Below are 119936 nucleotides of genomic sequence, written 5' to 3'. Positions count from 1 at the left end.
GCGCTCTCCAAGTGCTTTTCTAGTATTTACTTAATGTGTTTGACTGAATCAACGTTTTTGATTTAATGTGTGTCAGCTGATAAAATATGACTAAATCCTGCTTTGCATGACAGGGTGCTTGTACACGTCTTGAAAGTCTTAAAAAGGACAGAATTTTGAAACGCTGTTTTCCAGACTTTGAAAAGTCTGGAATTTGGGGTGAAAGTCTTAAAGTATGGAAAAAAGTTTCTCTCATAATTGAATTTTAGAGTATGTTCAAAGGTACATAATCTTATAAGATAAGAAATACATTAATAAACATATTCAAAACCAGAAAAGCACTCGGAGAGCGCAGACCTCCGCCAAGGTAGATCAGTGTGCCCCCCCCCCCCCCCCCCCCCCCCATTACCATCCAAAATGTAATCATTTGTTCCCTGTGCCAGAATCAATATTTCCTGAAATATTCATCCAAATCTGTCCATAACTTTTTGAGTTATCTTGCACATGGACAGACAGACAGACAGACCAACGCATAACTTCTTTGGCGGAGGTAAAAAATAAAAAATTAAAAAAAAAAGATATTTCACTAACCGTTGGTAGTGGAATGATTCCAGTGAAACTTGTTTGTGTGATATCCATGCACTTTTGTGATTTTCATGTTTTGAAAATATTTCTATCATAAAAGCATAATTTACAGTGAATTTTGCATTCATTCATTCATTCATTTATTAAAATGAACTCTTCAACGACACACAAGAGGTACAATCTCAGCCAAAAAAGTAGACATGCAAGTATAAAAGTACATAAAATCAAGGTTTTGGGAAAAAAAATTGCAGTTTTGAAAAACTCTGGAATTTTAATTTGTATAAAGACCAAACACCCTGCATGAGAATAAAGTTACCAACTTTTAGTTAAAGCTGTGATTCAGGATATTTTACCACTAGGAGGCAGACTGACACCATAATTTGCACAAACATGCTTCATCACTACCTCATTTTTGTATTAAATTTTAAGTATGAACTACGAACTACATAACAAAGCCTGGCCAAAAAAAGCCACCACCTGGATTTTACTAGGATGAATAGTTCTGATCCTTCCATTGGATATCTTTTTGCAATGATTAAGATGTTTGAGTTACAGCAAGTCCTTTAACTGTAACTGATGCAGTAGCTTCTAATGTCTTAAACAACCATCAGTTCAACAGAAGCATAAAGGTTGGAGTGTGTTTCACTGGAAAAAGGTCATGTGGTCTGATGAGTCCAGACTGACCCGGTTCCATAGTGACGGGCCCATCAGGGTGAGAAGAGAGGTGGATGAAGTGATTACCCATCATGCCTAGCACCTACAGTACAAGCCTGCGGGGGCAGTGTTATGATCTGAGGTTGGTTCAGTTAATCAGGTCTAGGTTCAGAGACATTGTGTGTCCATACAATGAGGTCAGCTGAACCTAAATATACTAAATGACCTGAACATCAGTGGTTTTTTTTCTTCTCTAATGACAGACATATTCCAGGATGACAAGGCCAGGATTCATCAAGATCAAATTCTGAAAGAGTGGTTCAGGAGTATGAGCCACCATTTTCACACATGAATTGGAAACCACAGGGTCCAGACATGAACCCCACTGAGAATCTATGGTATGTGATGGAGATGACTCTATACACAGCGGAGTCACTCTCCCATTATCAGAACAAGATCTTGGCCAAAAATAAATGAAACTCAAGACTGAAATAAATGTTGTGACATTGCATAAGCATTGTGTGGCATAAATGATACCACGGTGAATGTGTCCTGCTGTCAAATCTAAAGATGGTCCAATGAAATATGGTGTGCGACTTTTTCTATGCTATACTAATGGACAGTTGAGGTGAGGATGATCATATGTCATATGGGTAACACATGACACATATCTCAGAAGCACACTAATCCTAACGTTTTTAGAACATACATTTTTATACATAATAAAATGGCCATGATTTTTATTACCGCCACCAAGTGTAGCGGCGGAGGTTATGCTTTCATCGGGGTCTGTCTGTCTGTCTGTCTGTTAGCAAGATAACTCAAAAAGTTACAGACAGATTTGGATGAAATTTGGCATAAGAAACAAATGATTATATTTTGGTGGTGACTGGTGGGGGTGCAGACGGGGGGGTGTATTTTGATGAAGTTTTCAGGAAATGTTGACACTGGCACGAGGAACAAATGATTCAGTTTTGGTGGTGATGGAGTGGGGGTGTGGGGGGGTGATCTGCTTTGGTGGAGGTCTGCACTCTCCAAGTCGCAATAACCTCAAAAACACATTAAATTATGAAAAATCTTCAGAAAATAGTATTAGTATAGACAATGAATTCTACAGTAGATACTTATCAGGTATTATTTATTAAAATGTTTGTCATTATTTGTGTATTTGCAATAATTGAGAGAATTGCATGAACACACTATGATGCAAAGGTAAAAGATGCATCTGTCTCAAAGGGCTAACATGGTGAATCAGCTGACTATTTTCCATCCTTACAGACTGGAATAACATCTGCAAATGGATGTCCGTCAGTCCTGGTCTCATCTACAGCCTGTCCATCCATGGGCGTGGATCTCTCCTTCACTATGGTTCTCCCCAAGGTTTCTCTTTTTCCCACTGGGTTTTCTGGAGTTTTTCCTTGCCAAGACTAAGGACGGGGGATGCCTGGGACATTGATCCATTTACTTCACCAACTGTTTACTGACTGACTACTTGACTGTTTGCAAATTTTCATTGTTTTGTTTTGTTTTGTTTTTTTTAAATCAATTCAACAATTTCTGTAAAGCCCTGTGAGGCAACTTTGTTGTGATATTCAGCTCTATAAATAGAACTGAATTGAATTTCAATTATCAGACATATTGTCCAGTTTGGTTGCCAATACTAAAACACTGAAAACGGTGCCTGCATTAATGCAGTTGTTGGTTTGCAAATACTCTCAAAAATATCCATGTACTGGATGGATGAGATGAGTTACTGCATTGTAAGGAATACCTTTCTCAGTTTGGCTTAAATGTTGTCTGATACCAAACTGTATCATACACTGGAAACATCTACATCATCACAAATGCTAAGAGTCTTCTGACTTCCCTTTCATTTCCTGGTAATACTCAGGTCTTTCAAGCAGCCAGTACTTCATTATACTTACACTGTGCAGGTTTTTTGTGTTTTCTGAGAACATGTACTAAATGGATGTCATTTGCAGAGGGCAGAATTATTATCAGTGCCTTTTTGGATGAGACAAAAAGCTTGAACTACAGTTTATCATATATTTGTGACAACTTAATAATCTTTTTTCAGCTGTATATACACTCACATGTGCACTATTTTCTTTTGAGTCAAATGTGCTTTTGACTTTTGTTGCATTTACAGTGACACTTCAATATTTATATATTTTAACGAGGAAAGATTCCTGCAGCTCTTTGTTTTGCTCCAAAAAAAAAAAAAAAAACAAAACTTAAGTGGTGGGTTGACCTATCACCTTTCCAGCAGGTACTATCTATCTATCTATCTATCTATCTATCTATCTATCTATCTATCTATCTATCTATCTATGAGATAGAAGAGGCAGGTCAGCAGGTTTATGTGAATTACAGACCTGGTAAAGATACTGAGTAGACCTTTCCTTTCTATGTGTCTTGAGTGACATAAACCACCAGGAGGAGTTGAACAGATGGACAAACTATGTTTATACTTTACAAGACATGTATGTTGCATAAATAACATTTTTATTACTTCAGAAATAGCTTTGAGATTTACACCGATACAGATTTACACAAAATCAGATGGTGAGCATACTGGATAGACTGCCTAGGCAAAAATTTCCAGGCTTGAACAAGACTATAGACTCACCGACTGCAACTCAAACTGAAACACTAGTGTTGAAGCACTGGTTTGACAAAGAAGATGAGATTTAACTGTAAGTATTAACATAAAATGGAGCATCTTATTGGCTCAGAAAGATCACCGACACCATGCCTACATTAGCTAATGTGAAGCACCTATATTACAGTCAGCGGCTAATTCATGAAGATAACTTCTGAAATGCAAATATTTCAGTGGTCTTATGAGTTCCTTGGCAGGGACATGGTGTCACATGCAGTGGATCTGATAACCCTGGATGTGACATTTATATACTGTGCAGTGTTGACATCTACTGAAAAGGCTACAACACACCTTTAAGTATATAACATCATCGGCATACAGTGACTGTCAGCACCGCAGTGGAGGTAAGCAATGAAGTTAAACAACCAATCAATCAAATTTAATTTATATAGTATCAAATTATAACAAAAGTTATCTCATGACACTTTTCATATAGAGCTGGTCGAGCCAGACTCTGTAACAAGAAAGAATCTCGGAATTGGTATTTATGTGTGCAGAAACACATGAAAAGTCACTGAAGAGGAGAATGCATACTACTGTAGTAGTGAAAAGATACTGATATCACAGGTCAGTTTAGCAAAGAAAGTTTGAGGTTAGTTTCTGGCTACATAAATTTACATAATACTGATCAATGATCCATTCAGTGTTGAATGCGTTGTTAGGCAGACATAAATATTTCCCTGTGAGGTGGTCATTGTAAGTTTCTGATACTGTTCCACATAGGACCACTGCCTTTTAGCTACAACTAAAGTTATCTCTCTATTTTTTCATCTTTCATCTGTGGGATCCCAAAATCCCACATTGTATACATGGCTTGAGATAAAACATGTATCATTTGTAATGTTAATGTTAATGTATACTAATCAGATTATTTTCCGTTTTGTTGATTTTTTTCATCTCTGCAAATGTGTACTCAACTGGGAAAACATGTAAGTGGCAAAACTAAAGATACAGCTGGTTGGTTGTTTATGGTAATATGACTTAATGGCTAAAAGGGTTTGAGCAGTAGATTCCACTCAGCCTGGGTCATAAAAAGCCAAAATCAATTCAGTGTTTTGTGACATTAAGATGCCACAAATAACACAAGATCTACATGACTAAACAATTGGGATATTAATATCCAGAATACAACTGTCAGCACTACCTGATCAAAATACAGTTTTTCCACTTTCCATTTGTTTTGGTGAAAAACCAACAAAAATTAAATGAAGCATACTATTATTCCTGGATTAGCCTCTTCAGTTAACAATGAGGAAGACTTCATATGTATGTGTTTTCTTTTGCAGTTTGGTATACAGGGGTTGGACAAAATAATGGAAACACCTTAAAAAAAATCAACAAAATATAATTTAATATGGTGTAGGTCCGCCTTTTGCGGCAATTACAGCCTCAATTCTCCGAGGTATTGATTCATACAACTTGTGAATTGTTTCCAAAGGAATTTTAAGCCATTCTTCAGTTAGAATACCCTCCAACTCTTTTAGAGACGATGGCGGTGGAAATCGACGTCTTACTTGAATCTCTAAAACTGACCATAAAGGCTCAATAATGTTGAGGTCTGGGGACTGTGCCGGCCATACGAGATGCTCAACTTCATTAGAATGTTCCTCATGCCATTCTTTAACAATTCTAGCTGTATGGATTGGGGCATTATCATCTTGAGGTGAAGGTGTTTCCATTATTTTGTCCAACCCCTGTATATTGAATATTATACAGTTGCTTAGATGATTAGTTCCACATTCTTTGGAAAGTTTAGATGAGAATATTTATAAAATTCACGTCTCCGTACTTGCAACCAGCTGCTCCACTTCATTTTGATTGTTAAAATCAATCTTACATGAAAAAAACAAAGCCTTGCTATGTTTAATGGTGACAAAATCTGTCTACTGGCAACTCTAAATACTGTAAACCACTACATTATAGTTGTACAGGGTGTGACTGTATTAGTTGGAGTGGTTCTTGGGTGTGGTGACTCGTGTCTCATCAACACTGTCATCGTCAGACAGGCTTGGACCAGAATCTCAGGAGTCACTGTTTGGCCAGTCGAGAAATAGTCCTACATATTCCATCAAGCAGTAACTTGTTTCTTGTTTCGTGTCGACTGTGGAACGACCAATCTGAGGAAATAAAGTAATGTCTCTTAAATCGCCTCTAAAAACACATTTCTATATGTGATTTTAGTATTCATATTACTTTGTAATTTTTGTTTTAGTGTTTAATATTCCTTTTTTTAACTTCTATCTTTATTCTTTTATCATTTATTGTTTTATTAGTTTTAAGTCCTTACCTCCTTTTATTGATCTCACCATTATAATCTGTAAACACTTTCATGATTTTTATGATCCGATGTTATTTCTTTTCTGCATTTTTTGCCACTTCAATTAGGATTGTATATATCTTACAGATTTTTTATTTTCTTTTGATTTCATTTATAATGGAGGCTAAGTATTTCTAGTGTAATTTTTTTATTTGTTTTTTGTTTTGCACACAACAACAAATCAAACATAAGGACAAGCAAAGAAACAGATTGTGCAGGTGAGATCAGAAAACCAAATGGGGCTTTATAAAATTAATCTCACTTCATGACAACATTAGCATAAACAAAGGCAATAAAAATATAACACTAATAAACTAAGTACAACAAATTCTGCATTTACCAGTATTATTTATCTATTTGACAGTTGCTTCCCAGTTTTTATTTAAGGTATGTTAATTAGTGACAGTGTTGCAGTTTGACTGTCGGAGCACTTTGTAAACTGATGTTCTTAAAAGTGTTATACATATAGAAATCAAGATTATTATTTTTAGTAGTAAATGCATTTTTAAAACTTTCAGAATAATAGTGGTGGTGATTAAGACTAAAATGATTGGGAAATTAATTAATGTAGACTCTATGGAGCATTTAAAGTTGGGATTACATGTAGAACCAGATAACCACCACAACTCTACAGTACAGTCTATATGTGTCAGCATATACGACACACATTTTTACCCATTCAACCAATATTAGATCAATTAATTGGAACAGCAACGACTTTTAATACTGGACTGCAGTACCGCTGTGCTTTGGAGGTCACAATCTATATTCCTTGCCGTCCTGGTGTGTGTGTGTGTGTGTGTTGACGCACACATACCAACATGCATTCACATGAGAGCACACACGTATGTTGGTGTATACACTTAACTCTTTCCAGACACAGGTCTAGAAGGCCTGTAGTGAGGGTGAGGAGGCATGGAGAAGGAATGGAGCGGGGGATGGGGTCACGGGGTGAAAGAGCTTCCAGATGTTGAGACTGTTTCTTTTTCAAATGAATGTTCCTCCTCACTTCCTTTTTTGACTGAGAACCTGTGTGTGTATGCGTGTGTGTATGCGTGTGTGTATGCGTGTGTGTGCGTCTCAAGTACAAAATCTTCACACCGCCTTTGACAGTTTCCACTTCGAGATCAGTTTCAACTCTTGTGACGTGTGTTTTGATGCCACACAGAGACACTTATTCAGTTTGTGTTTTTTTCACAACCATCAAATTCAGTTTCCAGAAATCTGATGAGTCATGTCACAACACTGAGCACAGAAAAGTGTGTGTAACGTACACCTGCATGCATACAAAATGTTGCACATGCTACAGTACATACCTTTTTAACTACACTAATATACACCTGTAAAAGAAGTATTCACTTCTGGTGGGGCGAACTCAGGCCCTGTTCAGACCTGGTCTTAGCATGTGTCCTGAGTGATACATGTCTGGGCAGTTTGAAGTGCATCTGTTCACACCTGACATTAAAATGTATTTCCACATGTATCTTGAGTGCTAAGTTGTGACTGAATGTCTGCCAATAAACAAGTTTATCTGTAGCCTAATACTGTACAGTGGTTCTCAACTGGTCCAGCTTTGGGACCCACTATCACCCCTCAATGACAAGCTGCGACCCAAATTGATAAAAGTTAAACTTCTTACCAAGGTTATTATCGTTAACGAAAACTAACGAAATGGCAAAAACTAGAATTGTAAAAATATTTTCGTTAACTGAAATAAATAAAAACTATAATTAAAAGAAAAAAAAAAGATAACTAACTGAAACTGTATTGTGTATTTACAAAACTAAAACGTATAAAAATTCTGGATAAAATTCCTTTCGTTTTCGTCTTTGTCAACGTCGAATTGATATAAAATCGATTTATTTCACTCAAGCAATTTTAGCTGCTGGGACCATATGACATTTAACGGTCCATCACTTCTTGTCACTTGTCGTTTAGGCGTTTTCTGGTCCCCACTCTACCTGGAAACATGGAGACAGACTATAGTTGGGTGAAAACAGCAGAGTCCTGTCTGGGATTCATTTGAGTGCGACGATGAAAAAGATAAAAGATATAAAGAAACTAAAACTAAGCATTTAGAAAATAATGAAAACTATTAAAAACTAGCAAACCTGCTCTAAAAATGAATTAAAACTAACTGAATTAGAGGAAAAAAAAAAAGTCAAAACTAAATAAAACTAAACTATTATGAAAAATCCAAAACTATTATAACCTTGCTTCTTACATTTATTTAACCTTTTGAACCTGAGATAATACAGAATATCACAGTACGAAAACATAGAAGACAAGTTTAATGATAAACCAAACTGATCAGCAGGTGGTGATGCTCAAGAGGGAAATATTCCCTTTAACAGTAACTTAGGTACATTTGAACCAAAATTTAAAAAATACACTCAGTTAAGTGCATTCAGTCCCTTGTTCAAGCATTAAACACACTGAAGTGTTTGTCCTCGATGTGGGTAAAATCATATCTGTTGTAGTTGTTGTCGTACCTGAGTTTCACCATGATTTGAATTTTATGTGAAATGTCTGACGTTAATTAGCATTACAGTGCATTACCGCCACCTACTGTTAGGGAGTATAAAAGACCCACGACCCACTGAAAACAGGTTTGTGACCAACTTTTGGGTTGTGACCCACCAGTTCAGAATCACTGGCCTAATACATAGCATAACCTTGCACTTGAAGTTTAACCGCCTGGATTTGTAATAATTCTTTACAAAGGTAATCAACAGTGCAACCTACGTCATACTGACAACTCTAAATGTTAGCGTGACATCTTGGACCATTCCGTTTGTTTTATTGCTTCTCACAATACACACTCTAGTGGTGACTGAATCCTCAAGTACTTCAAATGTGTTCATGATTATGCAATCTGTATATATTCTATTCCCTCATACAGATATGGAGCATCATTCTAGTGTGTTCAACACCACATGCAAAGTGCATGTAATATAATTTTCATGCATCTTTAAAACACTTTAACATGAATTTCACTCGGGTAGAACATCTGCTGAGTTGGCAACCCATCAGTCTGCACCTGGATGTATTCATATGTCCCACAACACCTCTGAATGAACTGTGAGTGATCAAATTGTGACCCATCCTCAAAATATTCACACCTGGAATCAGAGCTGTCCACTTCTGATCATATCCTCGTGCACACATATTGACTGAACAGGGCCTCATTGTGCAATTATTGAAGAATGATAAAATCCTGAAAATTTGATCACACAATAGTTCCTGTAAAGAACTGCTACATGTACTTAAACATGTTCATGTCTTTTGAAAAGATGTTTATTTTTGTGTAATTTTATTATGTTGTTGCAAACCCAAAAAAAAGTTGCTCATACCAATAGGATTAAGAAGGAAACTAGAAGGTAGTTGTTGTGAGATACTGACTTCACTATCTTAAAGGTGCGCTCACTGAAAATAGGGGAATAAAGACAGACTGAAAATACACTTCTTCCTTCTGCAGCTCTCTCCTCTCAGTCCAAATCAAAAGGCAAAATATGAAGATGTAAGACCTCACATTGATTCACATTGTTATGGAAAAGGGAAGCAACATTTCTAATCAGCCGAGTCATGTCCAGGTTGCATCTAACACAATCTGATCAGTAGTTACAGCTGTCAATCACATATTTAGCCAGTGTTAACATGTGAGATTAGACAAAACCTATATAACAGGGTAGATCTTCTACAGCCTGAAAACACAGACAAGTAATAGATGCAGTCTCAGTTTTCAAAGCCTCGTTTCCTTTCATACCACTTGAATTACAATATGATGAAAGGTACTTAGAGATTGTTTTTGCCTAGTCGTGCTGAAAACCATCATTTTTAAACAGTGCAACTTTAAGTGCACTGTGCACTATTTTTTGTTTTCCTAAAATACAATAGAATTGATAAAGTTGTATCGTTGCATGTGTTTTTAGTGCAGTGAGTTGACTGTCAGCCATTAGCTCTTCGATTAATGTAATTCCAGGGACCAGAATGAGCAGCAGTTAGAGGAGAGTGCACAGCAGTAGAGGTATGAGCATGATGACAGTGTAAATATTTGCCCCTGTTTGCCACAGTGATGTGTTGTGTTGGTGTGAGTGTTGCACACTTTGAGTGTACAGTATGCATGTATGTTCAGAGGACCTCATCACTGAGTCAATCCCTGTGGCCTCTGGGTAATTGTTCCCATATTTGCCAGGTTTGTGGTCTGGGTTAACTGCTGTACCTGGTGGGTGTGTGTGTGTGTGTGTGTGTGTGTGTGTGTGTGTGTGTGTGTGTGTGTGTGTGTGTGTGTGTCCATGTATTTCATATTTCATACATTATAGGGACAAATCTGTACGGTAAGTTGTGGGGACTCAATTCCATTATTGGACAAAATATGGCTTGTTTTAAGATCAGGGTTAAGAAATTAATGGAAGTCAACCTAACACATAGAAACTCTGTGTGTGTGCTTGTGTGTGTGTTTGCATCTGTGGAACCCATCAGTCTTCTTTAATGAGTGGTGAAAATGGAGAGAGGAAGGAGAGAGAACAAAGAAAACCCCTTCATATTGTTCTTTCCCTAAGTTTAGTCTATCAAAAGTTCTTCAGTAAGGTCAGATCCAGTGACAATGTGAATTTAAAGTATTACTGTGAGTATATATTGTATGCCTATGTTGATATGTGGTGGAGGTCTTGAAAATATTAATAGGAAATCTAAAAAATAGCATATTGAATTGTACTGAAATTAAATAAAATAAGGTGAACACGTCAACAGACATCAGTTTTTGCAGCAAGTAAGTAATAAAAGTGTGTCTATAACAGTGCGTCTGTGATTTAGTGACTGTCGGTGCCTTTGCCCTCATGAAAACAGTGAGGATACTGTGTTTTCTGCTCAAATCTATTAGTTTACTCTGCCATCTGCTGGCACCTTATGAAAAAAACACTTTTCCCATAATGGAATAGAATAGATCTTTATTGTCACTATCATTGGAACAGTGAAAATCAGTTTAGCAGTTCAGCTCAATTTAGCAGCAAAACACTTAGTGCAAAAGGGACTGTATAAGAAAATAAAATATAAAAAAATAAAATACAAATATCACAGTGTAAAGAAAGGTGAACTGTGCAAGGGCTTCAGAATAAAATATCAGTACACACGTGCTACTAAAGTAATGCTAGAACTCCTGAAATAAACAAAATATACAAAAAAAAATAAATACAAAAGCTAACTCTATACTACAGATGAGAGATATGTACAACAAATAGGATATATACAGGTAGAAGTAAGGTGCATGTGTTGTGGCTTTTGCAGTGAAGAAGGGTGAGTATTGCACTGTCCATTACTCTGGGGGTGGAGATTGTTCATTCTGGTGGGGGGGGCACATTAATATAACCACACATAATCTTGTTCACTATAGAAAAAGTAACACTTTCATTTATGTCATCTGCTAAAAAAAATAATGAAATCTACAACACTTAGTAAAGCAATGATTGAGGCAACAAGACTAAAAAGAAATAAAAGCCCATTTAAATGCTCCCTAAAATCCCCCTTCTGTAGAGTATAAATTATATATTAATAGGATGTAAACAGTTTAGTTATTCCACTAATTGAAGACTGAATACAAAGGTACATACAAGGTAGATACATTAATAATGACCTGATGTTGGGTAATTAAATAGTAATATTGGTACTCTCTGGCCCCAAATGTTTAAATTAATTAAAAAGATAAAGTGGTGTAAAATTAATTGTAAATGAAAAAAAGATAGTAATTATATCTCTGCCTTTTTCAGCTAATTAAATTGATTAATATTTGATGAATTGGAACTATCCTGCAAATGAGGTAAGTAAGCTTGTGACTGTGACATCAGTAACATTAGTTTGTGTAATGAGCAATAATAGGAAATCATCCACCTGTTTGTTTTTTTTCATGGTAACTGTGATAACTGTCATGCATGAAATCATAGATTATATTATAATCAAGAAAGACAGACAGGAAGAGTAGAGCAGGTGTATAAGCTAACAGATCCAGCAGTAGTGTTGTCTTATGCTGTGCCCTGATTTAACATAAAGCCTGTTGTCACTTCATCTTGGTTGCACATTGAGGATATCCAAATGAACATGCTAGTTAGTAGGCCTAAACAACATGCACAATGTTTTTAGAATGTCCAAAACAGCAATATGAAATCAATATGTTAATTTTTCTGTTATTAGCAGGTAGGGTGCAAGTTCTGAACACTTTTCCAGCATAAAAGCCCATAATGCATTGCAGTCCTGTTAAGTAGTCAGGTTGCTGGGATCGCTAGGATTACACAGATGCTAGCAGAGGTGAGATTGGCCATTTTCCAGACCACATGCTCTCAGCTGGCAAGGATGCCTTCAGGAAGTAATATACTCACACACTGAAGGTTAACTCTTTCATGCATGAATTATGAGAACCTTTGTCAAGATTTTTTTCTTGAGTGTTTTTATTCCTCCTTAGGCATGAAAAAAAAAATGCACTTGAGTTTTTTTTAGTTACAAAAATGTCCATGCATTTAATTTTTTAAGTAAAGAAACGTGTTTAAAACCCAGTATCAGAAAGTGAGATAAAAAACGATGAAATAAAAACATTTTAATCCTGCTAATCTGATGTTTTCTCACAGTTTAACATATTCTAATGCTAGTTATTACTCACTTCATGGAGATAATATGCAAAAAAAAACAAAAAAAACTTTATGTCTTACAAATAATTGATTTACACTCAAACATGTTAGCACAGATCAGGTTTATCATTACTGTAACCAAAGTTACAGTAATGGTATGAATGTCAGTGTATGGGATGATGCGCAAGTGTCCACTGTGTTGGCTGATATGGAACTAAAACAACAAAAACCCATGAATATACAAGAGAAAAGCTGGAGAATACCTGTCCAGTGTAGTGACCACTATGCATGAAAGGGTTAAAGTAACATGTATTTTAGAACATCAGAACAGCTGTATTTTACAGCTTGAAAGTAAAGATCTTGAACCACATTATTTTACTATAATAAGTTGTGCAAATTTTTGATGATTCACTGATATGTTCATCAGAAGACGAAGAAATCAAATGTATTTAAAACTAGCAATGATAAAAACAAATACCTGCTGTTAAGGCCTACAAAAGTAAAATGTGCACATGTACTAAAAAACATAAAAGCATGTAAATTTGAACAGCATAACCAGTTGAGATGGTGCGTATTACTACAGCTGTAAAGTCTGTATGTTGTAGTTCATTTCATTCATTCATTTATGTGTGTATTTCTAGCATTTACAGAATACATGCAAGTTCAAAATTCCAAAATCATTCATTTACACCCGAAAAGGAGTGGGGAGAAGAAAAACTTATTTAACCCCATCCCCATCATTAGATTACTTAACATAATAATTTTCTAAAAACTCACTCCTGTCCTTAGACTTCAAGCCAGAACAAAGAACAAAATATAGTCTTATAGTTAAGTTTATAAGAATATTTTGTATGCAACCACAATATGTCCTTTAAAACACTGTTATGTGGAGTTCAATCTGAGCTAATCAGACCATGCTTGTACACGTAACAACAGACTCTTCACTACAAAGATCAGTTACAATTACTGTTTATTTTTTAAGGTTAAAACAGACCTAAAAATACACTTTTTAATTTCATTTCTCACCTCCTAAGTCTCTAAGATAAATCAAAATTACAGGAATTTTTAACATAAAGAATAAGCCTGTCTAAATTAAAGGCTCTCAGTTCGAAAATAGAGATACTAATAAAAAGAAATGATGAAATTAAAAATACTCCCACTTTGTTGGTGAGAAGAGGGTTATTTGTTGCTTTTTTCAGATCTACATAAGTATATGATGACGTGTAATATGTTCAGTATGTAAATGTGTGACAGTGGGGTACTCTGTCACACTACTGATATGAGTTTGTTGCCATCTAGTGGTCAGTCACGGTCATTACATATTCAGGATCAAGAGCTGTTTGATGTTCTATCCCTTTTTCAAAAACCAAATCTTCCTCATTTTCATCCCTCACATTGACATCCTCTTCTTCTCTTCCTTCCTGGTCTGTTCCTCTCACTGGTCCTCTTCAGCTCTGACCTTCCTGGTTTCTCTACCATTCTTTCTTCTCCTTCATTTCTCTCCTCTTCCTACTCCTCATTCCTCTTTTTTTTTTTAACCAAAATAACTCGAAATTATGTTACTTTTACTTTTTCTTTTCATTGTGGCTGCAAGTGTCACGATATGAAAATTTCAGGGTTAAAATCCTTGTATTTTTTTCACTATATTTGTTATTTTGTTGTACGCACAAGCAAATGTACTGTCAGGGAAATTCTCCTCCTGTTCTGTACAGCTGAAAGTGATTGTTTAGAGCATACTGCACCCCTCTGTACACAGCACATTTGTGGGTGAATTATAAAAAGGCCAGCTTCCACAGATTGACAGTGGCATACAATGATGCTTTAAGACTCTTATTAAAAAAGCCCAGATGGACTAGTGCCAGTAAATTGTTCATGTCTACTCATGTAAATTCATTGCGTGCTGTCTTGAGAAATCTGTTGTTTAAGTTTGTGTTGCCTGAATCATTCAGAAAATACTGTAATTTTATTGCTGACTAATCTTGCGTACAGCGTTGTATGTTACACATCTCTGTTCTGGAAACACTGGTATGACTGCCTCTTGAAAGTATAGAGGGGTTTTTTTGTGTTTGTATTTATCTGTTTGCTTTTTGGTGTGGACCATGGGTCTGTAATAAAGTCTATCCATCCATCCATCCATCCATCCATCTAAACATTAAGGATGTAACCGGCTTTATCTGTTCAGGCTTACTGCTACAATACTGATCACACTATGACTGAAACTTAAGCCCCTGAAACAGTGACCCTCTGAATTCAAACACGCCAGTTTGTGATATCCAAATGCTTCATAGATTGTTCACTGTAGTTAGCTGAATAACCAAAGGGGACAATGCTACAACAAATCACACACGACTGAATCACTTTTGTCTTCTGATGAATGAACATACTGAACCTTTAGCATATATTCCATTCATGACATATTTAACGTTGAGCGTTAAGGAAAGTGACTTCACCTGGTGAAAGGCTGGGCGTCTCAGTCGCTCCACTCTATCGGGTCACAGCCTCTGTTTCCAGACACACACCTACATCAGATATGATTTTACCTAAAAGACAAAAAAACAATTTCACAGGCAGCTGCTGGTATTAGACAAACCAGAGGTGCCCATGAGACTGATCTGCCTTGGCAGAGGTCTGCTTTTCCAGTTTTTATTTTGTTTAATTTTATTTTTTATAAAAATTTTTATTAAAAAAAAAAAAAATTCTCATTTCTACTTATTCTGTCCTCTAATTACAAGAGAGTGGCTACTTACTTCCCCTGAGTGCCTGAAAACCTTTTTGCTGTTGTCTCACTGGCTGCCACACCTGCAGTAAATTAGTGTCTTCCTCTTTCTTTCTAACACCCTGAAGAAGGCTCATGCTGACACATGTTGGTGTGTTTTTAACTCCAGTCCCAAAGAATGATTTTACATGCCCTCATGAAATACAGGCTTTTTAAAATTTTTCCAAACAAGGAAGAGCCTGGATTTTTGTCTTTTTTCCATGGTTTTACCGACATTGAATACAAAAACCTCAGTGGGTTTAAATCTTGAATAAGTGGCTGAATGGACTTCTAATTTTTAACAGAGTACTTTTTAGTTTTGGTTCAAATGTACCTAATTTAGTGTTAAAGGGAATATTTCCCTCTTTAGCGTCACCACCTGTTGGCCAGTTTGGTTTATCATTAAACTTGCCATCCATTCACACTCCCCAACCTCAGCTGTAATGCTCATTAACACCAGGGTTAGGGTACTCCATGGTCACGATATAGTAATTTCATACATGGAACAAGCCGCAATATATCGCCCACCCCTACCTTCAATACAGGGTCTCCTAATGCAGAGGCCAGCAACCCTGGTCCTAGAGAGCCACTACCCTGCCTGTTTTAGATGTGTCCCTCTTCCAACACACCTGATTCAAATGACAACCCTATCATCAAGCTCTGCAGAAGCCTGATAATGACCATCAGGTGTGCTGGAAGAGGGAAACATCTAAAACAGGCAGGGTAGTGGCTCTCTTGGACCAGGGTTGCGGACCCCTGCCCTAATGAAACAGGAAAGCAAGTAAACAGATCTTCATCTTTGATATACATTTTTTAAAAAATAAAGTATTTTCCTTGCCTGGAAAGGTTTGTAGTTCATTGTCTGTAGTTCTCTACAAATCTACAGTTTGTTTCTAAACTTATGCGAGCAGGCTGTTTAATGTAAATTTTTTAGGCCTAACCAGGTTCACCTGTGACTTGAGGGGCTTGTATGACGGTGGTAATGTTAGGGGGCTTAAGTCCAACTATTGGTGAAAAAACCATTGGAGGCGCTGTGTGCACACCTTCACTGTGTCTGAGAATAAACCCAGCCAGCAGCATCAAAACATCCCAGTGAGCCAACGTATAAAATGTCAGAGGGGGGTTCCCGACCCCACACAGTCACCTGTCCCGGTCCAGGACTCTTCAGGTCTCACCTGATGGATCGGGCTGTGGCCTCTGTGCTCTGCTTTGCAGTCTGTGTAGGACTGGAGGGGACGGGGGTCCTGTGGTCTGGTTCAGACCCCTCTGTGGTCCATACCCACCCAGAACACATCAACATGGACCAGACAGGGAACAGGACTGTGGTTCTGCATGAATACATGCTGTTTTTATACCAGACACTGTCTGAGGTTCAACAAAGAGACAGGGAATCCTTACGTGATCCTGGATTTGCAAATACAGTGAGAAGTTTTGTGGACAAAGGAAAAGGTAAAGATGCATTTATCTATCTATGGATGCATTTATGTGTTTGATTACATAGAAGGAGAATGTCATTTAGTCTAGTAGTGCCCTTTATTTATGGTTTAAGTCAGTGTTTTTCAACCTTGGGGTGGGGACCCCATGGGGGGTCACATGGAATTCAAATGGAGTCACCTGAAATTTCTAGTAATTGATTTAAAAAAAAAAAAACCTTTATTAATAAAAAACATATGGTGAGTTGAGAGACAATCCCAATACATCACAGACATGACAAACTGTAAAGCTGAAACTGAAGCACTGTGGTACTGTTTATATTTCAAATGTTCACTGTGGTTGGTTTCAGATGCTGCAGCTCTTTCATAATTTATAGTTTCAGTTCTTGTTTGTTCAGTATTAATTGTCAGCCTTGTAAATACAAGCTGGACTGACTGTACATATCCTGACCAAGGAAAATAAAATCCTCACTTTGTGCAGAAATCTACACCTGGATTTTCTGCCTCTGTTCATAATAATATAAATTATATAGACTAAATGTCGTCTAAAATTAATGTTTGTTTGCAACATAGTATAGCAAACTATTACATGATCAAAAACAAATTTTTGCTAAAAAAAAAAAAAACAGTCTCAGTTTTGAATGTCTGGGCTCGCCAGAGATTTCTGATGTTAAAATGGGGTCACAAGCCAAAAAAGGTCGGGAACCACTGGTTGAAGTGAAATTAAAAATATTAACAAGTCAGGTAGATGATACAGAACAATAAAGACAAGGACAAACAGCTTTAAGAACAGTTTTTACCCAGCAGCAGTCACCAGTCAATACAGAAAAACACATTTGATATGCAATATGTTTTAATGGGATCAGTGCAAAAATAGAATATATGCTCATGTGTTAGTGATGAGTCTCTGCCTGTTTTGTTTTTACCTATTTATTTTACCTGAAACCTGTTTATTTTAGTTGCTTTTATTGGTATTTTTGTAGGAGGTTTTATACACGATGTACAGTTTGGATGGCACTTTTCATTGTACTTTTAACAGTGACAGTAAAGATATTCTCTTCTAAGAAAGTAAAATGCACACATGTATTTTGGAACAATAAATGTCTTTTGGATTTTCAGGTTTGCTCATTTCATCATTGTGGATTTTTCAGCCTATTATATGGAATGACTAGTCTAAAAATTCAGATTTGACACCAAACCTGTTTTTAAGTAATGAAAATTTACTGCATTTACTTTGTCGTTTAGCTTTTTTACAGCATCATGACAACAAACTAACAGATGTAATGATCGTAGTTGATGTTTGACCTCTTCCGTTTAAGTGTCCAAGGAAGTCAGTGAACCAGCCAAAAACAAACCTGTTGAACTGATGCTTTGATATGGCATATGTATTACTGGGTTTAATAATGATATTAGATCAATAATACTGTTAATACTCAGTTTTCCTTGCTGCAGCATTTTAACATATTAAAAGTAAGGTATAGTTTTAAAGAGAAGCATGAACCCAACATTTGTAAAACTGTTTATGTCTTCATCCCCAGATGAGGCTTCCTGGGAGAGCGGTCAGCATTACATGTTTGACTTATCCACTCTAACTAGGACGGATCAGCTGGTAGAAGCCAAACTGAGAATCCTCAGAAAACCTCTGCCAGACCCCCTGGCTGTCCTAAGAACAGGAGGAAACCTTTACGTCATCCGTCTGTACTCCTGCTCTACTGAAGACACCTCAGAGACAAAGCCTCTGGGTTCACACACTGTGGAGGCTTTGGACGGAGGTCTTCCCAGGTGGGAGGTGTTTGACGTTTTGTCCAGCATGAGGGCTTATCAGAAAAACCCCACACAACCAACACAGGCTTGTTTCTACCTTCTGGCCCTGTCTGAACTGACCAATGAAATGGTTGACCCCCTGCTCCTGGGCCTGGGTCGCCATGCCCGCCCACCACAGGATAAAGCTTTACTGGTGTCTTTCACACACGCAGACACACATGGAAACCTGTTAACAGAGATCATGGACAAAAGGAGGACTGAGACAGGTGGGTTTAGGCTCACTAAACGTGTCCGAAATACAGTTAAGCATAATAAGAAGCAGAGGGGACAGAATAAAAGGGCCTTATCCAAACGCTCCAGTAAGAAAACTGGGCGCAAGAAGCCTCGCTGCAGCCGTAAAGCCCTGAATGTGAGCTTTAAAGACCTGGGTTGGGACGACTGGATCATCGCACCCCAGAATTATGAGGCAAACCACTGCGATGGGGTGTGCGACTTCCCCTTGCGTTCACACTTGGAGCCCACCAACCACGCCGTCATTCAGACTCTGATGAACTCGCTGGACCCGGGCATTAGTCCACCGAGCTGCTGCATCCCCTCCAGGCTCAGTCCCATCAGCATCCTCTACGTCGACTCAGGCAACAACGTGGTCTATAAGCAGTATGAGGACATGGTGGTGGAGAGCTGTGCATGTCGGTAGCACCATGGAAACCAGCCAAAATAACTACCTGGACAGACTGAGAAATATCTGAATCAAGTCCAGAATAATAACAGTATCAATACAAAACATACCACATCATAGGTCATATACTATATGGACAAAAGTATTGGGACACTTTGAATTCAGGTGACACAAAATATGTCCACAAACATGTTTTGGTTTTGAGTGACATTTTGATTCAGATAATTTTGCTCCAACATTGCTTTATTTTATAATTTTTGTTGTCAATTTATTTTATTGTCATTGTAACTCACTCACTTGCCTATAAACTTAGCTTTTCATCATTTAATCTAATGTTTGCTTTACCACAGAAACCACCAGCAACATCAGTTAACATTTAAAATATTGAAAGGTAATTTAAAGGCTTGTTTTTCTGAACCACACACTTTGAGATCCACTTGGAATCAGTCAGCGATTCACTTTTGGGTCACGTCCCACAAGTTGAGAAAGATGGTTTTCATTTGAAACATATTACACACACACAAAAAAAAAGCTTGTTCAGACGTTGAGGTGTCTGTTGCCGTCACAGAATGTCCTTTATTTTTTTATCCTTGTTATTATTTATCCAGCAGTAATTAGTTAATTACAAAGGAATAACAAAGTCCATACTTTAATTGCCATTTCATACAAAAAATCATCATAAGTATATGAGAGTTAGATTATTGCATTCATCCATCACCTGATTATTTCTGGATATTAAAATGTATTATGTGACTTTTGTTTTCACTTTTCCTTATGTGGACCCTGAAAAACCAGTTGGTCAATAGTCATCTTTGTAGAACCGTTCCACCCCTGCTTTTGGTCAATTCTGCAATCATATCTAAATAAATAAATGACTGTTAATGTTTTTCTGTTCTGAGCTTTCATTCATGTCTCAAATGCCATTTTAAATTCAGCAACTCAAACTTCGCCATTGGACTTTGTGGCCCCGTGTGGTCCGAGAGCCGCCATGGCGGTCAGTGTTCACCTCCAACAGGAAGAGAATTCAGACAAAAAAAATAAAATCAAGTCATGTCCTCAAATCTCCACTGATCCATTCAACCACCATGTTGGCAACTTCTCTTCCAGCATCCAGGACAAAGGCATGGCGGAACCCATTCTCACAGAGTCTGAAGTCACCGTTTGGAAAGTCCTGTTTGATGTCATGGTAGTACTGAACTGGACACCAGTGGTCTGTAGCTCCGTAATAAAATATAAGCTGGACAGAGACAGATTAGTTTGTATTGTGTTATTGTCCAAGGATCAGCAGGTTTTAAACACACATACGTCAGAGGAGGCGACTGTCTCACCTTTTTCAGATGTTTCTTGATGGTTACGTTGTCTCTTTCTAAAACTTTCTTCATTTCCTGACCCCCCATGTACATAGCATTAGCTACAAAAAACAAAGATACACATTTCACTGTATTTTTCAGCACTGAGACTGATGGTCAGTCACAAAATCAAATGTTTGCACATTGTGGATTACTGTGTTTTTCTGTAGATATCTCTTTGTTTCACTACAGCAGAGGCAAGACAAACACAATATGTGCATTAATGTCAGTACTGAATAGATAAACATATTCATCCTCAGTTAAAAATAATGTTTTATGTCAATAACTATACACAGGAAATAATGTGAAATGAAACTTTTATAGTGGATATAATAGTGGAACTACTATTATAATATTTATTATTGTCCATTCACTTTCTGCCGCAGATTATTTTTCAGATTTATCATAGAGTAATCGACAGACTCATGACGACTGAAACACATTCTACCTGCCATAGTTCAATCATCATATTCATAATGGTTAAGAAAATAAAAAAAAAAACAACCCAGCTGTCCAACGACAACTGGGTTGAAGCAAAAACTCTAGCTGCATTTGGAAAACGAATTTCCAGTCAAAAGTGTGTCTTTCTTAAGCAGAAATGGATTATTACAATTTATGTGCTGTAAAACCGATTTGTAAATACATTTAAAATATTTGTAATTTTCAGACTTATGACAAATGAACACTAAACCTATTTAATTCTTTTCCACAGAATTATAGGAAATAGAGGCGAGCATACACAGACCTGCAGAGTCTCCACTGAGGAGGCCCACAGTGGGCTGGAGCACAGTGTGGTCCAGAGAGCGAATGCCACCCAACACCAGTTTGATCAGGCTGCTTTTGAGGCGTTCAGGCAACAGAGAGAGCAGGAACAGGGGCAGATACGCCACATAACGCATGTGGCACAGGACAGGGGTCATGACCCTGCCCTGAGGAGACAGGGCCATGCGCTCAATGGTGGGAAACAGCATGACGGCCTTCAAAACCTGTAATAAAAGATTAAAATAAGAACACATTTGACCATGTCTGGTACTAACAGAGAAGAACAAAAGCACAACAGGAAGTTGACAATTTGTAGGAGATAAATGGTGGAAATCCCCAAATAAAGCAAGGGAGTTTTTCAGGACATTTCATCTGTTTTCTTTACACACAGACGAGACAAAAGGAGAGTGGTTTCCAAACATTTCTGAAGTAGCTACAAGTGTCACTATTCAGAAATGAAAATTATATACACAGACACAAAACCTCACTATTGTAAGACTGAGATCAGATCATCCTTAAGAATTTTTTGATTGATAAATGGCTTATTGTTGTCTCCACGGAAACAGTGATGTGTTTTCCCATAAAGAAATCGGAAGTATACTTATGTCTCACCTTGAGCTCAGGATCTCTCTTCATCATGTCCAAAATAATGTAGCAGCCTATGGAGTGTCCAACCAGGACCAGACTTGTTTCTCTGGGAACATGTTTCCTGAGAAAGGCCAACTTGTGTTCAATCTGTCCATTAATACCAAACACATCTTTCTCTGCTGCTGAAGAGGTATCTGTGCAAAGAACAAAAGGCGAAAGAAAAAGTATTCAACATGATTTATGATCAGAACCTCTCCCGTGTGTTTGTAATTGAATTCTTTACTTATATAGAAGGAGTGAATCATTTGTTCATGAGTTTAACTGTAATAAGGAATCTGACCACTCCTCTACATTCTGCATGCAACGTTTACATGCACCGTAAATGCAATAATGATGAAGAGAAAAAGGTAAATACAGGTTATATCAAAATCCTCTAATGGGGAGATATGATTCATCATGTAAAATCTGCTTTATATCCTCATCAGTAACACTTTTATTCAAATGACCAGCATGGAAAAGTGTAAAAGAAAGGAGTACCATCCACAATGTCCATTGTGTCAGGGGGTACACAGTGGCCAGCATGGGATACAGCCCACACAGGGTGACGGTAGCCAAACATGCTGTGAAGAGTTTGCATGAAAGTTTTGTAGAAGCCCACTACCCCTGGGTTTCCTACATGAAGGAAGGAAAAAATAAAGTTATCCTGTTATCACACATAACTAAAAGCTATAATATACTTGTATTTTATACAAGTTTAATATATTTCCTTTTCAAAACACATTTATATAAATTTCTACCCTTCTTTAACTGGTAGATATGTGTAAATAGTTTAATAAAGCAGTTTCCCAAACTTTTTTTTTTTTTTATCTGGGGTCCTATCAATGTGACCCAATTTACGTGATTTGTTTATTTCTGAGTCAGTACGAGAGCAAAATTTTGTGTGAATTAAGTTTTTCTTAACTGCCATTTCCACATCACTGCAATTTTGTCTTTAACTGATACACCAGTCATGTGTTCAGTGCAAAAAATATACACATTTAGGTGGAGCTATCCATTTCCTCTCATCAGTTAAATAAACAGAATGTATGCTGGCCTCTAACATCATCAAAATTATGATTCTTGTTGAAAGGTTTTTGAAAAGCTTGAAATACAGGCTTTGCAGATTTTTAGAGCTGAAACACATATGGGAATGGATGTTATAGATGGGCACAAAATCATTACTCACCTGGAATGATAAGAAAAAGCACCTTGTGTCCAGAGTGTAACTGACAGGAGCCAAATTTCAGAGTCTCTGTGATGGCTCCACAACAGTACATGAAGTCTGTATGTGGTTCATCCCTCCTGTCCTCCACCATGCTGTCCATGTCAGTAACACTGAGGAGGACAAAGGCATTCAGTGAGCCGATAATGATGTGATCACTCAGCCTAAAATACTTTATATTTACCTTGAATGCACTTTTAGAGTAACTGCATGCTCTGAGCAGCCTGATAGAGTTTTTATTAAAACCCTAGTGCTGTACCATAGCTGACCTGAGTATGTCAGAAGGGTCCAAAGGTAAAGATTTCATCCACGTCTAAGGTTCAAAGGCGTTTAAGATTATCACAAATGAATATTGAGCAACTTTGATGAGTGTAGCATGTAGTGTACAAGTTGGTGTTAATCTTCATTTATTACGATGCTCCCAATTCTTTGTTTGCCGAATTGAATAACAACATCTATATATTATATAACCTAGCTATGTTGTGTGAAAAGTATGTTTATGTCTTTTACCAATGTAAGTTTACGTTGAAACTGTAATATTTCAAGTGATATTTGGAGGGTGAACAATATTAGCACTAATTAAAATACGTAGAAACAACTGACATCTAAATGACGTTAGCTTGAACTTCGGTAGCTACTTTCCGAACATTTGCATGTATTAAATAAATGTTTTACCTTATAGGAACAGTGTTAATGTTATTTTCTTCCCATTGGTGTCACCAATATGTACGCTATATGCCGACAGTGTGCGTACTTCCGGGTTTACATAATACTTCATTCTCATTGGTTAGTAGACCAGTCGCTTGTTGTTAAACGGTTAATACATGGATTATAACCCCTCTAGCGCCCTCTATAGATTGGAGTAGCACTACACAGTGGCGGAAAAGATGATTAAACCACTCGATTTCTTCAGTTTCTTGTTCATTTTAATGCCTGGTACAACTAAAGGTGCATTGGTTTGGACAAATATAATAAAAACAACAAAAATATCTCATAAGAGTTTAATTTAAGAGCTGATATCTAGCCATTTTCCATGTTTTAATTGATAATAACCAAAATCAATTAAGTTCTTACATCAATAGCTATGGCATTGCACTGCCAAAAACAGTGTTTTTAGGCATTCCATGTTTTCTTTTCTGTCAGATTCAGATTCAAGTTTATTTGTCATTCCGGCTTTTAAAAAATACGCAGAAACGAAATATTGTACTCAGGTCCCCGACTGTCAGCAGCATTAGTAAAATAGTATAAATTACTGATAAAAATAATAAAATACTGATATAAAAATAGCAATAACAATAACAATAACACCCCCCCTAAAAAGTTACTTGTAAATAACTAAAAAAAAAGTTTTAATTATAAAGTGCACAGCAATAAAGTGCCAGTTTGAAGTGCATTCTGGGCTCAAGTTCAACAAGAGTTCATCATTCTAAGTGCCTCTGGATAAAAGCTGTTTTGGAGTCTGGTGGTCCAAGCTTGGATGTCTCCTGCCTGATGGGAGACGGGTAAAAAGTCTGTTTTAGTCACATGATACACACAGGAGTTAGTACTTGATCGCATAATCATTGTTCTTGATGACTTTTGATGGTCTAATAATTTTTTCCGTGGCTGTACATAGGAGATGTGAATGCAGCTGTAACAGAGTTTGCACAGCCTAAATGGCTGCAAAGGATGCAGTGAAGGCTATTTGTATCTGGTTAGAAGGTCATATTCAGGTCTGTGGGGTGTAGACACAAGTGTTTTGTTTTTTCTGTGTGAAGTTTAGATATTTATACAATAAGTCCATTGTTCTGACCACGCTTAGTCACGGCAGCATCTCAGTCATGACCTGTCCACACCTGACAAGGACAAAGATCTCCTTCAAAATCTGGCATAGGAAAACATAGATTTGAGCATGATGTGTGGTATAAATGGAAAAGGGAGAACTTAATAATACCTTTTTGCACCCAAGTATAATTTCCCCTAACACTCCTAACCAAGTATAATAAAGTAATACTAATAATCCTGAAAAATAATACAGCTTTTAAAGAGAAGATGACTATATGTGCTTGGAAGAAGGTATGAATGAGAAACATATCATTTTACCTTGACTTTCAAAACACATTTATGAAGTTGACCACCCGCTGTGTCACAGTAAAAGTTCAAAGAGAGGGCATTTATACTTATCATGCTTTTGTTGTCTACCCTTTTTTGCCAACAGACTCTGTATCTTTATCCAACAAATGCCAATACATTCCCATAATTCTGCTAGATATTACTTATATGCATTTTACAGCATAATCCAGATGTAAAACAAAAAGTTTATGTAAGTTTAGAACATCACAAGACATGAAGTTCAGCAAAAGTACATGGTATGAGTAACAACAAATAAATGACTGTCGCTCCAGTACGAAAATGTGATAATCCCACTCTCTCTACATTATTTATTATATTACCTGTGGTGTAATTTATGGTATCAACATCAGCAACATACAGTCCACCACCACTAACTTGCACTTAATATATTCATTACCTTTAGCAGAAATCAAAAGAGAATAAGTAATTTGAAAGGATATTTATACTCCACATATCATTAAATGTGTAATAAATGTCTGCCTTTGGTAATAATTATATTTTCATAAATAAAATAATATAATGGCTATGTTGATGAAATGTAAACAAATGTAGAAACAATACGACAAACACAAAAATATGTTCAGCAATGTTTAATTCAATACCAAAATGAAATAAACAACAATATAAAACACTGATTTGCTGTAATTGTAAACATCTTCAAATCCCACACAACAATAAGCCATTTAAATTAGGTGTGTTTTAAACATTTTAAACATAGTAAATTGACTTCAATGAAAATTCATCTTTTCAAACACTTTACAAGGAGATGAATCACTGTCTGGTTGATGTTGGCCATTCACTGAATGACTTCCACATAAAGGGTAAAGGAATTTCTATCTCCAGCTTTTTACTGCCCACTTTAACATATGGTGCTGTCTTCTCAGATGCTTTTGTCATTAAATCTATGCTTCCACTAAGTGCATTGTTTAGGTGTGACTGCACAATACTTATAAACTCTTTGGTATCTTCATTTATTCTCTCCATGTTCACAGCATTATAAGCTTCTTGAATCTTTACTTTAGTTAAGTCTTTGTATTCAGCCACATGTCTCTGAGCCTCCTCTAATTGCTGTCTTGAAGACTGCTCCATGTCTGTATAAATGGCATTAAACCGAGATGCAACTTCCCTGTTTTCATCTTTTAGGTAATTAATAAAATCCTCAATTTTTTCAGTCATCACTGTGAGAAATTCATTAATGTTTTTGTGAAACAGTTCAGCCCATCTTTGCACTGATTCCTGTATCTGATCAAACACTGATATGATTTCATCCACAATTTCATTTCCATTTACAGTAACTTCAGTTCCAGGTATTCTGAACTGAATCTCCCTGATGGATCTAACGATCTGCCTCATAAGACTCTCAAATCTTTGGACAGCCCTGTCCTTGGCTTTTAACAAAGACCGACGAGCTCTGTTGAACATTTCCAGGCCTGAGAGCTGCTCTTCAGATCCAGGTAGTCTAAACCTGGTGTCAGACAGGAACCTTCTAATTCCACTAAACAGGACATTCATCCTTTCCTCGCTGTCTGTCAAGGCCTCTTTGGCCCCATGAGACAACCTGTCGGCAACATCGTGTACATTAATGGACATCAGGCCATCAGAAGCCCTCCTGTACATATCCATTCCCTGATCACTTAAGTTTTCGACTGAGTTCTGCAGTGTGTTGAACGACAGTGGAAACTCATGATAGGCTCTTTCTATAACATTAGAAACTGTGTTTTTTAGCTTCATGCCTCCACGGTTGAGATCAAAACCAAAGTGTGCGGTGTGATACTTATTAATAAACTTAAGCAGAGCCTCATTTATGGCAGGAATCTTGTCCTTGGCTCCCTCAGTCATACTATGAAGAGCTTCCAAATTCCAGGAGGTCTGCAGGGTCAGCTTCTGGGAGTTTCTCAGCGTGGCTTTGACGGTAAAAATATCAGTATCCTTCTCAGGAGTAGACTGAGTAAAGAGAGAGAATTGCATGGGAAAAACTGTTAAAATCTCACACATTTGGATGGACTGATATATGAAATCAACATTAATTGCTGCGGGCAAATAAAATAGAGTTAGTTTCCTACCTGGTAACGGATGAACAGTTTTCCATACAGCTGTGATGGAGACCTCCGCTGCAAATGCAATCCAAGAAAACCAGATGATGGAGAGGACATGGATGCAGTGATGCCATCTTTACGGGAAGTAAAGCGGAAGCCTACGTCAACAAAGGTCGGACTGGTCACATCGACAATGAGTGTGTGACGGAACACACTAAGAAACAGAAAAGAAGGCATTAGTTGGGGTACAGCTCTATTAGTGGGTGTTTGGTAATGTCATGAGTAATGTACATGATTTGAGCTGCTGAATTTATTATATAGCATCAACACTGCACTGGAGGGAATACTTACACTGTATCAGGTGAGCTGGCTTGGCGTTTCATTCTGTGAGAAAAAAGGCATTTTATTTATTTGTGACCACCTAGTCTTCAATATAGAAATAAATATACCATTATATACATCAGAGTCTGTATATAATTAGTCAACAGAGGAACCATAACGTCACCCTTTGGTTTCTGAGCTGCTGTTTGAAGCCAGTGGTTTGCAATTTGGTTTTCACCATGTAATCTTTTTGCAGCCTGAAGTGACCAAATACGGACGAAAGAAGTGTGTGTGGGGGGGTGTAACATGGTAAAATTCATTAAGTATTGCTGAAGAACTTATTTTAGAGTCTTGGAACATATTAATCACAACTACATAAGAGTTGACATGACATGTAAAATCATTTAAAAACTGCATACACTCACCTCAGGTTTTGTTGGAAAGAATGTTGCCAGTTGACATTTACATCCTTATGAATCAGCTCAGATTTGCCATTTAAAGTGAGGATTCCATTATCAAATCCAAGGATTGCACTGGCTGGGAGGAGAGATAAAACAGATTGTTCATTTTAGTATCTAAAATCTTGGAATTGATTCCAAATGATCATCACATAACATAATATGCATAAGTCAAAGTTGTGAACTATAAAACTCTGTCTTCCATACCAGTGAGATCATACTCCAAGAAGATCATGGTGGAGGTGCAGATGGAATTCAGAGAAGTTACAAGACTGGAGTCCTTCTTTTCCATGTTGGCTATACTTGATACATTATAAATTGGAGAAGAAACTTTCAGAGATGCACTGAGCGCACCAAAAGATGGAATGAATACACTTGATGGCAGGTGAAGAGAAAATTCAGGGATTTCGATTTTCTGCTCTGGGATGACAATGGTTGGGAGTTCCAAATTTGCAATGTGATTTCCGATTTCATCTAGGTCGATGGTGTTCTCTCCAATAGTAAAGGATTTGGGTAAAGTGAAAGATGAGACTGTGAGTTCATATTGTGGCATCTTAAATGAAAGGAAGGACATTTTTCCCTGCAGATACTCTGTGTTAATTTCATAACTGGGGACAGACATTACAGGCAAACCAGGCAGCATGATATCAAAGGCTGAGGTTGTGATGACCTTGGGGATGTTCACATTCTGAGGATCAATTGTGAAGGGTTCCACATGCAAGTTAGTAAATGGTACATCGAAGGCTGGAATTGACATTTTAGGGGGAAGAGTGAGACTCTCTGGGACATCAGGTTGTTCCAGTCGCATGTCAATGTTACTTATAGAACGAGGGATTTCTTTCACCCAATCTGGTACTGCAACGTTAATCTCGGGGATGCTAAAAGTGACACCATTTTCAAATAGTTTAGATGGTATAGCATACTCTTCTCCATCCATGCTCTTGGTGTAAACAACACTGGATGAGATGTTGAGGAATTGTAAGTTATCCATATTTGTGACCTGGTCAAATTTGAGCACATCCCAGATGGTTTTCTGATACACAGGAAGCTTTACTGACTTCAAGAAAGCCAAGTATCCTTCCACTGATTCAGTCAGATCCATCCGTATCTCAGATTCATCATTGGACATCAGAAAATCACAAGCATGGATGAGAGAAGCCAGCTGTTCCTTACCACTCCAAGAGAGAGACTGTTTTTCTGAGTTGATACCAAGGTTAATGTTCTGAACAAGTCCAACATGTCCCAAACTACTTGGCTGACTTGCATCAATGTCCAGTATGGTCTTGAGGGATGTTAAAGGAACAAAATCTAATTCTCCTTTAACAACGTGCTTTCCATTTGTGCTGAAAGATATTAAATCAATGTTGTTATTGCTAGTGTAATCAACAGTTGCAAACATACGCCGCAGGGACAACTCAAGGGCAAAGCTCTCAGTTACGTCAAAGTGGAAGATGTTATCACTGGTGCTCCGTTTTTGATTTTCCTGCTTGTCAATGTTTGAATTCATTATTGTGTTAAAAGTTGAGCGCAGGCCATTAGCATTAAGATAGAAGGTGACCTTGTTTTCTAGATCTTCTACAACACTCCAGTTGTCCATTATTGTTATGTCTGACTTCCCCTGGGTAGAGGACTCCAGTGAGACATAAGTAGAAAGTGCTTCAAGTTCCCAGTTCATATCAAGGTTTCCCTTACCTGCTGACTCAATCAGGGGAATGTTGAACATGTATTTTACTTTCTTCTTGGAGGCGACATTTGGTTTGGTCTTAGTGTTTCCAGTGATCTCTTGATCAAATTCTAGATAGAGGAAGGGGAAGTTGATTTTTGCAGTATTGGCAACAGAGGTCTCCATGCTCCTTTTGCTGAGACTAACAGTACATTCATGGTTTGCTTCCACATTTGGATGTTCCAAGGAAACTGTGGTGGCCAGTTTTATGCCTCTTTTTCCTGTTAAACTAGTGGTGCCATCAACTTTCCCATTTAAGATGTTAAATACAGATGTTGAGGAGGCACCAAACCGAGCAACAATGTCAGACTGGTTGTAAAGACCAGCATTAGCACTTAAAGCCATCACCACAGATTTAAAGTTAAAATCAAGGGTGATGTTACCCATAGCTGGGATCAAAATATTGTTTTGAATAGCTGGGAGTGTGAAAGTGGGCAGCTCAATTTTACTTAGAGTATCTGGAACATGAATAACCGGGAACTCTGGAGATGGCAGCACAAGAGTATAAGATGGCACGGAGAAACCCAGTGCAGGAATTTTGAAGCTTGGTGTACTGACTTCTTTGGGGACAACATAGCTAAAAGCAGGCAACTCAGCTCTAAATGCAGAAACCTCGATATTTAAAATTGGTATTTTGTATCCTGAGATGGTGAATATTCTAGGAGGAAGGCTAGAAGTGTCCTTCTTGTGCTTGTAATACCGCATTTTTGCTTGGTTGTGTGAGTCCTTAAGGAGTTCTACTATTTTGTCTCTACACTGTTCAAACTGAGCTTGGATGAAGTTGGCATAGTCATTGATTACATTATAGACTGGTTCAAGTGGCAGGTCAATGCTGTGTGACTCAGGGTTCTTGAAGTAATGAAGTTTCAGATTCATTTCAAATGACTGTTGAGGTGTGGTAAGCAAGTTTTTGAGCCCAGCGTCATCCCACAGAGAAAACTCTCTGACCACAGGGGTGTTCATTTCTAGATAGGGTACAGTCATCTCTGGGATAGAGAGAGGAACAGTCAAAAAGTCCAAATTAGCTTCTCCATTTACTAATGAGTGGAAAATACATCCAGGTCATTATTTTCCATTGTGAAGTTGTGATTGTATTTGTACTGATTAAATCTTGCCAAAGCAAACCAACAAGCACGTTGTTTCTCCGAGTTTAATATGACACCATAGTCATTCTGGAAATCCACCTTCCCAGTCAGTTTCAGTGGGAGGAAAACCTTTGAGTTTACTTTGTTTTTAACATCTAGGAGTACCTCAAAGGGATGTGCCATAAATTCCAAAGAATTTGACATGACGCCCTTCACACTTCCAAGGAATTCAGCATTGTGAGAGGCTGTCAGGACAAGTTTCAAGTCCCCAAGATGAGCCTCCCCATTTAAAGATGCAATACTCTTCCTTAAAGTTGGAACTTCTGTTTCTGATTTTGCTTCCACAGTGAAATGGCTTAAGATCACTGATTCTGCTGTCAGTGTTTGCTTTGACTTCAAAAACTTTGAATCGGTTTCTGCTTCAAAACTTAACTTGGCAGTGTTAAAATTGATGTTAAAGTCTGCTTTGCTTTTGTGTACACCTTCATCAGAGAAGTCTTGTATAGACCATTTTCCATTACTGGTAGTTTCAGAAGTTACAGTTACTTGGCCTGATTCCAGTGTGGTTGCTGTGGTTTGTTTCACAGATACCTGACTTGATGTTTCAATTGATGGGATGTCCAAATTGTGATTGTAAACTGTGTCTATGAGTCCTGAAATTCCACTCCTGAGGGTGAGCATCATATTGTTGTCTAACTCTGCAGTGTACATTTGAGTTGTAGCTTTGGTAACTGTCTTGGCCACAGCCTCAGCAGAGGAGCTGGTGAGTGTCAGGGATCCCTCATGGTCAATGGAGAAGGCCATGTGTGTAACCTTTAATGTCTCTGTGAAGAGCATCTTCTTCATCCTGGGTGCTTCCAGCCGAGCAATGGCTTCAAGGGTATATGCAAGGGGTTCAAATGTCGATGTGGCCTCAGAATTAATTGTGGCAGTAAACTGTGGATTCTTTGGAGCAGACGTTGAGTTCTCAAGCCTTCCTGTAGTTACAAGGGTGTACTGTGGTGAGTTCAATCTGAATTCTCCATGAAGTTTTCCAAAAACTGGGATGCAAATGTCACTGGGGACAGCAGGCAATGTGATCTCTGGAATTGGCAGTGTTGTGATTTCAAAATCTTCAAGACTTAATTTAGGGATGGTGATTGTGGGAAATTTGATTTCAGAGAGAGTTATTTCTGGGAAGGTAAGATCTGGTAGCTCAGAAAGGTAGAGAACCTTCAAGTCTCCAAATATTTCCTCTGGATCAGGAGTTTGGAGCTCAAATGCTTTTATTTCATCAATGATTTCTATCAACTTTTCTTTGATTTCATTAAAGTCGATTGTAAACCCCGGGACTGTGTATGAGTTAAGAATTGTAAACTCAGGGATTGAAATTTGAGCAGGGATGCTGATCTCCTGCAGTTTGTTGAGGTTAATTGTAAGTGCTGGGACAACAAGGTCAGTAAGAGGTACAGTGAATGTAGGAATTTCAATCTCAGCTCTTGTTAGTGCATCCAGAATTCCATCAATAGCCTCCTTCATCTGCTTAAAGATCTCACTGTCATTAAACGCTTTAACAATATTTTGTGTCATTTGGTTAATCTTTGTAGAAATGAAGGCAATAATATTTGTGTAGGATTCACTGGCTCTTTCGAGGTAGATGTACATTTCGTCTCTGATATCCATGTCAGAGATTCTTTGTCTCATGTCCTCGAGAATATCCTGTGCTTTCAATTTAATGTCATTGTAAAATGTTGTGTCAATCACATTTTTCAGTTTCTTTAGAGCATCCGCCACCTTTGTGTCCTTGAGACCATCCAAATAGGTATATACAGAATTTTGGATTTCTCTGAAGAATTCTCTGACAGCCTCAATTTTTTGCACAATCTCATATGTTTTAATCTGTTCATTAATGTTGTCCGTTAGTTCAGCAATTTTCTTGTTTGTCTCATCAACAACTGTATTATAGTCAAATTCTTTCACTGACTGAAGCATTGCAGAAAGGTAATCATTAAGCTCATCAATGCTTTTCTTAAATTCAATAGATCTGAGTTGATTTGTCACGATTTGCAAATATTCCATAATTTTTTCATGAACATATTCATACTTGATTCCTTTCAGAGTATCTACCATTGCCTGCAAAGTCTCTCCAATTTTAAAGTCCTTAATGAGAATAACTACCTGATCCATTAAATCTTTAAATTTAGAATCAAGATTGTACTTCATAATTTGATCCATGATGTAGGAAAACACTGCGTTGAGTTTGTCAGGGATTTCATATTCATCAACCCAGTTGAAGATAACTTCAAACATAGATTCAATCACTTGATGTATCTCTCCAAAGGGGACTTCATATGAAAGCTTGTCAAAATACATGGCCAGGTCTTTCGAAAGAATATAATCCTTTGCATCTTGCAAAAATGTGGTGATGTCAACGTTTTCAATGGCCTGTTTCACCTCAGACAACATGTCTTTGATTTTGTCCAAGATACCATACTTAGAATCAAGTTCCTGCAGCCATGAAACACTGTTCTCTGTGAGCTTCTGCAAATCAATCTGACTGAGGACATCCTCAACGGCACTGAGTACTCTGATGAGTGACTGCTTCATTTCATCAAAAGCCCAGAGTTGATCTCCAATTTGTTGCAGTACGTTTGTTATACTGTTCACAAACTCCTCTGACTCGAGGTAGTCTCTGATAGTGAGAATGAGGTCTCTAGTTCTACCTGCAAAGAACATCACTCCCCCTTCAAAGTTTTCTTTCAATGTGATCATCACATCTGCTACGTTTTCCAGTGTCACAGCAAACTCTCCAGTCAAGTAGTCAAGTTTTTCTTTCACTGCATTCACTTTGTTGTCCAAGTCCAGATTTTGCATGAAGTCATTCACTTGCACTGGCAGCTGATCTAACATGTCTCTAAAGTCCGTGATCATCTGATTAATGTCTAAATTGTGGATGAAATGTTGCAGTGATTCTAAGGCTTGAACAAGTGTAGTCTTGAGTTGATCAAATGCAGCTGGAAAACTCTCAATAAATGGGATCTCAATGATATGACAGTCAGTGTTCTTGTCGTATTTAAGGAACCCATTCATACTGAATTCTTGACTTTCTGGCACTGACCTCTTCTGTTTGCTTAATCTGCTGAAAATATCTGTTGACAGAAGTCCTGAAAACTCTGCTCCGACCCTCTCAAGATTGTTGTAAGCACTGAAGTCTTGGTTATAAGTATGGTCATTCAGCATAGATTTTAATTTCCAGTTCAGAATTTGATCAAGTGGTGTCAGGAGACCATCAAATTTGTTTTCCAAATGGGTAGAGGACTCCCCACTTGAAAGCATATGAGTGGTTGATACCCTGCTGTCGTAAGAGTAGGCTAAAGCCATGGGCTCAGCTTTGACCAGCAATTTATTGTACAACTGTCCAGTGTGTTTTCCAGGCAGATTAATTTCTCCGTCGCTGTTGACAAGTCCATCAATAGTGAGACTGAAGGGCAGTGCTACTGTGCGTATGGTGCTGTCAAAACGCAGAGGTCTGGAATTAATTTTTGCTTCACAGTATGACTTGGAGGACAGTCCAGCAAACTCAAGTTCACAACTGTGACTCAAATGGGCATCCATTGCACTTGCAGATGTGCTGTATTTTAAGGCACCATCCATGCCAGCAAAACTAATTTCATAGGTATGTTTAATGTTGTGCTCTTCTCCATAGGCTCCTTTCATACTACCACTAACATCCACTTTCGTTGGCTCAAGTTTCATGTGGACCTCATTGTTCAAGCTGGCGTCGTAAATTTTGAGGTCATTTGTCATATCTGCAGACATAATGAATGGCTTCATGTTAACCTTGGTGTCTTGCTTGTAAAACACATCTTCACAAATGAAGTTGTTAGATTTGGAGCGAAGAGATAGGGTCCACAGAGTAAGAGTTAATGCTTGGCTGTTTTCTGTTTTCATCTGCCTCAAGGACCCCATGGTGTCAGCAGTAAAGGTCAAAGCTTGTTTGTTCAAGACAATTTTCATGTTATTTCTTGTGGTTGCATCATATGCATGGCCCTTAAGGACACCATATAGGGAGGCTTCTGAGGCTGTGATTTTACCCTCAATGTTCAGTTCTCCTCTGCTTTCCTCAGCCATGGCTTTGGTCGTGGAGGACAAGGTTGCTCCACTGTTGTCTATGGCACCATTGAAGACATTTTCGAGTGTCACAGGGCTGCACTGAATGTTGTTAGTTCCACTTGTAGTCAGGCCTTTACTATCAATCATAAGATAAGCTTTGTGCAATCCACGACCTGTGTTAAATATGAGGGAGCCCTCAGAGTTTACCTCAAGCCCATTGGAATTTAAGGAGCTTGTGATGAGCGAATATATCCTATTTGTTGCATCACCTTCATCATCTGCCTGTGATTCAATTCTGAGGACACCCATATCACGGGACACACCAAGCTCAACTTTGTTGTTAAGTGATTTACCCAGTGCTGTGGCTAATGCATTGCTCTTCAGAGTTAACTGTGCATCCTTGTATTTAAGCTCTGCTATGTGCTTGAGGATGTCATTCTGGGCATTGGTTTTGGATACAATGTTCAACTCTGAGTTTGCATAAACTCCTTGGATCATGTTGTTAAACTGGATGAATGGTGAACTGAAGCGTAGGTTGGACTCTCCTCTTCCTTCCCTGTTGAGCAATTGCAGGTTGTAACTTTGGGTGTAGGAGGAATCTATGTAGAATGAGCCTATTTTAAGCGCTCCATCCAAGGTGCCATCCCCTGCGACTTCATCAGAATCTAGGGAGGAAGTTGCCTGAGCAGAGTAGAACAGAGAGCCTTGAAGGCCTAGCGGACTTGTGACTTCAGTCTTGTAGTTGGCTCTTGCATTCAATTTGTCTGTCACACGTAGGGTTTCCGAAACACTGAAGCTGGTCTCAATGAGGTCGTGGCTGAAAGAACTATTCACAAGATACTTAAGGTTGTCATCTGGTGTTCCTGACATCATTCCAGTTCCTTTAAACAGACAGAAAAATAATACTGATGTCATATGTGGCAACAAAGATTTAATTTAAGACAGATTAGCTACCACTATCTAGACATATACTAGATATGTCCTCAGAATTATATGCTATTGTCTTGACAACTTTAAGAAGAACTGGAAGTTTAAAGAAGCAGTTTACCTTCAAGCTTGTAGGACAGTAGACTGAAAGGTGACTGGCCCATTATCTTATATTGTGCAACGTAGCTGGGGACATCCTCTGTGTTGTTTCCACCAGACACAGAACCTTCCCAGCTGTAGAAATTGCTGTTGATCTTGGTAGATGCTTCAGCCAAACCAAGAAGGGGAACGGCAAACTTTATGGAAGGTGGTATCGTAAAGGATGGCACTCTGTAGGTGTTGGCAGGGATGTAAAGGCCTATGGTTGTTAGATCAATGACAGGAACAGACAGAGTGGTGGGAATGTCCAGCTCCTCTGATGTTTTGCCTCCCAGTGGCAGAGGAATTGTTATGGTCATCTTATCCTTGTTGAACTGGTACCGGAACGCGCTATCACTGTTGAAATAAAATATGCTTAATCAAAACCATTTTCCATGTATCTGGAAGTAGAGAGGGTAATAGAAATGCTAACTGAGAGTTTATGTGCTTCCTCTGATGTCAGTATACTCATCACTTACAGCTGTAGGGACAGTTTTTCCGGTAGATCTGGCAAAGTGAGATCGGAGAGACTCCTCTTACTCCGCAGATTTGCGAGGTATGGAAAGCGTGCTGTCAGTTTGTCCACCCAGATATTACCTGCCTTAGGAGTGATAAACAGATAAAATCCAGTAAATCTCACTTTAATGATAAACTGTGAACATAGAAAAAACATTGATAAAATCAGTGGTTCTTAAATACCATAATAAAAACCCAAAAAGTAAAACAATGACATTTTAAATACAAGTTCTTGGATTCATCAGTATATAACGAAAAATGCTAAATTGTTACCTCAATTCCTTTAGTGACTATGTGGCGCAGTTTCATGTCAGTTTTTGTCACTTGCTGGTCCAGCATATCATCAATGAGCTGTTGCAGCTGACTGTGAAGCTCATTTGCATTTGGGATCAGACTCTGAACGTCTGCATTCATGTCTGATTTCAGCTCCACCTCAAATTTGTCATCATCTGTGAAAAGAAAGTCCAAATGCAGTTATACGTACACGTACGTAAACCTGTTATCTTAAACAAAGATGTGAGGAGTTACTATCTACCATATTTGAGAGAAGCTTTTTGCTGGTAGACCGTCTCAGGGAGGTTGATGGCTGTTTCTAAATCCAGGATTACACCCTCATCCTTCTTTAAAGTTGCAGTGACAGATGCGTCAGAATTCATAGATGGAATGGCCAGCTGGAGTTGCACCATGGCATCCTTCATCATTTCAAGTCTGTATTTAAGATGCGTAAAGTGAAAAGTGTGTTTGCTGGGTACAATGTCTACTTTCTCCTGACTAAAGGACCAATGGGACATGATATAGATTGATCTTGAGTCTTTTAATTATTTGGATTTAGGATGTTTCATCCACTCCACTAGATTAAAAATAGTCCTAAAATGTATCTAAGCTTAAACTTAATATTCATAAGAATGCCAAAGAGTTGTACACACCTTGTGCGTCCGACAAGAGAGAGCTGAGGAATGTTCTTGTTGGTGACATCAATGGTGATACCTCGCATCGCCTTTCCTTTAAAATCACTGTCAGTTACAGCTAACTTGATGCCTGCTTCCACGTCATAGTCAGGAATGACAATCTCAGTGATCACAGTGTTCTGTCTGGGATTGTATTTCAGAGTAGCTGTGGCCTCTGTTGAATCACTCCCTACAGGAAACAACAGCATCGCAAGTCAGTCTTCTAGATCATTTTCAGAAATAGTACAGCGTTTTAGACACATTTTTTCTCTTAATAAAGTAGCATAAGCAGTCATCATTTTAGATGCTAGTTCTTTTTAGAGCAGTCACAAATGTCATAGTGTACCTTCAGCCTTCAAGGTTAATTTCAGAGAGCGTAGATTGTGCTGCCCGTCTGTACCCTCTGTAAGTGTGTCATGAGTGATGGTGGCAGTGTACTCTGAAACTTCTCCTGTGGGTTGAATTTCAACTGCAAATCTAAGAACGAAAGAGACAGGTGTTATTAAATCTTTACAAATCAACTAATGTCACAGTCTGGTCTTACCGTTTACACGTAAAGTACCCAAGTAAGGATTAGTAAGATCAGTGAAATATCTCTACCAGCTTTTACCTGGTTTCTCCTGTGAGGGGGTAATAGGGAGCCTGCTCATTGGATGATGCATTGGAGTAACGGACTATGGTGCAGAGATTCAGACCACTGAACAGGGGCTGGCAGTCAGTGGAGTCAGTCCGGTCCTCCACCAGGGATGGCACTATCTTTGTTTGACCAGAGGAGACTGACAGCAGCTTGTTGCTGTAGTAAAAAAAAAAAAAAAAACTTGCTTGTGACAAGTGCTATTGTGGTTTAATTAACCTAAGATTTCTACAAAAATTAGCAATGGAAGATTAATTTCTTAACTAAATTAAACATAAATTGAAAGGTTTCACTTTTATTTACTATGTTCTGAAGGTAAAATATGCTTTGTTTTCATTTTTTTCCAGTTGTTAATGGTTCATTTTGTACAAGAATATATTTCTTTTTGCACAAAATAGTACATCATGACTTATGAATTGTAATTAATGCAATGCATATTAACCTGATCAGCCTCTATGAATCAACCCTTTCCTGACAAATTAAAGCCACACTGGATCTAAATAAAAACTAAAGCTCATCAATTCAGCTTATCAAAGCTTATCATAAATCAAACTGAAACACCAAAGAAAAACAAACCCTATGAAAATAGTGGTATATATATATATATATATATATATATATATATATATATATATATATATATATATATATATATATATATATATATATAAAAATTTTAAACTACAACAACAACAAGCAGCCACAAAATCATATTTTTCTCTGTCACTTTGTAAGAATAAAGAGCGAGACAGGTAAACCTCACCTAATGCTAAACAGTTGAGTGTTTGTCGTAGGAGAAGGGATGGATAGTTTGATCTGGTTTCCATCAAAGGTAATCTTAGTGTTGAGGGAACTCTCATGGTGCATATTAGTGTGCATCTCAAGGCCGGCGTCCACATAGTCTGGAATGTGCACACCCATTTGGGTGATGAATTCTAACCCAACTGAGGGCATGAAGGACAGTTGACCCTGCAAACGAATCAGGTCAGTGTAATTCACCAACTAGATGTGAACACAAGAAATTTGACTTCAGACTTTTTTAAAATCATGAATAGACAGCAGCTAAGAACAAAAGCAACAAAAGAGGAGGACAGTTGGATACAAAAACACATGTAAGGAATGTGCACCTATTATATACACATACTAAATCATCCTTCCAAAAGTCTACAAACGTGACACAACATGAATGAGTCATGCATAGAAAGACATGGTCATGGTCATCTTATTTACCATCCTGGGAGTGTAGGTCAGACCTCCTTTAGCACCAGGGGCAAACACACCAGCTAGGGAGAACTTCAGAGGGAAGCCAGAGGCAGTCGGAAGACAGAAGCTGTTCTCCATGAAGATGTAATGGCCAAAGACTTCATTATCAGTACTGGAAGTCAATGCAAAAAGTGCCTGAGGGAAATAAGCAGATAATGCAAATAAATGCCTCACTGTGGAATCACAAATCTCTGTCAGCAGCGATTACTGATATGGAAGTCAACTAAAAACTGTGGCTTTGGAAACTGGGAAACTGCGGCTTGTTCATCCACAAAACAATACTAGGTAATAGAGGAGAATAGATAATAGGATCCTTGGTCAAGACTCTGAAACCTAAGTCGTGAGTGTGCCAATAACATAGAAAAATGCTGTATAAATGTAATTTATGTAAATATGTTTTAACATGAACTCTGGCTCCTTCTTAGTAAAATAAAAAAGTGTATCCAGTATGTCTTAAATAGTGATCAGTCCTGGATAATCAGACTTACAAAAGTAAACAAAGAAAAACATCTAACCTGGAGTGGCAGAATCCTGAAGAACACATGATAGTACATGGACAGTGTGCCAACCATGTTGCGAATGTCACTGGTTTTCACGTATCCCATCTCATTGCCCAGAAAGCGAAGGTAAGCAGTGGCTTCAGGAGTTGGAGATAAATCGAGGTCATCCTTCAGCTTCTGGAAAATGCTTGTCATATCCCTGAGAAGATCCTCAGAGGCCTGAGGAAACATCAAACACAGGATTAGGTTGAGTCGGATTAAGATATATGTAAAAGAGTTATTTTATTCATATTTTATTATATGCTTTAATGCAGTGGTTCTCAAACTTTTTACAATGGAGTACCCCCTGAAATATACTTTTCTTAGCAAAGTACCCCCAACTCTCGCTTTAGCATTTTTGATTGAAAAACTTAAGGCAAAATTTGTTCCTCTGCCAAAGGTGTCCATTCATATTTTCAAAGCTTTGTAAACAAACCACATATATCTAACTGTAATATATATATATATATATATATATATATATATATATATATATATATATATATTTAATATATTTATTTATTTATTTATTTATATTTATATGAAAACACATTTTTTAAAGTAAATTTTGTGTGTAAAATATAAACTGAAAAGTGCCCTCTTTCATTGATAAGAAAAATAAATAAGTTGGTCATTAATTAATAAATGAACCTTTCATCAACAAAAAGCAATTACTTAGCTACTCAAATAAACTTATTTTGAATAATATAAAATAGTAATATTCTTAAAATGTTATCAAAGCTTAAACAAGAAGATTGACAATAAAACTATTATATGAATGCATTTATTGTGTTTTATATTTCTGCATGAATTCTCATTATTTATTTTGCATTCAGTACATGATGACTTATTTAATGTATTTTTACCAAAAAATTTCAAGTACCCCCTGGGCTTCTTCCAAGTACCCCTAGGGGTACGCATACCCCACTTTGGAAACCCCTGCTTTAATGTTATGAAAATTTTTTCTCACCTGTCTTTTCATTCTGTTCCCTTCTGGGTTGATTCTATCCAAAACATCTCTGAGCATCTGGGAATTGTCCTGGGCCCAGTACATGATTTTGGAGATGGAGTCAGGGAAGAAACCATTTTGTCCAAACAGGGCATCAATTGTCGGCTGAAATCCTGTTCCGTCAATGCCAACCTTAAAGTGGGATGTTTTGATTATGCAGACACCTTTGCAAAATTCACTTGACCAATTTAGAACAACCAAGCTCTTGAAAACTTACCTCAAAGATATTCGTGTCATAGTCAAAAGCCCTCAGAGTGGTCTCCAGCATCACCTCCTTAGGCAAGGTGTTAGCATCATCAAAGATAATGTTACTCCGGACTGAGCCCACTGAAGTCTCTAATGTGTGGTGGCAGGACTGGCCGACACAGTCTGTGACTGTGTTGGACAGCTGGTTTGTCAAGGCCGACTCGATGATCTTCCAAATACTTCAACAATAGCAACAAGACAGATTTTAGAATGGATTCAACAGTCAGAAGAACAATACAAAACAATACTGTTTTCTCAGGTTAATGAGAGGTTACAAGAAATGTTGACACCAGGTTATCATGTGTGTGGTGGCTTTGGAAGTGGTTTTTGTGGACTGTGTAAAAAAACACCTAAAAAATTCTATCTTATTTTCTAAACAGGGTTTTCTAGATGTAGGTGGATAATGTCATGAGGTTAAGGAAGGATGGAAAGGGGAATCTATAAGGACTTAGGACAAGACAAGGTGGTCCTACACTGTAATTTCCCAGTTTGGGATAAATAAAGTACATCTATCTATCTATCTATCTATCTGGACTGGATATTATATAAGTCAGCTGTCATGACACCAAATCATTGAGGGTGGAGTGCTGAAGAGCATCTTGGATACTTTTCCTGATGTGTTTTTACTGTGCTATTTAACCCATAAAGACTCAAACATCCACCACCAACCAAAACCATCTACTGATCTAAACTGTTTAATACCTGTTGATCCACTAATCCTATCAATACATGTAAATAATTGGAGTAAAATCCAGTTTATCATCTTTTCATGGTCATCAGATATGACCCATTTGGATGTTCAGAGACTCCGTAGTGAACACGGAAACACCATCATCTTCTACAACATTGATTCACCAATAAAACCCATGGAGTTGAATCAATGACAGTGGATGGAGGCACTTGGTTTATATTCAGTCAATGATATATTTTGCTGAAAAAGTCACCTTTTCAGCAATTTTCTCTGTTTCTGATATCATAACCTTTGAATTTTCTCTGAGCTTTAATGAACATCTACATGATCAGTGAATTAACTATAGGAAAATACATGATTTTCACTGACAAATGCAAAATACACAGGATAATATTATAATAAACTGTGATAAATCACTTAAGAAAGGTTAAATCAAGAGAAAAATTAATGTGGGAACTGCCATAAAAGTAGCACTGGGTCTTTATGGGTTAATGTAAGATATAAATGTGCACAGTGCAGTAAAAATATGACTTCAGTCCTATCAAGGTTGAATTAAAAAAAGCCAGCAGCTGCACTCCCAGTCAGTTACATTCAACCCCTTGTCTAGTCATAGTTGTCAGAATGGATCCTGAATCAGCACAATAATTTCAAAATACAACACTTTTGCTGTAAGCGTACTGCTATAAACTATGTCTACAAATCTACTAGTCATTGTTAAAGTTTACTCTGAGAATTAAAACATCATCTGCCAACACATATGACCTTTTAACCCAAAAATACACTCCAGCATGATATGCCTGCATTTCTCTTCCTGCTAATGTTCATTGATTCAGTTTGTGGGTTTTTTTAAAGCATTTGTGACTGAAGGAACCGAAAATGAATCAATAATATAACTATTGGTTGTGAAGATCTAACTAATGTAAACTAAGCACAGGTTCAGCTACATTAACTTCACATTTTACATTGATAAGTGTTACATATCATCATATTGGGCAACTGTGGCACAAGATGAAAATGAGTCTCCTGTCTGTCATGTTGATTGTTCATTTTTGCGAACAGTCAGGTCAACAAATGTTTAATTGTGGGAATTCAGTTGTCATTTCTAGATAGTCCAGTGTATGTGGTGTAAAGGAGACAATAAAGTAACGGCTGAAGCTCTGTCCCTTTGCCTTTAGAGAATTCAAACCACTCTTATCGGCGTACTTTCAGGTCATTTCATCCATTCTGGAAACTTCCCAGAGATGCGAGTGGAGGATCCAAGGAGCTAAAACTTGAGATCTGAGTAGTCTACTATTGTTTTAATCTGTCAGCTGGAGGGACTGCCAAGCTAAAATATAATTGCAGATTTTTATCCTGATTTAAAAATATGGCTGGAGTGGTATGAATGGAAATACCAAACCTTTAACCTGTAGTGGCATATTATCATTTTTTAATTTGGTTGATTTTGTGATCTTTTTAATATCTATTTTTGTATTATTTTAATTTTATTTTGCCTGCAGTCAACCCCACCTCCTGAGGTAGGTTCATTTGGTTCATTTGATTCATTTCTATTGTATTTCATTCATTTCTATTCCACTTTATCATATTTTTATCCTCTTTTTTTTTAGCCGCACCTCCCCATGAGTGTTTCATTTATTTCCCAGTCCTTTTATAAGTCAAAACATGATTATGTTTCTACTGCAAATGCAATTCCAGTCCCTTCATATGTATAAATTGTTTGATACTTGCTTCATTTAGGTTAATATTAAAACTGTGGGATGATAACTTACTCATAGGGTACTCCATGGTGTTCAGACTTGTAGATCATTTGCAGGTGGGAAACCACAAAGTTCTTGAACTGGTCCTCACTCTCGTTCTCCAAGTCGTTCAGGATGTTTGTAACTACGTCTTGGTCGGGATGCTTCATTAGAATCAGGTAGGCCGCTATCCGTTTCTCTACAGGGTTTTGAGTGTCCCGGTACACCTCCATGAGTCCGCCACTGATCTATGTTGGACAACACAGCAAATGCATCAGGTTCCCAGGCTGGAGATTCAAGTACGCTGAACAGATGAAGTGCATACTGAATTTTTTTGTCAGTATCAGGTTATTAATGTTGACAAAAACTAGGAGTAAACTTTTAACTAGCAGAAAAAACTACAATGTACAATGCAACACTGCACAATTAACAACAAAATAAAACTAAAGGCAAAGTGGTAAAATCAGCTCAGTTCTTGTTTTCACGAAATGTTAAAGGTAGGGTAGGAGATGCTTTGCTGGAGCATTTTTTTTACTATATTGCTTAAAATCCCCTTCACACCCCAATTGCTATCAATTAATTAAATGCTCTAACACAAAAATGAAAAATTTTAGTCACCTGTGGAACAGACAGGACTGAAAAACATAATTCAGTCATTTTAACCGGCCCATCAAAATGATTGAATGGTGATATGTCCATCAAATTTATCTGCCATTTGTCCCTCCCCCCTCCCCCTCTGCGAGTACAATCTGGTACTCTGGAGGCGTGGCTTCAGGGGAAGTCTGAAGAAAGAGGTTTGGACTTTTGAATTGTGCACTTTCAAAATGTAGCTTGCTCAAACCATTTTTCCAGGATCTCCTACCCTATCTTTGATAGTTCATATGGACAAACAAAATATCTTTGTACAATATGGAAACTAGACAATAGGCAATAATAAAATACTACTACTACTACTACTACTACTACTACTACTACTACTACTACTACTACTACTACCTAAAGGACTGATATCGCAGCAGGACCTTGAAAACCTGTCCATGCATTTATCTTTAGTGGAGTTGACTACTGTAACAGTATCTTCTCTGGTCTGACTAAAAATTCAATCAGACGACTGAAGCTGATCCAGAATGCTGCTGCTCCAGTCCTCACTAAGACCAAGAGACTGGACCACATCACTCCAGTTCTCAGGTCTCTACACTGGCTCCCCGTCTCTCAGAGAATAGACTTTAAAATTCTCTTGCTAGCATATAAAGCACTGAATGGTTTAGGCCCAAAATACATCAGAGACCTTCTAGTCCAGTATGAACCATCCAGACCACTCAGGTTATCTGGTGCAGGTCTGCTCTGTGTTCCAAAAGTCAGAACTAAACATGGAGAATCAGCATTCAGTTTCTATACTCCATATATCTGGAACAAACTACCAGAAAATATCAGGTCTGCTGAGAGTCTGAGTTCTTTTAAGTCAAGGTTAAAGACTCACCTGTTCACTGCAGCCTTTGACTAAAAGGCTTTTGACTTTTTAAATTTTACATTCTCTTTCGAAACTCCGCACTGCAACTCTTACTTTAATATGTGTGTGTTTTTATATTTTTGGGTTTTATGTGTTGTTTTCTTACTTGCTGTTTTTAATCACCTTTTACATGTTTCTTTTATAATGTTTTAAATGTATTTCTTTTTCCCTTGTCGTTGTATTTCAACATCCTGTGTGAAGCACCTTGAATTGCCTTGTTGCTTTAATGTGCAATATAAATAAACTTGCCTTGCCTTACTACTACTACAACTACTACAAATAATAATAATAATTATTATTATTATTGTTGTTGTTATTATTATTATTATTATTATTATTATTATTATTATTATTATTATTATTATTATTATTACAACAAAATAATAATAATGATATATTTTTATTATGGGACCTATAATAGACCTTTTAAGTTATATATTATGTCACACATTCTCTTCTCCTTTTGTACATTTTCAGAGTGTGTTGGTAAGTTACTGTACCTCATTATTTATGTCCATCTGTCTCAGGGCCTGTACCGCTGCCTTTTGGTTTGACAGTGGAATATCCGTTCTCTTCGCACACCGCATAATAGTGGAAACCAGGCTGGGATTGGCAGCTTGCATGGCATCACCAATCGTACCAACAATCTAAATATCGGGGGGAAAAGTGTCAGAGTACAGAAGACTACAACTTGAGCTGGGTTTTACTGTGAAGACCCAACTTATCATGAAACAACAACAGCATGCAGGATGTTTGAAGGACCAGTACCCTCAGTGCAAGGAAGGTCACATCCACAGGTTCAGGGTGAAGCCCGGGTTCAAAGTCAGGGCCAGGTTCTCCTGAGCAGTCGTCTTTTAAAAGCGTTTCCATGAACTTTGACACATCTGTGACCACTGGAGTAACCTCGTCTGGGAATCTGGAATGGAATCTGTGGACAAATGATATTTTAGACATGTTAGAGCACATCAGTCCAGACTTGTATTATTTTTATTATTATTACACTGTATTATGTATATTTACATACATTTATATTGTGTTTCATATATTTTTTACCATATCATATTAGAGCAATTTGGCAAATTTGGGGTCTAATGTCCAATAACATGTCGCGTCATGGTGTAATTTGGATGAACATTGTCTGTGTCGTTTGACTATTGATTGTTTTCAGCTGTTAATATTAAATATCATAGAACAGTTCTGGAACGATCTTCCTCTGTACCTACGGTCCATGGACTCTGTTGAGTCTTTTAAAAAACATCTTATGACATTCCTGTTCAAGCAGGGATTTTAAATCCAAACTGACTCAGGGCTGGTACAACTGATTGTATTTAATGTATTTATCATTGTATTGTATTGTATTTTAATCATATTCTGTACTGTGAAGCACTTTGTGACTCCTTGTCTGTGAAAAGTGCTCTATAAATAAAATTTACTTACTTACTTATTCATGTACCTTTCTATACATACTCTATGTGAAAGAAAAGTTCACAAGTTATAATATTTTTGTAATCCATAACTTAAAAAATATATCTTTTTGGTTCAGTCCATTAATTTTTATGTATTTGCTCCAGGTTTAAGCAAATGCAAATATGAATATGTTCCCTTTAACTTTACTGTTTTTCTGACATTTCCAGCATTATCATATGGCTCATACACATAAGGATTCATATTCTGTTAGTTTGATAGTTATTTGAGCCATGTACATTTGTTTCTCTTTAGTGAATTTGCATCAACTAAAAATAAAGCGAACAAAAGAAATATATAAATGATTTTGTGCAGATGAAGTTACAGCTCTGGAAAAACCACAATTAAACCATGTGTGATTTTCTCCACACATAAAATATGACAGATTTTCTACAGGACCTTATGCTCTTCAGTTTGTTAAATATTAACTGTCTCTGCAAAATTAGATCTTGATTGATGGATTTTTTTTTTTGTTTTTATTTTAACACTGCAGCTTATTTCTTTATAAAACATTCAAAGCAAACTTTTACTGGGTCTTTTGCAAAATGTTTCCTTAAAGTTTGCACACAAGAAACTCAATGGTTTTACATGATAAATTTATGACAAATGTATATTTTTCATTACTTTGTCACAGTGGTCCAAAGCTATATCGTATAAGAATATGTTTCCCTCTAGTGGTCAACTGTGGAAATTACAATAAGAAGGTATAAAAGTTTATAAAAGTCAACATGTTCCATATATAATTTTGGGACATATGTTTTACTTACTTCCTGACTGTCATGGCCAGAGCGTACATGATTGCCCTGCTCTGTTTATACTCAGCCATGCTGAGCATATCACGGACAGTGGCAGCATCAGGGTCAGCCCGTAGACCCAGTGCGTAGACCAAGGCATCCACCTCCAGCGACACACCATCTATGGTCCTGATGGCCTGGAGTACGGCACTGGTGCACTCTGAGGTTCCACACTGAAGCAGAGCCTGCCAGGTCAGCCACTTAGAGGACTGGAGCATCTCAGCGACAGTCTGGCTCAGGGTCTCATTCCTTAAGATGCGGAGGTTGGACACCAGTTTATGGAAAAGGCCGGTCCGTTTCTGACCCTGGTCTGTTCCAGCCAAAGCCAAGAGGTCACGCATGGTGTTCAGAGCAGCATCTTTTGTCTGGACTGGAGCTTTGTCCTCAGGGTCTTCGAAGTGGAATGGCCTCGTGTTTTTGACGTCCACATCTGTACCAAAATATACAGTACTATGTTGAGTGGGTGGTGGAATATAAAATATGAGGAGATGGAGATAAAACTTCAATAGATGTTGATCAGACGGGGTTATATTTGTAGATATTGCATCCTCAGACCTTTGTGTGCAGACATTTTGGTTTGTAAAAGCAGGTGAAGCACTGGTTTTACTCATGATATTAACAGTACCTCTGTTCCATTTAGCTGCAGCCATTTTAATGATATAACTACAGCTGTATGCTTTCTGCCTTAACAAGTCAAAATGTCAGTTGTGGAAAAAGTCTAAGTCAGTTTACGTTATTGTTTCTTAGCTTATGTTATATGGTTTTCACTGATTTCTGTCCTGTGCAATAAAAGTTCTATGTCTACTGATATCTAGTGGTGAAGCTGCAGATTACAACCAAAATGTCTAATGAAACTTAAATTCATCATGTTTATTTTGATTTGTTTAGTGATTTTCACTCTAACTGATGATGTGAAAAATTTGATGTCAAGATAAAATTGATCGTCACAACTTTTGCTTGAGAAAACATCACATTCATTTTGAGTTTACACCTTTACAGCAAGTGTTAACAATTAGGGTCACTCCTGGGTTAAGTCTGCTTAGGCAGCATTATATCTGTTACAATCATTCATGCTACAATAATAATAATAATAATAATAATAATAATAATAATAATAATAATAGTAATGTAAGCCAATGTTGAAGTAATCCAAAAATGTGCAAATAAATCACTCATTTGAAACAATGTAATGGAACACATTATGAATTACATTTAAGAGCCATTCCTAATGAGTATATTGTAGAAGGAAAATGAATTAGTGCTGATTTAGTGCTGATTCATTCTGTCTAACCTTTGTACTTGTTACTCTGATGATTTTAGACTCTGTCCTTGTTATTCAGAATATACTGAGCAAATCTAGTTAAGACCAGGTTCTGTGGGACATGTCATGGAACTTAGGTAAACATACCTTTGAGGCTTACACAGTATAAAGGATCTTTGCGTTTAGTTGTCTGTCCAGTCTCTAGGAAGACTGCACCCTGTTTGGCCAAATAGCGAGACTTTTTCTTTGAATCTGTTTGTTGATCGTTGTGCTTATTGCTGGTTGTTCATTTTAATTTGAAATATTATTCTATAATAAATTCATGTAAATCTACAAGTTTATTGTGCTTCTTTCTCACCGTGAGGTCTAGGCCCCGACACATATAACATGGTATTTTTCCTTTGCCTACCAAGTGAATTTAACTATAAATAGAATTCACTGAATCAGTTAATCCAGTGTTTTACAACCTTGGGGTCAGGAGCCCACATGGGGTCGCCTAGAATTCAAATGGGGTCGCCTGAAATTTCTAGTAATTGATAAAGAAAAAAAAAAAAAGAAAAGAAAAAACGACATGACAAACTGTGAAGCTGAAACTGAGGCACTGTGGTACTGTTTATCTTTCAAATGTTCATTGTGGTCGGTTTCAGATGCTGCAGCTCTTTCATAATTCATAGTTTGAGTTCTTGTTTGTTCAGTATTAATTGTCAGCCTTGTAAATACAAGCTGGACTGACTGTACATATCCTGACCAAGAAAAATAAAATTCTCACTTTGTGAAGTCATCTACACCTGGCTTTTCTGCCTCCGTCGATAGTAATATACATTATATAGATTAAATGTCGTCTAAAATTTATGTTTATTTGTAACATAGAAAAGCAAACTATTACATGATGAAAAACAAATTAATTTTAGAAAAAAAAAGTCTCAGTTTTGAATGTCTGGGGTCGCCAGAAATTTGTGATGTTAAAATGGCCTCACGAGCCAAAAAAGGTTGGGAACCACTGAGTTAATCCATCATCACTCACCAAATACTCTGTTGTTGATTCTTTTAGAGCTTTGAAAACTCAGCTCCTGAGTCACCACAGATGATATACCATTGACCCTGCAAATCGGAGCAAAAAAAAAAGATTAAATCAAAATAAAGGGATAATATTGTCAAAGGCTGCAACTAGTAGGGGATTTTAAATCACAATAATAATAGATTTGAGTTGTAAAAACATATCACTGAACATTCATCAGTAGCTGTGGAACTGATCATCAAACTAACTACACAAACCTGGAGCAATTTTCCTTCAGTGTTATTATTTACACATGTCGGTGTCAATTTATACCAGTATTGACCATCTGTGTGTTGTATGTACATGTATATAAAACTGAAAACAACTATTGACTTACTCGTGGGAGAAGGGTAGGTAGATGTGGTCTTCTGTGCACATAGCAGATATGATGTGTTTGCCCTTTTTGTCAAATTGGTAGTTACACTTCTGGGTGCTTGAGATCAACTTAGACATGGGGCGATGCTGAAAAAAAAAAACAGGTACAAAGTTTGCACATTTACATTAATGGCAGAGAGGAATGAAGACTTCAGACTTCATTTCAATGTAATTTTGGAGGTTGGCAGTTGTGTTGAATGTATATTGAACAGCATTACATAGAATGTGGAACCCCTGACTTTTCATTTCACCTGAGTATTTGTTCTGAACCTTGTAAACACAGAGGACAGCAAAGAGATATCCATTGTCTTAGTTCAGGGGTGTCAAACTCATTTTAGTTCAGGGGCCACATTCAGCTAAATGTGATTTGAAGTGGGTCGAACCAGTAAAATAATAACATAATAATATATAAATAATGTCAACTCCAAACTGTTCTCTATGTTTTAGAGTGAAAAAAGTAAATTTACATTATGAAAAGGTCTACATCTATAAACTATTCTTTCAAAAGATGTGAATAACATGAACAAACTGAAAAAATAAGTGTAATTTTCACAATATTCTGCCTCAGTTTATCCTTTTCACATGTACATTATAACTTACAGATCACAGTGGATCTACAAATACGCAAAATATTTAGTAGCAGGTGGAATATTGTTGAAATTGTACTTACTTCTCTTAAGACATTTCAGGTTGTTCATATTTTTGTTCAGGTTATTCACATTTTTTGTGAGATTATACTTTGTTTTAGTATAAATACATGAAAAATATTTATATTTAGAAAGAGAAAATTTGGCGTTGTCATTATTTATATGTTATTATGATAGTATTTTACTGGTCCTGCCCACTTGAGATTGATTTAGTCTGAATGTGGAACCTGAACTAACTAACTGATTGTTAACATCTTAGTGTAATTTTTGCATTTCATAAATTCATCCCAAGGGCCGGACTGGACCCTTTGGCGGGCCGGATTTGGCCCCTGGGCCGCATATTTGACACCTGTGTCTTAGTTGAAAATGTAGACTCACATTTTTTGCATTTCTTTTCAAGATTCAAAGATTCTTTATTTTTATTTCACTAAATGTACAGGACATACAGAGATTTGAGACACCGTTTCTCTCTTGCCTTATTAAATGCCATGCACTAAAAAAAGAGGTAAAATAGAATAAGAACAGGAATAAATAAAAGTGTACATGTCATGCTATTTAGAGTAGAAGCAGTAGTGCAATAAGAGACGGTTATGAGGTAAGGAGGTGCATAGTGAATCCAAACAGCAACAGGTTGTCAACAGTAGTGGATATTTGCTGTTGACAGTGGATGTTCCTTTTTCTCATATACAGCACACTGAATAACCTTCATGAGTGAAATCTATTATACACACAAACTGTGTTGCCTGGCTGTATACAATTCAAAGTTTTCATCCAAAAGTGAGATATTACTGAAGCCAGAAGGTGCTTGTGTCTTACCAGTTTCTGCAGGATGGCCAGAGGACTGTTGGCCTGTTCCCTGCTGTAAAACTGGTCACATTTGGACAAATCTCTGGTCAGGGTCACATCTACATCGACGTCCATCAGTGTTGTATCGACCGTATACTCTGTTGGACATGCGCCATGCACAGTGCTCTGAAAATTCAGCGGATACGCTCATGAAAATTGGTTTTAAAATACAAGAGACAACTAAGGGATGTGGCGTTTTATGGACAGCATAGCCTTTTTTCAAAATAAATGTCTAATTACATGCACTGGTAAACTTGATGAATCGAGTGGGACCATGAGGGCTGAGATGATTCCTCTCTTAATGTTGAGGATGTTGACTGGTTCATCTTCCTCAGGGTACAGGTGCATATCAGTAAACTTTAGGGGGTTCCTGGTGCAAGAAAACACATGTTATTGCATAGTATCTTATATTTTAACAAATTAGACAATCAAATTTGCAAAGTTTTAACTCAGCTCTACTTGGTAAGATCAGATTATTTCCCTTCAGACACTTCAATTAGAGCTGAGGAAACACAGGTCAATGGTTTGAAGAACATAGTCTAGAAGAAAAAGCTCTTTTTATCTAATCTTTCCTCGTTACTGTAAAATCCTGGGTTATTGCCACTCTTTTAAGCCCATTAATATTAAAAATAACCTTCTGGTTTCATTACTTGCAAATCATTAACTAAAATAACAATGGTTTTGTGAGAAAAAAAACTACTTATCTACAGTACTGTTATGAGGTCCTGAAGAACACATAAGTGGATATAATCTAGAACTGTCTGATATAAGGCTGCAAATCACAAATATTTTCATTGCTCCTGATAGTGGTTTGGTCTGTAAAATGTCAGAAACATATGAAAAATATTGATCAGTGTTTTCCACAACCCAGGATGACATAACAAATTGCCTTGTTTATTGTATAACCTAAGGATATTCAGTTTTCTCACAGAGGAGCAAAAGAAACCAAAAAATAGAGTCCTGGAATCTGATAACTTTTCCTTTTTTCTTGAATAATTACTCATATCAACTAATCATTTAATCCAATATTTGTTATAGCTCTAGTTTCAGATCACAAAACTTGACACATTTTATTCTGAATTGTATCTTCTTTGTGAGAACAGTGATAATAAATAATTTTGAAGCTGAACCAAGATGATTTTACATTTTTAAAGTTGTGATTTTATTTCATAACTAAGACAGGGCATTAGTATTGTTGATTCCCACAACTGGCTTTAAATTGGATTCAACTGGATTTTCCCCTATGAGGAAATTTTAATTATCAGACTTTAATATATCAGATTGAGGTGAATGTTAGAATATGTAATTCTGTCATTCACTCGTCAGACCACCCCCTCTGGGTCAGTGTGCAAGTAATGAATGCTTGACACTAACTTTTCCATGGCGGCCTTGAAGGCATCGGAGCCAGGGGCCTGGGTGTAGACTGGCTGGCCCTGTGGATCCATGACGGAGACCTCACTGAGAGCACAGTCCCTGGTGTGCAGGATGAAGCTACACACCTGGGGGATTTCGATCTCAACCTAAAGACAGGCAACGGGTAGAGGATCAGTTAGGGAGTTCAGCTCAGATAAGAAGTTTATGTTATCAGGTGAACTGATTGACACAGCAGGACTCAACAACAGTCACGTACCTCACAGGACATTTTGGGGCCATTCCTCAGGTTGGCCGTGCCCACTACACCATTTCTGCTCTCTGTGGTGTACTGGTATATATACTTCTTATTGACCTTGAATCTGGATGCCACTGGAGTGAGATAAGAAGATGTGTTTGTCATATGATTACAAAGATCTCTGACTTCAATGCTGATTAAATCATTTAAAGCCAACACTCAATTTACAGAAGAGATTGTATGAGGCTGTTTACAGCTCAGCTTCCACATCACCACCTACATACAGACCTTTGGACCTGTTGTCTGCTTAGTGAAGAGGCTCAACACTGAACAAGAGCTATTGTATCACACAGTAAACAGCACAGAGTCCATCACCCACAGCTGCTATCTCCACAAAACAGGTCATGCATTTATGAGTTTAAGGGGGAACTAGGGATCTGTTAGCAGGTCAGAGTTGGGACAACATATTATCCACCCCCGACCTTATCTCCCCTATACAAACAGTGCTCTTTCCAGGTACAAGGTTATTCTACCCTGGGGGAATTTTTCACAAAAACAAAAACAAAAACATGGAGACTTGTTTTCTTTGAAAAATAAAGTTGTCTAAATCCTTTCCTCTTTTCCCCAAGTAGAGAATAAAAGTGAAAGAGATCAAGAAAAAAATGTATTTACACAAACCTAATAAAGATACATGCTGTTATAATGAGCTCATATGGATTGAACTGAGTTCAGCAAACAACTTACACTGACATTCTGAAGCTTCATCTCTGTCATTTCCTTGCTCTGAAAAGACATTATAAGACTGTAATTTCAAAGGCACTGACAACTCGTTTTAGCACATTATACCATTAAATGACAGTATATTTAAGTTGGCAGATACAAAACTAGTAAAAATATCCACTCTATACCTGACAATTAATATACACAGTAGGTGATACTTAGTGTTAGTGTTTATATAACATATCAGCTCTGAATATACTGTAAACATAAATATAATTGCTGGGTTAACATGTCACTAAATAGTGACTTCTAAACAGCATATAATTACAAAAGCAATGTTAATTTTTTTTTTTTTTTTTTTTTTTACATTTTTAAGAAGTTTAGTGAAAATCAGAACAGGTTTTTACTTACGGGCCAAAGTGCAGCTGCCCAGCAGCAGTAACAGACCTAAACTGCTGTAACCCATTATGGGTAAAATAAGTGTTTTCCTTCGTGCTCCCCAGCACTCTCAGGCTTAACCTAATACAGTGACACCTTGGTATGGATCTTTTATAAAGTCTGTCCTTCCCTTAGCCCTGCCCTGTGGAGTATCACACAGTCACAAAGTCTTTACCAAAGTTCAAACTCTGCAGAGAACCGAAGGTTACTGCTCAGCAAAAAACATTTTAGAGAGAACCCAAAGGCCTCCCCAGCTCACAGATAAAGACATATAGTACTAGTACATAAAAAACTGTAGAGATACTAAATTATGACCATAAATGATTGATGTGTCTCTAGAACATAAGTGACAAACATATGGCCTGTGGACCAAAACCGGCACACCAAAGGTGGCCTGCAGGATGAATTTGTGCAAAAAATGACACTGAAGATATTAATAGTCAAGTGCATCAATCTCATTGTAGTTCCAAATTCCAACAATATTGTGTCTGTTACTAAATGTTTTGTACCTCTGTGGATCCACTGTGATCTACATAAAATGCACATGTATAAATGATAAGTTCAGGCACAATACTGCACTTATTTTTCTTAAGAAATTTCAGGTTTTTCAGGTAATTCACATTTTTGTGAAAGGATAGTTTGTAAATGTAAAAACTCTCATAATTTCATTTTACTTTTTTTTTTTTTTTTTTTTTTTTTTTTTTAACACTTCTCATTATTTATAGGATATTATGCTATTATTTTACTGTTCCGGACCACTTGAGCTCATATTGGCTTGGAATTTGGCTGTATGTGGCCCCTGAACTGAAATGTGATCAACACCTCTGTTGTAGAAGGTAATGTGTTGGAGATTCTTTTATTGCTTTAATGGTCATGATTGTGATTTCATTCATAAAAAGGCAATAAAAGGATGAATACTTCTTATAGGTACTGTTGATCAGATAGTCTGTCATAAACTAAAAGGCAGCTTCATGTTTTACTCGATAACTCCCAGAAAATTACATTTGACTAATAGTCACCTTACATGCCTTACACTGTGGCCGTGTATCATCATGTATGACAAAACAGGACCCAATTCATTTTGCTTAGTCACTTTTTCTTAGCTCAGTGCCCCTGGCAAGATGCCCAATTTTATTTCAGTTACCTGTACAGGGTTCACACTGATATGTAACTGATAGACTAAATAGGTCAGACTATGATCCAGGGTCAGTATTCGTACTTTGAAATACTTATGCATTGAAAAGATAACAGGTGAAGTACAAGTACATGGTACAAGTACCATTTAGCTGATAACGTTTTATTTTTGGACTTTATTTTGAGGTGAAAAATCGGTAAATGAATAAAATATAGCTTCAGTGTGAGAAAGTCAGACCCAAAATCTGTGGAAGCAATTTTAAAGACAGAAATACTTATTAACGCTAATCAAGATGTGGTCAAACAGTAAATTAATTCTGCTTTAGTAAAGTGTTACATCACCAAATAAAACTCAAATATTATATGTAAAAAATATAATGCGTAGTGTATTATATCTATGAATCAGAATCACATTTTCAAGGCCAAAGGTACATGTTGACAATTCCAGTGCTTTATGTTATATTAAGACTATAAAGACAGGCAAAAGAAAAGTTTATTTTGGATTTCTTTCAGCAAATCTGTGAACTTTGAAATGGCAAACAAAGGAACAGTCACATGCATTTCAATCCATTACCCATGTAGTCTGGTTTATTTGGACAAAGAAGCAGTGATGAAATGTAAACAAAGAGGAAGCTGTTGCCAAACTGCACACATGTGGATATTGATTATATTGATCCATGTCATGCTCAGTTGTGAAAAAATATGCAGTGGAGGGCTGATGTTTACATACACTTTTGTTAAAAGTATTTTAGGTTTGGAGTTTAGGAGTTTCTGTCCAGACCAAACATCCATTTCACTTCTCAGTCATATAAGAAGTTACTGTACTCGTCCGGAGTTCACACTGATGGACGACTGATAGACTAAACGGGTCATGCTGTGTCACTAGACTCAGTGCATGTATCACTAAGTTAAAGCAATTAAAATCCACATTCTTAAAACCCACTGCCTTAACATAAATACACACTATTTGGACAAAAAAGTCACAAAATGGATTTAACTAAAGAAATAGCTCAGATACTTCTATTGCATAATTACTGTAGTGATTAATATGCATCAGATGTGTCTGTTATATGTGCTCTAACTGTGTAATCTTGTAACTGTATTTTGTATTTCCTGCTGCTTATCTTGGCCAGGACTCCCTTGTAAAAGAATTTCTTGATCTCAATGGGATTTTTCCTGATTAAATAAAGGTTCAACTAAAAAAGAAAAAAGATTCTTAAACAGACATCAGTTTGATAGACAGCATGTAGATTAGGAAAAAGGTCATTTGGTCTGATGAGTCCAGACTGACCCTATTGGATGGATGGTGGATGAAGTGATTACCCATCATGCCTAGTGCCTACAGTACAAGCCTGCAGGGGCAGTGTTATGATCTGTGACTGTTTCAGTTGTTCAGGTCTAGGTTCAACATTGGTATTTACCCAAAAAATAAAGGAAATAAAGTTGTGACATTACAGATTATCAATATCATTCCACAGTAAATGTATGTCATAATCAAAGCTAGAGACAGTCCAGTTGAAGTTATAGTGTGAGAGTTTTTCTGGAAATACCTTCAATACATGTTTTAGTTTTAGACTCCTACATCCACAGTAAAAGAAGGAGCAACACCATAGGTCCTTCTTTCCCACAGCCATCAGACTATACAACATTTCATGGTAATCCCCCCATATCATCAATATCAATATCATGTACAAATATATTGCAAATAATATGTATATATTTACAGAACAAGTAATATAAATAGAAGATTCTCTTATATTTCCACTTCCATTTTTCACTCTTGAATGTTTCTGCCTCTTTCTGCACTTTGTTTTTTGTGTTTTTGCTGCTATAAACACTGCAATTTCCCCACGGTGGGATCAATAAACTCATATCTTATTTTACAGCCTCTGCTTAAACTCAAAGAGACCTGTTTCTTATTATTTAAATTCACTTTTTCATAAGCAGGAACAAAATCTCACTCATGCACGCCACAAATGTGCATTTATTTTCTATTGCTTACAGTAAATCTTTTCACATCTGGCAAGCCTCAAGAGAGATATTTCCAATATTTACATTAAAATATTCAAAAATTATCTTGAATGATGATTGCAGTGTGGGATTTTGACCCTACAATCTGTGTACAGATGTCAGTCAGGCCCAGGATGGTAGTTTATACCACAAGAGTGAGCCAGAGTAAAGTTACAGTAGTGATACTACTGCCCGACACTGGCCTTTGAATGGCCTATATCTTCACACCCATGTGATTATCTACACTGACTGTCCCACATACAATATTTCACTGGCACCACCTTCATCTTTACAGGATACATTCACCATTTAGATGCCCCACAGTGCTTATGCAATGCCACATTTATTTCTCCCAGAGTTGCATAATTTATTTTTTTCTTTTGCCAAGATCTTGTATTGATGATGGGTAAGTCAGACCGTTGTGTAAAATCTTCTCCGTCACCTACCAGATATTCTCAGTGGGGTTCAGGTGTGGACTATATGGCGACCAATCCATGTATAATCATGTTCCCTGAACCACTTTTTTGGTTTGACCCTTATGAACCCTGGTGTAGTCCAATCTTTATGCTCTCTATCAAACTAACGGTTGTTTAAGAAATGAAAAGCTACTCACTACATCAGTTAAAGAGCCTCTTGTCACCTGAAACATATTAATGACTGTAGTAACTATGCAATGGAAGGATCTTAAATATTTGTTTTGTTAAATCCAGAGGGGGGGGACATTTTTGTGGCCAAGCCTCTTGTGTCTTTGTATACAGTCAGATCCATTTATATAATGACAGTTACACAAATTTATTGAATTTATTGAAATTAAATGATTAAGATGTGATTGATGTGTAGATTTTCAGCTGTAATTCAAGGGGCATAACAATTAATAATGCATTAAACATCTAGAAATTACAACCATTTTCCATTTTCAGAGGCTCAATAGTATTTAGACAAACTGTCCAGCAGCTTCATGTCCTGTTGTTTGGTTATTCAATGGCAAATGAAGCAGCTATGAACAAAGAACTAAAAACCTCTGAAATGAATGCAGTCCAGAAACATCAGAGAAACAAGCTAAACCATATTTCATGTCAAAACTCACCTTGTCTAAACACTGACTGACAAGTCTCACAGCTGTTTCCACAAGTGATGAAGAGGAGACAGGCTGCTTCTTTGCTTTCCTCGACTATATATCCTATTATATACTTTTTACCGAACTGCTTTTTTTACTCAAGACCACATGGTGCAAAGTTTTCAATACTGACTTGCATGTGCCAACTGCAGAAGGAGAAGAGAACTTTTATTTTGAAAACCGACCGGAAGTGGGTCTCCGGGCTAATGATAAAGCTAAGGGTCACAAAGAATATGCGTCCGCTAAAGATATATGGATAAAAGCACTGTCCAAGTCCAAGTGGTAAAACCTCTAACCATCCAGTCTGCGGTTGTAACTCACGAAGTGAAAGGTACGAGTAAGAAACATTAATGCTAGCTGTGGTAGCTAATTGTCACCTTAAGCCAGTAAGCTAGCCTCGGGCTAGTAGTCAGTAACGGTGATGACTGTTCTTCCGCTACACAACAATACGACCGTGTGGATGTTTATTATTAGATTTTCTTCCTACGGCATATTAAATTATTGTTGTTGAATTGTAGTTGAATTTCTCCGTTCATGTGTGTGCTGGTGTTTAGGTGAAGCATGCTAGCAGCTGTCAGAGCCACTACGCGGGTCTGTATGAGAAGTATCTCGTCTCTCACAAACTCAGGTAAACTAACGTCATATACATGTTAGAGTCTGGAAGGAAGTTTTAGTTAAACATGTCACTCTGTAAAAGTGCTGCACCCATCTCTTGTTTAAGGCCGCAGCTATTTGAATTACTTATAAGCTATAAACTGTTGGGTAGTTTGAACTACAGCAATGCATCATGTTATTTAAGATCATTTCAATAGCACAGGCAGTAAACAGCAAGAATGTGCCTTGAAAAAGATGTTCTAGTCCAGGGGTGGCCAACCCTGGTCCTGGAGAGCCACAATCCAGCATGTTTTAGATGGATCCCTCTTCCAACACACCTGATTCAAATGATCAGCCTATCATCAAGCTCTGCAGAAGCCTGATAATGACCGTCAGGTGTGCTGGAAGAGGGAACCATCTAAAACCTGCTGGATTGTGGCTCTCCAGGACCAGGGTTGGCCACCCCTGTTCTAGTCCATGGGTCAGCAACCCTGGTCCTAGAGAGCCACTATCCTGCATGTTTTAGATGTATCCCTCTTCCAACACTCCTGATTCAAATGATCAGCCTATCATCAAACTCTGCAGAAGCCTGATAATGACCATCAGGTGTGCTGGAGGAGGGAAACATCTAGAACATGCAGGATAGCGGCTCTCAAAGACCAGGGTTGCTGACATAGGTGTCCTGTCTAGCAGCTCAACTCGACAGAACACTGGTTCTAGTCCATGGTTCCTCAACTTATGCTATCGGAGGAGGCATTTTAGGACAAAAATAGAAAAAAATCTGTCTGGAGCCCAAATATCTCTGGAGCCATTATATCTTTTACCTCAAAGTGGTGACTGTTTGAGAACCTCCTCAGGATTACTGCATTTACAGAACTACAAATAAATTACACACTACACTAAAGAAAAGGGTAGAATTTGTCATTATTATGACATGCAGCAAACATTGACTGGTGTGTGAATGCTTTTTTTTTTTTTTGCAATGGAGTATACAAATGAATACCTTCAGAGTCATAAAATAAAAAGTTGTCTAGTTTAACTACTTCTGCTTTTTGATTCATTTGGTGGGTTGTCTACATTTTTACAACTGCATAACATCAGAATGACTTTATGATTATGACAATAATAGCGCAAAAAAAAAAAATTAGGTTAAAAGATTATTAATTTCTATTTGTATTTGACAAAGCCACATGGAATCACTTGTAAAAGACCCAAGAGCCAAATTTGGCCCAGGAGCTACAGGTTACCCCTGGTCTAGTCTATCAACACCAAGTCCCTGGCTGAATGTTTTAAGTCTAACAATGGGTTAAAACATTAGAAGTTGTTTAGAGAACAGACACCTGTTGATCCATCTTTTAGCCCATGGTGTTTGGCACAGAGTATGGAATTTAGTAGAAGTTAAGAAAATATACACATGTTGACAGGAAAAAAAATGGTTCTAGAAACCTCACTGGGTCAAAGAGCACAAAATGTAGATGTGTATAAAGAAGTTTCGGGTGCTCATTAAGGATGGGGGGAATGCTTGTAAAACAATCAATATTATTAATGTGCAAAAAATTAGTACAAAAATAAACATAACATGCTGTGCATTTTTAATACCCCTCGGCCAAATATAGTGTAAGATTCTGTTTAAAGTTACTGCCCTAAAATTTAGATTAGATTGTCTTTGTGTAAATCCTATTACATACATATTTATATTTGAAAGTACTCAGATATTATAACTGCACAAGGCCATTTGACTTTGAAAAAGCAGGGCAAGGTCACCAATAGGCTTCTGCTCCATGCCAAGAAGCATCCACAGTGTAAATTTGGTGCAAATATCTCAATGCATTCTTCAGATAATGTGATTATGTTGTTGAATGGACAGACAGATGGACAGACGACAAAACGATTACAATACCCCTTTGGCCAGAAGTTGGCTGAGGGGTAATTTGTACAACTGTCAGAAACAAATCAGAGGCACTGTGATACAAAAAATAATAGTCCTTTATTACCTAGCCTAGTTGACACCATCCCCACAGAGTTTTCATCAGGGCAAGAGTTGAAAGGTTTTGAATTTCAGTGATTACTTTGGTGGAAAAAAATGCAGCAGTATTCAAAGTAAAAGTTTCCTGTTATCATGTGAAGCCATAGACTCACATCCACCATCATTATTCAGTGGCACCGATGTTATTAGTATTGATATGAAGCTTGACCATAAAGTGACTTAGCAGATACAGAGACCACACAACCACACAAGAATCAATAATACTGAAACAGACATAAACTACTACAGTCAGAGAAATTGTTGCTTACTTTTTGTTGGGGTCTCACTTCAGTCCAATGATTCAGTTTTCCTTCCAAACAGAGCAGAAATATACAGTTAATTTTATTTGCCATTGGTGAGGTTTATCTGTGTTTAGCCTTCCACAGTTTTGTTGTAATAAGCGTGGCGGGACCCTGTAGGAACAAAACTAGTTGGATTCATATCAAATTGGGTTTATAGATTGTCAGTGACCATGAACAGATCTCAGTACATTTTGGGAAAAGTAGGTCAAAGTTCAATTTTTAAATGAATTTTTAAAGTCTTTTTTTTTTTCCCCATTTAGTCATGAGTGGAATTTCACATTTCTATATAAGCATCAATTTTGTTTCAATTTACTTCAAATTTGGCACACATATAGAGGCAATTGATATGCTGACATCAGCACACACATAGACATGATGACATCGATCTAGATTGATGCCAAAATAAGCTACAATATGTGTGCCTGGCACCACTTGTTTTAGAAGTGAGTAGATAGCAGGGCATCAGCCTCTGAGGAGAGACTATGCACATACTTGCCACATACTGGACTTGTGGGATTGTCCAGTCCAGCCAAGGCCCATCACTGCTGTGTTTCAGTCAAATTTCGGATTCTGCTTTGAAATGTAATGAGTTCTGCCTTTGACCTATTCACTGCCCTTCAATCCAATGTATGAAGAAATTGGCAGGTAAACATTAACCACAACTAAAGCTCTTCTCTTGTACATTAACCGTGGTCAAATAGGTAATATCAAACCAGACTATCATGTAGCCAACAAGTGGGATGGACTCTTTGCAGAGACAAAAGCCTGTTTGGCTTCTCCACAGAGCACAGAGAAGTAGTAGAGTAGGTTGTGGTAAAAAAGTGTTTGTGTGGACTGTGATGGAGCCATGGGATCATTTACATTCTCTGAGTCCTGCTGAGTTAAGGCTGTTGATCAGAAACGGAGATCCCAGAGTCAGAACCACCACAGGACTAGCTAATGGTAAGAGTCTGTGTAGAACTGGAAGGTGTGCATGTGACAGTGGAACCAGGTACAATTACATATGTTTCATGGTCTCAGATATTATCATAATGGGGTTTGACACAGGTGTCCAGGACTGGTTAGTTTGGTTAGATTATGGTCATCTTATGCAGCAAAAACCAAGGCTGCTGTCTCATTAAACCTATGCATTGTTACCTCCACCAAGGAGGTTATGTTTTTGCCGGTAGTGTTTTGTTTGTCTGTTTGTTTGTCTCTGTCCATGTGCAAGATAACTTGAAAAGTTATGGACGGATTTGGATGAAAATTTCAGGAAATGTTGATACTGGCACAAGGAACAAATGGGGGGGACACTGATCAGCCTTGGTGGAGGTCTGCGTTCTCCGAGTGCTTTTCTAGTTAATACTGTGCTCAACCGGTTTATTTTTTTACCTTTTTAACATGAACATTCCTGTGTGTTTTGTGCAGGATACCAGCAGGCTAATGTAGTCGTCCTCCCCCGTAGCTTGGCTGATGACTTTGACACATTCTGTAAAAGAAACTCGGCTCCCCTGCCCCTGCTCTATCGCAGCCAACCAGGAGAAACGTCCTGTCCACCACTTTGTAGAGATGCTGACATAAGGTAACATGCACCCATACTGTGCATACTACATTCTTCCACTGTAACATAAATTTGTCAAAGTCAGATGTGACCCTGTTATCACTTCTGTAAACATGAAGCTGAATCCAGTTCTGTTCATATCTCCTTGTGGTGAATTATTTTCCACAGCGTCTACACTGATTGACCAATATGTACTATAAGTAAATGTCCAGTGCTTTGACATTAACTCAGTTTTGGATGACTTTTTTAAGTAGGCTGTGCCACTGTAGCTGACATTTGTCAGTGCAGACATAATTAAAAAGTTTAAGTATTTTTACCAGATTTTTATCTGTACTTTTTACTGGTATCTTGAACACTGTTGCATATAGGATGGTAACTGCTGCATTACAGACAAACCGTTCTTTAACTGGAAGGTTGACCCATGTAGCAGTATGAAGAAGATCATAATACCTAGAATGTTTGATTGTGCTCATTTATCGCAACATTCATATGATTCAATACATTTATTCTAAATGTGAAATGTGTAGAGCATGTTTTACTTTACATTACAGAATGTAATGCAAATCCAGAAACTCATTCATGTTTATATTTCAACAGTCATGTCTTTGTTCTTGTTTCTGTCTTTTTTGTGTTTTCAGAACAGACATCTCTCAGTATTGTGTGTTTGAAAAGGGCCAGATGGTGAAAACTGTGTCCAGTCTTCAGAGTTACATCACTCAGACAAAGTAACTGAAAGATTCACATTTTTGACCGTTTTCTGCACAGTAGACTTATCACACTTTCATTGATTTCTTAGCTATCATTCATTAAATGAATAACTCCCAGTCCTTGATGTTTTAAACCTACTGGTCTCACCCTCCTGTCTCATGCTTCAAGGTCTCCATCAGAGCAGTCCGCCGTGCAGGATGGCCCTGGGACAGACATGGTCTCTTTCTATCTGGGCTGCAGCTTTGGCTTTGAGAGCAGACTGAAGAAAGCTGGAGTTCCTGTCAGGAACTTGGAGCAGGGCAAAAACATCAGCATGTATCGAGTAAATATCTACATTTAGTCCTGTCCATATCTATGCAACATTTAAAACTGCAATATACCTTTTAATATAAGATCTATCAATATGGTACATTTATATACAGTACTCATTGAACATTAGGCCAACACAACCTTTAACACTTTTAATGAACATTTTAACATTGCTTGATATCATGTTGTTTTCTACATGAGGAAATGTTGCAGCTTGTACACTGATGAGGTTTAATATAATACAGTATCAGAAAAATGCTAATTTAATTAATGGCTTCATTTAGACAAATATGAGGCATAGGTTAAGAAAGACGTGGACTTTACATGCAAAGTGTAGATTGTACTATTAATGATTGACATTTGGAACATGGCAGAAACAATGCTACTATCTAACACATAGCTTGTTAGCTTAGTTTTAGTTAGCATGCTTAAATTTTTGATCTAGACACAAATGTTTCAGAAGGAATATGGTCATGCAAATCTGTTGGTCAAAATGTGCATGAGCCTTGTCTGCATCTTCTCTATAACCTTTTTGTTTTGTGTGTGTCCAGACTACAGTGCCGTGTGTTCAAGCAGGAGTGTTTAGCTGCCCCCTGGTTGTCACTATGCGCCCTGTTCCTACTGACAAGCTGGATGCAGCAGTGGAAGTGACTCACCTCAATCCACTCGCACATGGAGCTCCTATACACATAGGAGACCCAGGTACACAAAGCAAATTGGATAAATATCTTAACTCGGTAACACATATACAGGATATGAATGTGTATTTGTGTGTGTTTTTAGCTCTGCTGGGCATACAAGACCTGTGCAAACCAGACTATGGGGAGGCAGTGGAGCAGCAGCCTGGTGATGTTCCAGTCTTCTGGGCTTGTGGAGTGACTGCTATAGAGGCCATACGCAGCAACAGTGAGTAATATGATTGGTTAATACTGTTACCATAACACAAGCTTAAGGGTTACTGGGATGTGTAAACTCAGTGTTTTAAAATGTTGTCACTTTACACATAACATTTGCTCAGACAATGTTAAGCAAAGCCATCATAGATATTTCAGTAAGGTGACAAGTGTAAGCTGTTGATAGCTGATTTTCTGCTTTGTATTTATCTATTGAATTTCATTGGATGTTGGTACAAAACAAATGAGTCTGAAGGTGAAGGATATGTTCTTGAACTTTGGGAGTTCATGTTGTAAGTGTTCATGTTCCAATGCACTCAGACTAAGCAATCAGTGGATTCTTTAAAAATAAAATATATGGTCATGAGAAGCATTGATTTTTCACAAATTACTCCTCTGTTTTGTATTGCACTGGAAATTCTATATTTATATGACTATATACATGCAGCAAAGATTCACAAATTACCTTTTTTTCTTTGTTTCTGTGAGCAACATTGGCACCCCTTTTTTTTCCCCAAAAAAAGAGAGAACAGTGTACTTTGTATCCTTGATGTCCTGTGAAACATGTTGTGAGACTGTTCTGAATAAAAATTTGTTATCTCCAAGTTTATATTATTGCTGTCAGGTCACTCGAGTGTTTATTTCCACGTTGACTATTTTCATCTCCTTTCCAGAGCCTTCCTTAGCATTCAGCCACTCTCCAGGCTGCATGTTCCTGACTGATATCCCGGACACCACCTCTTCATCTCCCATAACCCCGCCATCTGACAGCATGGACCCTTCATCCATCATCCTCAACCCTGAGCTGACCCCCCTGAGTTTTCTGGTGTCCGACAATCCCCTGTTCTATAGCTTAGCATCTCGGAGGACAGTGGAGAAGATCCGACAGCTGGAGACGATTATTGGAGAGGACCCAGGTAAACATAAGCATAGACAAAACAAATCGAAAACCATGTAACACTCATTTCCATCAGTGCACATGCTCTTAAAAGAAGTAGCTATAACATGACAAAGTTGAGGTGTGGCTGGTTAACAATGCAACATGCCAGTCTCACACCAGCTGTAATCCTAACCAAAAGGTATGAGGCATTCTTCCTGTGAAAAGAAAAAAGCATGAGGGTATTTTAGGTTCATAGCTGTAAAATAATATATTTTTATATTGCAGTTAATCTCCATATAATTTTGTTTTTTTCTGTTTCAGTCGTTAAGTTTTTGTCATGGTTAATTTTTCAATATTTGTGATTATAGTTAGAAAACGCTTGATACTACTACTACTACTACTGCTACTTGTTGTATTTGTAATAAAGCCAAACAAAGCAACCACAGTCAAATTTCTTCACAACATAACAGTGTAAGAGTTGGTGAACTCACTGCAACTGTGTTTAAAGCAAACAGAACACTTACGTAATCTTTAAACAGATGATAAAATAAGACAATAAAATGTACCTGGAGTAAAACATTAAAGCCTAAAAAGGGTTAATATGTTTCAGATTAAACCATCCATTAAACAGTTGCTCTTATAGGAAATCGTTTAAGGTAGCTTTGATTGTAGTAAGGAAAAATAGCACAGGGTATATAGGGGTATAGATGAGTTTCAATGTTTACTAACAACAGTGATGCGTGCGCGCACCTCGGAGGCAAAAACAACAGTTCCAGCTACCAGCCGGCTCACGTACACCTCCAGGCTCTCCCCCGGAACTCGTGAACGAGTGTATACGTTAGCTCTAAAACTGTCCATTAACTGTCCCTGTCCAAAACCCCATCCCATCTTCTCTTTCACGGCTGCATAATTTGACTTAACCGCATCAGGAAGGCTGTCCCACAGTAGAAAAGCAGACTTGCACAGACGAGTGGGGAGCAGAGATTGCACTAGACATTTTTATAGTCCGTCATTTTGATGGACAGGGTCGTAAAAATTCCGTCATAACATATTATTATCTGTCATTTCAAATTTTTATTTTTTAATGATAATGAGATATATTTAGTAGTATTTAATGTTCAAAAACATCTCAATGATGCAGCAGGTGTAGTTGCTGCTGGCTGATAAACCAACGTGATATCACTGCTCGCATAATTATATACGCCACTTTAAATTGGTGTGTTATCTGTAGACATAATAAGCTTTCCTTGTGTTTGTTCACACGGTGTCAATACCATGCACTGAGGGTTAGGGTTCAGGTTCTGTGAACCACAGATCTAGGCACAAACTGACGTGCCATAACACATGAAAGGTAGAAAATACGTGTATATAACACACCAAATGCCATCAGAACTGCACTATTCCTTGCTTGTCCGTCATCCTTCACCACATCAGTCCGTCTTTTTTCACCGTGTTTATCAGTGCCATCACATTTACTGGGCTTTAAAATAACTAAGGAGACTTGGCTGTCTTCACAGTTTGCGCTAGCAAAGTAGCATCTAATTTTGGCTAAAGTTAGCTAAACAACAATTACCCTCAGTATTTTAATCTGTCAAAATGACGGACGGCCTTCAGAATTTTCCATAATTTAAAAAAAAAAAATCTGTCAATGGCGGAATATTTCCAGTTAAGGCGACCTCTGTATGCTTGATCTCCAGTACTTACAGATCTGAAGTGTGGACTGCACAGACCAGCATTCTGAATTTCCTCCTCAGACCACTTCTCCCATCTTAATGCCTGCAACCATAACTTTCGCCGATTTTTCTGGAAGGGATGTTTGCCAGCAGGAATTCTGTAGAAGTTTAAATCCTTCTGTGTGTTCTGTCTGTTCTGACAACCCACGGCACAGTAAGACGACGGCATTATTCACACTTGCAGTCAGTGTTTTGCTACGAACTCGGCGTGCTTTCTGCCTCCAAGGTGCGCAAGCACCATACGTCCTACGTCATCATGAAACTGATCTATAGGAGGGATTTGACAGAGAATAGTAGAACAAAAAGTCATTCATGACTGTTGCAATGGCTTTCTTGACAGTATTCCTGTATAGCAGACAGCTGCCAAACATTGTGTCAATATCCAAAATGCATTTGTGACACTAACATTGGACATATTAAGTAACTATTAACTTCACTAAAAGTTGTCTCATTATCTCATACTGCTGCATTTGTTTTTGCTAAAAGTTACCTCTAAATAGGAGGAACCTAAAGACAACATCCTACAGGAGAAGAATAAAAATAAAGAATAACACAAAAAAGTGATGTGACATAATTTGGTGTTGTCCAACTAGAGTTTGTCTGACTCTGGAAAATTCACCAAAGGTCTTGTTGTAAACACCATGAAGTGAAGATCGATCACAGTATTTCACTTTCTGTCCCCAGGTGAGCGAGGGATCAGAGCTTTATTCATTCAAGATGAACTCCTGCGCTCCTGTCTGGCCCTCTCCCACTCCTCCTCTGTTGCCATAACAACTGGTTTCCCCACACATTACATGCACAAGTAGGCCCCTGCATATATACACTTCACACATGGTTCTTACACTTAACTAAAAAGTCTCAGATGTTGTCGTCTAGTCTATAACCTTCTAGAAATTCTCTTTCAGCATACACTGCTGCTACATATTAATTATTCACTACCAGTACCGTGTTCCAGGTTTCTGTTTGGAATCCCTCCCATAGGCCATGAAGTCTGTTGACTGGAGGCAAATTGAAGAAATTAGGAGATAGGGTGTAGCAGCAGATGGATGCTGTAGACAGGTGGCTGATGGTGAATTCTTTAGATGTTTGATTAGCAGTACCATAGTAACAGGAATGAGGCTGACTCCTTTTTGCAGATTAAATCGCACTACCCAGTGGTGGAAGCAGTGAGCAATGTCACTTATTTAGTCACTTCAAACCTCCATGTCTGTTAACTGTCTTAAATGGGTGTTATTTGTGCAGCCCTCCTGATGAGACAGACGGCCCACCTGGAGCCATCGCCATGGCGAACATGCTGCTGTCAATGGGGAAGCAGGTGACACTGGTGACTGACCGGAGAGCAGTGGAGATGAACCAGGCTATTATCGATGAGGCTGTGAGGGAAGGTGAGAGTCAGGAACTGAACTCACAGACTCTCGTTACAGCTCAACATGCAGAATAACACTGAAAGCCCAAACCTTTAGGGTTATATGTTAACCGTGGAAGTTCATCCACAGGTGTGCTGACTGATACCATCCCATTGGTCACCTTTGAAAACAACAGCCCAGACTCAGCACTGAAGTTCCTGTGTCACAACGGGGACATCAACAAACCCAGGTGGACCAGACTGAAAATTAGACTCTAACCTGTTAGAGAACACATATTTTATTTGTCATTTATACATGAGGATCCCATTGAAATCCTGCAGGATTCATAAAACACATGTGATATATAGAAACAACACAAGAATAATGAATGAAAATCTGTCTCCCTAGCATAGCCCTTCAGGTCCAGGATTATATCAGCCATGCTTAACCAGTCTGATTCATTACTACTCATTATAAGTCCTAAGTGAAACAAGAATTACAATATAATATAATGTGCTCCATATATTATTGGTCTGTTTGAACAGTAATTCAAAGAAAGTTTCACTAATATAAGACTAAAACCAATCTAAAATCTGTTTTATATTCTGCTGTGAGGTTATGTTCTAAAGTTTAATGTCACATACTAGGTATGACCACCTTGTGGCGATAGAGCGCAGTGGAAGAGCTACAGATGGAAATTACTACAACATGAGAGAAATAAACATCAAACATCTAGTGGATCCCATCGATGACCTGTTTATCGCTGCCAAGGATATACCAGGAATCATTACAACAGGTATACTGTGAGAAATGGTATCACCATTCAAGTTAATTTATACACAAATTTGTTGCTTTGCTATTGAGACTGATACAGATATGTATAATTTCACTCCGGTTCAGCAGATTTTCCCTCTTTGCAGGAATCGGTGATGGTGGTAATGAGTTGGGGATGGGCAAAGTGAAGGACAGGGTGAAGAGCCTGATGCCCAAAGGGGACGTCATAGCCTGTGATGTCCCTGCAGATTTTGCCATCACAGCAGGTATAAAACTGCAGTGTACTGTTTTATTTTAAATGTTAAGTCAATACAGGTTACACTTCATCCACAGATATCGACACACACCTTGACATTGACACACTGAACACTGTAGCAGGCGTATAACTGGCAGCACCAGCCACAAAGTTCTACGAATGGAGAGAGACAGAGAAGTGAAACCAAAAAGGAGGAAACAATCAGGAAATGACATTCAGTTTTCTGTCTCAGTAATGCATTCTTTGAAACACAGTTGTTGTCAGAAACTGTCATTTTCCTTGAAGCTGTCTCATGCCACTGACTTGTTTCATACTCTGATCACCGCCCCTTCCCTTTTGCAGGCGTCTCGAACTGGGGAGGATATGCAGTAGCCTGTGGGCTCTACCTGCTCCTCACATGCCCCTCCCACCAGCGCTACTTAAAGAAAGGCCTTGGACTGAACCGAGCCGTACCACAAGACCAGCTGCAGAAGTGGAGAGCTGGTCTGCCCTCTGTGGACAAGGTAGACATAAACCATAGTTTTAATAAACCCCCAGTGTAGTATTACGTTCCCTAACCTTAAAACCATTCCTTAATCCTCCAGACTGTGGGGTTCAGCATTTTGGTCCCAACAAATGTAGAAAAAGATAGTTAGCAGCTGTTTTTCCTGAGGCATATGTTCTATGAACTAAAAGGAGAGTGAATATTGCCTTTATATTCATGTGGCAGACTCAAACACCAGACTAAATTAATGTTATTTTTGGTGTGTGTTTGCTCGACGTGTCTGAAAAGGTCACTGTCTCGAACATATCATCTAAAAGCTGCTCAGGTTTTGTCTCATGTGGTTTCGCTGTGTGCATATGGATAAAGTAATAGATAGTTTTCATCTTTAAATGCATACTGCAGCACATACTGGACTTGAATGCATTGCTTTAATGGAGACAATGCAGGTCCAGGATGAAAAGTGATGGGTTTAGTGTTGAATATAGAGTTAATTTAAGCTATTTCTAGTTCTCACCTTGGGTTTTTACATACAGTTATACCTAATCAAATCAAATAATCAAAATAAACTCCATCCAAAAAAAGACACAAACACAGAAGTACATTGAAATACATACAACAAAATACTTGATATACTGCAGTATAGTGCATACTACTCTGGTTTACTTGTAGACAGGCCTTAACCTTGTTGAAAAGGATTTTATATCTGTAATTAATATGATTTCACTTGGTACTTCCCTCCAGAGTTGACAACCCTTTATGGAGAAACCCAACGGTACACTTTTAGATCCATGCTGTCAGTCATGATGCTTATGCGCTATATGGGCTAAAATGTTGGTATATCACATCTACAGCTCGTAGGACTTCCCACTGTGGTTTAGTTGAAATATTATGAGAAAATTATTCAGTTGTGAATAATTATCAGGATAAATATCAAATCAATATTGTCAATCAATCTATCAAAATATATTTAAGGTTTAAAGATACATTTTTTTAATAGTGAGTGATGGTTAAATAAATTAGATAGTTACTTTTGTTGTTAAATGATTATTTATGGTCAGAAATCTACAGTTAGTTTTTAAAACAAATCCAATGATGAAATAAAATCAACATTGAGTAAAATTAAGTATGAACAAACAGTATCATCTTGTGAGTGTAGATATAAACAAAATAATACCCTAAACATTGAATAAAAACATGTATTGCAATAATATTTATCGCAATATCCAATATTATGTACATCATTTTGAAGCTCAGTCACCTGTTAAGAGTGAAACATGGGAATTCAGTGTGTCCCAATGTATATTTGTATGTGGATTTATCAGTTTGTCTGTATCTACTGACTGATTGATTGACTGAAAAGTTAAGTGGACAAAGTGAAGATTAATTTAGACCAAAAACATGAATGAGGTTGTGTCTGTTATGTCTGTTGTTTTAGAGCCTGAGTCTGAAGACTGAAACCAAAGAGTGTGTTTGTATTCACTTGTCCTACTGTCCATCTTTGTCTTCCAGGAGGAGTCGATCTTGTCCACACTGGTGCGTTTTGGGATTCGAAGTGGGAAAACTGGTCACCTGGCCATGGAGGTGGATGGTTTAACCTTTCATCCCACACACTCTGGAATCATCACCCGACTGCTGGAAGCCACACTAGACTAGACTGCCACTCTCCGTTGTCATCAGTAGACATACATTTCACAAAGGTGATGTCAGTGACTGAGTTATTGACGTAGATGACATTAATTAGCTGTGATCGCTCATTCAGCTCCGGAGCTTCACAGAGAAACACTGAAAATCAGAAGCACACATACAATTAACAGACCACCTGGCAACATTCTGCTTCCTCTCTATTCACGTTGTTAAAAGGAAGTGTGAGAGAATTTTAAGATCAGAATGAGAGTGGATTGAGAGCAGGGTTTTCGACGCTGCCCTGGTTACCTTTCAGTCGTCTTCCTTGACTACAGAGACGAGAGTAAAAAAGCTTTTCTCTGTTTTTTTCTCAGTTTGGCTCTTTTCTGCTAGACCCAGTGATGAATAAATCATGTCTATCATTCTATTCTATTCAAGAACTGATCTATTTGAAAATAAACTTTCCAAAGGAACACATATGTGACAAAAAGGCATATTCAATGTCTTGACAAATGTTAAGCAAATGGAAAACGCAGCATGCGTATTGCAAGAAAGACAGAAAGGAAAAGGAATGACAAATATGAATGTTCTTTGCCCATGAAGGAATTACAATTCAGTAGTGAGACCAAAAACTAGGATCATATCTGAGGCACATTTATAAGACGTATTATAGATACTCTAATAATTTTTAGGTCCTATGGGCCACAGAGACAGATGACCTGAACACATTCCAGACAGTTCTATGATCTGAAGCCCACCTGCACACTCCTATTTATGTGACTTGATCTCCAGATGTTTAACATTTGACATTGGATTGTATGTGCAAAAAGATTAAACCTGTTCACATGCTGTTATAAAGGTTATTATCACTGAATTGCAGTGCCTGAAACTGTTTGTTGCCTTTATGAAATTGCCAATCTTAGTGTCATTTTGAACAATAAGCTTGACTTATATTCAGTGTGGAAAACTAGTAAAATGATGATTTATTACCTCCGCCAAGGAGGTTATGTTTTTGCCAGGGTTTGTTTGTTTGTTTGTTTGTTTGTTTGTTTGTTTGTCTGTCCGTTAGTGTGCAACATAACTCAAAAAGTTATGGACAGATTTGGATGAAATTTTCAGGGTTTGTTGGAAATGGGATAAGGAAGAAATGATTAAATTTTGGTGGTGATCGGGGGTGGGGGGCCCACGGGGGGGGCCACTGATCAGCCTTGGCGGAGGTCTGCGCTCTCCGAGTGCTTCTAGTTGTAAATGATGTCAGTTTTTAAACTGATAATTGAAGTTTTTGGGTTTTTTTTTAATGTATACTACTTTCTATTTTTCCCTAATAACACTCCTGTTACACTAATAGGTTTGCTTATGGTCATTTGACAAGTGAAGTGTTGTAAAATGTCTACAATTGTGCATATTGTAAGTAAAGTTTGTCAAAAGGAAAACGATTTATATCAATTAAAGTAGAATAATGCAATTTACCAGATCTGTTGATGTGTCTTGTCACTAATAGTTTACAGCTGCAACTCACTAATATTTTCATTGTTAATTAATCTGTTGAGTAGTTTATTGATAAGTTGTTTGTAAAATATGTTAATTAGTGTTTTTCTTAACGCATTGTGTTCGATCCACAAGCCAAAGATGTTCAGTTTACTGTCACAGGGTAGGTAAGAAAACACAATATATTCACATTTAAGAAGCTGGAACCATAAAAGTATTTCCTCAAGAATTTCTCAAAGTGAATATTTGCTTATTAAAATAGTTCTATATAGTGTAATAATTGACCAGTAATCAATTCTTCGAATAAGAAGATTAGCTGATTGCACAGTTTCATATAATTATTTTCTTAACAGGTGTTTTATATGTATATTTACTTTACCAACGTGATGACTACAGTTACAGACTACAGCAACATGTGACATAATATCAAACTTTGGAGAACTCCTGTGGGTTTTTTCACAAACATGGACTTTATACTTGTCAAGTATTTCATATAAAGTTCATACCTTACATTCTTTACATTCTTTTGTAGGTTTGTGCAGCGTGTGTACATGACTTTTCCTCACTTTAGGCAGAATTTCTCCAGGATTTATAATTACAATGTAGATTTTTAATTATGTGTTGTTTGCTTTACAGCTAAAGGCTCATGTAGTTTGAGGAGATTCATCCTGACATGTTTTCAACAGTGATGCAAGCTTTGGGATTGTCTTAAACACTGCAGCAGAGTTCAACTTAGGACAACAGTCTTCCAGAAAAGCAAACATCCTCTTTTCTAATGAGTATATATACAGTAGATGATCTTGTTCTTTTCTCTTGAAGATGTTACATTATGGTAACTTGGGTTGATATGAGTGTTTTCTGTGTTAACACAAGTCTTTTAATAATATTCTTACATGGATTCACTGTGAGGAAGTCTGTTTATTTTCATAATGTCTCACAAAGGAAATGGGTTCAATGAGCCCTTCAGCTTAATGTTAATTTCAAATCATAATAAGACATGAGATGAAGTGCACAGAGATGGAATGGCAGAAACAACAGTGGATTGCTGCAAAAAAAAAAAAAATAGCAAATGCATGGAGCTGATTAAGTGAATGTGAACACACTCCACTACATTATATCGCACCAGGTGTTCAAGATGTAGCAGCCGATGGAGAGATTATATGTTCCCTAAACACTTATTGGATTTTTGATTTTCTTAATATAAATATACACTGTATTACTTCTGTTGGTGTGTCTGAGAGTCCTGTTTCTTAACCCATAAAGACCCAAACTTCCACCAAAACCATCTACTGATTTAACTGTTTAACACATGTTGATCCACTAATACTATCAATCCATCTAAATAATTGGTTTAAAATACAGTTTATCTTTTCATGGATATCAGATATGACCCATTTGGACATTTAGAGCAGTGCTTCTCAAACTGCGGGGCAGTCATGAAAGCTTGCCGGGGGGGGGGGGGGGGGGGGGTATGTTGTTTTTTTTTTTTAAATTCAGGTTAGAACATGTAGCAGGTGGAACTAATGTTTTAGCATTGGAGCACCCTGGACTCATTTTAGGGATGTACAACAAACCAATCTACTGCCATGGTGATCTGTCACTAGACTAGACAAAGAGTTTAGGTTTGGAGAATGGACAAGGACTGGACTGGAAAAGAAAAATGTGACATGTTTCTGTTTTTGCACAGTTTGTACAGTTGGCACTTTAATGTTCTGAGATGTGCAATGGAACCGGGCTCATTACAGCCATTGATATTGATAAAATGTTCATCTTTGTTACCAAAATTCATTCTAAAATAAAAGTAACTTTACTGTCATAGTTGTAAGATAATTGCACATTTCCTGTTTTTATTTGGAAAAATATTGTCTCAGGGAGCAGTCTGGTGGAGTTTATTTGTATTGTTCAAGCAAAAATCTAAGTTATTTTCAATTTGCCCAACAAATTATTCAAGGAAAAGCAAAAATGTTGTTACGATACTGATGTTTCTTTCAGTAAAAGTTATAATTGCACCACTGGTACAATGTTTTTGGGATTGAAGGGGGCCCGGAGATTTTTCATCCTCCAAAGAGGGGTCTGGCAGAAAAAGATTGAGAACCACTGGTTTAAAGGCTCTGTAGTTACCGTGGAAACACTGTCATCTTCTACAACATTGATTCACCTGTAAAATCCATGGAGTTGGATCAATGACAGTGGATGGAAACACTTGGTTTATGTCCAGTTAATGATAGTTTTGCCAAAAAAGTCCCTTTTTCCTCAGTTTTCTGTGTGTTTGATATAATAACCCTCACCTTGACTCAGGCTTTTATGAACATCTACTTGATTAATAAATTAAATATAGGAAAATACCTGATTTTCACTGGAAAAAACACAAAATACATAAGGTAATATTACAATAAATGGTGATAAATCACTTAAGGAAGGTTAAATATAGAGGAAAAATTCATTTGGCAACTGCTACAAAAGTAACACTGGGTCTGTATGGGTTAATACAACCAGTTTTCTGCACAGTGGGTATGATAGTAAATAAAAATAAACTCTATATGGAGACACCACCAGCTTTCCACTCCTCTCCATTTCTCTGCTTTATAGGCTTGTGACGTTTGTAATTTACCCAAAAGCAAAGGAAGGAGGTGCAGAGAGGGAGAGGCAGGAAAGACGCAGATGTAAACAGCTGAGGTCGGTTTCCCACATGGAGCATCACATTTGTCTAGTTACGGTATTTCTTGACTATGGGTTGGTTTGTGACTGCAGTAACGGTAACTAATCAGACTCTGGTTGGAAGCGTAAATGGCCTTGAGTGTATAATTAGAACTGTGTCAGAGAGTGAAAACAAACCAACCACTGTCACATCCCGTCCATCCACTGGTCTGACGTAGTCTTACACAGGCTCAGTCTGGGCTCTTACTGGGACCTGCACATCTGCAGCTTGGTTCCTACACACACTATGCACTAAAAATAAAGGACTGGCTCCTTTAACACATAGTTATTGTGTATTCTGTTTTTTGTGCTGCATTATGAGTCCATGGCATTTTAATTTCCCCATTTGGGGATTAATGAAGCTATCTATCTATCTGTGGTAAATGGTCAGAACTTATATAGCTCAAAGCGCTTTACAAAGCCTCCCATTCACCCTTTCATGCTCATGTTCATACAATACAGCAATTTAGGGCTCAGTGTCTTGCCCAAGGACACCTCGATATGTGGACAGTTGGAGGCAGGATTCAAACCGCCGACTGTCATTGGACGACCTGCTCTATCAACTGTGCCATAGTCACTCTATCTATCTATCTATCTATCTATCTATCTATCTATCTATCTATCTATCTATCTATCTATCTATCTATCTATCTATCTATCTATCTATCTATCTATCTATCTATCTACAGGGTGGGGAAGCAAAATTTACAATGAACATTTAGTTGTTTTTCTCAGCAGGCACTACGTCAATTGTTTTGAAACCAAACATATATTGATGTCATAATCATACCTAACACTATTATCCATACCTTTTCAGAAACTTTTGCCCATATGAGTAATCAGGAAAGCAAACGTCAAAGAGTGTGTGATTTGCTGAATGCACTCGTCACATCAAAGGAGATTTCAAAAATAGTTGGAGTGTCCATAAAGACTGTTTATAATGTAAAGAAGAGAATGACTATGAGCAAAACTATTACGAGAAAGTCTGGAACATACTATTAAAGAAGAATGGGAGAAGTTGTCACCCGGATATTTGAGGAACACTTGCGCAAGTTTCAGGAAGCATGTGAAGGCAGTTATTGAGAAAGAAGGACACATAGAATAAAAACATTTTCTATTATGTCAATTTTCTTGTGGCAAATAAATTCTCATGACTTTCAATAAACTAACTGGTCATACACTGTCTTTCAATCCCTGCCTCAAAATATTGTAAATTTTGCTTCCCCACCCTGTATCTATCTATCTATCTATCTATCTATCTCGAACGTTACTCCAAGCACTTGTACGAGGAAGAGTCAAAAGTTCACAGACGGGTACTGTGTCACAAGGGATGAAACTTGGATCTCTTAATTTGACCCAGAGAGAAAAATTCAATCAAAAGAGTAGCATCCAAAAGAAGCAGCTGGACCTGCACAAAGGTCTGTTAAATAAATAAATAAAATTAACTTTTAATTACGTAAGTCTGAGAGCTTTTTGACTCTCCCTCATGCATGTACAACCAATGAAGGAATCTTTTCTTTTCATTTCTTTTCTTTTCTTTTCTTAATAATGCCTCTTGTCATACTTGGTATGTTGCTAGTTTACATCTTGGAAACATGATTGAAAGCCCGTCAACTTTCAGAGTACATTGTTATTGTCTTGTCATATCATTATATTGTTGAATTCCTAATACTGACAACTAACTGTCAATAAATTTTCCCCCATTTTAATGTTCACCATTGTCTTCTTCTTGCCTTTTTTCATTCACAGATTCTTCTAAGGTATAACAGGGAGCCTGTAGTGCTCAAATATTTATTTATTCCTGTACACACACACACACACACACACACACTTATTTATTTATTTATTTTTTGCTTTTTATTTTTCAGACATGCTGTAGTGAGTTGTTGATATAAATTCCAAACTTATTCCCGATAAAACTGATCACCCACAGGCAGACTTTTTTTTTTCCTCTATAGTGAATTTCATCCATATTTTATGATGTGAAATGACAGAATTACAGCTGGTTTCAACACGCACTTCTCCTCTTCTCATCCTCCTTCATCTCCTTCTCAACTGTGACCTTTGACCCCAGTGTGACCCAGGTTTAATGTTACTTCCTGCTGGATGACAGTAGCAGCTCATTCTGCCAAGAGTAACACACACTCACACTCCAGAGACTACACACTGCCCAGTGCACACATTCCATGTCATCGCAGGGTTTCTTTCCGCACACATAATTTTTTTTCTCTTTACTTTAGACACACATAGACACACAAAATCAGGATGGATTCTGTTACAAAAACAAATACAGTGACACACTTAGAACACTTTTGTTTTCACTCACTTTCGTCATTTTCGTTCTCAGCTCCTGGTTCACCTGACAGCTGTTTTATTAATCTACTAAAATCAATAAACACTAAAACATTACACCCAGCCAAGTATAATATCTATCACTTCACCAAGTACTGACAGAAGAGCTGCTTAACGAATCAGATTCTCCTCACAATAACAGCGCTGTACTTACCCTTTAACCCTCAAAGACCCAAACAGCCACTGACAACTGGAACCATCGACTGATATAGAATGATTAATAACTTCTGATCCACCAAACCTATCAATACATTGAAATAATTCAAGTAAAATGCAGTTTGTCATCTTTTCATGGTCATCAGATTTGACCCATTTGGACATTCAGAAACTCCGTAGTGAACATGGAAACAACATCATCTTCTGCAACATTGATTCACCAGTAAAACCCATGAGTTTGACAAATGACAGTGGATGTAGACACTTATATTTAGGTTCAGATATTGATATATTTGCTGGAAAAGTCACTTTTTCCTCAGTTATCTCGGTTTCTTATATAATAACCCTTAACTTTAATCTGAGCTATTGCGAACATCTACGGGATCAATAAATTATATACAGGAAAATACCTGATTTTCACTGAAAAAACACATAACACAGAGGGTAATATTGTAATAAATGGTGATAAATCACTTAAGAAAGGTTAAATAGAGAAAAATTTATTTGGAAATTGCCACAAAAGTAGGACTCATTATGGGTTAAAGTAACTTGTAGTCAAACAGTGGAGGAAAAGAACTGCATAAAACACAACACTACTCATTTTTCTGGTTCATTTTGTAGTGCTGGTTTTAGTTATTGTTCACATTGATAATGTTTCCAGTTTTTTGCAGACATTGGGAGGAAGTGGAAACCAGCTGAAATGTGGTCAAGTATCTCCCACTAATCCTAACACACCTTTATTACCTCCGCCAAAGAGGTTATGTTTTTGCCAGGGTTTGTATGTTTGTTTGTCTGTTTGTCTGTCCGTTAGTGTGCAACATAACTCAAAAAGTTATGGACAGATTTTGATGAAATTTTCAGGGTTTGTTGGAAATGGGATAAGGAAGAAATGATTAAATTTTGGTGGTGATCGGGAGTGGGGGGGCCCATTTCCAACAAACCCTGAAAATTTCATCAAAATCTGTCCATAACTTTTTGAGTTATGTTGCACACTAACGGACAGACAAACAGACAGACAAACAAACAAACAAACCCTGGCAAAAACATAACCTCCTTGGCGTGGGGGGGCCCACGGGGGGGCCACTGATCAGCCTTGGTGGAGGTCTGCGCTCTCCGAGTGCTTCTAGTTACCTCCGCCAAGGAGGTTATGTTTTTGCCAGGGTTTGTTTGTCTGTTTGTTTGTCTGTCCGTTAGTGTGCAACATAACTCAAAAAGTTATGGACAGATTTTGATGAAATTTTCAGGGTTTGTTGGAAATGGGATAAGGAAGAAATGATTAACTTTTGGGGGTGATCGGGGTTGGGGGGGCCCACTGATCAGCCTTGGCGGAGGTCTGCGCTCTCCGAGTGCTTCTAGTTCCGGTTTTTATTCTTTTAGCATGTAGTGCTAGATTAAGGGAATGCAGCTTTTAGTTCCTTAAACTTACATTGAATTTTTTTTTTCCCTGTGGCCATCTGCAGTAGATCAGTTTTGACATTTTATAGCCATATAAGGTTGTTAAAGTGAACATGTCAGCAAACAGTGGTCTGTTTATGCATGCAGATGCAAAGTAATGATAGAACTTATTTGGAAAGACATTTCTGATAATTTGATCAACACAGATTTTCTGTCCTTGTAACTCTTTAAACGTTGCTTTACTTGGATATAAGTTTTCTTGTCTGGCGAGTTTGATATTTGGTTGATCAGACATTTTTGACATGTTGAAAGCTACTGAGGACTGACCAGAACAGAATCATTTTTAGGTTTTAGACCTATACATATTAGTTTGTACTAGACCAGGGTATCTGTTGGCTCACATTTCACTGTATGACAATGTGGACACGTTTAATGCATTGCACTGAATGAGTTTGTACTGATGTTTGTTACAATGCTCACTGCCAAACCAGAACACACAGTGAAATAATTATACACTAACAATCATGTTGTCTGTAATTTAAGGTCCAATATGTACGAATTAGGAGGATCTAATTGCAGAAATTAAGAATAAGTCAGAATTATCCTCTCATTGGTACATGACAAGTGAATACTCTGTAAATCCTTGCTGTTGACAAAGAAAGCAATAAGAGAGGCTGGGTTGGGTATTTACCATAGCTAAATTTAATTAGTACAGGGCATCCAGTGTTCAGGTTCATCCATCATCTACTGTGTTTCAGTGAGGACTACAGTTAATATTTCCTCAACTAAAAGGCCCAGAACACACAAAACATGCACCAATGATGATGGGCTGAAGTGTTTTTTGTGTCCACCGTAGGGCAGGGTGAGTGGGGTATTCATCTGGATACACAGTTAGATGTCAAAAACTTTACACACAGATCATTTAACTGCATTATCACATAATAAGTGAATCATTAATAATATATATATTTTTTTAAAAAGTTCAGCAAATGTAAAGGAAGTGATTCACAATGGAGTTAAAATGCTGTGTAAAGCTGTCACTAATCTGAACTACTAGAGTTTCCAGACATTAGAGCTGCAGGTACACAAGGTACACGTTCACAGATGTTGGTGGTACCAGATTAAAGGTCAGGGGTCACAAAAGCCACTATAAATTCTGCAAAATGTTACAATCCAGTAATATTTCACACTGGGCCAAACTGTGCACAGATCCATAAATACGAGGACAAACCACAGGCCGTCACTTCAACGTCACAACAGAGACAAGTAGGTCCTTCGCTCAGGGCAGCGTCAGCCGTGTTACGTATTCAGTACGGTCTGCACTGATCAGCTGCGTCATTCTCGTCATTTGTCCAAAGTTAAAGAACTTCTCTTAGTGACGCTGCCAACATCTAAGACAGAAAGGCTGAGGTCGGACTGAAACCACATCCATGGATGGACGCCACAGAGACACTACACAGTTCAACACACCGAAAAGGAAAATGAGAGACTGTGCTTTTCAGCAGAGTTTCAAACTTTTATAAAAATATCCTTTGTCACATTCATCACTGTAAAGATATATTATTTCAACATTTATCATCATGGTAATATGATTCTGATACAACTGAAGTCTGACTGTTTTTACAAAATTATGGTTCATTTATATTTTACTTTGTTTTTCTATTTAAAAAAACTGTAAGCATGATATTAGCATGACCATACATTTACAAAACACTATTTTTTACCATTTACTTCAACATTTTGCTTGATTTTTTTTATCCTTCAAATGGGGGTTTGGGTAAAATTACAAGCTCTGACTATGTCAGATCAAAAAGAGTTCACACAATACTGTCATAGATCTAATACAAACAAAGCTGTGTGCAAAAAAGTTACACAATCTGACCAGTACAACTGTATGACCATAACAACACAGTGCCAATCTCATGCATGTAGATAGCAACATGTAAACAGTGGAGTTCATTCCCACTGAAGTTAAAAGACCTGGTGAGGCAGGCAGAGATATGCATGCCAATGATAAAACCACAAACCTGCCAGTTACATATATGTGCATTCACTGATCATCAACACCTGTAGGCATTTTCCAATAAAACAATATAATTATAATTACAAAATAATAAATAAGAACACTTCTTAAAACATTGTAAGGGCGCTCTGAAAGTGAGGATTCAGCTATCGGTTTTACACAGACAAAACAGGAAGGAAAATAGATGAATGTTTTGAGCAATACTGTGTCAAAGAACATAAAAATAACAATCCTCTTCTTGCAAATGAGAAGTTGAGTTCATAGCTGCTAATACACACCGTTGTTAAACTGAATGCACTGTACAGTCTTATAGGTCTAGTGCTGTATGGCTACTGCAAAATTCAGGTAGATATAGCTTTGTAGCTGCTTGATGTCTAATCTGCATGTGCAACGTTTACACTAGAGTTTGCTTGTGATCCTACCCCTGCCACAGAATCATTTCAAGTTAAACACTGATCCTCTACATCACAGTGAATAATACTGTCAAAGGTTGATCGTACCATAACATCAGTATTTAACTGTAACAGCGTTTTAATGATAGTGAAGGACTTGGGCTAGTTTTGTGTCATTTAGAGCCATTTACAAATCAGACCTATGCAAATAAGTCCCAAAAACCAAGTAATTCACTGATTGGTTAACGGTCCAGCGTGTGATATGTAGGGCAATTTGATCACAATAATGAAATATAATATTCATAATTATATTTTCATTAGTGTATAATTGCATGAAATGAGAACCTCAGCACATCCACTTAACCTCCTCTTCTTCTTTTTCTCTGTTTTATAGCAGGTGACATCAAGCAGAACATCAGAACAGACAAAACAAACGCTGACTGATGAAGAACCTGCCGTTGCAGATGAGGTAAAAGGTGGAGTTCAAGTGACTGGAATCGACACAGACAGACCCTTTAACCTACAGAAAATAACAGCTGATAAACAGATCAAAACAGATAGAAGACGGTATATACTGAAGCCGTATACAATGGAATCTGATCATATTTGTTCTTAGTCAGTACACAGAAGGAATTACCAAGCAGCAGAGGTTGAAATATGTGTTTTTAGTCCTTTAGAAAATGTCCATTACAGCTGAATGTGGGTTGTTGCATTTGTGGCGACACAGAAGAAGATTGTTTCAGTTGGCATTAGCGAGCCACACAGTCCGACCTGGTAGAGTCTTCAAATCTGCATTCATTCATCATTTTTTAATCTGGGTGCATTAGACCAAGGTGTAAACATGACAATGACATTTTTATCATCCCATAAAGTTGTAGTTGTGGCAAATGCATGGATAAATACACAGCCCAGCCAAAGGAAAAGTCGCACATTCAATATTTTACTGCACCACCTTTGGGATTAATCACACTGCTCTACAATGTTTCAGAAATTATTTGCCTCAGAGATTAAATGTGCTAAGTGTTACGTATTTTAGTAAGATTAATTGGAAAACAAATGACAAAAGTGCTGATGTTTTCAAGTGTTATTACACATATATATTGGTTTATGTACATTTATACAATAGATTTATAAATCTTACACTAGATAGAACCTGTAAAGTGAATGAACTGTCATGTGCAGACAGTGTTTTGAAGTAGATCTGGTAGCTCTGAGACAAATATTCCTTTGGAGTAAAACCCATAAATTATTAGTATTAAAAATGTTAATTCTCAAAGTTCACATTTTGACCCAAGACTGTATCTTGGAAACTTCAGCCAACCAGCATTTATGACTTGATTTTTCTTTATCAGTGACTCACACATGGTAAAATTTAAATACTTTTATTCTGGAAGCTTTTTACTACTAGACCAGTGTTACAAACAACTTTGCACCTGAACTACTTAGTCAATTTGTTGAGAGACAAAACAGCAACAGAGTCACCAGAAGCTCCTCGAACCTAAATTGCAAAATTCCATTCTGCAGGACAACTTTCATACAGTCATCCTTCTCCTGTAAGAGTATTAAACTCTGGAACTCACTGCCATCAGAAATAAAATCCATCTCAGAGTTTAAGATGTTCACCACCAGAACCAAAACCTGATTAGAGACAAAACACAACTGTTCTCATCTGTAAATATTGTGTATATTGTGTGGGAGAATGAGTGCGTGAATGAAAGCCTCATATCATATAAATGCAACACTGGATTATTGAATTGTATGGTATGATTGTTTTAAATGATGTATATTTTGTATTGTACTGCAATGTTGTGGAAGAGCCCAACCGGGGACTGGAGTTGGGAATTAGCACTAGCTATAAAGTCTATATGCGTCACATCAGCTGCAAAAATGTTTGACTGCATTGCCTCTGTCAAATAAACAAATAATAAAAAAGAGACATTCACTGTGTCATCTTTTGTGTTACATAATGATTTTTTTTACATTCATAGTTGCATTCATTTTTGATTTTTGACGATGGAGAATCGGACCGCTGCATCGAGTCTTCATCACATCGTGGTTAATCCATGTGTGTAAATGATGTTTCATTCTCCCTGAACCATTCTGTCACAAGCCTGATGATCCTGATCAACCCTGGCATTGTCCAATCTGGTTGACATTAGAGACATGACAGGACACACATTGCATCAGTTAGAGTTAAATAGCCTGTTACAGCTGAAACATTTTTAACCACTGCAGTACTGACCCATGGAAGGATCTGAACTATTTGCTTAGTTCAATCCAGGTAGTTCCTTTTCTTTGTCCAGGCTGTTTATTTAACTCTAACTGATGCAGTACGTGTCCTCTCATGTCTTTAACATCATAAAGATTGAACAATGCCAGGGTTGATCAGGATCATCAGGCTTGTGACAGAACAGTTCAGGGAGAATGAGACATGGATTCACACATGGATTAGCCACCATGAAGTCCAGACTCTAATTTGGGATGTGATGAAGACTTGATCCAGCAGTCCAATTCTCCATCATCAATAATCAAAAATTAATGCAACTATGGATGGAAAAAATACTATGAACCTTATTGTGACACTACATAAGCATTATGTGGCAAAAAAAAATGTGACAGTGAATGTCTCCTGTAATGAAAACTAAAGGTGGTGCAGTCAAAGTACAAACACTTCATTACCTTACTTAAGTAGAAATTTTGGTTATCTATACTTTACTGGAGTAATAATTTTTCAGCTAGCTTTTTACTTCTACTCCTTACATTTTCACACAATTACCTGTACTTTCTACTCCTTACATTTTAAACATAGCCTTGTTACTCCTATTTCATTTCAGCTTGTTTTCATTCCGGCTTGTCAACATTCAAATAAAAAAAAAAAAACTATCCAGATAAATCGTGCCATCCAGATAGAGTGAATTTGGTTGTGGTTGGATGAGAAGTATAAACATATGCCATTCCGACATCCTATTGGTTTGTACGCCATCCATCGCACCTGACTTTTTGCACCATTCCAATACTTATATTCAACTAGTCATCATATCTTCAGCTCATGAAACACATGTTAATCCTCAGTAGGACACATTTATGGTTCTTCAATACATTTGCATTGGACTAAAATGTGTTCATTTTCAGTGGGCATATATGTGGCTGAAGCAGGTAGACTAGTGCATCCCAAATGTTTCAACATTAACATTTTAATATAACATAGTCATTATGGTCTCAAAATAAATATTTTTTGGGGAGGTGGGGTAGTGCACTATAAGCCCCTAATGGCATTTTTCCCCCTTACATTTACTTTTATACTTTACCAGTACTTTTACACTTTTACTTGACTGAAAAGCTTAAGTTGATGCTTCAACTTCTACAGAAGTCTATTTAAATTCTAGTATCTATACTTCTACCTGAGTAATGAATGCGAATACTTTTGACACCTCTGAGTGAAATATTGCATGTGTGACTTTTTTTTTTGGCCAGGGAGTGTACATGAGCACCCATTTCAAGTCTGGCCAGAATCTGAGTCCAGGATGAAGCTTTGTTTTTTTTTTTCTTACTGTACAGATACAGTTGCTAACAGTGACTCCTTTAGAAAACAGTTTTAAAATCTGAATTACAGTGTTAAAATAGTTGCCGTACGCATGCTGAGGCTTCACGTGGAGTCTGTAGTTTTATTCTGAATGAAAGTCTTCCACTTTAATGCCAATGACTGATGATGTAAACACACATGGTTGGGCAGTGTGGTCTCTTTACAGCTCTTTAAGTAATGCCTTAAATGCTGGTCAGTTGTGGATGGTCTCCTGCATCATTGATTTTATACTGGGCTCTTCCATCTTAATCCCACTGCCCTGAGAATTGTGCTCGTACTGTTCCTGTTCGGTCCGTGGATGATTAGCTGGTGTTGTTCTCACTCTGTCCAGTCCTTTCCTTCTTTTGACTCTGATGTTCAATAAATGTCACACATATGTCACGCACACTGGGCTTCCCACTGTCTGACTGTTCATGTGCATGTCTATTATTTAGTACAGTCAAAGGTAGGATACTTTTTTCGTTAGTCTGTGTGTCTATAATGGTGTTTTTGATAGCGGTATCTCCTTTTGTGTTGTTGAGCGTGCTGGTGTGCGTGAGCAGCGTCACAGTCGGGTGGCCGTTGTTCTCGTCGGTGGCCACCTCATGGGAATCGGTTGCCGGGTTGGTAGGGCTTGCATTGCCACGGCGGCGGCAGCAGCAGAGTATCTTGGCAACCGGACGGAACACTGCCCTGTATAGGCCGCGGCGGGCGCTTTCACTGACGAAGCAGTAGAGAGCAGGGTCAGCCACGCAGTTGAGGGTGGTCAGCAGCAGAGACAGGTGGTAGTAGTTAAAGATTCCTAGAGAATAAACACACAAGCCATGGGGTTACAGACTGACATACGGTGGTTGATTGTCCAGATTTTTTTTTTACCAGTTCTGTTTTTATACTTCTAATTTATTATGTACAATGTGTTTGCTGTTGTGTTCTATTTTTTATTCTGTTTTTTATACACTATCTATCTATCTATCTATCTATCTATCTATCTATCTATCTATCTATCTATCTATCTATCTATCTATCTATCTATCTATCTATCTATCTATCTATCTATCTATCTATCGACCCACCCACCCACCTATCTATCTATCTATCTATCTATCTATCTATCTATCTATCTATCTATCTATCTATCTATCTATCTATCTATCTATCTATCTATCTATCTATCTATCTATCTATCTATCTATCTATCTATCTATCTATCTATCGGCCCACCCACCTATCTATCTATCTATCGACCCACCCACCCACCTATCTATCTATCTATCTATCTATCTATCTATCTATCTATCTATCTATCTATCTATCTATCTATCTATCTATCTATCTATCTATCTATCTATCTATCTATCTAATCTAATCTATCTAAATTGAACATTACTCCAAGCACTTCTTCGAGGGAGAGTCAAAAGTTCTCAGACGAGTACTGTGTAAATAGGAATGAAACTTGGATCTTTTAGTTTGGCACAGAGGGAAAAATTCAATCAAAAGAGTAACATCCAAAAGGAGCAGAGGTCTGTTAAATAAATAAATAAATAAAATTAACTTTTTATTACATTCGTCTGAGAACTTTTTGACTCTCCCTCAGACAAGTGCTGACCCATCTATCTATCTATCTATCTATCTATCTATCTATCTATCTATCTATCTATCTATCTATCTATCTATCTATCTATCTATCTATCTATCTATCTATCTGTCTGTCTGTCTGTCTATCTATCGTTCTATCGAGCCATCCATCCATCCATCCATCCACCCATCCATCCATCCATCCATCTATCTATCTATCTATCTATCTATCTATCTATCTATCTATCTATCTATCTATCTATCTATCTATCTATCTATCTATCTATCTATCTATCGTTCTATCGTTCTATCGTTCTATCGTTCTGTCGTTCTGTCGTTCTGTTGTTCTATCAATCTAATCTAATCTATCTAAATCGAACGTTACTCCAAGCACTTGTTCGAGGGAGAGTCAAAAGTTCACAGACGAGTACTGTGTAAATAGGAATGAAACTTGGATCTATTAGTTTGGCACAGAGGGAAAAATTCAATCAAAAGAGTAACATCCAAAAGGAGCAGAGGTCTGTTAAGTAAATAAATAAAATTAACTTTTTATTACATTCGTCTGAGAACTTTTTGACTCTCCCTCAGACAAGTGCTGACCCACCCATCCATCCATCCATCCATCCATCCATCCATCTATCGACCTGCCCACCCATCCATCCATCCATCCATCCATCCATCCATCCATCTTTTCTTCGTGAATGGGTTTACTCTACTGAAGAGAAACTGTACCTGCAATGAAGTTACAATCCCGCTCCAGTAGGGTGCGTACTAACAGGAATATGTGGTAGGGGGAGAAACAGACAAGGAAGATGAGTATGGTGCTGCTGACTAACTGTCTGATCCTCATCTTTTGATCTGGTTGAGTCCCTGCGCTTCGACCCACAGCTCGAAGAACACACAGGTAACTTATCTATAACACAAAAAAAAAACATGTAAATTAGAAGCAAACCTCTAAAAAGTTACAAAAAAAGAAGAAAATGCAAATTAAGTGGCTTTCAGTGAACTGGTTTGGAATAAATTAACCAGGCAACATGTGCTGCTGTAGCTAATGTTACACATGGCAGTGATGAAGGTAAAGAAGCAGAGCATGTGCCGCTGTTTTCCTACTAACATGTTGTTTCAGCTTATTTTATCTTTATCAGACTATACAAACTAGACATCTGCATTAACCCTTCCTTACAGGGAAGTTTACTCAATAAACATAACACACTTAAAGTCTTTAGCTAGAATCACAGCAGTGCTCTCTCAAAACAGTCCATGTTGTAATATCTCTTTATAACAACAATCCAATTGTGAACAAATGCCTGTGATGTTTTTTCACGGATGAGATTAAAGAATAATTTGGTCTTCTCTTCATTCCACAGCCTGTTGCTACTGCCAGCCATGTTTTCATGCTTTAGTGGGACATTTAGGAGGATGTTATGGATCAGTGTGTCAATTTTCCATTATGTAACAAAAAAAAAAATCATTATTTTTTGTAATTGTGCTGTTTCCATAAGCATTATTAATGTAAAAATTCTAAATGTGCAGTAAAATGTTTATGGAAACCCACCAGTTGAGGCATGCCTTCATTTTCAGTGATGTAAGGAATACAAAGAAATAACAGTATTACCAACAACAAATGCTCTAATGCAGTAACACAGTTAAAACAGTTATATTTCAAAGTGGAAGTACATGGTAAATATAGTTTTAAAATGACCCATAGCTACTATTACATCAAGTTTTACTGTTCCAGATGTTTACTACTTGTTTTATGTTTCTATTAAAATATGTATTTGACCAAACATGATCCTACCGACAGAATGGCCAGTGGGAACAGGAACCCAATAATGAAGCGGTAGTAGTTAATGGGAAACTCCCACGGCTGCATGGGGTAATGCTCAAAGCACACTGACTGGTTCGTTCGGTCTCTGCTCAGCTCTTTATGGCGGAAGAAAACCACACCGACTGCAATCTCCTTCAGCCAAATAACGGCGCTAACCAGCCATGCAGCCTTCATGGAGCGGAGAGAGGTAAACCTGGAGGGTCAAAAGAGGAAGGTTTCAGATGAGTAAACTAAAGTCATTCAGCTCAGAGAAGACCTTAAACACAAGGCAAACTATTTTCTCTTGAGGTGTCAAACAACATTTGTATAAGGAAACACGTGTGCACATTAAAAGAGGTTATGGTTGACGGGTATTTCATCACCTCAAAGGATGGACTACAGCCAGGTACCGATCTAGACTGATGCAGCACAGAAAACCAATGCTGATGTAGATGTTTTCATAGAGCAGGAAACCACAAAGCTGACACAGCCACTCCCTGTGACGCCAATCGTCATCCTGAAATTTTAAAAAAATGTATTCGAAAATTGATGTTATACAAGACCGGACAATATATAGGTCACAAATGAATGTGTCATTAGGTATTCCCCAGGGCTCTCCACTTGGTCCGATTCTCTTTTCCATTGTCATTACACAGGCTGTTACTAACATACATTTTCATTTACGCACTGATGATATAATATGTTAGGTCACTGGTTCACCTGCTAATGTAATAAAGTCCCTCCTCTTCCATTTTTTAAAAAAAATACAGCATACTAAACTATATCATTTATATTTTGTTTTTAAATACAGCTAAACTAAACTTATATTGTTTGGTCACTAAAGTTCTGCCACTTTCAGATGGAATCACCCAGAGCAGAACAAAAGAATAATAACTAACTCTATGTAAAATAGCCAAAGGTACAGAGACATTAAAGACATGTAGCTGAAAATTACCCAATCCTACAGCATAGCACTCAAGAGATATCATGGTGGTTCAGCAAACAATCGTTCATGAATTATGAATGTTGCATAATACATGAAAATCCCCTGTGTGACAGAATAAAGTGCTGCTTACAGCTTACCTGAAAGATGTACTGCAGCCATAGCGGTAATGACGCCAAGTACAACAGATCAGACACAGTGAGGTTCAGTAAATAAACTCCCAGCTCATTCTTTTGTTTTAGCTGCAGTGCAGCATGGTACAAAGAGTAGAAGTTAGAGGGGACACCAACCTGGAATAAAGAAGAGGGTTATTGTTATTTGGAATGTTGGGATTTATATGTGATAGTCAACACTCATCTCCTTTCTTACACCCTTATAAAGGTGCCTTAAAGGAGTGATATTTAGCTTTTTTTTTTTAAAAAAAATGAAATTATGCATTTTAAAACATTTCCCTGTGGTCTACATAAACTGTAAATGCTACACTTGGGACTGAATTCTTCATTAATTCAACTCCACAGGTCCATCTTCAACCCTATTTCTGAGTAATGACACCAGAAAGGTCGTTTTGAGCACTGGCCCTTTAAATGCGCATGAGCCACTTCACGCCCCACCCCCTCCAGGTTGTTAGCTGTGCCGCTCTGTCCTGTTCAACCAACGACTGAACATTTTAGGTAATCAGCTCAAAGTTTGGACATATTTTCAGTATGGACTACAACCACTGCTGCTGGCAAACAATTATGTCGTACTCGGAGAAATGTGTTTTGGAAGTCTTGACCTTATATGTGCAAATGCTGTGACGTAACTTGTTATAGACATAAGAAATTAAGCAGGAATTAAAACAGGTTGAAGACATCCACTCGATTTTTGCCAAAATGAATATAAAGATAGCTTTGCAGCACCTGGAGGGTTCAAATTCAAACTTTATGAAATATTAGGGTCCAAATACACAAATAAATGAACCAAATACTAATAAAAGTGGGTTTAGAAAAATATGACCACTTTAAATTTTCAATAAATTCGTATTTTTCAATTGAGTTCTTATTGTGCAAGTACAGTCTCAGTGATGCAACATATGACTGCACTTTGCAAAGTTTAACAGGTTATTCTGTCAGTGTTTTAGTGTAAGAGACCCGACAGTTCCCTGTGTCACAGTGACCTGCATTTTAGAAACTGCAAACTGTGCAGTTTTATTTACAGTATGACATCTCATTAGTTTCATTCAGGTGTTTATCTTGCAGGATTTTTTGGAGCTACATAAACTCCATAGCTTAGTCCTGAAGTTAAACATGAGGGACAGTAAGAAAGTTTGTACATGTGATACAAACACATCTCTAAAAATTTTTCCAGTCTGTGGAACAGAAATACCACCTTCTTGTCAGTTGGTGCCCTTTATAAAAGGTCATCATCAATCCTCACAAAGGCTTTCCAGAACAAACTCTTTGGTTTCCAGATTGTGAAAAATCTCTGGTCACGAAGTAGTTGAGTCATTATTAAACAGTACTGAGTTCCTCACCTTTAAATAAGTTATTGAGAGTGCGGTTACACACCTTAGTAAGTCATTAGGGTTAGATGACTCTCCCTTTCCAAAAAACAGCAGTAAACAGCAGTTGCAGACACATCACTGGCATTTTCTATCCATGTGTGTGTTAGTGACATGTCATACATGTGAGAATATGCATAAATAATCTTAATTGTGCAGCTGTCTATTCACACATGAAGCACAAACCATTAATCATTATTCATTTATTAGTTACTTATCAGATCTATTTCAGTCTCCACCAGCTCTTCCTGTGCCACTATGTTCACATTAAAGTTCCTAACCTCATCTGTTTGCTGTTTTGGGCTGAAAAAATTAAACAAGGAGCTAAAAGGTTTAGGTGATATTTTTCTGTATCATTTTCACATATGCACATGGTCCCATAGTGAATATATGAATCTTGATTAAAGCAGATTTAATTGTAATGCATTCTTAAAACAATCCATCATGTACTTATTTGCGAATACCAACACATGCTTAGGGATTGATTTTTAGAGGTCACAGTATTGTGCTTTTCCAGAAGGTTGGAGGTCGATGAACCAATGAGCTGAATGTAAATAAGTGACATAGAAGAAATAGGGCAAAAGCACATCTAACATAGTATGTCCCCTTAGTAAGTTACTACAGCTCATAACCTAGTACCATTTTAATCTTATCAAATAGTGCTTTGTGTAGTGTCAGATGTTCTACATATTAGTCTGTATCTGTGCACAGGTTTACTCACCAACAGTACAAGAATGTACACACAGGAGAAGAGGTACTGGTGGATTTCATGGCTGATGGTGCAGTTAATCACATCCTCTTCAGGCATGGTGACCACCATCAAACCCCGCTCACACTCACACTACTTCACCTCAAACATGAATGTTTTCAGGCATGTTCACACACACGCACACACACACACATTACTATCATATCACATAAATGTCTTAAACTGAAACACGCACACACACATCCTCATGGTAGCTGAGACTCTTCTTATCTGTCAGTCTTAGGGATGATTTTCTTCTTCTTCTTCCGATTGGATAACCCAGGTTCATTCAACCACTGTGGATGACAGAGGAGATAATTACACACTAAAAGTGACTCACGGGGTTAGGGAGTCAAGACTAAAATCAAGAATTTTTCCTGTTTGCTCAACAATGCAGCTATTTTTACTGAGCGGTCAGTATTAGTATGTTGCAACAACATGAGTAAAGCACTCTGCAGGGTTGATGATGCCAACAGATACATTTATGCATGGGTAGATCCTCTTTCTAATGTACAAATAAACACTATCTATAAAATGTTTCACTCTTCTCCACAATGACATAGCCTGGCTGTAATATAAGCCAAACTAGGTTACCTCAGTGTTAATGGAGACCTGGTTGATTCTCTCCTGAATTGGCTCCTAAGAACCAGCAATGCATTTCTTTTTTTCTTTTTCATATTTTTATTGATGTGCATGCAAGAAAATGAAAGGTACATGCCAACACCATGACACACTGATGTCAACATTAATCAGGTTTGTAAACACCATTACTTTCAGATTTGCATATTTTTTTAGGAACAAATAACAATAAAACAGTACAAAAAATACAGTGAAAATAATACTAAGACATAGTCTGAATAAAATAATTAAACTGGTGACATAAACATAAGACAAGAAATAAATAAGTAATTTTAAAAAAAAAGGGAGGGGGAAGGGAATTACATTGTCTCAAAAAAAATCCATAAACGGTTGCCATTTATTGTAGAGTTTGTCTTTGTGCGACGCAGAAAAGGTGAACGGATGGATGCTACATGCCTGGTTCCCACCGTGAAGCATGGAGGGGGAGGTGTGATGGTGTGGGGGTGCTTTGCTGGTGACGCTGTTGGGGATTTATTCAAGATTGAAGGCAACCTGAATCAGCATGGCTACCACAGCATCCTGAAGTGACATGCCATTCCATCCGGTTTGCGTTTAGTTGGACCATCATTTATGTTTCAACAGGACAATGACCCCAAACACACCTCCAGGCTGTGTGAGGGATATTTGACCAAGAAGGAGAGTGATGGAGTGCTGCGCCAGATGACCTGGCCTCCACAGTCACCGGACCTGAACCCAATCGAGATGGTTTGGGGTGAGCTGGACCGCAGAGTGAAGGCAAAAGGGCCAACAAGTGCTAAGCATCTCTGGGAACTTCTTCAAGACTGTTGGGAAACCATTTCAGGTGACTACCTCTTGAAGCTCATCAAGAGAATGGCAAGAGTGTGCAAAACAGTCATCAGAGCTAAGGGTGGCTACTTTGAAGAAACTAGAATATGAGATGTTTTCAGTTATTTCACACTTTTTTGTTAAGTACATGATTCCACATGTGTTCATTCATAGTTTTGATGCCTTCAGTGAGAATCTACAAAGTAAATAGTCATGAAAATAAAGAAAATGCAAAGAATGAGAAGGTGTGTCCAAACTTTTGGCCTGTACTGTACATCTGAAAAACTGCTGAAAATCATGCTGTTTCCAATCAAGGCAATTATTTAATGTGAAAAGCTAAACTTTGACTTTCCTGGGTCTTAGGAGGACAGGGATTGTTGGCTCTGAGCAACTCCAGCTTTACTGACATAGGGAAGTATTACAGAGGTCAATAAAATACTCAAGGTCTCCTGAACACTGGTGATCTACAGGGAGGGCTTGTTGTCACATTACAGTAGAAGGACCTGCTGCTTTCAGATCACAGCCAAACCAAACATGTCTATTCCATTGTATTCCCATCCTTTCTCTACTAACACACTGATCATCACTTATGGAGTCATGGCTTTACTTTTTGGCCACACCCACTCAGGACCCAGACTCACCTCATGGTCAGAGATCTGAACGTGTTTTACATTTAAAATAATGATTTTTTTCAGCTCTAAAACAAAACACATCTCACAAACTTCTACAGTTTACAGCGAGCAACATTCTACAGCAGGGGTGTCAAACATGCAGCCCGTGGGCCCAAACCAACCCATCGAAGGTTCCAATCTGGCCCATGGAAAGAATTTGCAAAGTGCAAAAATTACACTAAAGCTATTGACAGTCAAAAGTGTTGAGCTCATTTTAGTTCAGATTCCACATACAGACCAATATGATCTCAAGTGGAATAATAGTACAAAAACCTAAAAATAATGACTCCAAATTTTCTTCTTGGTTTAAAGTGGAAAAAATAATATGACATAATGCCTATAAATAAAGACAAATCAAAATTTTTCTCTTTGTTTTAGTGCAAAAAAGCTTTATATTCAGGAAATATTTACATTTACAAACTATTCTTTAACAATAAAATGTGAATAACCTGAACAAATATGAACAACCTGAAATGTCTGAAGAAAATGAAGCTAAATTTTTAACGATATTCTGCCTGTTAATAAATGAGTTGAGCAAAGTTGAAACATAATATTGTTAAAATTGCACTTATTTTTCTAAAGAAATTTCGTCTTTATTAAGGTTATTCCCATCTTTTTCATTTTTGATAGTTTGAAAGTAAAATATTTTAACATTTAATGTTATGTTTTGCTCTAAAACGAAGAGAGAAATTTGGAGTTGTCATTATTTATAGGCTATTTTGCTGTTATTTTTTTGTTCTGTATCACTTGAGATCAAATTGGGAACCTAAAAGAAAATGAGCTTGACATCCCTGCTCTACAGACTCTACAGATGGTAAAAATGCCTTTTCAGGTTTTGACGTTGCCACAGATTTTACAATAAACTGTTTTATTATATAGAAAGAGTAATGTTATAATAAAGTAACTGTTGTGGTATTTACTCAGCAATTGGAGTTACTTGCAATAATCATTGTAAATTGTCTCCTTAATTGTCATAAGTTAAACCAGTATAGTTTATTTTAGGTTGTAGAAGACATGTCAAACAGATTTAGTCACTGATTTTTCATTGATAGAGTGGATATGACACTGTTTTGTCATGTCTGCTCCCAGACTGTGTCTGGATTTTGTCTGTCTTTTATGTTGTCTGTCATTTCCTGTTTTATTTTGTTAAGTTTCCCTCATGTGTCTTGTCTGGTGTCTTTACTTCCCTTCCTTGATTGTTTCACCTGCTCTGATTACCTGACTCCACCCTGATGTGTTCCACCTGTGTCTAATTGTCTTCCCACCCTCTTGTGTATTTAAACCCTGCATCTTCCCCTGTTTCTTTGCTACACTCATGCTTACTCATCAGCGTTTTTGGATCCTGTCAGTCTGTCTGCTCGTTGTGACCCGTTTTGTCTACCGACCACCAATTCTGCCTGTTCCTGTCTGCCTGCTTGTCTGTTTGTGACCTGGTTCGTTCATCCAACTTCTGATTCTGCCTACTCCCTTTGATACCTCAGCCTCCAACGATTACTTGTGTGTTATGACCCTCGCCTGGATTTTGACCGTGAGTAAGCCTGTCCCTCATGTCCCGTTGCCTTCTGTTTTGCTCTCCCGTGTATGACCTGGCCTGTTTTTTGACATCCCTCTGTTTTTCCCTAGTTGGGTTGCTGTCGGGATTACTCCAGCTCGGCCGTGCTGACCACCCGCTGACCCTGCTCACAGCCCGGACGTCAAGTCCAGATACTACGCCTTCACAGATGTGTTAACTATTCTGTGTTGTTTTTCCCCCTGTGATTGTGTTTAATAAACACTCAACTTTTCATCTGTTTGCTGGTCTTGCATTTGGGTTCAGGCTTTGTACTCAGTCCGTTACACTGTTTAACTTCTCTCTGACATGGTGAGTACCTCACTTGTAGAAACCTCATGGCTTCTACAGAAACCTCAGCTGCATCACAACATCCTGTTTACATGTACAACTTTTCATTTTACAATCACACTGAAGACTTGTCTATTTATTAAGTTTTCTGTGTTCACATGAAAATAAAATAACTTGAATGACTAGAGTTTGTGGTCCTTTACACAGTCTTTGACTTTTATTAAAGGCTGATACAGTACAAATCTACAACCATGAATATACAAGCACAAACACTCAAGGCTTAAATTACTTTTTTAAGTGCCTCAAATGTACACTTGGTTTTTCTAATAATTTACAGCTACTTTCTCTTTGGTGAGATAATGTCCCATTTACTACAGCCTCAGTGCATTACTCGGTTGGGGATTCTGAAAACCCTGATCTAATTTTATGTGTGAAACAGCGTTTAATGAAGACACAGTTAATGGGTGTTGTCTGTCAAATAAATATGCAGCGATAAACCAGCATGATGAGAAAACAAATTCTATGAATCTAAAGGACCTTTTCTGTCATAGCCTGAAGTTGATTATCAAGTATTGACACAAGGACTCAGTGATAGCCCAAGTGGAAGTTACAAAAATGGCAAAGGGGAAAAACACAGCATGTGTGGGCAGAAATGTCACTTCTATCTGCACTAGTCTATTTAATAACACTATATTAGTAATTTCCTGAACATTACAGGAAATGACTGTAACATTAAAATCAATTAAGTCTTTACTGACTGCAGGAAATGAGTAAATGAAAGAGCTACTGATAACTAATATGTTTTAATATAGACAAAAAGTGAGTTAATACTCAGTAAATAGCAATTTTTAAAAAAAGTTATAATTTATCAGTTCAGTTTTAAATTTACACATATTACCAAAATATTGAATAAACTTGAATGTGAACTAGAAAAACACTCGCGGAGCGCAGACCTCCACCAATGCAGATCACCCACACACACACACACACAATCACCACCTAAATTTAATCATTTATTCTTTGTGCCAGTATCAACATTTCCTGAAAATTTCCTGAAAATCTGTCCATAACTTTTTGAGTTATCTTGCTAACAGATAACAAACACCCCCCCCCCCCCCCCCCCCCCCCCCCCCCCCCCCCCCCCCCCCCCCGATTACCACCAAAATGTAATCATTTGTTCCTTGTGCCAGTATCAAAATTTCCTGAAAATTTCATCCAAATCCATTCATAACTTTTTGAGTTATCTTCCTAACAGTCAAACAGACAGACAAACCCAGATGAAAACAAAACCTCTGCCGTTACACTTGGTGGAGGTAATAATGGGAAATCAGACTCATTTTTGTACTCAATTTCAGTCATTCAGAATTTCCAGCTATTTTCACCTTTTTTACATTATATTTTCATCGAGCTACATGTAACCATCTTTAATTAAGTGAACAAACTTATCAAAAATACTGTGACATTTTTTAAAAATTCTTTCTTGAAAAATGAATTAAATGATCTAAATCTATTTACATCAATCAAGAAAATTATTTTTAAAAATATAACTGCAACTAAATGTAAATGTAACTGCAGCTAACATTTTCTGACAGCGTGTTAAAGATAAACTCCTATTAGTGATATTAGATGCCACTTCATTGCCATAATTTTATAATGATCACATTTTAGTCCATTTTGACAAAAATAAAGAGAATTTGCCTTTAAAACAGAACTTAATGCCCTTAAATCCAGTGAAACACAGAACCAACCCCTGTTATAATGTTTCTTATATTATAGACTTCTAATGGAAGTGTTTTTCATACCATATTGCTGGTGGCAGTGACACCATATAAATGTACATAAATGTTTATGAGTAATTTTTGTTGTTGTGGTTGCAATATCAGAGCGAAAAAAGAGCCGGGGTTGTGAGTAAAAAACCCCAGAAACTCCGGTGTAATAAAGAGCACACAGAGACTGAAACCTCCGAGTATAACCTACATCACATTTCTTTGCTTTGGCATACAAACATCTTAAGAATGGCTCCATAATAATATGCTATAAAGCCATTTAGAGCCACTTTAACACTGCACACATAAACCACAAACGACGTCTCTCATTCTCTTTCTCAGTCATTTCCTCCTTTATAGATGTCCGACTCTCTTCCTAAATAAACCACAGTCAGATTAAGGCCCTGCTGGATACACTGGACATTCCATAAGAGTCAAACTAAACCATGCTTTTAACCCTTATTCAGCTGGGATACATTTACATCTTTACATAAAACTGAATTAAATCACATAAAAAAGCTCATCTAGTGACTCGGGTCTACAGTGGAGTGGACCTACATGTTTTCACAGTTACAAAAAAGAACAAAACACATGCACATATATCATTTACAAAGTATTATGTGAGAAAAGGCACTAACAATACAGAAAATGAGGTGAACAGTGGGCTGCCAAGGCCAAAAACCCACACAGAAAATAAAAGTCAGAGGGAGGAGAAAGACAGTGGCGACTGTTAAAGTGCAGGTGTAGACAACGGAGGAGTATCTTATATGAGACAGAAAGAGGCTGCACTTTGTAAGAGTAGATCTGAATATGTTTAATAAACTTCCAAAGTCAGTCAGTGTCTGATACCTATGCCCACATATAATTAAATGTCAAAGCAATACAATAAACCACAGAAAAACAAGCCGTTAGATGTACAATAACCTTTAATTCCAGCACATTCTACCCCCTCTTTCCCTTAAAGACTTACAAAAAAAAAGTCTGGAAAACAGAAAATATATTATACACTAGTGCAGTTTACTGTCTGTCAAAGTTCATTACAATCACCAACAGGAACTGTCTGTCTTTAAAGTCAGGGTCTAGTAATGTTTACTTTGTGGACCGTCTTCAGATCTAAATCAACAGCAAGAAAAGTGGATCAGAACCTGTTCCAACCAACTGTAAATGTGTTTGTTGTTGAGTACTGCGGTTCACAGGACCTACTTTACCACTCCGGTTCCACTCAGCTATCTGTGTTACCGTTTTCAAAAAGAACAACAACAAATTCCAAGTTACTGAAAGTGGCAAGGTTTGACAGTGTGGTGTTTTCTTTTACTGGGATTTATCCATTGAAATACAACAACTTACTTCCCTACCAAAACAAGTTCCCCGGCCAACACTATTATCCAAAGTACTGCACTTACCGCCACTCAAAACCAGTGTGATTTGTTTAAAGAACTATAAACAAACCAAACAACCCAAAGGAGTTTTTATTTCTCCCCTAAGATTGAGCCAGAGCTTCATTCACCGGCCACTTCATTAGGTACACCCTGATGCTGTGGCTGTTCTGCTTCAAGGTTCAACTGGTTGTGTGTTCAGAGATGCTCTTCCACTGTGGATATTCTGAGTTACTGTCGTCTTTCTATCAGCTCAAACCAGTTTGACCATTCTCTTTTGACTTCTGACATCCATAAGACATTTTCAATCAGAAAACTGCAGCTCACTTGATTATTTATTTATTTTATCTATTTTTTTGCCATTCTCTGTAAACTCTGGAGATAGTTGTGCATGAAAATCCAAGTAGATCGTCTCAGAGGAGGAACGGGAGAACTCAACAGTCCACCACTTCTTCAAGAATATAGAGGGAACAATGCTGGAAAAATATAATTCAATTTTTATAACTCCTACAAATACAACTAAATATGTGTCAGAGTTCAACCTTGTTGGAGAGAATGTTGATGTCCTAAACTTGCATCATTTTGGGATAATGTATATTCAACAATTGTTCAGATATTGGGCTATGCAATTCCTAGACCATGCTTGATAATGTATTTCAGATATATTATTGGTAATAACATAATAAAAAATGATAGATATTTGTTTAAAATAGTATTAGAAGCCTGTAAAAAGGCTATTACCAAAAAATGGTGCAGATTAAAACCACCTACAACTAACGACTGGCTACAAATTGTGAATGGAATATTTGAGATGGAGATTCTAACCCACAGAATGAGAACTCAAGGAGAGCAGTGACATGATAAATGGGAGAAATGGACAATTTTCATTTCAACATCACATGACTATAACCAATTGTTAGTTTTTTATGGTCAATGTATCCCAAATGTCTCTTATGTTTGTATTGTACAGAATTCAAACACTACATTTAAAGTAACAAAAAAAAAGAAAATCCAAGTAGATCAGGAGTTTCTGAGATACTCCATGCCCAAATACATAGAGTTGCTGCCATATCATTGCCATGTCTGATATTATATTTGTTAATGTGCCTAATAAAGTGGCCGGTGATGTATTTCTTAGTGCTGGTGGAACACCTTTAATAAAGTGTCAAGATAGGTCTGTCAGAGGGAAAGGCTAACTCAAACACCTCCTATATATAACAACCTTTTCTTTTTTATTACTGCAACTGATTAAAAAAAATCATAAAACATGTTTCGTTTGTAAACTGACCCATTAAGCTGCGCAATAACAGTGAAAAACATGAAAAAAAAAAAGCTGTTGTGTCATAGTGTAATAGATGACAGAGTAAACTAACAACACATGAAAGGCAAGGACACTGGCATTGCTATGCTGCTGATGTCATGAATCAGACTTTTTTTTTTTTTTTTTTTTTCAGCTCAAAAATCTACTTAAAAACCCTCAGGAAAGTTTATACCAACAAATATGACATTTTCAATATCTAATCTTGTATGCGGCACTTTGGCAAATTGGCACTGGGTATTTCTGTCCCGTCCACATGACTGTAATTTAAGCAAAGTTTTTATAAGATAACACTCTGAGCTTAATATTTGGAGTGATAAAATATTTCTCTTGTCCATGTAGATCCTTGACCTTTTGTTCTGACCTCCAGAAATATGACTCCACATGGTACAGCTGTGAGATCTGGATTTAATAATATTACTTCTATGTGTGTGTGAGTGTGTGTGTAATGTGTACAATTTTGGGCAGGTTATTTTTGCTTAAACACTGCAGAACTAAAATAAACAGCAAATCCACTGTGTTATCACATCCGTTTAAAGCCTCTTAAATGTTGTCATGGCGGCTTTTGTTGGTTTCTGGCTTTTATTTTTTTGTATTTTATTTGCTCGCTGTGAAATTACTGCTTATGTTTGATTTTATCTGGATAATCTATGCTCATATTAACTCACTTATCTCTTCTTATTCATGTGTGTGTTTGATCTCTCTGGTCAACGCTTATTTTTTCTTTTTTAAATATGCTCTATAAATACACTTATTTTATCATTAGTTTGTTATTGTGTTTTGTTGAAGAAACTATCAGACCAAAAAGCTTATGAATACATGTGACATTAATCTTTTGGACTTGTTATCACTTTCCATGTATTGGATCCACAACATTAACTTGTACCAACTGTTAGGGCACGACACTCGGCGTGGACCCAAATGCACAAGACTTTCAAGGGTCAGTGGTAAAAAGGATTTATTATAACAAAAATACAAAAAGGCAAAAACGGAGGAACAAAAGGACGAAGCACAACATACTCATAATAAACTAATAAAAAACCTAATGAACAAAAGGAGAAGCACAACATGCGCTATACTAAACTAAAACCCTGATATACAAAACACATGGATCAAGATTCAACATACTTATCAAAGGAGTTCTTCTCATGGACACAGACACAACACACTGACAAGAGACAAAGGCAGTGAGGAGAATATATAAGGGAGGCAGGGATCACAAACAGGTGCGGACAATTACAGGAGGAACACCAGGTGCAGGCAATGATGGGATTAGGGAAGACAGAGACAAGACTGACAGAGTGCAAATAAAACAGGAAAGTGACCACCATCACCAAAATAAAACAGGAAGAGACAAAAACCCAAAACTAAAATCGACATAAACATCGACGCATGACACCAACACAACATTCTAAACCAGGGGTGGGCAATCCTGGTCCTCGAGGGCTGGTATCCTGCATATTTTAGATATTCCCCTCTTCCCGCACACCTGACAGTCGTTATCAGGCTTCTGCAGAGCTTGATGATAGGCTTATGGTTTGAATCAGGTGTGTTGGAAGAGAGATACATCTAAAACAAGCAGGACAGTGGCCCTCGAGGACCAGGATTGGTGACCCCTGTTCTAAACCATTAACCCAGGGGTGCCCAACTCCGGTCCTCGAGGGCTACTATCCTGCATGTTTTAGATGTATCCCTCTTCCAACCCACCTGATTCAAATGATAGGCCTATCATCAGGCTCTGCAGAAGCCTGATAATGACCGTCAGGTGTGCTGGGAGAGGGATACATCTAAAACATGCAGGATAGTAGCCCTCGAGGACCAGGGTTGGGCACCCCTGCATTAACCTTTAAAGACCCAAAGCTATTTTTGTGGTGACTTCTGGATGAATTTTTCTCTACATTTAACTCTTTCTTGAAGCAATTTATCTCCATTCATTCTAATATCATCCCCTTCATTTTGCATTTTTCTGTCAAAATTAGGTATTTCCTTACATTTGTTTCACTGACCATGTAGATGTTTGTAAAACTCTGGGTAAATTCAAACGTTATTATGTCAAAACAGAGAAAACTGAAGAAAAAATGACTTTTTCTGAAAAATATATAATTAACTGAACATACAAACAAGTGTCTACAAGCACTGTCATTTATCAAAATACATGGGTTTTATTAATGAATCACTGATCAAGATGACAGTGTTTCCACGGCAACTACAGAGCCTCTGAACAGCCAAATATTTCATATCTGATGGTCATGAAAAGCTGAGAAACTGCATTTTAACTGAATTATTTAATATATTGATAGGATCAGTGGTTGCCGTCAGCTGTTAAGGTCCTTCTGGGTAAAGAAGTCGATCTACCAAAATACAAGAACCAGAGTAAAACTTACTTTCTTTGTTTAGAAGGACAGTATTTCTTTCATTCCATGTATTAAATACAAAACCAAACTGAGTAATCTTAACCGCATGAAGACTAGAAGAAGGAATGAACTGTCAGGCTCATCGATCATCACTATTAACATCTTTATTCCATGAACTGGATACCAGACTTAAGTATTAAAACCCTGTGACTGTACATTTCCCAGCTTGAGCATTTATGCCCATTTAAGCGGTCCATTACACATGCTCATTACAGTGTCTAGAACAGGAGGTTCTCACAAGCCTTTCCAATTAACCCATAGATTGTTTTGACACTGTGATGATTACCCGCATTAAAACCACTTTCTTGGCTTTTAAGAAGGAATAAGGCTTTTAAAAAGGAAATGCATGATACATTTCTTATCATCATATAATAAACTTACATGGGTTGTCTAATATTTTTTTTTAAATTGCTGCTGTCCTTGAACAAAACATACCTAACCTAAACCCTATGTTCCATAATATCTAACTTTAGAGCACAGGTGTCAAACATGTGGCCCGGGGTCCAAATCCGGCCCGCCAAAGGGTCCAATGTGACCCGCTGGATAAATTTGTGAAATGCAAAAATTACACTTTAGATATTAACAGTCAATGGTGTCAAAATCATTTTAATTCAGGTTCCACATACAGACACATACAGTCCAATTAGATTTCAAGTGGGTCAGACCAGTAAAATATTATCATAATAACCTATCAATAATGACAACCCCAAATTTTCTTTGTTTTTTTTGGTGTAAAAAGTAAAATTACATGAAAATGTTTACATGACCAAACTATACTTTTATTAAAAAATTGTGAATAACCTGAACAAATATGAACAAATAGAAATGTCTTAGGTACAGTTAATGTGATTTTACCAATATTCTGCCTGTTACTACATGTTTTTTGCAATTGTAAGGCACATGTGTAAATGATAAACTGATAAACTGAGGCATAATATTTTTAAAATTGCACTTGTTTTTCTTAAGACAATTCAAATTGTTCATGTTATTCAAATTTTTAAGGAAACTTTATAGATGTAAACCTGATCATAATAGAATTTTACTTTTTTCAATATTATTATTTTACTGGTCCGGCCCACTTGAGATCAAATTGGGCTGAATGTGGCCCCTGAACTAAAATGAGTTTGACACTCCTGTTTTAGAGCATTAAAGAAGACAGATAATAAGCACTTATTAGCCAATACTGTATAGTAATCAGCTCCTTTTAGACAGGCTTCTACACCTCTGAAGCTGCACACATATATTCAAGTTTCTATCTTAATATGGGGCAAAGATTTGTCTTGGACCTAACATCCATCTTTAAAATTCTCCGTAACCAAAATCCAAAAGACAGTGCCCAAATTCATGCCTACACTTAAACCCAAACCCTAAGCCTATCAAGCTATAACCTAACAAGCAACCTCAAGCCTAAACTTTATTACCAGCGGAGAGGAAAGAGGAGAAAATGTTCACTTCAGACATGATCTTACTGGTGGTTAAAGGGTATTTAGTTCTGACAAAAATAGAGGTACAGGAAAAAGCAAACAAGAAATAAACAAATGTGTCCTTTGAGAAAACTAAGGGTAAAAGTAGGCGAACAAGAGTCAACAATGCATTGACTGCAGAGCACAGGTGAGGTCAGACATGACTAGAAATGATACAAGTTTACAGCTCAAAGGTTGGAAAGTTTATATGGTTCAACTAAATTTACGAAGTTCAGACTGTACATGTCTGAGAAATAGATAGAACTAGCACATTGACCCATGGGAATCCATAGGTTCTACAAGCAGTAGATTTGATAAAATGGGGAGCTGAGCTAAACTTTCTGGTGTAACACACACATTAAGAAAAATATAATGGCCCTCATTTTGTTTTGTATTAAAATCAAAAGTATCAGAAAAGAATTCATTCATAGTTACCTTATATATTTGTTTGAAAGGGCTTTACATCATTACTGTATGACTTCGTCACATTTACATGACTTGATGACTCGATTAAGTTTACTGGTGAAACACGCAGACTACAAAGAAATAGAAAGGCCCTCATTTTGTTTTGTATTGACATCGACACGGACCATAGACTTTGACACAGGACTGAACATGACGGTTTATTGAATTTTACTATTTCTGGTAGCACGTGAGGGCAGCATAAGACTTTGACACAGGGCTGAACATGACAGTTTACTGAATTTTACTATTCCTGGTAGCAAGTGAAGGCAGCATAAGACTTTGACACAGGACTGAACATGACGGTTTATTGAATTGTACTATTCCTGGTAGCAAGTGAAGGCAACATAAGACTTTGACACAGGACTGAACATGATGGTTTACTGAATTTTACAATTCCCGGTAGCAAGTGAAGGCAGCATAAGACTTTGAAACAGGACTGAACATGACGGTTTACTGAATTTTACTATTCCCGGTAGCAAGTGAAGGCAACATAAGACTTTGACACAGGACTGAACATGATGGTTTGAGGAATTTTACTATTCCCGGTAGCAAGTGAAGGCAGCATAAGACTTTGAAACAGGACTGAACATGACGGTTTACTGAATTTTACTATTCCCGGTAGCAAGTGAAGGCAACATAAGACTTTGACACAGGACTGAACATGACGGTTTGAGGAATTTTACTATTCCCGGTAGCAAGTGAAAGCAGCATAAGACTTTGACACAGGACTGAACATGACAGTTTACCGAATTTTACTATTCCCGGTAGCAAGTGAAGGCAGCATAAGACTTTGACACAGGGCTGAACATGACGGTTTACTGAATTTTACTATTCCCGGTAGCAAGTGAAGGCAGCATAAGACTTTGACACAGGACTGAACATGACGGTTTACTGAATTTTAATATTCCCGGTAGCAAGTGAAGGCAGCATAAGACTTGGACACAGGACTGAACATGACAGTTTACCGAATTTTACTATTCCCGGTAGCAAGTGAAGGCAGCATAAGACTTTGAGACAGGGCTGAACATGACGGTTTATTGAATTTTACTATTCCCGGTAGCAAGTGAAGGCAGCATAAGACTTTGACGCAGGACTGAACATGACGGTTTGATGAATTTTAGGGGGGGTGGTCCAGAGGGGGACGTTAATGGGCCGGGTCTGACCGGGGACTGACAGGGTGGAACCGTAAGGAACAGTAAGTACTAGACCAGGGGTGTCCAATCCTGGTCCTCGAGGGCTGGTATCCTGCATGTTTTAGATGTATCCCTCTTCCAGCCCACCTGACAGCTGTTATCAGGTCATTATCATTATCAGGCTTCTGCAGAGCTCGATGACAGGCTTGTCATTTGAATCAGGTGTGTTGGAAGAGGGATACATCTAAAACATGCAGGATACCAGCCCTCAAGGACCAGGATTGGACATCCCTGTACTAGACCGACCTTGTTAGTGTCTGATCAGAGCCAGACCCGGTTCCTGTCATGTCCCAGTGGGTCCGTTGATCTGGATCCAGCCCCCAACCCATTTGTGGCTGTGAATGGAGTCCTCCGCCAGCTGCCTGTAAGCCCATTGTAATTTTAAAAACAACTAATAACTCCAAAAGTATTGGTCGTATCAATAAGCTGTTTTCATCTGTCTGATCCTTGACCCAAAATACATAAGTACTCCAAAAGGCAAAGGCTAGGTCTGTCCAGTTTGTCAGTTATAAAGCAGACATACATGCATGCACGCACATAGAGGACACTTGGCTTTTATAATATAGAGACTACCATCATTTTCTCAGACTATCCCTCCAGGACTATATATGACAAAACAGATATTATAACAGAACAAAGGAGATGTAACACTTCCTATGTGACCTGTGAAATCTACACAGACATAGCTTTGTAAACTCGTAAGCAGTTATGTGTACATGCAATATGAATGATCCTCGGATGTAACAAGTGTTTTTAAAAAGCTGAAAACTCATGGGATGGCACAGCAGTGGTTAGCACAGCAGTAAGGTCCGAGCTTTTCTGTGTGGAGTTGTATGTTCGTCTTGTGTCTGTGTGGGTTCTTTCCAAGTGAATGGTCAGATTAAAAAACTCATAGGTGTGAACGTGAGAGTGAATGGTTGTTCGTCTGTATATGTCAACCCTATGATGAACTGGTGACACATTCAGGTGTCCAGCAACCCTGCAACCCTTAAAGGGGTCATATTTTGCTAAACCCACTTTGATTAGTCATTTATTTGTGTATTTGGACCCTAATAGTTCCAAAAGTTTGAATTTGAACCCTCCAGGTGCTGCAAAGTTATTTTTATATTCAATCTGGCAAAAATCGAGTGGATTTCTACAATTCCTTCTTAATTTGTTACGTCTATAACTAGTTACGTCACGACATTTGCACATATAAGGTCAAAACTTCTGCCGAACATTTCTCAGAGTACGACGTAATTGTTTGTCAGCGGCAGCGGTTGTAGTCCATACTGAAAATATGTCCAAACTTCAAGCCGATTACCTAAAATGTTCAGTTGTTGGTTGTATTAACAAACACAAGTGGCTGAATGGGACAGAGCAGCACAGTCAACAACCTGGAGGGGGTTTGGCATGAAGTGGCTCATTTGCATTTAACGGGCCAGCGCTCAAAACGACTTTTCTGATGTCATTACTCAGAAATAGAGCTGAAGATGGACCTGTAGAGTTGAATTAGTGAAGAATTCAGAACCAAGCATAGCATTTACAGTTTATGTAGACCACAAAGAAATTATTTTAAATGCATAATTCCATTTAAAAAAGAAAAATACCACTCCTTTATGAGCAGTAAGCAGTTTGGAAAATGAGTGAATGAAAAATCATCGAGATAAGAATTTTTACTGGTAAGTAATGTGTGAGCATGCAACAATGGAGGTAACTCAGGAGGTAGAGCAGGTTAGTCCATTAACTAAAGGGTTGGCGGTTTGCATCCCACTCTGTCCTAGTCATGTGCCGTTGTGTCCTTGGGCAAGACACCTCATCCACCTTGCCTCCAGTGTCACTCACACTGGTGTATGAATGTGTATGAATGTTTGGTGGCAGTCAGAGGAGCCGTTTGCCACGAATTGGCAGCCATGCTTCCATCAGCCTGCCCCAGAGCAGCTGTGGATACAAACATAGTTTACCACCTTCTGAGTATGAATGTGAGAGCAAATGAATAATGGATCAATCATGTAAAGTGGTTTGGGTGCCTTGAAAAGTGCTACAGAAATCCAATCCATTATTATAAATTAAGCACACACATCCTACAAGTACTTATGATTATTACTTCCAAACTCCAAGTATTAAAGCAGTTAACTTTTTAATTTAACTTCACTTTTTTTTTTCAATGTGTATTTGAATAGCGACAAGTAGGTAGCATAGATTATTGCCGCAGACCAAAGCATTTATAGCTTTGGCTAATTTGTAATTCAGTCTCGTATTGTACTGCAAGAAGTAGAATAGTGGAGCTGTTGTAATGGTGAATAAAAGATGGCAATTAACAAAATGAGCAACTCTTAGAAGTGTAGGGTCCTTTTTCCAATGGGAAAAGCTGTTAAAATGTTGACAAGTTGTGCTACAGCTGTGACCATAGTGCACAGGTTCAGTCTCTCCCTTTAAATAAACCTGTCTCTGAGCATCGACAACTTTCACCGTAATCTATCTGCTAGACATCTTGATAAATAACCTCACAAATTAGCTTGGGATCAATACCCTAACTTCTTTCCCTGCAGCAGTCAGTGTGCTATTGCTGCTCTAATGTCAGTGGTTATGGCAGCAGTAACTATGGCAACAGCAGCAAAGTTGTACATCAAGCACCGATGAAGGTCCTGTCACTGCAATGAGACTATCTAGACCAGGGGTGTCAAACTCATTTTAGTTCAAGAGCCACATTCAGCCCAATATAATCTGAAGTGGACTGGACCAGTAAAATAATAAAAGAGAAAAAAGTAGAATTACATTGTAAAAGTGACAAGTTTCCTTAAGAATGTGAATAACATGAACCTGAAATTTCTTATGAAAAATAAGTGTAATTTTAACATTATGCCTTAGTTTATCATTTATGCATGTGCATTATAACCTACAAACCACAGTGGATCTATAAATACACAAAACATTTAATAACCAGCAGAATATTGGCAAAATCACACTTATTTACCGTAGACATTGTAGGTTGCTCATATTTGTTCAGGTTATTCACATTTTGTGTGATTGGATCATTTGTAAATGTCAACATTTTTGCACTAAAATGATGAGTGAAATTTGTAGTTATTATTTCTAGGTTATTATGATAGTATTTTACTGGTCTGACCCACTTGGGATCATATTGTTCTGTATGTGGAACTTGATGGAAAATTTTAACATCTTTGATTGTTAATATCTTCAGTGTAATTTTTGCATTTTACAAATTCATCCCCCCTGTGATCTAGAGCTACTACTAAAGTGCTATATAATCACATCACAAAACCATCCCAAAGACACATGTATCTGAATACTGACACTGATGTGAAAACATTTTTTTTCAATGACAGGATGTTCACAGATTATTTTTCATCACAGCATCTCATTTTGTTTCTCTTCCTTGTATACATGGAGGAAAACCGCACACTCTGTTTGTTTCTTTTCGCCAGACAGCACCAATTATGCCTAAATTCCTGGAACTGAGAAGTTGTGTAACAACAGCGCCTGATGTGAAATGTCTTTAGGGCTTTGGTCGGATACAGTCGCATTATGTTGCACCATCACTATGACCCCACTTAGTCACACTGACCTTGTCCTGATTCTGTTCAAAGATTCATGTTCAGCTACTGTAGTGACAGTCATATTCATAGCCCACAGTGAGTAACACCACAGACTGCTTATCAATAAAAGTAAAAATATATGATGGAAAATAAGCCCCTAGCTAAAACAGATTTTGTTATTTCAAAAAACACTTCATCTTTTCACTATGTTTATATCCGTGTGACTGCACTAACACTCACTTCATTCAAATCTGATAAAAACAAGAACACACACAACACCTTTTATAATTAAATTAGGTGTAAAACTATCCCTAAATCCCTGCTGTTCAGCTCTATCTGTGGAACAGTAATTCTTCCATTTGTTGAAAAATGACACTCAGAAAAGGAAAGATACAGAGAAAAAGTAAATTAAAGGAAAACCATGTATATACTTCAGGCATTAGCTCACATTATACTGATATAATGTTATTTCACTGTCAATATGAACAAGATATACCCTGAAACTGAACAACTTTAATCTGTAAAATCCAAATGCAAGTTTGCTGAATGAAGCAGACATAATAAGTAGTGAAATTAGGAGTCTGCAGCCATACTAGGAGGTTGTTCAACCTCAATAGACACTGATATAGACCATGACAAACAGGAAGAAAACTCCAAGGTACTCTCTTTAAGCACTAAAATGCCTTTATTCTCATGGCAGGGTCATGTATAGACCTTAAAAAATGGTTGAAATGCGTGGAAATGTTTCTAGCACGTCAAACAAACTTTTTGGGGGGTCCTAGACGCATTTCTTTCTATGATTATTTGAACTGATATAGATCATGTTGACATGTTAATTCCTCTGATGGATGGAAGGGTAAATATATGGAGGAAAATAGAAGAGTATTATGTCATATTGCTGTGTTCTAGTTGTATAAATGAATGGAATTGATACATTATTGTCATTTAACTGCTTCCCTATTGAAAAACAACTAAAAAGACAATAGAGAGTGAAAAAATAGATGATATCGAACTATATTTGAAACCATTAGACAACAGCTAAGATTAGGATTCAACAACTTAACATAACATAACATAACTTAACATACTGTCTTAGAATGTGGTATAATATAATAGGAAAGGTGAGATTACATCTGAAAGGTGTGTTTAAAGCATGTGTTTGGTGAAAGACATTAGAATACAGATAATTCAGGATGAATTTACACTTTATTCTACAGTAATGTTGGCTAAGAAGTGGTTGAATGTTAGTTAACCCTTTCATGCATAGGTCACTCCAGTGGACAGTTATTCTTCAGCTGTTCTCTTGTATATTAATGGGTTTTGTTGTTTTAGTTCCATATCAGCTGATACAGTGGACACTGATGCACCATCCCATACACTGTAATTCAGACCATGACTGTAACTTTGCTGTTCTTGATAAACCTGATCTGCAGTAACATGTTTGAGTGTAAATCAATTGTTATTTGTTAGACAAGAAGGTTTTTTTTTTCATATTATCTCCATGAAGTGAGTAATTACTAGCATTAGAATATGTTAAAATGTGAGAAGACATCAGATTAGCAGCATTAAAAATGTTTTTATTTCATTGTTTTCATATCACTTTCTGATTTTGGGTTTTAAACACGTTTCTTTATTTCAAAAATTAAATGCATGGATATCTTTGTAACTCCATAGAAAAAAAAACTCAATCACATTGTTTTTTTCATGCCTAAGGAGGAATAAAAACACTGAAGAAAAAAATCTTGACTAAGGTTCTCACAATTCATGCATGAAAGGGTTAAGATTAGCTGTTAATATAACTAAGGGCTTTAAATTTGTTATATGGTTTAATATCTCTTGCAAATGTTACTATCTACTAAAATAATTTGCCAGATTTTCTGTTTTTATATCTTAAATGCAGCAACTTGATGCCTGGAGACATAAATGTGAATGTTTTATTGAGGCCAAGATGAAAATAAAGAAGAATCTAGAAATGATTAAATGTTACAATTCAGGGTTTGGGTGAATCTACCCAAAAGAAATGAAGTTTAAAACCATTATAACCAAAGAAATACAATGACACAGAAATGCCCTATACTCAGCATCCCTAAGATTAGTCAAAAACTTTCATCCTTCTACCGATTTTAATTCAGTCTATAAAGAATGTAATACTTTTCCACTTTGCATTAAATCCCCTAAGGACCATTTTTATAGCCTTCAGGTGCATATTATGATTTTCCTCATGTATAGTCCAATATTGTGTCAAACAGTAGCATATTTTATTAGATATTCAATTATAAATGTTCAGAGAGGTTGTAAAAAAAGGAGAAAATAGTTTACAATAATAATACAATAATAAAAAGGCCTTTCTATGTTATATAAACTCTTCAGTGAATTTAGAAAAGACATGCTAAATTGTGATATGTATCAAAATCTACATATAAAACGACCTGTGTGGACAAGTGAGGTTTCTATACAGCACCGTCTTCATTCTAAGTGATGAAACGGAACAAATATGAAAAAAAAATCTCTATGTGATTTGTTTCTCTCCAGGGAAATCCTCCTTATTTTGTCCAGCAGGTTTCAATTCAGTTTCCAATAAGTTACAGCATATTTCAGTATCTGCTGTCCAACAGATATGAGTCACTGTCTGCACATCCAGAGAAGCATGGTGAAATGTGCCTTACTCTTCCTCAACCTGGGTTATATACGGTGAAGAACATGATAAATGTGGCATGTGTTGGAACATGACTCACAACCTCATCACCTTCAGACTACTCATTACAAACAAGTTACCAGGTCTGAATCACACCAGGATAACCTTTTCACTTTTTTTTTTTTTTTTTTTTTTTTACAGCTCAACATGTAACCAATCAGTGAAGTCATCGGTAATCCTTTGTTCTTATGACTTATTGTAAAGATAAATCATCTCACAAAGTGGGCTTTCCGCAGTGCCTCACAAAAATTTGACGTCTGAGGTGACAGAAAATATGACTTGATGCATGTGAGTCATCATCTGTGGCTACACACACCTCCATCGGTACACTTTACTGATAAATGTGTTCCTTCAGCGGCGCTCGGCCATGGATCACCGGAGAACTGCCTCTGAGTCCGGTGCACCGTCACTCTGAATAACATCAACAGTCAAGGATGAACTAAGACAGAGTTATTTGTATATTGCTGTTGGTGCAAACCTTGGGGATCACTTTTCTGAACTGGTTCTGGTACCTTTGCTTTGTTTTACCACAAAAAGACCCAGTGCTACTTTGTGGCAATTCCCAAAAAAATCTTTCTCTTGATTTAACATTTCTTATGTGATTTATCTCCATTTATTCTCATATTATCCTCTGTATTTTGCATATTTTAAGTGTAAAACAAGTATTTTCCTATATTTAATTCACTAATCATGTAGATGTTTGTAAAAGCTCAGAGCAAATACAAAGGTTATTATATCAAAAACAGAGAAAACTGAAGAAAAAGTGACTTTTTCAGCAAAACATTTCATTAACTGAACATAAACCCAACTTCATTTCATTTACCCAACTCCATGGGTTTTACTGGTGAATCAATGTTGTAGAAGATGACGGTGTTTCCACATTCACTATGGAGCCTCTGAATGTCCAAATGGGTCATATCTGATGACCATGAAAAGATGACAAACTGCATTTTACACCATTGTTTACTTGTACTGACAGGATTAGTGAATCAAAAAGTATTAAACAGCTAAATCAGTAGATGATTTTGGTCAGTGGTGGATGTTTGGGTCTTTACGAGTTAATTAGAGTATGTAATATTAGTCATATAATAAGAGACACTCAATTGTACGTAGCACAGAAAAGCCAAGGTTATGTATGTTATAAAGCTGAATGTGTTTTTATCCCACTTATATGTCAATGTTTATTTTTATTTTATTTTTCTTACCACAATTCTGAGAGCATATGATAGCAACAATATTTTAACAACTGTGTGAGACTGCACGTTGGGCCCAGCGGTGCTTTGAGCTAAAAATAAATGTCAACATGCTAACATGCTAGACAAGCATGTCACCTCAGATAACCTCTGCTATGAAAGGATGTCACCAGTTCTGTGTGTCAGCATGCTAACATTTGCAAATTTAGAGCTAAGGCCAGTGGGTATGGTAGAATTTGTCTAAAAATAATGGGTCAGTTAGTACATGGTCAGGGCAAAGATCAAGTTGTTGTGATAAAGACATTAATTTCAATGGTTAGGGGGGTTTATTAAAGAGGTTCTGCTCCTGGTCTTCATGCAAAGCAGACATACTTTGTCCAGTTCTGAATTTAACACACACATTATGACACCAGCACCCTCCTCCCACTCTGAAGAACCTAAGCAAATAACATTGTTTCTCCTTCTGTAGCAGACAGAGCTATTCTGATGTCTCTCCCATTGGATTTTGGACTGTCAAAGTGAAACCATGAGTTTGCATTTGGGTGGAGCAGATGGAGAATGAGGGTGATGGATGACTTAGTGCTTAATGCTACCTTACTGACTCAGTAAAACAGTAAACTTCATCATACATTTGCATAACAAAGTCATAAGAAGGTCTTGTTTGAGTAGCTTATTAACCATAACTGCCGTCAAGCTGTCTGGAAGAAACAAACACAAGCTTTAAAAAAACTCGACTCAGTTGGTGAGAGTTGATCATGAGTCTTTTATTCACCTAAAATTTTTAACAAGATTAAAAATCCTATTCAGATATGAACCACCAGAATACTTTTTAGAGGATCTAACTAAAATGGTTCAGACCACAGTGGCTCCTGGGAAAATGTCATTGTTTTGTTTTGGGTTTTTTTGTGAAAAGTTAATTTCTTCAATGTCTGGTTTTGCCAACTCTACATCAAACTGGAAGAACCTAAATTTGTTGCGTAAGGTTGCATTGCAAGTGTCTTACATCAGCAACCTGATGGCGACTTTGTTATGGCCGTAAATCAAACCTGTTTAGCATTAGAAAGCAACAGAACAGCATGACAACATATTAATATATTGTTATATTTTGTAGTGTTTTATGGCGACTTGTCCAGGGTGTACCCTGCCTTTGCCCATAGGTAGCTGGGATAGGCTCCAGCACCCCCCGCAACCCTAGTGAAGATAAAGCTGTTCAGAAGATGACTGACTGTACTGTTTTAAACAATGCATACTGTACTGTGCCGGACATGAAACGAGAAGAGGTAGGCTGAAAATACAGATGAGACAACATGTAAACATGGCAAAAAAAAACAAAACAGCATTTCTAAACTGATCAATGCACTGATCAATGGCTTATATATCCAGAATCTGCTGAGTAGAAATGTGACACCCAGCTGTAAAATTTTGTACATGAGATTGATCCAGTGTTGGGCCCACTCCTTGTTCAATGTAAGTCTATGGGAGCCAGGATTATGTTTGGAGGCAGCATCTAGTGGCGGTCAGTGGTATTACACTTTAAGATAACTGCTGCATTGGCTTCACTTTGGTGTTTGTTCTTTGTTTAGGCCAAATTTTACTTGCTGTCATCATCAAAAATATCAACACAAATGTAAAAAAAAAAAAAAAGTAAAAGAAAGAAAGAAAAAGCAAAAAACAATGCTTTCATGATGACCACAGCCAGCTGTGATAAAGGACATCCCCTCTGTACCCGTAGGTCATTTCCCATAAAACCACTGTATGGGTTTTTTCACCAACTGTTATACTTTTGTTATTCAGTTCACAGAGATCCCCTGCTCTTAAAAAAAGCACTGTGGCACCATTTCATTTCCTCATTCAGTCACCTCACTATCCTGTCCACACACTGTAAATAAAGTGAAAACATACACAACTTTTAAAAATATAGAGTTTCTCTCTTGAAAGACTCATGTTCGGTTACTATAGAGACAGCCATACTCACAGTCCACAATGAGTAACGCCACTGGCTGATTAGTAAATTAGAGGAAAATCATGTATATGTCTTAGGCGCTAGCTCACATTATAGTGGTGTAATGTAATTTCAAAGTCAAAATGAGTAAGATATACCCTGAAACTGAACCAATTTCATCTGTAAAATCCGAATGCAAGTTTCCTGAACAAAGCAGACATAATTAGAAAAGCATTCGGAGAGCGCAGACCTCCACCAAGGCAGATCAGTGCCCTCCGCCCCCCACCCCCAATCATCACCAAAATTTAATCATTTGTTCCTTGTGCCAGTATCAACGTTTCCTGAAATTTTCATCCAAATCTGTCCATAACTTTTTGAGTTATCTTGCACACAGACAGACAGACAGACAGACAGACAGACAGACAAACAAACCAACACCGGCAAAAACATAACCTCCTTGGCGGAGGTAATAATAGATCAGTTATTGTCAATTAACTGCCTCCCTATTGATAAACAACTAAAAAGACAATAGAGAGTGAATATTTAGATGATATTGAACTATATTTGAAACAGTTAACAGGCAACACAGTTAACATTAGGATTCAACATCTTCAGAGCTAACATACTGTCTTAGAATGTGATATAATTCAACAGGGAAGGTGAAATGACATCTGAAAGGTGTTTTAAAGCACGTGTTTGGGGAAAGACATCAAACTATTCAGGAAGAATTTACACTTTTCCAACTCTATCATCACAGTAATGTTCACTGAATTGGCTGAATGTTAACATTAGCTGTTAAAGTAACTATGGGCTTTAAAATTTGTTATACGGTTCAATATCTCTTGAAAATCTTACTATCTATTGAAATGATGTGTCAAATTTTCTGTTTTTATATCTTAAATGCTGCAATTTGACACTTTGGTAACAGCATTAGAGCTTCACACATTGAAAGTAATAAAACTGGAAAAGACAGTTTATCTTGTGTTACAGTGCAAATAACCAAAAAAAAGTTAGGACTGCATCCACTCTTTTCAATTAATTAAATGAAACAGTGGAACTTATTACATTATTCCAGCTGAAGGCAGCATGGATTTGCCTATGAAAACTAAAAGTGATGGAGTGTACACATGCCTCAGTAACCTCAATACCTAAACCTAGACAATATTATCTATGGCATTTGGCTAATGAGTACAAAAGCCTATCCAGCTATTGTAAATAAGATATGAGCTGTTCACATGCCAGGTTCAGATAATAATAATGCTACAGTATCCTGAGCGGCAGGTGAGTAAAAGAATAGCTGAACTGATCCGGAGCTGCAGAGCAACGCCGTGGTCTTAACACCCACTATGAAACAAACACACACAGAAGATTAACAGAGATATTCTCAAAGGTTTTTAGCCTCAGAGCGGGGCACTTTGTGCATCTTGTCCACAGTCTCTAAACAGTAAATAGATCTGATAAATATGAATTGAAAAGAGAAGATGGTAAAAAAAAAAAAAAAAAAAAAAAAAAGAGAATAGAAAGGTAGGAGACGCAATATCTCCACAGTGATCTTCTCATGCCCTTGAAATTTAATCCAGACGAGATCAACACATCAGTTTGTTATGCATATGGACCAAAGTCAACTTAACCCATAAAGACCCAGTGCTACTTTTGTGTTAGTCCCCAATTTAATTTTTCTCTCTATTTGACTTTTCTTAAGTGATCTATCACCATTTATTATAATAATATCCTCTGAACCTTGTACTTTTTCTGTGAAAATCAAGTATTTTCCCCATATTGAATTTGCTGATCATGTAGATCTTCATTAAAACTCAGATTAAAGTTGAGGGTAATTACATCAGAAACTGAGAAAACTGAAGAAAACGTTACTTTTCTGGCAAAGATATCATTTTCTGAACGTAAAAACAGATGTCTCTATCCACTACCATTTGTCAAACTCTATGGGTTTTACTGGTGAATCAATGTTGTAGAAGATGGCGGTGTTTCCACATTCACTACGGAGCCTCTGAATGTCCAAATGGGTCATATCTGATGACCATGAAAAGATGGAAGAACTGTATTTCACACCAATTATTTACATGTATTGATAGGATTAGTGGATTAACAGGTATACATTTTAGATCAGTAGATGGTTAAGGTCACTAGTGCATGCTTTGGTCTTTATGGGTTAATTAAGTCCCGCTAAATTAAAAAAAAAACAAACCTATGCTGCAAAGTCAAGCCCCGGTGACCATCTCAGAACTTCTTAATATCCTTGGAACCCCCCAAAAAAACATCTGAGAAGTCCACCAGGACAAAACACCTACTAGCATCAGTCTTCTGCCTGGAGGAGGAAAGTCAGGTGCAATTGGCATCCATGTGTAAAAAGCCCATCCAGTAGTCTGTGGTTTTTATCGGCTCCAGCTCTGACTGACAGTGATTAAACATGACACCACACTGCCTCCATGATTTTTCCACCTTTTCCAGCATGATGATGTGACGCGGATCGTTACGCACAGGTCTCAGCCTTTTTGGTTCAAGCAGCTCTTGAAACACATTGATTTAGCATCAAGCAGAACAAGTGACTGAAGTTATAGAAATGCACATTCTTATAGTCACTGGTCTTTACGCTGCTTTCTGCTGATGCCTGCTTTCTGAAGAAAAATAGAAAAGCAAACTTCTCTATTGGCAGCATTTAAGGGGTCAATCACATATTTTTAGAGGGTTTACCACATTTTAGAAAATAGCTGGATATATGCGTACATGCTGCTTTTTTGTGTTTAGAGGTTTTAGAGGCTTAAGGGGCCTGGCAACGAGTGTTACTTTAACCTTCTTGAAACAGGATAGTGGCATCAAGGTCAAATAAAGATCACAATCATGGCCTCTTGAGACCCAGGTACCCAAGGGACACCTTCCAGTGTCGAGTAGGATTCTTTTTGAGGACTTGATGGATGACCTATGAGGCCCTATAGAAATCCAAGAAGAAGCCTTAAAGACCTCGTTTCAACATCAATAGTAAATGTAATAGATGTTGGTCAAGGCTAGACATAACAAGGATAGTTTAGAACAAGACGCTAATCCAAAACAGTCAACTGGCTGAAACACCACCCTTTCTAAAACATATGACACTATTGGAAGTTTAGAACTGTTGACTTCATTAGAAACTGTATAACGTTGAAGTCAAATTAATAAATATCATGAGTCAATGCACACCAAACTTAAAGTGATGAATCAAATCTGGAACTGGACATGAAACCAAGCATAAAAAATCTCGGTGATTATAATTTAGAAATGCTTTTTTTTTTTTTTTTTGCTATTTTTTTCCCTTAACCCATAAAGACCCAATGCTACTTTTGTGGCAGTTCCTAAAGGATTTTTTCTCTCTATCTAACCTTTTGTTAAGTAATTTATCACAATTTATTTTAATATTATTCTTTGTATTTTGCATTTTTTTCAGTGAAAATCATATATTTTCCTATATCTAATTTTTCTGATCATGTAGTTCATTAGAGGTCACAGTAAACTGAAAGATTATTGGATGAAATAGACAAAAATGAGGAAATTTGGGTTTTTCAACAAAATTTATCACTATCGAAACATAAACCCAGTGTCTCCATCCACTGTTATTGATCCAACTCCATGGGTTTT

General features: G+C 37.4%; 5 protein-coding genes across 5 annotated transcripts in view; 2 read left to right on the top strand and 3 right to left on the bottom strand.

The window, feature by feature from the left end:
- The first annotated feature begins 16678 nt into the window (after window positions 1–16678).
- Window positions 16679–19582, top strand: LOC115413248 (growth/differentiation factor 6-A-like). Its single transcript, XM_030125982.1, has 2 exons — window positions 16679–17018; window positions 18541–19582. Exons 1-2 carry the CDS (start codon window positions 16679–16681, stop codon window positions 19461–19463), a joined length of 1263 nt encoding a protein of 420 aa, XP_029981842.1. The 3' UTR covers window positions 19464–19582.
- A 407-nt stretch (window positions 19583–19989) lies between these two features.
- ldah (lipid droplet associated hydrolase) lies at window positions 19990–24172 on the bottom strand. Its single transcript, XM_030127513.1, has 7 exons — window positions 24081–24172; window positions 23370–23518; window positions 22682–22816; window positions 22169–22338; window positions 21540–21780; window positions 20774–20856; window positions 19990–20682 (listed from the first exon to the last, which is right to left on the bottom strand). The coding sequence occupies exons 2-7, from the start codon at window positions 23506–23508 to the stop codon at window positions 20494–20496; spliced, it is 957 nt and encodes a 318-aa protein (XP_029983373.1). The 5' UTR covers window positions 23509–23518; window positions 24081–24172; the 3' UTR covers window positions 19990–20493.
- A 2116-nt stretch (window positions 24173–26288) lies between these two features.
- LOC115413247 (apolipoprotein B-100-like) lies at window positions 26289–56311 on the bottom strand. The gene is given in 30 exon segments (XM_030125981.1): window positions 26289–27461; window positions 27581–27767; window positions 27905–27937; window positions 28300–28411; window positions 28540–31107; window positions 31110–36113; window positions 36281–36654; window positions 36777–36898; window positions 37087–37262; window positions 37349–37521; window positions 37740–37950; window positions 38107–38237; window positions 38371–38553; window positions 39158–39363; window positions 39625–39792; window positions 40173–40376; window positions 41167–41337; window positions 41423–41630; window positions 43912–44121; window positions 45884–46035; window positions 46157–46316; window positions 47620–48076; window positions 49932–50008; window positions 50302–50426; window positions 51803–51958; window positions 52079–52202; window positions 53207–53352; window positions 53463–53575; window positions 54573–54668; window positions 56308–56311. Coding segments are annotated over 30 exon segments (13224 nt in total).
- Window positions 56312–59056: 2745 nt separating this feature from the next.
- dglucy (D-glutamate cyclase) lies at window positions 59057–72888 on the top strand. The gene is made up of 15 exons (XM_030126358.1): window positions 59057–59191; window positions 59415–59488; window positions 63190–63343; window positions 63961–64047; window positions 64199–64352; window positions 64891–65041; window positions 65123–65245; window positions 65907–66149; window positions 68530–68647; window positions 69088–69230; window positions 69342–69441; window positions 69839–69987; window positions 70112–70231; window positions 70564–70724; window positions 72215–72888. The coding sequence occupies exons 2-15, from the start codon at window positions 59422–59424 to the stop codon at window positions 72356–72358; spliced, it is 1914 nt and encodes a 637-aa protein (XP_029982218.1). The 5' UTR covers window positions 59057–59191; window positions 59415–59421; the 3' UTR covers window positions 72359–72888.
- Window positions 72889–86309: 13421 nt separating this feature from the next.
- gpr68 (G protein-coupled receptor 68) overlaps window positions 86310–119936 on the bottom strand; it is a 39443-nt gene continuing 5816 nt past the window's right edge. The window contains exons 2-7 of the mRNA XM_030126359.1: window positions 92980–93302; window positions 90859–91008; window positions 90159–90292; window positions 89767–89989; window positions 88701–88881; window positions 86310–87195 (exon numbers count right to left, since the gene is read on the bottom strand). Coding sequence (XP_029982219.1) covers window positions 86717–87195; window positions 88701–88881; window positions 89767–89989; window positions 90159–90292; window positions 90859–91008; window positions 92980–93078 — 1266 coding nt within the window. The 5' untranslated portion in view covers window positions 93079–93302 and the 3' untranslated portion in view covers window positions 86310–86716. The remainder of the gene's footprint in view (window positions 87196–88700; window positions 88882–89766; window positions 89990–90158; window positions 90293–90858; window positions 91009–92979; window positions 93303–119936) is intronic.

Source organism: Sphaeramia orbicularis, chromosome 22, assembly GCF_902148855.1.
Source record: "Sphaeramia orbicularis chromosome 22, fSphaOr1.1, whole genome shotgun sequence".
Lineage (NCBI taxonomy): Eukaryota > Metazoa > Chordata > Actinopteri > Kurtiformes > Apogonidae > Sphaeramia > Sphaeramia orbicularis.
This window is presented reverse-complemented; position numbering and strand designations above follow the sequence as displayed.

Bases quoted from the DNA above. Each gene is read 5' to 3' on its own strand.
- dglucy (XM_030126358.1), top strand. From the start codon at position 59,422: ATGCTAGCAGCTGTCAGAGCCACTACGCGGGTCTGTATGAGAAGTATC. The intron at 69,231-69,341 runs GTGAGAGTCAGG...GTTCATCCACAG, and splicing joins CGATGAGGCTGTGAGGGAAG to GTGTGCTGACTGATACCATC. The intron at 70,725-72,214 runs GTAGACATAAAC...TTTGTCTTCCAG, and splicing joins GTCTGCCCTCTGTGGACAAG to GAGGAGTCGATCTTGTCCAC.
- LOC115413248 (XM_030125982.1), top strand. From the start codon at position 16,679: ATGTCAGAGGGGGGTTCCCGACCCCACACAGTCACCTGTCCCGGTCCA. The intron at 17,019-18,540 runs GTAAAGATGCAT...CTTCATCCCCAG, and splicing joins TTTTGTGGACAAAGGAAAAG to ATGAGGCTTCCTGGGAGAGC.
- ldah (XM_030127513.1), bottom strand. From the start codon at position 23,508: ATGGACAGCATGGTGGAGGACAGGAGGGATGAACCACATACAGACTTC. The intron at 22,817-23,369 runs GTGAGTAATGAT...TCCTTCATGTAG, and splicing joins GCTTTTTCTTATCATTCCAG to GAAACCCAGGGGTAGTGGGC. The intron at 20,683-20,773 runs GTGAGACAGTCG...GTCTCTGTCCAG, and splicing joins TCAAGAAACATCTGAAAAAG to CTTATATTTTATTACGGAGC.